The following is a 121,122-nucleotide window of genomic DNA, read 5'->3' as shown; positions in this document are numbered from 1 at the left end:
AGTGGCCAACCTGCCTGGGGTCCCTTTGGGGAAGCTCAGCACTTTCACCTGGCACCTTCCTGGCTCAGCCTCCAGGGACCCCCACCCCCATGTGCCCCCAGAGAAGCATTAAAGAATAGTAAGAAGTGAGGCTGGGGCTTCTGTGTGTGTCAGAGCGGGTCCAGTCACCAGGCTGCTGAGGTTGACCTTGGGCAGGTGGAGGATCCCCTGGAAAGGCAGTGGCAGGGCCAGGGGCCCCCACCCAGGCCACCAGCAAGACCGGGGCCATGAGTTGAGTGTGGCCAAGGCTGGTTTCTGGGGCAGCATTTCTTCTGCATCTACTACGTGCCAGGCATGGAGAGGCGTGAGCAGCACAGGAGCCTGCAGGGCCCAGTGGAGGGTGAGGGGAGGGAGGGGGAGGGCAGCCCTGAGCATGCAGAGAACACGCCCCCACAGCTTGAAGTCCCAGGACCGTGGAGGCCGAGGAAAGACAGGGAGTGACCACAGGTGGGCTTGGGAGGGCCAGATGTGGCCAGGCTCCTGAAGGAGGCTTTGCTGGGTTCTCGGGGACCTTGGGTTCCTCTAAAGCCAATCTGGGGCAGGATGGGAGTGCAGCCATCATATTCCAAGATGATCTGTTAACTGGAAAACAAGCCCCGATACCAAGGTCAAAGGAAACAGTGTTTCTTGGAACAAAGGTTCGCAATTGGGACGCACTGAATCAGGGAGGCGCGGGGGCCGGGAAGGCAGGAGCAGGGGACGTGCCTGACGAGGGGTTTCCACGGAGGTCGTGTTCAGGGGCAGCTCACTGGCTGGGCAGAAGCCCTGTATCACTCAGCCCCTCTGAGTGGCTAGGGGTGCCCAACACAGCATAGGCTCCGAACGCTCCTTTACCTCAAAGACCCACGTCAAGACCCACGTTGACCCCAGTGGTCCTCCAAGTCCATGAGCGACCCACCCTGTGGCCTGCCCCATGGCTCCCCACTCCTCTGCAGAAAGTCGCTGCCTGAGTGACTGCGTTTCCTTCCGTGGGTCCTGGAAAACACTAGCAGGGGGAAGGGGAGACGGAGGAGAGCAGCCAGGCCACGTGGCGGCCACAGCAGTGTCGGGGGGCCTGGTCAGCCCGTTCACACTGACTGGCAAATGTGGCTCAAGCCCAGGGGGGGCTTGGGGAGGCGGCGTAGATGGGGAAACCCAGGGGCACACGGAGCAAGAGCAAATTTCTCTCCTGTGCCACTCTCCCACCCTGATAATAGCTCCACACGCTCTAGAGCGCACTTGTAAATATCAGAATGACTCCTTTCCAAGTTCAAGAAGCCCTATTCTGACCTCATTAGACAAATAAATGAGCGGATAAACAATCAGAGAATTATTGGCTCTTATAACTGGAAATCCAGATGGAGTTCAGGTATGATTTAGTCCATGGGTTCAGCCAATGCCATTGGCTGACGCAGATTCACTGCATCTCCCTCTGCCTCCCGGGTGTGGTGGCTATATCCAGGCTCTCTTCATGGCCACAAGGTGGCTGCATAAGCTCTAAATCTCACATCCACACTCCACCAAATCCACTGAAAGAAAATGCCTTGTGCCTAGACTCCCAATCACAGCTCTCCTTGGTCTTATGGAGCAGGTTACGTGCACATCCTGGAACCAACTTCTGTGGCTTCACTAGTTGGCTCATGTGGGTGGAGACTCACCCAGGAACATGGGCTCTGCCCCACCCAGGCCAGAGTGGACAGGGTGAGGTCTCCTGAGGACAAGGAGGGCACTGTCCTGAGGAGGGAAATGGGTACAAGGCAGCATCCCTGGGTGACTACGACTCTGTGCCAGCCCCTGTGCTGGGGACAGTTCTGGGACAGCTGGACCGGCATGCCCTGCTCATAAGAGGGCTACCCTGCCCCCAGCTCCCTGGGGCATGCAGGGACACCCCCTTGCCCACTGCCCCGTCTGGGCTCTTTGAAGAGAAAGCAGAACAGCTCTGGGCTCACCCTGGGGATCTTGAGGATGAGCTGCCAAGCTGGCCCCAGAGGCCCCTGGGCGAGGCTGGGAAGGGGCTGCCAGGCAGGGTGTGCGATGTCCCCAGAGCTGTCCCCAAGGCTGTTCCAGGCTTGGGGGCTTGCAGGAACAGCCGAAGAGGCACCAAGGAAGACGGTGGGGGCTGCTCTGCAGAGGCGGACCCCGAGATGAGGCTGTAGCAAAGCCCTGCAGGAGGAGGAGGGGCAGGGTTCACCGACCCCCAGCCCCCCCAGTGTCCTCCAGGGCACATCCTGGCGTTTGTGTCCACAGGAGAGAAGGCGCTAGAGCGCAGGAAGGAGGTGCACTCAGGCCCCGCAGGGACGGGGCAGGGCTGCCCAACACGGCAGAGGCCCCGAACGCTCCCTTGCCTCGAACGGGCCCTTCCCACAGGGAAGATGCTGTCAGACCTTCCCCGCACCCTGTGGGAAGGTCACTGACCACGCCGGCCTGTGTCCATCTGTGTCCTCTTTAGTAACAGAACCTCCCTGAAGGACAGCAGTGCCGCTGCTAACCAGCCACCTCTGTGGCAAGGTGTGGCCTGCGACCAGGTTTGGACCCAAGGGCATGGGAGCAGAGGGAGACCAGGAACCTTCAGGAGGAGGCTACCTCCACTGAGGTGTGGACAGCGACCTGCACCCAGGCAGGGACCTCAGGACTGTCCTGTGAGGGGTAAACTGCTCGGAGCCCCAGTGGACGCGGAGCTCCATGCCCGCAGCTCAGCAGGCACCACTGTGTGCGTGGACGTGAGAGAAGCCAGGCCTCCTGAGATGGCAGTGCACACACAGCCCGGGCTGCAAGAGACTTATTCTGGGGGAGCAGATACCAGGGGGCACTTGACCACTGAGCCACATCCCCAGCCCTTTTTGTATTTTATTTAGACACAGATCTCACTGAGTTGCTTAGCGCCTCGCTTTGAACTCACAATCCTCCTGCCTCAGCCTCCCAAGCCCCTGGGGTAAGAGGTGTGCACCACCATACTCGGCCAAACTAATGTTTTAAGAATGCTTTAGGTAGCTGCTTTTCTGAGATACAATTTATATGCCATACAATTTTTTTTTCTTTTCTTTTTGGTACCAGGGATTGAACCTAGGGGCACTTAATCACTGAGCCACATCTCCAGCCTTTTTTAAATTTTTATTTAGAGTCAGGGTCTTACTCTGTTGATTAGGGCCTCAATAAGTTGCTCAGGCTGGCTTTGAACTCACGATCCTCCTGCTTCAGCCTCCCCAGCCGCTGGGATCACAGGTGTGCGCCACCATGCCTGGCGAGTTTATGTGTCATATAGTTTACCCAAGTGCATAGTAGAATGCAAAGGCCGTCCAGGGTCCAGCGAAGATTCCCGAGCCTGGGGCTGCAGGGAGGGGGCTGGGGGAGGGGGTCATGCTGAGGAAGCAGCACTTGAATCTGCCAAGCTAGATGACATCACCTCCCGATTTAAATGTGCTACTGTTGGCAAAACTCCACCCACGAGGTTAGGCCAAGAGGACATTAACAGACTGTCCATGGCAGAAGTAGCCTCATCATCACCCACGACGGTGCGTAAGCTGAGTCAAAGGAGCTCAGCGAGTGGAGAGCAGAGACTGTGGGCAGGGGACAGGGCAGGCAGATAGGGGACGCGAGGACAAGGAGTACTTACTTGGCAGAACACAGCAGAGTTGATGTCATTTTGAGGAACTTGTCTGCCTGGGGATTATGTGATCAATGAGCACCGCGAGGCTCACCGGGGCACAGAGCTGAGTTTGGAATGGCGGGGGACTTCAGGACCCGGCTGTAGTCACCGCCCGCAGTGCCACGTAAATCAATGCAAAATTTGTAGTAAATGGACTGATTAATAGACTTGGGGGGTTCAAAAGCCCTCTCCAGCCCTAAAAAAGTTATAACCATGAGAAATGATTGGCTGAGAGTTGGCTTCATTTTTTAAACACCACCTAACTGTAAATAACACAGTTGTTTTCTTAGTTAAGCAGAAATCAGAGCGCACCAGCTTCCGCCTGCCTCTGCTGGTGGACTCCCTCCCTGCACCCTCCTGGCCTGAGGTCGCTGGCCTCCCCCTTGCAGCTTCTCCTGCCTGGGCTCCCCTCTCCTGTCCGGGCTCCCCTCTCCTGTCCTCCCCCGGCCACTCTCATGCTGACGTCCCAGCACCACTTTCCCCAAGTGCACCAACCCACAGCTCCTTTCTGAGTGGCGGAGCTGGGAGCAGAGGGGAGGGAGAAGAGGGGAGCCAGGGCCAGGAGGAGACTTCAGGAGAGGTATCGCCCATTCTGTCTTATAATTCAGCAAGTTGGGGCTCAGAAACATTTAGAGCGTCATCCGGGGTCACAGAGGGACTGTGCAGCGTCCCTGGGGCTCCATGGGAACCTCGGAGGCCCCAGCCTCACCCTGCACCTCCTCACCTGGACAATGAGGCGTGAGGTGGCGACTGCACCTGAGCAAAGCCCTGGCCCGGGCTGCTGGAAACTGGCACCTGCGGTTGGTGGTCCCTCCTCCGCCCGAGTGGACAGTGGCTGCAGTACTGTGGAAAGGGAGAGCAGGGGCCCCGTGGACCAGCAGAGTGCACCCCAGGACAGACGAGCCAGACCAGTCCTCCCATTAGTCACCCCTTGGCACTGCGGGGATTGGCTCCAGGCTCCTTGGAAACAGCAAGATCTGAGGATCTCAGGTCTGTCCTCTGAAGTGCCTTGGTGTCCACATGAGCTGTGCACAGCCTCCCAGCACTTGTTCTGGAGAGGGGGTGCCAGGGAGGGAACCCAGGGGCTCACCGACCCCCAGCCCCTCCAGTAGAGTTTACATCGTGTCTAGGTTGCTTATAACGCCTAACACAACATACCTGCTCTGCAAACAGCTCTCATATTCTCTACACTGTTTGGAAAACCTAACATGTCTGCCCATTCAGTATGGGTGCGGTTCTCTCTAGTATTTTCAATCTACTGTTGGTGGCCTCCGTGGTTGTGGGTCCATGGATGCAACGAGCCAATTAGTGCACACAGAGGTGACACAGCCAGCCACAGCCTCACACACCCAGTGGCAGAGGACATGTTGGAGGGAGGGGATCCAATCTCAGGGCTCCCTGGCAGGCCAGGCCCAACTCTGAATGCTCCCTGGGGGGACCATCAATGTTCGTCCAGGTTTTCCAGGAAAGCAGAGCTGACAGACACCCAGAGATCTATGGAAGACTCCAGTCGCAGGGTGAGGAGTCCCGTGGTCTGCCACGTGAGTGCCAGAGTCCCAGGAATGCAGGGGTCCACAGGCAGAAGATGGAGTCAGCTCAAGACCAGTGGATTTACCCTCTGTCTTCTGGGTCTATTGTGGCCCAGGGCAGTTTGGATATGCGGCCTAGTGTGGGTTGGGGGTGTGGGGGGCATCTTCTCTACCCATCCTGATTCCAATGCTCTTCTCTCCAGAGACCACTCGGGACACCAGGAGCTGTGTTTCACCAGCTACTGTGGGCGCCATCAACACCAGCCAAGTTGACACATGAAATTAAACATTCTGCCACTGTGACCAGCTTCTCGAGACCCAGCCACAAGAGGAGTCTGTGGTTTTGAATCTTGGAGCTGCTGGGGATGCAGGGAGCCTTGGACTCTGGGTAGAGTCCGCAGGGCTGGCCCTGGGTCCCTGGACTTGAGAGCTGCTGTGCTCCTGGGACACTGCCCAGATTGGTGAGGTTGCAGGTCTGCAGAGTCTCCACACACCCCATGCAGGGTCAGCCTCTTCCCTCCACATCCAAGGTCTGCAGAGCACCAGCCGTGCTGGGGGTGAACTATGCCGTTCCAAAGAACCCGAAGCCTGCAGCTGACACTGCTTAGGCAGCCTCGGGCTTACCCAGTCCAAAGAGCTGGACGACCCGGAGCAAGGCCTACTGGACCCACTGCCACCCTGCACTCCCTAACCTGGGCTGCTCAAGCCCACAGAGCACCCTCAGTAGGCCAGGACAGCTGAGGCCTCCCACCATTCGCCTGGGCCCACACATTCTCAGCTGCTCCCCTCAGCCCAAGCCCTGGGAGGGAGGGACGCAGGGCCTCCACAGTGAGGAAGAGTCGCTCCCACACCTCACCACCAACAGTAGCCAGAACCTGTCCTTTGGCCCAGCACCCTGGCTGGAAGGCAGGGGCAGGAGAGCCCCACCCCAGACCTGTCCCCACACCCATGAGCCTACGCTGCAGTGGGTTCTCAGAGGGGCAGGAGGGCTCTCCTCACAAACCACCCAGCCCACTGCCCCCAACACACACACACACACACACACACACACACACAGAGTGCACCAGAAACCACTTCTTTATTCAAACCCCAGTGTGCCCCTCCACACCCCCCACCCAGCTACAGACCCAAACCCTGGGCTCGGCTCTGCTCAGGGACATCAGTTTCTGAACTTGCCCACCAGGGGCTTGGAGGGCCAGGCGCCCAGGCCTTGCTGCTCCAGGAGGAGGGTGAGCTGCTGGCGAGCCTCCTGGTAGGGCCCCACCTAGGGAGAGACATGGTGTGAGAGGGGCACTTGCCGGGGTGCAGGAGGGCAGGAGGAAGAGGGCTGGAGAAGGACTGACCTTGGCAGCCTCGTAGGTCTTCAGGGCCAAGAGGTGGGGCTTCCCCAGGGCACAGGCTGCCTGGCGAAAGGCCCGGAGGAAGGACGCCTTGCAGAGGCGGGAGGGAGGCCCCAGGGCGGCACTGCAGGGACAAAGATGGTGGAGATGAGGGAAAAAGAGGGCAGGTGGCCTGTGGGCAGTGACAGTGTCATCAGGGACAGCCCCAGCCATCCTGAGCTGCGGTTCGACCCTGCAGGCAGGGAGCTGGTCCTATCGGCCCTCCTCAACCCACCCCGGGGGCCTTCTCACTCGGACTTCACGCGCCCAGTGGCCACGTCCACGACCTCCAGGTCCGGGTCCCCCAGGCTCCAGTTGAGGCTCAGGCCGTGGCAGCTGTTGGGGACGGGATTGGAGGGGGCCACCGGGGGCCCTGAGAACAGGTGTAGGGTGGTCCGGACATAGGGAGGTGGCAGGCGTGACCCTAGGATGCCATCCAGGCTGGGCCGGTCATGGATGGCCCTGCTCAGAGTAGGGGGGTCATGACAGGGGTCAGCTGTGGACAGAGGCACAGGTCATGGTCTGAGTCACCTCCACACCTCCCCACTCCACGCAGAGCCCACTTCGCCCTGCCACCTCTCTTGCCCCTCACCCAGAACAAGACTGGTGGCATAGAGAGGTGGCAGGAAGTGGGCCAGCAGCGCACCACCCAGACCCAGCACTGCCCAGCGTGCCAGCTTGTCACTGGCTGACAGGCAGCCCACATGGGTGTCACGAAGCGCAGGCACCAGGTAGGACACGGGCTTCAGCTGTCCACGGACATGCGCCTGCAGGCGGAAGGATGGGCTGTGCAGAAGGCTGCCTTCCGAGGACAGCGGGAGGCTGCAAGGCAGGCAGGGGACAGTGACCCAGAGTCAGGGCACGCCTCTGACCCAGTCCTCGACAAACGGAGGCAGCCCCCTCCCAGGAGGCCCACGTACTAGATGTCGTGGGCGGCTCCCTTGGGGGTGTTGCTGACGTAGAGGTGCAGGAAGATCCGGGGCTTGAGGGCAAAGGGGGGCCCAGACCCAGGCTGGGGGGCCAGCACAGACCGCTCCTTGCCCTTGGCACCCCCCTGTGTGGCCAACAGGAGCTGCCGGAAGAAGAATCTGGAATGACAGGCAGGGGGCCAGCTAGGGCTGCTGTCCTGGCCGGGGCTAGGGAAGAACCTGCCCCACCTGCCCTCACCTCAGCAGGGCCCTGCGGGCGATGATCAGTCCGTGACAGTCATGGAGCTGCCGGCCAGAGAACTCCAGCCAGCCAGCACAGCTGCTGCTGCCAGTGCCCAGGGCCACTACCTCGTAGATCTCCTTGGCATGGCCCCTGGCCCCTGGGACCTCTGCAGGGAGGGACAGGAAGGGCTCAGCCCAGGGCAAGAAACCCCAAGGAGCCTATAAGGTGCTACAGGGCCATCCCTACCCCTCTCCAGGATGACCGCAGCCACCGTCCCTCTGCAGGCCCAGTATGGCGAATTCTCATCCAGCAGGCGGTCCAAGCTAGCGCTGACCACAGCTGCGCAGCGCTGCTCATGTGTCAGGATGTTCTCTGTACAAGGGCCAGAGGTGTAGGTGGGACCACAGACCACGCCCCTTTCTCACACAGGGGCTCAGAACGCGTCCACCTACCTATGCTCAGGGAGGTGAGTGGAGGCTGGCTGAAAGTCTCAGGAGGCTCTGAAAGAGAGACAAGGGGAGCCAGTCGCCATGGGTGCCGAGGTCTGCCCTCCCATCCTCTGGGAAGCTGGGAGAAGAAGAGGCTGTTTCCACCTCTCAGAAACAGTCCCTGAGCTGCTCCTCTAGCAGTCCTGCCCTAGCATGAGCAGGACTTCCAAAGACACTGGAGCAGGGGTCAGCACACATCCCCCTACTGATGCCCATGCGGTCCTAGCAGCAAACTGCCCCCCTCACCACCACACACCCCGCAGAGCCACGGCAGCCTCTCCAGCAGGCTGAGGCGAGGTTACCTGGGCTCTCCAGCTGGCTGTGGATGTAGCGGAGGGCAGAGAGCGCCGCCTGCTGTTTGGCTTCTGTCTTGTTGTTCGCGGTGCCTGCAGGGCAGGCCACGCCATCCAGTTCCGCACACACCGAGAAGGGAAAGCAGGGACCTGTGGAAGGAGGCAGTGAGGAAGGCCCCACCTGGCCTGTGTCCCCATCAGGGCCCTTCCTAGGGGGGGTGCCACACCTACTCCCTGCCTCCCACCTGCCAGAGAGAGACTCTTTCCTCTAGGCTTCCTCTTGACGTCTGCCATCGAGGACAGCCACAGTGACAACCAGGTCTTAACCCACCCCTGGCTAGGGACTCTACTGACACAGGTGCTGTGTGATCCTCGGCATGCTCTGCCCTGTTAACGCAAAGCCTCTGAAACACACAGGGATGAAAGCACTGTGCAGGGGAGGCCAGGAAGGGCAGGCAGCACGCCGGAAGAGGAGGAGGACCGAAATCCAGGGCCCCTCCAGAGCCCAGGCAATGCTGTCTTCAGGGTGGAGACTCCTGGGCTCAGAGGACAGCTTTCTGCCTGCCACCAGACACACCTTTTATTTCTTCCCCTCCTCGTATTTGGAAAATATTCCTAGACAACAGCATCACTGCGGGCATTTCGGATAACACAAGGAGACAGAAATCCTAAAACCAGCTTCACCTGGTCAAGGTTGGGAACCTAAATGTCACAGTGCTGGCTGCTTGCTTCTCAAAAGCCCTGCCCTTTGCAAAGGATCCCACTTTCACGACCCTCATTAGAACTGAGATGCAGGACACTACAAGGGCATCAAAACCAGCAAGGAACGTTGACTTCAGAAAATCCTCACAGAAAAATCGTTGGTGGAAATCACAAGGTAACAGGCTATGGGGACGGAATATTTACACACTCTCCAAGTTTCCCCTCAGCTGGCTTACTAAGCACAAAGGGGAAAGCAAAGACACCGACAGATACCACCCTAATCAAACCCTCTCCCTAACATCGCCAGTTGAAGGACAAACTGAGATCACCCGTCTCCTGATGGGATGCATTGCCAGGATGTGACATCACTGATAATGCACAGAGTGAGTCTGATCCCGAGAAAACAGACCATCCCAATTGAAGGACAGTCTATAGGACGACTGGCCCTTACTCTTCAAAAACATCAGTGCTGTGAACGACAGATGATAGAATTCTTTGAGATAAGAGATTATAGGATGTATGACAACCAAATGTAATATGTTACGCTAGGATGGAAATTCATGACCATGGGGGATTATTGGGACAAATTGGCAAAATGTAAATGTGAACGATAGTTAGATGAGTGTTATGTCATCATTGTACTGCAGTTACACAAGCCATGACCGTGTTCTTGAGAGAGACACACTGCTGTGTTTAGGAATAAGGGACAAGGTGTCTGCAATTAGCTTTCATACTAAAACTGTTTAAGACTGGGAGTTGGGAGTGTATTGGGGAAGACAGAAGAACACAGTAATGACTATTCCTATATGTTGTGTATAAAATATTGCAAATTGTGCTTAACAGTGTCTACTTCAGAAATCTGCAGTACTGGCACGGCAAGTGAAACTGCAAAACTGGTCCTTTAAAGGGGGTGCAGATAGGCTGGGTGTCTTGGGGCATGTCCCTTAGACTCCTGGGTATCAGGTGGGGATAATATTCACCAGCCAAGACCTTGCCACGGCCAGATGTCTGCTGGGGCTGGTCCTGCTGTTTGCGGGGGTCGACCTGGAGGCCCGGGCTGGGGTCCGGCCCACCAACCCTCTCTTGCTTCACCTGGGGCGGGTGAGCAGTGGCCCTACTGCCCCACGACCCCGTGGCTCCCCCCACAGCGCGGCCCGGCTGGGCCTCACCTGCCACCGGGTCTTCTCGGAAGGTCAGGGAGACGCCCAAGCCGGCTGCATACTGCGCGAGCGAGGCCACGGCCTGGCTTGGCGGCGGGTCTCTGAGCGGCAGGCTCAGCGGCCGAGCCGCAGTGGGGAAGTCGCCCGCGGGCCCCAACACCCTGGGGAACCCCCCTGGGCGCACCTCCGGGTCCTCCCGCGCCCGAGCAGGCCCGGGCTCCCCGACCCCAGCCCCACGCCCCGCAGCCTGCGCGCCGCCCTCCGCGTCCGCCTCCGCGCCTCCGGCGCGCGGGGGTCCCCAGGCGTCCTGGCCCAGGCCAGCCGAGGGTCGCCAGGGACTGGGCCCGGGGCTGATCTGCAGCGAGGCCGCCAGGCGGGGCTTCTTGCGACCGCCGTCATCAGAGGCCGCGCTGGCCGACGACGCCATGCCTGGACACGAGAAGCAGCGGACCCGATCTAGCGCCAAGCGCGCTCTTTTACACGCGGGCGGATTCACGTGGGAACACGTGGCTGACAGCCGTCTGGAGCTCCGCCCCCGTGTAGCCCTGGCCAATGAGAGCCCGCGGATCTGGGGGGAGGGGTACAGCGTGGCCAATGGGAAAGCCAGCCTCCCTGATCTCCTTGGCCCGAGGCGAAGGAGGCTTGAAACCCAACCTCCCACGCCTGCCGGGTGGTGGGCGTTGTGCCAGGTCGGGTGAGGGTGGGGCCCACTCCATCAGCGTCTCCAGCTTTGAGTGGGCCTGGAGGATGCGAAACCAACCGAGAGGGTCTGTGGGCTTCTTGCCCAGTTTCACACTTCAGCTCCTTTCCCAGAACAGCCCCAAATCATGGCCCCCCACAGCCCCTGAGCCTGCAGGTGTCCTTATTGAGCAGCCCCACGGAATCATTGCCATCCACTTTCAAAGGAACCTGTAGGCCTTTATAAATCTAAACAAAATTATTTACTGGCCAAATACTTGCCCTTTGGCCCCTTGACTTTCCCTAGAAGGGATTCTGAGTTGTAGTGCTTTAAGGTGAGGGGCGAGCGGGAGACAAGAAAAGTAAAGATGAAGCCAGGGATGAGGACAGTTTACGTAAGGCCTGCTATGATGTGAGACACAGTTGCTGAGGTGGGCTGCCCCATCACTCTGACTCCTACAGCAGCCAGTTACTGGGAGAGCGTGACCCCAGCTCAGTGTGTGGAAGATCTGTGGTGGCTGCTGTGGCTGCTGCTGTAGCTTGAACTACAGATTCTGAAAACGCCACATCAGGATGTGACACTGTGGACACTGAAGACATAAGAGAAGAGTTGGTGAAACAGGAACTTCTGACTTCAGAAGAGTGGGTGTGGCTGGCTGGGGAGTCTTCTCCTCCCACACATTTCAAAGATGGGCATCAGCAAGAACAATTCCATTGTGTGGGGCAAGTCGCCCAGAGAGTGGAATAAGGCTTGGGGCTGATCAGACAGTACAGTAGGTGTTCAGAAATGGCTGCGCGCATCTACAAAGACTTGAGCGGAATTGCCAAACCCAGTTACCTCCCAAATGCCTACCTAAGGAGGGTGGCTGAACGAATGGTGACAGTCATTCAATGGAGGATTAATAACTGAAAATTCGGTCCTCCTCCTCAAGGCCAACCCAATAATGAAGACGAGGTCTTAAGGAAAAGGTTTATTGCTTTGCCAGCAAAGGAGAAACACAGGGGACTCCTGTGATTTTCCCCAACAGCAGGAACAGGGTTTTATAGAGGTGATTCAGAGAAAATGAGAATAAGGAGGAGAGTTCAGAAAGAAGTTCAGGGAAAAGAAGATCAGGGAAGAGAAGTTTAGGGAAAAGAACATTGGGAAAGAGAAAAAAATGTAAATTTCAAAGCCACAAGGATATAGCCACAGCATCAAGTGAACCGCAATTACAGTTACTTAAAAAGAAAGTACTGCTGCATGCACAAAACTGTTATGATTCCAACTCTGTAAAGTTCTTGAAATGGCAAAATTGTGATAAAAGTCACAATCGTGGTTACTCTGTGAAAGAGGGATTGGTGGTCAGCAGCTCCAGGGGATATTCTTAAGTGACCATGCTCTCTTGATCCAGGAGGTGATCACATGGGTTTATACCTGTGTAGAGACTCAAGGAACACGGAAAGCGGTGGGCTGCTGCGGCGGAGCGGTCCCTCTGTGGGCTACAGCTTTCTCGCTCAGGAGTCCAGCGGGAGTCGCGCGGGTCACCTTCCCAGACAGGCACCCGAGGTGGCCGCGTAAGTGCACCTCACTGCATGGTAAATATGTTAGTGAAGAGAAACTGGTTAAAACCCAGAGAAAGGAAGAAAGGAGGGAATGCAATTGGACACACAGATTGTCCACATCCTAATCCTAAGAACCTGCTAATATATGTTTTTTGGCAAGGGGCAAATTAGCTGACTTTAAAATAGGGGATTATCTTGGATTATCTGGACATGATCAATGGAGTCCTTAAATGGGCAACAGGGAGCTAAAGAGTCATGAGAAAGAGTCAAGAGGCCACACTGACTTTGAGGATGAAAGGGGACTGAGTCAAGGAATGCAGGTGGCTTCCGGAGGCTGGAGAAGGCAAGACCACGGCTCCTTCCCTTAGAGCTTCAGTAGGCACATGGACCTGCGGACACCTTGACTTAGCCCGTGAGATGTGTGTTGGACCTCTGACCTCCAGATCTGTAACATACCATGCTGTCTTAAGCTGTTAGGGCTGTGGCAACTTGGTACAGCTGTAGTAGGAAACTGATCTAACTGGTCTTCAGTTATTTTGCATACATACTCCCTAAAATAATTCTGAAAACCTGTGTAGCCCCAATTTTTAATCACAAATTGAAATAGTTACAAAAGCTGTAATTCATGATTTACTGTTAAAATCATCCTTTATATTTCCTCAAAACCACAGAGATGTGGGGCTGGGGATGTGGCTCAAGCGGTAGCGCACTCGCCTGGCATGCGTGCGGCCCAGGTTCGATCCTCCTCAGCACCACATACAAACAAAGATGTTGTGTCCACCAAAAAAACTTAAAAATAAATAAATAAAATATTTTTTAAAAAAACCATAGAGATGTATAAGCTCATCCCATTTATGAAATATTCACGCCCAGGTGACTTATTTGGAAAGCCCATCTCAGTGTCAAAAGACAGATAAATCAGACTTCCTATTGGAAACAGCCTGACTTCATTTTGTTCAATCTAAATAAATTTCTTTTTTTATTTTTCCTGAACGACCCTTTCATTTCATTCTCTTATCAATTCAATATTTATGAAGCATTATCTGTTTCTTAGATAACTAAGAAGGCCATGGCCTGACCAAGTTCAAAATCTTGATAAGGCATCATGGCCTTTTCTCTTTCAAAAAGACTTTTTATGGAACTATAACATACCTATAGAAAAGTACACAGATTATTAGTGAATCTTCACAGACTGAACACAACCAGCCATGCTCAGATGAAGAAATAATGTCGTCAGGCCCCAAAGCCCGCCTCCTGCACCCTTCTGTCCTTACTTGCTGCTGAACTTGTTTACTTAATACGCCCTGTTGGAGGTCTGCTGTTGAGAAGAACTCTTTTTTTTTTTTTTTTTTTTTTTAATTTTATATCCAATAATTTATTTTTTTATTTTTTTTTTTAATTTTTTAATATTTATTTTTAGTTCTCGGCGGACACAACATCTTTGTTTGTACGTGGTGCTGAGGATCGAACCCGGGCCGCACGCATGCCAGGCGAGCGCGCTACCGCTTGAGCCACATCCCCAGCCCGAGAAGAACTCTTGTGCAGTGCTCATCCTCGAACAATGCTCCATGAAGGGAATACAGCGACTGGGAAAGGGAAGATGGGAAAGGACCATCTGACTCCAAGGAACTCCCTGATAGAACCCGTATAGATGGAAGCTGAGAATCTGCAAGTTGATCCTTCAAAGCGGTGGTTCTCAAACTGTGGTACCTGGACCAGCACTATCAGCCTCACCTGGGAACTTTCTAGAAATGCAAACTACAGTGCCACATTCCAGACCTACTTAAGACACCGTGTAAACTGGCGCTGCAAGTGGCTCTGTGATTGGACACCGATTCTCAAAGCCTGGCCCTCAAACAGCGTCAGCATCACCTGGCAACCTCCCAGGTGCTGACGCTCACGTTTGAGACCCGCTGTCTGAAGCGCCCCCTGCCGGGATGCCCCTGGCACAGCGTCGCCTACTCCCGGAGCATCTCTTCCTCCCTCCATTGGTAAAGCCAGCTTCTAGGGCTTAAGGACAGTCAGCAGGGTGCCCACTGACAGTGCAGTGCCTGGCTCAGAGTGCGTGCTCAGGGTTTGCTGAATCACGTTAACCCTCACAACCACCTATGCGATAGAAAGCTGGTGAAGCCGAGCTGGGATTCGAATCCAAGTCAACTCGGCCGCCAGCGCGGGGACAGGTACTTCATTCTACCGCTCACTGCTGCCTTCACGCGCGTCTACCCTCTGCCCGGCAGGCGGCGCTCGAGGACGCGCAGGGGGCGGGACTTCCTGTCTCGGGGAGCACTTCCTGCCGACGCGGAAAGCGGTAGGCTGCTGCGGCGGAGCGGTCCCTCTGTGGGCTACGGCGCCGGGGCTCCGCTTTCTCGCTCGAGAGTCCGGCGGGAGTCGCGCGGGTCACCTTCCCAGACAGGCGGCCGCGTAAGTGCGCGCCCCGTTTCGGGCTCTGGGGCTCCGCCCTGATGCGCTCGCCCTGGGTACGCACGTGCTCGCGCGTGCCCAGTGCTGCTCTGGGCGGGCTGTAGGGGGCCTTCCACCGGCGCCCGACACCTGGTCTCGGGTGGCCACCCGCGCTCTGGCAGGACGGCAGCTGGGGAGCTGCCAGAGGCCTCCCTACCTTGGAGGCTGAAGGACTTTGTAGGGGCAGAGGGAGGGTCCGGGGTCTTCTCTTAAGCCCAGAGTTTGTGCAGAGGCCCTATGGTGAGAAGCAGCATGGTGAGAGGTCAGTGTGGAAGGAGCCCGGGCCCCACAGTTCACCGGGGACCTTTCTAGTGTGTCTTCCCATTTATTGGGAAGAATTCTGCCACTCCCCTAGGCTGTTCTGCACAAGGACTCACCGATCACTTCCTTGTGCGTTCCACCGGCTCATCTGTCCCACCCCCACCCCCATAGATAAAGGAAAATGATAGCAGCCAGGCCAGGGACTCAGGAATGGGTCAGATACCGCCCCATCTCTGAAGAGCCCTCATAGCCCGCAAAGGAGATGAGCACACAGATAAGCTGCAGTGGGACCTGAGGATCGCGAATTCTTTCCTTGACAGTTACTGCAACAATGTGACAGCTCTGCACAGTGCTGAGGTCCATGCATGTCCAGAAGCTACAGAATAAACTGATAAAGTGCATCAGGGGTTCTACAGGGAGAGATGTTTGCTTACTCAGATTCTGTTGCTAGAGTTTGCTTGTGGATGCTTGTCCCTGATCCTTGGTTTGCTGAATTCCACAGTAGGGGCAATAGGAGAATAACACACTTAGCTCAGTGTCTAACATGCTGGCACTTAGTGCTGCTATTTTTGCTAATAAAAAAAGAGGAATGATGGGGCTACTGATACTTACAGAGGACTGTGATTATCAAATCCCCTTGATGTACACTTCTCTGTTAGACACTGCGTTTTCTGAGATGCACTGTGCTTAACAGTGGGAAGACAAAAGAGTGATTCTCAGTCCTGGTTTGGGAGTACTGGAGCTTAGTTTGGGGAGTATCGTCTACAGATGTCTGGTTACAGTCCATAAGGGCTGTGGCGGAAGCAGACCTCACCCCTCCTATCTTCATCCTTCTCCACTCTCCTCCTGGTGCATTTTCTGTTTCTTACTTTCCTGCTCCAGGGCTTTCACGCTTGCTGGTGTTCATACCTGCAGCCCTCTTCCCAGGTGCACACCTGACTGTCTCACTCCTCAGGTTACTGTACCCAGGTCACTCCTTGCCTGTCACTACCCGCTTCCTTGTAGAAGGCAGGTGGTTTTCCTATGGCCTTCCTTATCTGCTTCCTCAAAGAAAGTGCATTCCTTGAGGGTACTTTTGCTCTCCCCAGGAATCCTGGAAGCCTTTTCTGGAGAAGGTGGGTGTGACGTGGTGCTCGTTTTTTGCAGGATGGATTTCCCCAGATCCCTGTGTCCCTCATTGTTTATGGCTGGTCCCCTTGGTATGAATGATGCCCCTGACCTGTCCTTCATGTGCAGCTGGAGAGATGTTCTGACGCTGCCAGAGTCCCAGCCCCACGATGCCAAGGTGAGGATGGAAGTAGGGTGCTGACAGCTGTGGGTGGGCCCCTTCACTTGGTCCTCACATTAGTATTCATACCTATTGGCACAGCTCGAATGGGGTAGCTGTCGTTAAGCCTTAGGAGCACAGTGTGACTAAGTCAGACCATCCCGCCCTCACGGAACTGAGGGTCCGGCTGAGTGAGTGTCTCCAAGTGAGAAGAGCAGTGGATAGGATGACCACAAAGTGTGAGCACAGCTCTGAGCAAAACCAAAGGGATGCTAAAGTGTGGGAGGGGGAGATCTCCCCGCATTTCTGCAGGTGCCTCGGGAAGGCCATGCCAGGCAGAGACAAGTGGGTGAGACAGAGAGGCAGGCAGGTGGGACAGTCCAGGAGGGGCTTTGAACAGGCGGGTCTGGCAGGCCAGCCGAGTCGCAGCAGGTGTGGCATGCGGGCGCCTAGTGATGCTGTTTTTGCTAATAAAAAAAGAGGAACGATGGGGCTGCTGATGCTTACTCCCAGAGTGAGCACTCTGACCTGGAAGCGAGAAGCAGTGGGGTGGGGTCAGCCGGCGATGCTGCAGGGGACTTCCTTGAGAGCCAGTGCCGGAGGAGATCAGAAAGGAACTCTGGAGTCAGTCTGCCAGGTTTCGATCCCAGCTCTTCTGTATACCAGCTCTGTCACCGAGGGCAAATGACAGTCACTCTATGCCTCAGTTTCCACATCAGGAGAATGACGACACTTGTGCCACCTTTGTGGGGCTGTGGTGGAGACTGGATGAGTTGTGAGACAGGAGCCTGCACGGTGCTGGCCCAGGGTGTACACTTATGTGCCACTGTGGTGTGTTCCCTCCAGAATGCCATCCCTCGCCTGGCCAAGGACCTGCTGTGGGAGCCGTTGGCACCTGGGCCCCTGCCCCTGATGCCTCCTGGTCCTGGTAAGGCCCTTCTTCTGGTCCTCCTCAGCTGCCCTTCTTGTCGCTGCTCAGCCCCACCTCTTCGTGCCTAGACCCTCCACGGCCCTCACTGGTCTGCATCCCTGGGGCCTTTGGTGACCTCCATCACCTGGCCCACCTTGGCGCCCTACCTCTATTCTTCCTCAGACTCCTGGGACCCTGGTGTGACTGCCCAGGACCTCCTTTTCCGAGGAGGTCGCCACTACCGGAGGCAGCCTCAGGTCGTACTGGATGTGACTGAACAGGTGAGTGTCCCCCAGCAGGTGGTGCTTCATGGCAGGGGGCTGTGCGTCGTGACCTGGTGCTTCCTTCCCCAGCTCAGCCGGTTCCTGTGGGATCATGGGGACATAGCCTTTGCACCCCTGGGGAAGCTGATGCTGGAGAATTTCAAACTGGAGGGTACCCGTGTGAGTAACCCCGCCAGCCTGGGAAGGGCACCCTACCCCCCCTCACTCTGGATCCCCAGGTGTGTGAGCTTGACAAGGCCTTTCCTTGCAGAGCCGCTCCAAGAAGATGACAGTGGTCACTGTGAAGAGGCTGCTCCAGGACCTTGGTGGACACCAGCCCTGGGGGCAAGTGGCTAGTGAGAAAGCTTGCTGGGTAGCCTAGCTGGTGACAGGCCTGTGGAAGGCGCAGTTTCCCTCACAGTTCTTCCCCTGCCCATGCACTCCGGCTCCAGCTAGCCTGACGGAAAGGGGGTTCAGGTCCATGGGCCTCAGGCATGCCTGTGCCCAGGTGTTCAGGGTTGATGGGCTGGTCTCTGTATCGTCTTACCTGCTGCCCTCTGCCTGACTTAATTCCTAGAAAGACTGTTTTCAAGTGGCACCATGATGGCTCATGAGTCCAAAGAGTCAGTGTCCTTCCCGAGGCACCAGAAGGACTTTGGTGACTTGGCCAGGGTCTCACGCCCACTTGTGAGCCAGTCACTGTACAGCAATGAAGTGCTCACCCAGGTTGGGCCACGGGACTGCACCTTGGTTGGGGGAACAGGGTGGGTGGTTTCCAAAAAAAAAGACATTCTAGGTAGAACTGTGTACTCTGCACCTGACCTACCTCGAGTGCCCATTCCTCCTCCTTCTCTGCCCCATCGTGATCTTCTGCCATCCCTAGGTGTCCCTGGGCATGGATCAGCCACCGGCAGCGTCGCTTCTCCATCCTCGGGGGCCCAGTGCTTAACAAGTCAGTGTCCAGCCTCCTGGGCAAGCTGCTGCATGAGGAGCTGGCCCTGCGCTGGGAGCAGCTGCTCTTAGACGATGCCTTCACTGGGGGTGCCTTGGCCTGGGTGCCCGGAAGGACAGCCCGGGTGGGCCAGCTGGTCTACCCTGTGGGAGGTGCCCTGGACAAGCTGTGTATCCTTTCTGCTGGGTGGGAGAGTCAGCCACCCACCCCAATGGTGAAGGAGGTGCTCCTGGCATGGTCCACGGTGAGGGGTAGGAACTGGGGGGGCTTGTGGTGCCCGCTCACTGATCCTTAGCTGAGGCTCAGGTTTCCAGGAGGTCAGTCTGACCTCAGGAGGCAATCCTCGGGTCTTTGGGGACCCTGGGTACATCCAGCTGCGCGGACCTGTCCGGCAGGTGGTGACCTGCACCGTCCAGGGAGAAAGTAAGGCCTTCAGGCACCTCCCTCCCTGGCCGAACCACTGCTTGACCCTGAGCCTGACCTCTCCAACCCCTCCTCAGCTCTGCTGGCCGTCCGCTCTGATTACTACTGTGCCATGTGGAAGGTCAGCAGGCAGGAGCCGCCAACCCCGCTGCAGACGCTGCAGGTCGAGAAGGGGGCCACGGGGATCAGTCTCAGGTGAGGATGAGTCAGCTGTTAGCAAGGTGAGCCTGGGAAAGGCCGGGTTTCCTGAGGTTAAATCTTACTGTGCCCTTAGCCCACACCTGCCCGGGGAGCTGGCCGTCTGCAGCCGTTCTGGAGCCGTCTGTATGTGGACCCCTCAGGATGGGTAATTCCCCTTTCCCAAAAAACACTGCACCCAACAAACAGACCCAGGGCCCACCACCCTGATCCAAGGCCAGGTCATCCCTGTTTTTTTCTTCAGCTCCTTGGTACCCCCAGACCGCCCCCCCCCCCAACAGCTTGCCCATCTCTTCAAGGCTGCAGCAAGTCTACAAAGACCCTGAGACCCTTGTGTTCCGGGACCCTTCTCCCTGGCGCTGGGCAGACTTCACCGCCCACCCTCGGGTGCTGACAGTGGGTGACCGCACTGGGGTGAAGATAGTTGACACTCAGGTATGGGGGAGGGGTACGGAGAGTCTTCCACCCGCCGTGGCATGAGAAGCAGCCTGGTGAGCCTGGTGTTCCTCCCTGGACCCGGAGGAGGCTGACCCTGTGCCCTCCCCAGGGCCCGCCAGGCTGCGGACTGCTGCTTTTCCGTGGGGGGGCAGAGGCCTCCTGTCAGAAAGGAGAACGTGTCCTGGTCACCCACTATCTGGGGCAGGCCAGCTCTGACTGCCTCCCTCCCACCCTCCATCTCGTCTGTACCCAGGTGAGCAGCCCCCAGCCTCACGGGGTCTCTGTGTTTGCTAGAGACCTGTCAGCCCAGAGTCACAGACCCTGAGGGCTGAATCTGGCCTAGACAGCCCATGGGAGCAGCAGGTGGGGATGGCCTCAGGGGTCTGATGGGCTCCAGGGTGGGACAGAGCATCTGTGCAAGGACACGGCCCCTGCTCTGCAGGGCCGAGGAGGAGGTCTGAGGTCATCTGAAGCTCTGCCCTCTGCCTGCCTGTCCCCCGCCAAGGACTCCGGGCGTTAGCTGTGTCTCTGGCACAGATTCCAGGGTCAGAAAGGCCAGGTGGGCTTCTGAGGAGACGTACCCACTGTGTCATCCATCTGCCCATTCAGACTGGCAGGGGCACTGCTTCTTCAGGACTTCAGGGCTGGGCAGGCGAACTTAGGAGCACTTGAAGGCTGGTCCGAGTGCTGCTGCCCCTGGGGATTTGTACCCATCCTGAGGGCCAGGTGTGCCGAGAAAGGGCCCCCAAACACCATCTCCACCCCCACCCCCATCCTCCCCAGTTCTCACTCTACCTGATGGACGAGCGCCTCCCCCTCGTGCCCGTGCTGAAGTGGGACCACGGCCTCCCTTCTCCGCCCCTGCTCATCCGCCTGCTGCCTCCCCCCGGCCCTGGCTTGCCACAGCCCTTGCTCCTGGGAGGCCAGGGGGGCCAGTTTCAGCTGCTGCACCTCACAGGTGAGGTCTGCACGGGTGGGAGGGGTGCAGGAAGATGCATGGGGCTGGGGCCTGCTGTGGCCTCAGCTGTCTGCCCTTCCTCCAGGAGCGGGGTCCTCCACACCCCGGCTGGCAGGGCCCCCCCAGTCTCTTCCCTCCAGGACCGATTCCCTCTCTGCATTTCCTCTCCTGGAACCCAAGAGCCAGGGGCAGTTGCAGCAGCGTCTGGAAGCGCCAACCATAGGTGTGCTGGGCGGGGGGGCAGCAGCTTGGGGACAGTGCAGAGTCCTGCCAGGGCTGGCAGGTCACGGGGTCTTCCTTCTCCAGGTCTGGCCGCCACTGTCGCGCACTGTGCCTCTGCACCAGTCCTGTCCGTCTTCCAGCTCTCCAAGGCTGGGGACGTCTTCTCCCAGCCTTTCCGCCTCCACAGAGACACGGAGCCCCCCGAGCCTCCCAGCGACCCGGACCCTGGGCCCACCTGCCCTGCACCCAGGGCCACGGCATCACCCCAGGACCCACCTCCCAAGCCTCTCGCACCTTCCTGGAGCCCCCAGGCCATCGCCCGCTGTAGCCACTGGCTAGAAGCCCTGCTGGAGGTGCCCCCTGCCCCGGCTGTGTGGGCTGCACCCACCTTCTCCCACCGCCGGCTGCTGGGCCGCATGGAGCCGCAGAAGGATGCAGGGAGAGTGCCACAGGGACTCCGGGCGGCCATGGCTGAAGGGCGGCTCCTGCAGCAGAGGGACCTGGGCTCGCTGCCCAGGGCAGAGCCGCCCCCCGCGCCTGAATCAGGCCCACAGGATGAGCTTACCGAGCGCTTGGGGGCAGCCTGGGAAGGCCAAGGGGCTGCCTGGTGGGAGAGGCGGCAGTTCAGGGCCTTGGAGCCTGAGGGCCGGGCCAAGCGGCCCAAACGCCGGTCTCAGCTGTCCAGCACCTTCTCGCTCACCAGCGGTTTAGATCTCCCAGAGGCCAGCAGCCCTCCTCACAGCCCAAACCAGACGTCCTCAGAGACTAGGCCTCACTCTACAGGGACACTGCACTCCCAGGAGTTGAGTCAGGAGCCGTGGACCCAGGGCATCCCCTTGGAGCGGCGGCAAACCCTCCGGGACTACATGGCCAAACTGCCACTTCAAAATGACACTCTGGGACATAGCCCAATACTCCCCACCCAGGCCTCCAGTGCCCAGGCCACCCCCTCCCAGCAGCACACCCCTGTCCTCTCCGGCTCTCGGCCCCCCAGGAAGAAGGCACGCATGGGCTTCTGAGGCACTGGTGAGGCTCCTCCTTGTGCCCAGGTCAGCAGGGCCTTCCCAGGGACGGCAGGAGATGGCGCTCCCCAGGGACGGCAGAGCTTTCCAACTCCTGAAGGCCCTTGTGGCCAGCCGTGGGAGGCCCAGCAGTGAAGTGGGCCCATGTCAGAGGAGTAGGCAACAGAATGGCCTACAGATTAGAGGGAGAGGGAGCACAGGGGGGCAGGGGCAGGCTCTGTTGGAGGCTGGGCTCTCCCACCCCCCTTGTTCCCCACCCCATGGAAATGGCAGCAGCCATGTTCCCCTTGTTGGGTGGGGGTAGGGCGAGGCCCCAGGAGCTGAGAGCCTGCTGCAGGGTGGGTTTGTGAGCAGCTTCCCAGGGAGGTGCTTTTGGCTGAACACTTGTGCTGGTGGTGCTCCTGTGGGTGGCTCCCTGTGCTGTGGGAAATGCCCATTGGAGAGGGCAGGCACCGGGCTGTGGCCCTGCTGCGGATCACACTTGGAGGGTCTTTCTCAGTATCTGATGGACCAGAGGAAATTGCCTGTAACTTGCAGGAATATGGCTGCTAAAACATTTATTATGCTAATAGACGTTTATAATTACACAGTGTATACTACAGGTAACGGGGAGTTGACACATGGCACACTTGGGACGCGTGGTGCAAAGGACAGGAGCCCCCATCTCGGCAGGCTGCAGCAGCAGTACTTGAGTAGAGGGGGTGACCACGCCTGCTCCCTGACCCCATGAGTCTGATGGTACAGGAGTCATCTTGGATTCAGTCCAAGCCAAATTCAATGTCCTCCCGGCCTGTCCCCCCACTGGACTCCTCGTTCCACTCTTCATTCTTTCCAGTCCAGTCTGCTGAAGAGAGAGGCCGGTGGGGATTGGAATGGAGCCTGCCTCTCCCTCCTGCCTGCAGGCCAGGCTGCCTGGCATTGTCCCCTCCCACCTCCATCTCCTGAGCAGGGCAGCAGGCATGGGACCTGTCACCTGTGTGCAGTGTGGAGCAGGCACACCTTCATGCCAGCCTAGCGCTGCCCAGCCTCCACAGCCCCTCCAGAAGCCATGGTCTGGAAGGACCAGGAAGGGTGGGTTGATGAGAGGGTATGGAGGTGCAGGCTCCTTGGCCCCCCAGCCCTGCGAAACCCCCACTAGGCACTGCATGCCTGGTGATAAAGTGATACACAGGTCACCGCCCAAGAATGGTACATTGGGGGCTTATCCAGGTGATGCCCACCAGCAGAACTTTAGTCACAGACTTGGAGATGTGATCTGCAGAGGTTTCCTGGTGTGTCCCCGTGGCCCTTTCCAGGAACCTGGGATTCCCCGGGCGAGCTCCCTGGGCCCACCCAGCCTTCACGGCTCAGCGCATGCCCAGCAGCGCTGTGGACCTGCAACGCAGTGGCCTTACCTGGTGGAGGGGCTGCGGGGAGGTGTCTGTCTCCACTCTCGCTGGAAGGAGCAGGAGCAGCATCTCTCCAGCAGGAGGGCACGAGGAGTTGGCTCGAGGTCTCATGGCCACTAATCTCCTGAATAAGCACCCTTGGGGACTCGGGGACTTGACTTGGGGTTCCCAAGGCCTTTATAGTTTCTTTCTTAAGTATGTTTGTAAAAGGGGTCTCGGCCTTCTTCGAGGTGTCTCTAGAGACTGCGAATATGTGTGACTGGGTGTCTGTGGGCCTGCCCTCCAGCTCTGGAGACACATTGTCCAGGTCAGGGTCACCGTTGTCACTTAAGCTCGAGATGGCCTCAATCTTTGGAGAGCACCTTTCCTGTTGAGAGAAGGGTGTCTGAACACTTACTTGCTTCTGCACTAGTCACTCCACAGTCAAGTGGCAGCAGTGGTCACCATGGCGCAGGAAGACCCACAAGAACACTGGAGCCTCAAGTGGATCCTCCGGGGTCAGCAGCTCCTGCTGAGTACCATAGCCAGTGTCCATTCCTGTCCAGCCCTCTGCCTGGTCTCCACACTGCACCCCCACCAGACGGCCCCTAAATGACAGCCTCATGCTGGCCCTGCCTGGTGTCTTCCTGAGCCCAACCTTGTCCACCAGTCTCTGGGACTTCACTCCTGGACATCAGTACCCTGTGGTAACCGCAGTCTCACGTGCCCGTTACCTTTGATGACCTCTGATGCCTCCCTCCCTTGTAGCCCAGGTCTGGCACCCTTGAGCTCCGAGTAATGCCCGAGGGAGGAGGGCAGGGTCAGTTGGGGATAATTCCACAGGGCACCTCATCCAGTGCTCCTCCCCTGATCTGCCTTCCCTTTTCCTTCCCTCCATCCGCAGCTGTCCCCATCAGGGAGGTTCAGGAGGTGGAAATGCACCATGGACAGATAAATGCTCCGGGTAATTACATCAGTGTGGTTACCACCATGAGCAATAAAACACGTGCAGGAAAGCCCCGTGGCTGGTGCTGGCTCGTGATTAAACCTCAAAGGAAACCGAGCAGGAACCACTAGCTGCGCTTCCTTCAGCAAGGAGGCGACCTGGGTGCCCAGTGCTTCAGCACGAGCACACCTGGCTTTCAGGGGACAGACATGTGCTGTGTCAACGGCAGGCACAGGGGCTGGGGATGTGGCTCAAGCGGTAGCACACTCGCCTGGCATGTGTGCAGCCCGGGTTCGATCCTCAGCACCACACACAAACAAAGATGTTGTGTCCGCCGAAAACTAAAAAATAAATATTAAAAAATTCTCTCTCTCTCTCTCTCTCTCTCTCTCTCTCTCTTTAAAAAAAAAAAAAAATGGCAGGCACAAACACGGGACTTTCTGACTGTGGGGAAGTGTGTACTGACAACCGTGTCCTGGACTTCCAGAGTTGCGCCTGTGTCCTCCACGTCTTCCAGGTCCGGCAGGTCCTGAAAGAGCCAAGAGCCACACATCACCAGGGAGGCCCACGTCCCAGCATTCCCAAAGGCAAGACAAATGCAGACAGAGTGCAAGTGAAACCTTGCTTCTGAGCAAGCCAAGGGATGGGAGGTTGCCCAGCCGCTCTCAAAGCCAAGGCCAGGTGCCCAGGTCTCATCACCAAAGCCGACTTTGCACATGGCCACTTAAATGGACATTTAAAGAATGCCCCCACCTTCTCAGGAAACAGTGGAACCCAAGTCGAAAGTACTCTGTAGAAATTAGTCCTTGGGCCCTGTGTGGCACGCAAGTCCCTCCCTTAAACTGGTGAGAGTGCACCCGCCAGTGTGCGGGGGAGGGGGCAGAGTGGGTGGGACCACGCAGGAACTCAAGAACACACTGCCTGGGTTAGTGTTCCCACGCCACATTTCCTAGCTGTGTGGCTTTGGGAAAGTGGCTTAACCTCTCGTTTCTCAATTTCCTCATCTGTAAATTTGGGGTGATGATATTGGAAATATTAAATCGATTAATACAAATCATGATTTGACCCATGCCATGCATAGAGTAAGAGCTCAATAAATACCGGCTATTGATGTTGAAGTTCTGTATACTGTCAGCTCTCAAATATTAGAAATTGGCTAATTTTTTTTATTATATATATATATATATAGGTCTGGAAAACTTAGAAGCTCACTGAGAATACTGACTATGATTAGTTTAATAATTAGAGTCGTGAAATTTTAAAATTTGGGCACAAGAAAAGGAGCACCCGTTGGGAGTTTAACAAGGGAGTGGGCAGGGGGGCAAAGGCGGGGTCTCGGGCAAGTTGTGGCACTGATGTCCACGGCTGGGCTGACACCACCCCAGCTCTTCCCCCTTAGTTCTTGGTCATGTGGCAGTGTGCGCCCCCGTGGTCCCCTTTCACGTCACCCACACGGGAGGAGATTCCAGTGGGACATGCCAGGCAGCCATCCAGCATGCACCACACCAGCCCAAGAGGACGGTGACAAGCCAGCAGGTAACAGGTGCAGAGAAGAGCCAGTGAGAGCAGGAGGGGCTCCCTGGGCACGGACAGGAGGACTGAGAGCCCCAACGGTCAGAGTGGAATTCCAAGGCTGGCTGGACAGCACTGCTCTGCAGTGGGACCCCTTTGGTGGAGTTTGACAGCTACAATTCAAGGGGCTGTGGGGCCAGCGTGGCCCCAGCCTGAGTGCCTGGGTGTGCGTCTCCTGGTGGCAGTCATACTAAAGGCCTTGTTGGGCGGCAGTTCTGGGGGTCCCCTTCTGAGTTTCTGGAGGTGCTACACCTGCTACCAAGGACCACGCTAAGTCACAAGGCCCGCGAGCTGGGCTTCACCCCGCTTTACCGACTGTGCGCCCCCACTGCCCACGGCGAAGCGCTCCACGTACATCCATGAAGAACTTCTCCTGGGCCCCTGGCTCCGTGGTGGCTGAAGCTTCCGTCAGCAGCATACCTGCAGTCTCTGCCACCTGGGAGGCTGAATCTGGGCAACGAGGGGCAGCCGTCAGCCCTGCTTGGTTCACACCTGTGCTCAGACGGCCAACCCCAGGTGACGCAGAAGGACAGAAACCCTCCTTGGGTGCAAGGGGCCAGCACCTATGGCCAAAGCCACAGAATCCACAGCCACGGCCAGGGTTATGTCCCCTAGCTGAGAGAGGACAGCATGCTGCTGTCCCTTGGGGGAAGCACCAGCTGGGACGTGATGCAGAAGGAACAGGGACTGGAAAGGCAGCTGGGCGGGTACACAGTAGGGAGACGGGGGGCCGTGTGCTGGGGGGCTCCGGGGGGCGGTGGGGCTCCGTGGCAGAGCACTCGCCTAGCCTGTGTGAGGCCCTGGATTCGATCCTCAACATCACATATAAATAAACAAACAAATAAATAAAAGATCTATTGACAAACTGAAAAACATTTTTAAAGAGGCCTCACATCCTGCTCAGGCCACTGCCCATCTCCCCACCCTACAGACCGGGAGCGTGCCAGGATGGCTCATCCAGAGGGGCCAAGGGGAAGTCTGGGTGGGACTGTCCCTGGCCACAGCACATATGGCTATGTGGCCAGGGTGGGTTTTTGATTTTATTTTACTGCTTTACTTTTAATTAACTTTAATTGAAAATTTAAAGGGGAAGTAGGATAAAATGCTGTGTTGTTCTGGTAGGACCCGTTTCCCTTTGGCCACTGAAACCTCAGCACCCCCGTCGAGGCGTGCAGAGTCACCCACACACTGGATTTGATGACCTTGTCCACAAAGCTGTGTACAACACCTCATGGAGAGCCTTATGTGCATTTCCAGACATGCTGGGTTGAATGAAGCATTGGGAACAGTGTCCCCTGTGGTGAACGGTGTCACCTGTTGCCTTTTGCGTTTGTCATGTGCCTCCTCTCGTGATGGCCGCTGCATTTCCACCCAGTGCTGCTCCTCTAGAGAAGAGGCCACTGCAACCCGGCCTTCTAGAAGCAGCATGCAGGGGACGGCCACGCCCAGCAGGGCAGAGGCCGCAGCGCCTTACCTCCCCTGGCTGCTCCTGGGGGTGCCGGGGCCTGCGCTGGAAGGCTCCCCACTGGCTCCTCGGCTTCCGTCCCCTCTGCAGGCCACCCCTCTCCTCCACGCGGCTTCTCCGGCTTCTCCGGGAACAGCTCATCCTTGGCCTCGAAGCTTTCTTTCACAAATAACTCCATTTTCTGTTGTGTTTCTCCATCCAGTGGAGCCTCCTCCTTTCTGTCCCCACTGTCTGGGGGTGGCTTCTCCCCTAAACGGGGAAGGAAGAGGTAGACTTAGAAGTGCCTGGAGGACAAAGGGGTCTGGGGGCTCTGGAGCAGGAGCAGGGGGGGAGGAGTGGGTGCTCTTAAGAATTACCAGTGGGGGGGAGGCTGGGGTTGGGGCTCCGTGGCAGAGCGCTCGCCTAGCACGTGTCACGCCCTGGGTTTGATCCTCAGCACCACATAAAAGTCAGTAAATAAATAAAAGAGATTGTGTCCACGTACAACAGCAAAAGAACCACAATGGCCCCTTGAGGTGCGGCATCTACCCTAAAGGCCACTTCAACAATTAAAAAAAAAAATCAAGATCATCTGACTCTGATTCTATCTAGTGCCCTGAGAGCCTGCGTGCCCCCGGGGGCCAAGCCCGTGCCTTTGCAAGGCCGCGTTGCTTGCTCCGAGGCGAATGCAGGTGGAATTAACATTCGTTTTGTGCTATGGGTTTGTGGTAGACAGAACAGTGGCCCCAGAGATGCTCGGCTCTGATGCTACAACTGGAGCCTCCAGAGGGACCGTCGTCTCGAGGCCCCTGATTTCAGCCCCCTCAGACTGCTGACTTGAACCCTAATAAGGACAATTTGTGCTGGCCATATGATTTTCTGCTGCTGTGTGGTGGCACCTTTGAACTCATCAGAAAGGGACACATTCGGCCCTTGTCCTTAGGATGCTAGGAGAAACTTTGGTTCTGATGTGTGGTCTTTGACCCTAGATCCTGACCCAGAGCTTCCAAGACCTTGTGACTTCGATAAGAGGTCTTTTGTCAGACAAAGTAACTCTTGGTGGCTTCCCAGATGGGGGCTGGTCACCAGAAAGACCAAACTACCCCGACAAGCTTGGAAAGTTCAGGCCCACCCACCCCTGCTCTGGAGGGGAGGCAGCCTGGAAGTTCAGTTAGATCGTGCCCGTGTGGCGAGGCCTCTGGTAGTCCCTGAGCTGGTTCAGACAGCTCCTGGGTCTCTGGGACATGGTGTCAGGAGGGTGGTCCACTGTGGAGGCTCCTGTCCCTTCACACACACGCTGCCCTGTCATCAGCCTCGCGAGTGCAAAGCCCTGGAAGGTGCGAAGGGTTTCTGGGTCTGGGAGCACCCCAGCAAGTCACTGAGCCAAAGATGGAGGGCTGGGGAACCCGAGTCATAGCTGGTTGGTCGGAAGTGCAGGTGACAAACCTGGGACCCGTGACTGTCACCTGCAGTGGCATTGTCACCTGAAGTCAGTCGTGTAGGACAGTGCCCCAGAGCCTGTCCTCGCTCCAGTTCAGTGAGGGGACTGGATGAGTGGACGGAGGCCTGGTGTCAGGGGCTGGTGGGTCTGGGGAGGCCTGCTCCTTTCTAGCCAGACTTGCAGGTGTTCCCCAAGGCATGTCCAGTCCCCCGTCCCCTCTCCCACAGGCGGAGGAGCGCCATTTTCTCCCACTCCACAGTAGCCAAAGAAGACTAATCATTTATTTTGAAAAACAGAGATTATTTAAGAAGTTGTGATTTAATCAACAAAAGCGACTGTTGCCTTCTCACTGCACGCGAATGATGGCTGCAAAGTCCCCGAGACTAAGGTCTCAGTGGGACGCCCCCGTGTGCCCCGTCCAACAGCATCCTCCCTGGAACCCCCAGCTCTCTCCTGACCTTCTTTCTCTCTTCTCCTCTCCTCAGCCCGCCGCTTGATCATGGCCAAGGCCTCCAGGCTGTCCTCCATCTTCTTCCGCTCCCTGCTCTCCCACAGCTGCCTCTCCTCCTTCTCGGCCGCGTACCCTCCCCGGGCCCAGGCCTCCGCGCAGGCCCTGAGCCAGGACAACAGTGGGACAGAAAAGGGAGGCTGAAGGTAAATTCCAAACACATACTGTCTAACCCAACCTGCTCATCTTCTTCAAAATGAAAACCAAGGGCACAGAAGACTACCGAGTCGAAGGTCATATCCATACGAAAGCTTGCATACGAATGTTTACGGCAGTTTTATTCTAGTTGCAAAAAATTGAAGCAGCCTAGATATCCTTTAATATGTGAATGTACAAGTTCTGGTACATCTAGACAATGAAACGTTACTCAAAGATAAAAAGAAATAAGTTATCAAGACACATTGCACGCCTGAAATCCCAGCGGCTCAGAAGACTGAGGCAGGTGGATCCTCAGTTCAAAGCCAGCCTCAGCAAAAAGGGAGGCACTAAGCAACTCAGAGAGACCCTGTCTCTAAATAAAATACAAAGAAGGGCTGGGGATGTGGCTCAGTGGTCAAGTGCCCCTGAGTTCAGTCCCCAGTATAAAAAAAAAAAAACACAAAAAGTCATGCAAGCAGCTTACATCCATTGCTAGTGAGCTGGGTGGAGTGGCATGCACCTGGGATCCCAAACACTTGGGAAGCTGAGGCAGGGGGATCACAAGATTTGAGTCTCAGCAACTTTTTGAGATCCTTTCTCAAAATAAAAAGTAAAAAAGGCTGGGATGTAGCTCAGCAGTAGAGCATCCCTGGGTTCAGTGCCCAGTGCTACACCCCTGCCCCCGTCAGTCCCCAAGGCTACCTGCTGAGCAACTCCACCTCCATGGCATCCAGAGGAGGCAAAACTGGGGACAGTGTGGGAGTGGAGAGGCAGCAGGAGGAGCGGGTACGGGGGGTTTAGGCCTGCCACGATGACGGGGACGCATGACCTGGCACATTCATCTAAGCCCAGAGTGTGCGACACAAGAGGGCACCCTTGTGTGGGAGGTTGTAACTGGAACCAACTTCCTGGAAAACAAACTATTTTGCAAGAGCTTTTCAAGTGTCGCACCCCATGTTTTAATTCAGGGATCGGGTGCTGTCTCTCAAGTGGGGCTCGCCCAGCTGGATTCCATCCCAGCATTGCCAAGAACATTCTTAAACATTTTTTTAATTTTAGTGATATTACTCAAATTCCATCCAAACGATAACCAAGAAGTCCAAGCAATGAGGTAGACAACTGGTCTGCAGGGATATTTATCAAAGGAACATAAGAACCTACGAATAAGTGCTCAGATTCCCCTTACGGACAGTTATATCGCCTTTCGCCCTGTCTGAAGAGTACTCAGTGATGTGTGAAAACGCATGGAAACATGATGCGAGAGATTTTAAAAGTCTAATACTTGGTACAATCAACAATGAAATATTTCAAGGCTCCCAAAGGCTTCTCTCTTCTTACCTGTCCTTTGGAAAAACTGGTCTGTCATCCAGGTAGGTCAGGTGCTTCAGGCGAACAGTGACTGTCTTTCGATAATTAGGAATGTGCCTGATAACTGGGTTTCCCATCAAATTCAGCACACGCTGCAAAGTAAACAAGCCAAATCAAACTGGATGGTTTACAAAGATCTGATTACTTTATATGGGCTGTGCATTAAGAATAACTCAGTTCAATCTATTTTGTTGAGCAAAAGAGAAGTGTCAGCCCACACCCTGGGGCACTGATTGGTGACACTGGAAGGTTTTATTGCTTTTTGTCATCAGATATGTTCAGGTTAACTAAGCAGCAGGTACCTGGGATTGAACTAAGGGGCGCTGGACCACTGAACCACACCCCAGGCCTATTTTATATTTTATTTAGGGACAGGGTCTCACTGAGTTGCTTAGCACCTTGCTTTTTTGCTGAGGCTGGCTTTGAACTTGCCATCCTCCTGTCTCAGCCTCCCAAGCTCTGGGATTACAGGTGTGGCCACTGCACTGGCCAACCAGCCCATACTTCTAACTCCAGAGCTCAGACCTTGCAGTCCTTCCAGGGAAAACACTTCCTGCGGCCCTTTCCAAGTGTGGCGATGACACCAGTTTTGCTACCCAATTTCTGACCGAAGCGCATTTCGGACTGATTGATTCTCTCCCTTCCTGGCCAGGACCTGCAGGTCACAGCAGCCAGACAAGAGGCAGTGATGGGAAGGGTGGACGCTGCCCTGGCCCACTGCAGACTGCCACCACGAGACCCTCTCCTGCAGACTTGCAGAGGAAAGAGGAAGGTCCAGCCAGGCCAGTGGGCGTCCTGCCCTGTCTTCTAACGCTCTCGCCTCCCTCCTGCCCGAGCGGCTCAGGAAGGTGAATGTGAAGGTGACCCGTGGTGAACCATCGCGACATCTGTTTGCCTAAACTCATTCACATCTTTCATATCTAGAGGTTTGTGTCACTGAAGATAAATATGTTATAAACCAGTTAGTTCAGCTTTTCCCAAACTCCATTCCCGAGCCTCTTCACTACCTTGCTATATTGTCAAGGACTTACCCTCCAAGGGCACAGTGACGGGAGCAGTAGCCAGGGACAGGCAATAACAGGAGCATAGTGGGGTGGGACTTAAAGCAAGTACAGACAACTATAAGGTGACTGCTTCTGTAATGGGTGAATTGTGTCCTCCCCTCAAAGGTACCCGGTAGAGTCCTAACCCCTGTGCCTCAGAATGTGACAGCATTTGGAGACAGGATTTTTAAAGATGCAGTAAGTTAGAAGGAGGCTGTTAGGATGGGCCCTAACCCAACCCAACTGGCATCCTTGGGAGGAGAGACCCAGACGCGGACAGCATACAGCAGAGGGACACAGGGCAGAGGCCTCCATCTGCAAGCCCAGGACAGGCGTCAGAATGAAGGCAACGCTTCGTCTTGGATTTTCAGGCTTTAGGATTGTGAGAAAATAACTTTGTTGTGTGAGCCCCCCAGTCTGTACTTTATCATGGCAGCCTCTGTCAGTCAGCTTTGTGCCTCTGGGACAAAATACCTGAGATAAACAACTTGAAGGAGGAACGTCCAGTTGGGCTCAGTTTCAGAGGGTTCAGGCTGAGTTGTGTGGCCCTGTACTTTGGGCCTATGGCAGCATGGTGCCTTAGGGAGGGAGCACAGGGTGGTGGAGCTGCTCACAGCAGGGAATGAATGGCCAGCGCCAGAATGCAAAGAGGGGAGGGCAGGTCCCATGTCTCCTTCAAAGACATGCCCCCCCATGACCTAACTTCTCTCACTAGGCCCCACTCCTAAAGGTGCCAAGTCTCCCGATAGTGCCATCTCTTCAACACTCGGTCCTTTGGGGGACATTCAAGATCCAAACTCTGACACAGACTGAGGGGAAAAATAATATAGCTTTATATTCTCACCATTCGCAGGCCGTTTAAAACTAGTCTTTCCTGACCGTCCACTCTGCGGATGGCCCCTGAACTAGGTAGGATTTGCTTACACTTTCCTTTACAGTGACTCCCTCTCAACTACTTCTCCTTGCCCTAAGCAGTCAAGAGCGGACTCCAGGGTTTTTTCCTGCGAGCGTTCATGTTTAACACAGGTGCCCTTGACACTAAGAGAGCCTTCCAAGGTGGCTAGAGCCAAGTTGAAAGGACACAGGAACCCACTGGAGAGGTTCTAAGGCTGGGAAACTCAGACACCAACACTGAAAGGAAAGGAAGGGTTAAGTCATATCCAATGCTACACATACAAATCCACGAGCTGAAGAAGGAGAAGCTTTCGGTGTCACCGTGAGAGACTGCTAGGGTCTCGGCTGATATTTCCGAAAATTATCACAAACAGGAAAGATGCAAACATTCATCCTGACCGATTCTGTATGAATGGCCCACTACTGGGGTGTGAAAGGACTCTGTAGACGCATCCCGCCTGAGCGACCCAGAAGGACTAAGAGAATTAGAAATGGCCACTGTGTGACTCCCAGTGACACGGCTCCCCCAGGCAATGCTCATCAATGGCTGCCAGAACAGCAGAGAGAGAGACTGATGTTGAGCGTCACAGTGGCCGGAGTGGCTGACAGCCTCCCAGTGCTCGATCCCGAACTTAGGAGAAGAGAGGCAAGAAGGCCCAGGGGCCCGGAGCCAGGCAGTGCAAGGACAGGGCTCACTGAAAGGAAGATATGGAGCCTGGACTCATCAAGTCTGTGACTGCATCTTCGTTCCACAGGGACTACCGGGGACAGCAGAGCGGGTTCAATGACACCAGGAGGTGCAGCCAGCCACCCCAGAACAGGGAGACTGCCAGGCAAAGAGCGCCATTGCTCTGGCCAATGGATGGGAGGGTGGAAATAGGAGGAGAACTGTCACAGAGCCGAAGAGACCAACCAAGAACCCGAGATCGCGTCTGAGTCTGGCTTGGACCCAGCCATCAGAGCATGTTTCTGAGACAAATGGGGAATACTGAACACGGACTGGGTACTAAGTTAGCGGTTATGATACTTTACAGTAGTAGTGTTATGATTGTGCTTTCTACAAGTCCCTGTCAGAGATACACACTAAAATGTCATGGTGAAATAGTAATCGTCATCTGGCATTAGATATTCCAGCTAAAAACACAAAGAGGAAGAAGTGTGGAAGAACAAAGAATGAAGGAAGGAAGGAGGGAGGGAGGGAGGAAGGGGGAGGGCCAGAGGGAGGGAGGGGGAGGGGAAAAGGGTGGGGGGAGACATAGGATTTACTATTTAAAGAACATAAACTGACACAAGTTGCCTTAATTGTGCTTCCTCTGGTTCTCACCAGGTCAGGCATGCTCTCCAGGATGCCCAGGATCTCCGGGTCCCTCAGTCTATTATGGGAAAGGTCAAGAACGCAAAGCTTTGCGCAGTCCCTCAGGTGCTGAATGTCCTCCAGGGTCTCCAGGTGGTTGTGGGCCATCTGCAGTGTGTTCAGCACAGGGAGGCAGGCTGCAAGGGAGGCTGTGCAAGTGAACAAGAGGCTCCAAACCCTCCCCACCATGCCAGAGTCAGAGCTCCCCAGGGGAAAGTGGAGGACACGTGACCAAGAAGGCCGCTGGCTAATGCTCACAGAGGTTCTCGATGGTCTTGATGTAATTGTTGCTCAGGTTAAGAGCATCCAGTTTCTGCAGAGGCTCCAGGTTCTCAATTTTATGAAGTAGATTCACTTGCAAGAAGAGGCAACGCAGTTCTGTTTGCGCCTCCAGGTTCTCGATCTTCTGTATCCCATTGCACTCCAGCCAGAGACAGCGCAGGCCCGTGTACTCCTGCAGGTTCTCGATGCGGTCGAAACCTGGCAAGGGGGATGGGGTGTCCAGTACACTCCTACTACCCAGGGGCAAAGGTTACAGTACCCTGGTTTTTGCCTACTATTATGGACTGAATGTTAGTGCCCCCTCAAAAATCATACGTTGGGCGCAATGGCACATGCCTGTAATCCCAGTGACGTGGGAGGCTGAGGCAGGAGGATTGCAAGTTCTAAGCCAGCCTTAGCAACTTAGAGAGAGCCTAAGCAACTTAGTGAGGCCCTGTCTCAAAATTAAAAATTAAAAAGGACTGAAAATGTGACTTGGTGGTTAACTGCCCCTGGGTTCAATCCCCCCCAAAAAGGGAAAGGAATGGAAAAAAAAAGTCCTATGCTGAGACCCCCAACCTCTAGTGTGATGGTGTTGGGAGGTGGGGCCTATGGGGGGGGGGATTAGTCATGGGGGTGGAGCCCTCAGGAATAGGATCAGTGTCATTATCACAGAGGCCCCACAGAACTTCCTCACCCCTTCCACTATGTGAGGACACATAGGCGCCGTCTATGAGCCAGAAAGCAGCCCTCAGCAGAAGACATCAAATTTGGCAGAGCCTTGACCTTGGACTTTCAGCCTCCATGGCAGCCAAGACATCTACCATCTTCCTCCTGTTGCAGCTTTCTCGGAGGACCATCCCCTGCTAAGACCACCCGATGGCTCCCTAGGTGGCTGATCAGTCACAATGATTCATTTGGAGCTGGCCACACTTAGCCAAGTGGGACTACCTCTGATGAGTCTGGGGAGGTTTTCTGGCTTCACTGGACAGAATTGCCAGCCTGGTGGGGAGAGCCTAGTGCTGGTGGAGCCCAGTACTGCAGCAGCCATCTTCCCCTCGGGGCTGCAGTGCCTGGGGTCAGAGGTGAACCTGCCCTGAAAATGGACTAGCACAGAGGAAGATGGGCCAAGGAAGGAAGAGAGACCCCCGCAGAGAAGAGCTCTGGGCGGGCCATTCAGCCAAGCCCAGGGCTAGGCCATCAGTGGTTTTATGAGCCACATCTCTCTTGCCCGCTCTCCGGCTCTGACCCTGTTCCCCCCGCCCCATCACGGGAAAGACTTCCTTGCGCTTCAGGTCAGTCTCCAATTCATTCCTGTTCCTTCTGTCTGCCATCTGTACCACCAGCTGCCAAGGTCCCAGTGACATCCTGATTGCTCAGTCCCATTGTCAGTCCTCTTAGTCCTGACCAGTCTGAGGTCTGACCTGGTGGCCCTGCCTGCCATTTTGCAGCTTTTTCTGAGGCCTCTGGACCACTCTGCATGCCATGGCCGTGGATCACCACCTCCTGGCCTTCACACCTGTGTGTTATGGTGCAGTCAGAGCAGGGTTGAGAGCAGATGATGTGGCACTTCCAGACCTGGGGCTTATATCCTGGCCTCGTGCTCTCTTGGGTACCCAGCTTTGGGGGAAGCCAGCTTCTGTCCAGAGGCCCTGCAGTGAGTAATTAAGGTCTCCCCAAAAGGTAGGGAAGGCCTGAGGCTCAGAGCTAGGATGTGGGTTCTGCATCCACAGACAGCTGAGGCCTGGCTACCAGCTCTGCCACAGCCTTCCTGGGTGACCCTGAGCAGAACCACTAACTAACTATTCCTTGGCTTCTGGCTTCAGAAATAGTGTGAGATGGCAATTTTATTTTTGTATGTATTTTTTTGCAGTGCTGAGTTTTGAACCTGGGGGCTCACACATGCTAGGTGAGCACTGTACCACAGGGCGTATCCCTAGCCCATGAATTTGTTTTCAGATTTGCTAAGTGTCAGAGTGATTTGTTACGCAATGGTAGGCAACTAGTGTAGGCTCCTCTCTCTCCCTGTTCCACTGCCTCTCTGATTCTTTCTAATTGACCTAAAGTACTGGATCTTCTTCCCATCTCTCAGTATCGGTCCCCTGGGATCTGGCCTCCCACGTCATCTCATCCACTGCTGCACTTAGATGCTGGCTGGAGAATTTTGGAGGCAGGGGCAAAAGTGGAGGCGAGGTGACCAGTTAGGAGTCAATCCAGCAACCACGGCATTTGTGCTGCTTGGGCCACTGTGTGCCTTCCTGGCATGGCGCCTTCTTCCCAGTGGCCTCTCCACCCCCCTGGATGCCTGAACCATCTCTGCCACACCTATTTCTGTATCCCCAGCATTGAACATGGGCCGCAGAAGGCAGAAGACACTCAGTGAATATTTACCAAACGAGATGAACAGATCCCTGACGGCTGCAGCAGGTGCCACCCCAAACTCAGCACGCACTGGAAGCACACACCTGTTTTCTCTTTCTACCTGCTAGGAAGAGCCCTGCCTGAGGACCTGAATTCAGATTTAGATGTGATTCTGGACACCAAGCCCAAGACCTAGGGAGGCTCTGTTCATACCTTTTCCTTCTGAGAGGCAGCCAAAGATCCTCTTCCTTTGTTTTCTGCATCAATCTTCAGTCCTTCCCAAGGTACCCCTCCCAAGCCCAGGTATTTACAAACTGGCTTTCTGTTTTCAAAACATATATTGTGTTCATCTAGCCAGTGTCCCCTTTATAAATTCTCACTGGTGAAGACTTCTGCTTGTTTTCACATAAATCTCCACTAAACTCAAGAGATTCCTACTCAAGTCTGAGCACTGTGTTGGTCCCTGCAACTAACTGTTGATACCTTTTTGCCGAGGGTTAAGTGTCTCCTTGCAAGCCTTACCTTTGAAGTGCAAATACAGAGTATCATTCAACTCTGGGGTGATGTAAAGCTTGTGTTGCTTGCAGAGTTTCTGCAGGAAATGTTTAGTCATTCTGTTAAAATGAAAAAGGTGGATAAGAAATTTCTATTTATCAGCTATGATTTATTCCAAAAGTTCTTTACTAATCCAGCCTATAATTCTAAGTCCTGTATGCCTGATACGTATTTTAAGTCCTCCTTCTCCTCCTCTTCTCCCTGCCTCACCTTGCTTCCTCCCCATCTTTTTGGTCTAGAATCAGGGACTCATCCAATATTGTTACTTTCAGCATTCTTAAATACTGCAATGCATGTCCTAATAAAAATACTTTTAACAGTGTCATCAAGACCCACAGATGTTCTCTCTCGAGGTCTGACATTAAAGTTTAATAGCATGGGCTATTAGTTGTGCCACAGAAGTAATGCCAGCCTGAGTCAGCTGCTTATAATTTTCAGGCATCAGGTGGGCTATTCGGTCTCCATGAGCCTCCACTTCCCATATAAAGGGTGATCAATCACACCACGCACTCTACTTGGCAGAAGTGCACTAACTGGCAGCTTGCCCATACCTGGGGCCCCGATCATCCCTGTCCTCTTTTGGGTGTGTTAATTGACTGTCTGATGCACTATCACCACTCTGTTTCTGCTGGTTTTGGTAGGCAGTGTCAGAAATACCCATGCATATTTCCTTAGGATCATTAATTTCTGCAAAATAAAAGAGATCCAGTTTATAAAGGTCAGAAAATGTACAAAAAAAATTCCCCCTATTTCAACCTGATTAATAATTGTCTACTTTTGGTTTGAAACCATCAAAAATGTCCAAATGTCAAAAAATGTCCAATTTTTGACACACACGTAAATACTATGTAAATTTCACTTCTAGTTTGGTTCTCTATAGAAAATGTACAGGCGGGCTTAGAAATTGTACAAAGATATTTGTTTTTGCATTGTTTGTAACGGCCAAAATCTGTTAAACACATAAATATCTACACAGAGGGGGATGGTCACATATAATGATCAATTACTCTTCTGTCTTTGAAAGGAATGCACCAAGGGCTATCTCAATCAGTATGGATTATTCTCAGAAACACATATGGAGTGAAAAAAATCAAGTTTCATAAAAAGCATAGGGTTCCATTTATATAAATTAAAAACATGCAAACCAATGCTATGCATTGTTTAAGGACACACGTGTAGAGAAGGAATTGGAAGAAACTGTAGAAAATTCTGGAAAAGATAGAAAGAGAATGGGATCAGGAAGGGGGGTGAGAAAGGAACATTGACTTTAAGTGAAATGTGATGTCCTTATCCAAAAAAGAAAAGATTGCATGTAAATATGACAAAATGTTAATCATTTTCAGTTTTGGGTGGTAATAGTGGATATTTGTTATAATGTTCTCTGTTCTTTTGTGTTTTAAAAAAATCTCTAAAAAATAAACCTAATGAAAATAAAAATGGTGAGAATTCCTTTGGTATAAAGGACCTAAGCATATTCAAATACACTTTCTTTTAAAACAGCGATATAAATTGGCCAATTGAAATGCAGGTGTTATAAGGGCTGCTGGCTGTCATTCTCTGCGTTCTGTGGATCCCTGTATGTGGGGAGACTCTTATGCGCGCTGATTCCTCACTGGTATGGTACTCCCAAAGGAGGCACTGGATCCATGTTTGTGGAATAAGGAATAGGTGCTCAATGTATAATTGACTGATTATAAAGGCCCCATATATGCCAGAAACTTTAATTACACTTATTTCTGTGTGTCTTTGTATAATTGTCCCTGTTTAAAGATGAAGAGGCTGAAGCTCAGTGACATCGGCTCTAGGCCAAAGACCACAAAGCTGGGACGCTGACAGCTGCAACGTGAGTGACTGGGAAGCCTGGGACTGTCCAGTGAGCAATATTAACTTCCTACAGCTCCTCCTATGGTGTTTGTCTGGAAAGCTGGTGCTCAAGATGCATTTGTTGATTGGGTTGAAAAAAAAAAAAGAAACACAAATTAACTAGTTTATCTAGTAGTGAAAATTTTCACTAGGGTCAAACCAGCCCATTCCCGGAGAGAAAGTTCAGATTCTATCAGAATGGGATGCCCTGATGTCCGCTCACTGTCTAGAAGGGGAGACAGCCTTTCATCTTACAGGGTGATAGCGATAAAAGGAAACATTCAAAACCAAACTTGGGAGGGAGGAGAATATGTGTTGGGTAAGGGTTTGGGCAAGGGAGTCACACTGCCATATGACTAGCTGAGAGCAATCATTTAAAGCAAGGTGGCTTCTTCATCTGTATGAAACCCAGGGAGGGTGCAGAGGGCATGTGTCCGGCTCAAGTGAAAAGGCGCTTGGCACGTCTCTTTTAACGCGTTGACTGCCATTATTACTATTATTATTATTACTTTTATTATTATTATTACTATTACTATTATTATTATTATTATTATTATTATTATTATTGCTTTCGCGGGCTGAAGACCAGGTAGGTGGTGCTGGGAGCTCGCCCATCGTCCCCGGCCCTCCCTGGGCGGCGTTCCGCACCTTCCTTGCGGGCCCCTTGGCCTGCGTCCCGGTGGTCACCCGCGGACTCCTCCACGCCCGGCTCCTGCGCGCGGTCCAGCTCGGCCGCCGCGTCCTCCGCGGGCTCCGAGGCCTCGGGGTGCATGCTCGCTCCTCTGACCCCGAACAGTTGCTGCGGCCGCTGCCCACCCCGGTCAGAGGCGCGGCTTCCCCACAGACCGGGACACCGGGATCGTTGGCAGCCCAACGCTTCCCCGGTCGTCACGGCAACCGCTGCGCACGCGCACTCGAGCACGGGCGCGGGGCGGGCCTAGCAAGGTTCCGCCCCCGGCGCCTGCGCGGGTCACGTGAGGCGCGCCGGCGGAGACGGGGGCGGCGGCCGCGCGGGTCCGGCGGGACGGGCTCCGGAGATTGTGCCGCAGCAGGTACCGCGCCCCGCCGGGCCCCCTCGCCCCCGGCCCGGCCCTCCCTCGACCCCCGCCGCCCGGCCCCGGCCCTCTCCGCGCCTCCCGCGGGCCCCGCCCGCTCACGGAGCCGCCCTCCTCGGCGCAGCTCTTTATCCCCGTCCCGCGCGGCTCGGCCCGTGCGGGCTCCGCGGCCGCCGCCCGGCCCACTAGCCGGGGTTCGGAGCTGCCGCGCTCAGCGAGCGGGCGCCGCCTCCGCCCCGCGGGAGGGCAGGGCCGCGCGGGCGCCGAGCGCTGCACCTGCTGCCCCGGGCGGCGGGCGTGCACCTCGCGCCGCCGGCCTCCGCGAGCCCCGCCGTCCTGGAGGCCGACTGGGCCGGAAGCGCAGTTCCCGCGTCTACCGGGATGTGGAGTCCGGCCGCCGGGTTGGAGAGAAGCAGGAGACCCGAGGAAGACGGCTCTGGGGGCCTTGCGAAAAGTCAGCTCCCCGGCAGCCGACAGCCGGCATCAGCCTTGAAAAGAGGGCAGTGCTGGCTGGTGGCGAGGGGCACCGAGCCCTGGGGACGGGCGCCCTTCGTCGTGCCTTTTATAGCTTGCCTCATTTAGTTCGCAACGTAGTCTTAGGAATTCTTATGGCCACCTCCTTTTTAAAATTATTTTTTTAGTTTGCGGTGCTGGGGGTTGAACCAGGGTGTTGCACGTGCTAGGCAAATGTTCTGCTACACCCCAGCCCAGTTTAAAATAAGTTTTGACACAGGGTCTCCCTGAATTGCAGAGGTTGGCCTGAAGCTGGCCATCCTGCTTCAGTGTCCGGAATAGCTGGGCTTTATCGGGGGCCAGGTTGGCCATCCGCGTTTTTGCAGATGGCTGAGAAAGCACCATGGTGGTGTAGCTTGAGCCCAACACGTAGCTCTGTGGATTCCAGCCCAGGCAGTCTCAATTCAGTCTGCTTTTAATCCGTATAGGAGTATTCCAGGGGCATTAGGGTTCAACAGATTGGTGATTTTTTTTTTTAAGTAGATTAAAAAAAAAAACAGAAAATTCATAACAAAGTTTACCACTTTAGTCCTCTTAAGTGTATAGCTGTATAAGTTTTTTGAAATTCACAATACTTTACAACACTTCCATCACCCACCCTAATTAACCCCAGCTCCATCTGCAGCCACTCCCCTTGCCCCACTTCTTGGTTACCGTCGGTGATGCAACCTTTGTCTCCATGGATTTTCCTACTGCGAGCATTTAATACAAATGGGATCATATGAGATGTAGCCTTTGTGTCTCGAGTCTGCCTGTCGGCATTGTGTTTTCAAGGCCCTGCATGTTGTGGCATGTATCAGTACTGCATTGTTTTTATGGCTGAATAGCATTCCTTTGTATGGGTAGGCCACGTTGGTTTGTACATCCATGGATGCTGTACCTTCTGGCTATTGTGAACAAGACTGCTGTGAGCACAGGTGTACATAATGTGAGCAGAATTTTTTAATTTGTCATGGGCACATGCTTAGGAGTGAGGTGTGGCTATTTTAATTCCTGTAGCACAAATATACACAAAAGTCAGGTATATTGGATCGTCAGTAAGAATTCTAGTTTTCTACTTTGTGGGTTGCTGCTCTTTCCATTCAGACTCACTTTTGGTTTAGTTGAGTATCAACAAGGGGCAACAGAAATTAAGGAAATTCCAGCAAATCCTAATAGACCAATAATGTCCTTGTCAAATTGGTGATATAAAGTTTGAGATGCTTAATTTTTTTTTCCTCCTAAAGAGTGAAATTTGAGCTTTGAACACAAGGCAGTATTTGAGTCTATTTATTAAATAAATATTGTATACATAGCAGTGTGTCAGGTGCTGTGGAGTGACATTAAAGATGTATGAGATCTCCGTGTCACACTGTTACAAAGCTCCTGGAGTCTTCAAGACTTAAATCTGAAAAGCAGAACTGTAAAACTTAGAAAATAGTATGAGCAAATGTCTTGGGCTAAGGTGGACTTTCTGAAATAAAACACGATGAACACAAATCATAAAGGAAAAAGATACATTTGTTTACATTACAGATTAAGATAATTTATCAGAAGCATTACAAAGACAGCACTGTACAGAGAACTTTTATGTAGAATCCTGTGAATAATTTTTATAGATTTTATAAATTTTTTAGAGAAAAGAAGGCAGCACAGCAGAAAAAAGGGTAGAAGATGAGAACAGGCATTTCACAGATTAGGAAAAAAAATAGCACATGAATTTGAACCCTATTAGTAATCAGAGAAATGTAAAAAGGAGACACTACTAAACGCTGCCGTATAGACGAGGGTGCACTGTGGGCATTCCCGCCAGCGGCTCAGGGGAGGCCACGTGAACTTGCACCCACTGCTGGTGGTGCGTATTTGTCTCTTTGGAAAGACCATTAGCAGTGTGTAGATGTACACTTGGCTGCCTCTGTCCCAGCAGTTCAGCCATGAGGCATGTCCCTTTGAGAACTCTTGCTCAGGTGCCCAGGAATGTTCATTGCAACACTGTTCACACACCAGCAGAAAAACCCACATGCCCTCAGCAGCAGAGTGGACGTGTGAGTCATGGTTGTGTTTCTACGGGACAGTGAAGGTGTGATCCCCAGGTGCAGGTTGGACGTGGCTCCAGACGTCCTTGCATGAGAGATGAAAGCCTCTGCAGTCATGTGGGGTTCCTTCATGTGAAGCTCAAACCAGCAATTTACAGTTTTGTTGTTTAAGAATGGGTGTGTGGCTTGTGCAACTGTTAACAAAAATGATGACCCAGAATTCACGAGTGGCTCCTCTGCAGAGTGGTCAGGAAGGGGGCCCCCCCCCCCCCCCCCCCGGCTCTTGGCTGCTGGCTTTGTTATAGGCTGCTGGCTGAGTGGGCATTTCATTTTATTTTTCTTTGACCCGTGCATAATAGGTTTTGCACACTTGGATGTACTTTTCAAAAAAATTATAAATTACTGGAAAATAGGTCTTAGATGCAGCTCCTGCCCTTGGGAGGCCTGAGCTCTAGTTGGAGAACCCAGATGGAAACTCGTGAGGTGGTTAACTAGCAGCAGGGTGGAGGCAGGGGACGCTGAGAGGCCTCTGGAGGCTGTTGTCCAGAGCTGAGTGGGGCTTGGTGCTGGGCTGTTGCTTGTCATCGCTGTGGCTGGGACTGAAACAGCATGAAGGAGGGGACTCAGCAGGCTGTGGAAGGGCCTGCGGGCGGAGGAGGCCTCAGGTGTGCCCCGTCATTCCCGTGTCCTTCACATGTCCATTGTGGCTGCAGGTGGAGCCGTTGTCATTTGAAGGTGCAGGAATCTCTGAAGAGACTGGTTCCCGATGTGCTCCATGTGGTGTCTTAAGGGATGAGCAGGATTTTTAACCTGTCTCTACTGCCCCAGAAGCCAGGCTGAGGGCTTCTGTCCATCCCCCTTCATCCATCCCTTTGCCCTCACGTCCTGTAGTGACAGCTCTTCCTGAAAGAGGCAGCTTGACACTGATTGATGACCATACAGTTCTGGAGGTCAGAAGAAATCTGCAGTCCTCAAGTGCTGAAACCAAGGTGTCAGCAGGGGTGGCTCTTTCCAAGCTCTGCCCGTTTCAGGAGGCTGCCCGCAGTCCTTGACCAGTGCAGTGCTCTCCGTCTAGGTCCTAGTCTAGAAGGGGAGCCCGTCCGATCATGCTCTGAGCTCTCTTCTGAGGTCACGTCACTTTCTCTGGCTTGGACCTCTGCGCTCTGTCTTACAAGGACGCATACGATCATGCTGGGCCACTTGGGTGATCCAGGGGGATTTTCTCATCCCAGGTCCTTTGTCACTCCCACCAAGTCCCTTTTGCCCGCTAAGGTGCGTATTTGCCAGGGGATGAGGGTGTGGATGCCTCTGGAGGCAGTTATTCCTGTCTACACTCTGTCATTCCGTGTTGCTCTGTTTGGTTTTTCCCGTCGTACTGTATTTTCTTGAAAAACACCTTGGCTGGTCTGTTTAGTGTTCTGCCGTCCACCCAGTCTCGTTTGTGCGAACAACTTGGTGACAACAGTGTTTTAGTCAAGACTTCCCCAAACTCCTGATTCTTGGAGGTTTTCTGTGTTATTTCATTGCCCTTCACGCTACTGCATCCGGGCAGCAGAGCTGTGGCCAGGGTAACGTTACAGCCGCAGCAGTGGCACCTTGAGGAGGTGACTTTGCTCCCTGCAGTTGGATCATAATTTTCTATGGCACTTTGGAACTTGTCTTGTGTCCTTTAGGTTTTTGATGACTCCAGCCCTGATGGATGTTGTGCTGAAAAAGGAGAAGATGCTCTTTTTCCCAGGTTTGGGGACAGTTCTGGTTTTGCTGTGACCACTGCTATTTTAGTTTTCTGCAGAGAGAAGAACACAAAGTTTTTAGCATCCTCTCCCACTTTATTTTTTCCCACCTCTAACATAGTTCCATTGCCTACATCAGGACTTACAGCTGGACGATCAGAATATGTACGTTTAGGCTGGTGAGTGACCACCAGCACCAACTTATTGTGTGTGTGTATGTGTGTGTGTGTGTTGGAAACACTGAAGATCTACCCTCTGGCATGTTTCAGGTATACAGTGTAGTATTAACTGGTCACTGTGCTGTGCATTAGGTTTCCAGAACTTACTCATAGTGGAAAGTTTGTACCCTTGGGCCAGATTTTTCCAGTGTCCCCACCCCTAGCCTCTTTGATCCATCATTCTACTCTGTTAAGAAAACAAAGCTTCATAACAACTTCTTGCAAGTGGATTGTATAGGATTCAGGATTTTACTGAGTTTTTAGTGTTGTTTTCCAAATGGGCTTCTCTAAGTTACAGACCCCATTAGGCTGCTGTAACAAAACTGGGTGGCCTGTCAACATTTCTCACAGTTCTGCAGGCCGTGAAGTTCAAGATCAAGGTGCTGGCAGGTCAGGTGTCTGGTGAGGCCAGTTCCTCTGAGATGGTGGTGCCTTCTGTGTTTGTCCTCACACAGTGGGGTCCTCATGACCAGCTGCCTTCCTGAGACCTTGCTCCCTAACCCCTGGGGTGTTAGGGCCTACCCCAGGAACAGGGGCTGATGGACACAAACATGAAGACCAAAGCACAGACTGATACCTTTATTGCAGAATTTTGGTCTGTGCAGCTTAGTGTCTGTGTTGGTGGGTAAGCTTCTAGATTTGATTGTGTAATAAACTGTAAAATTGTGAGGTTTTGGAATTTAATGGCTCTGGGGAGATACTGATTTTTCTTTCATTAGAAAGGTAACTTTCCATCATGTGTGTAGGGTGGGAAAGAACTGGAGGGATGGAGGGACTTGGTAATTTCCTGTTTCCCTTTTATGAACCAGGGGGTCGGGAGGACATGTGAGGTTCAGCCTCAGCCCACCTGCATCACCAGGGTGTGGCACATCCCCTCCAGCCGCCTTGCAGCTGCCTGTCACCTTCCCAAATTGGACTGCTTGTCACCTCCGTCAGTGCCCCAACTAAGTCCAGCCACCTGACCAGAAAGCCTTCCAGTGCCACTGTGCTCTGTGCAGCCCTAAGCTGCAGGCACGTTGAACTCCACCTCCCGAAAAGCAGCCAGACCTTTCAGTGCTGCCCTCTCTGGGGGCCTGGCCTCTGGTCCCCTTAGCCTCTGCCCAGGGATCTCCTCCTCCAGGCTCCCCTCCTTCCTCCACAGTGCCCTGCTGCCGGGCTGTGCAGGTGCTCAGTTTATCCTTCTGTGGGTTCCACGTGCCAGGGCAGCAAGGAATCCTGGTTCATTCCTACAGTGTCCTCGTCCCTGGCTCTCGGGGGGCTTCTCCCATGCTGTTGAGTACTGTTCACCATGTAGGCTTCCCGCACGAGCTCCTCTGCAGGCCCTGTGGAGACTGGCAGGAAGAGCCTCATCTAATCCAGCACTTGTCGGTTGAGCTGCTCTACCAGGGATCGGAGGTGCTGGAGTGGCACAGAGTAAGGTTTGGCCTCTGCCCTTCAGGAGCACAGGCTACTGGGGTGGCACAGACCCAGCAGTCCTAGGACAGCACGTGTGGCACAGGGCAAGGGACAGCGTTCAGAGATTCCTTTTGCTTCCTCCTTCCCAGAGCTCCCACCCCTCACGACACCAAGTTGCCTCGACTGCTGCCACTTTCTTCACCGCCATGCCTGCCAGGGGATTAGGCAGGTGTTAGATACCTGAGCTCAGGTGGGCCAACCAGGAGTTTGGAGTAGGGATGCCAGGGTGGGTCGCGGTCATGTAGAGGTTCAGATGGAAGCTACAGGAACTGAGAGCATGGTGTGCGACGAGGGGGCTGGTGAAACCCAGGCTGCCGGCAGGGAGAGACAGGTGACTGAAGCAGCTCTCTGCCTGTCCCAGGCAGCTGGCTGGCTGCCTGGGCGCTGTCCCCGAGGTTTCCTGGTATGATTCCTTCCTCCCTCCCTTCCTGGCTCTGTCTCTGAGGTTTCCTGGTATGAATCATTCATTCATTCCCCCCCCCCCCCCCCCCCCCCCCCCCCCCCCCCCCCCCCCCTCCCCTCCCCTGAGGTTTCCTGGTATGATTCCGTCCTTCCTCCCTTCCTTTTCCTCTCCTTCCTTTTCCTCTCCTTCCTTCCTTCCTTCCCTCCCCCCTTCTTCCTCCCTCCTTCAGTCCCTCCCTCCCTGTCTCCCCAACCCTTCACTTTCTCTTCGTCTTTCTCTGTGATACTGGGGATCAAACCCAGGGACTCTGTGTCATTGAGCTATGTTTGCAGCCCTTTTTATTTAGTTTAGACAAGGTCTTGCTAATTTGCCAAGTCTGTCTTTGAACTTGGGATCCTCTTGACTCAGCCTTCCCAGGTGCTGGGATCACAGGCGTGTGCCCTCATACCAGGTAGATTTCCACCTTTGTCCAAGCTAATTTTGGATGGGTTTTTGTTCCATCACATGAGAAAAAAAGGTGCAGGTCCAGGAGAGCTTGCTCCTGCTGGGCACGAGGGTCTACTGTCCCCAGGCAGACCTCGGCTCTTACTCTGAGACAAGGCAGTTTGCAAATATTTTCCTGCCTACTCATGGAATGGGAATTTTTGTGTTTTCTTAATTTTTGAAAACTTTAATGTTCACTTTATACAAAAATATTGCCAGCAGAGCTACAAGGACAAAAGAAAGGACTTGGTTTCTTCTGGGTTTTTGTTCTTAAGAGTACAGCTGCATATCCACCGGAAGCCTAGAACAAGCAGAGAGGAGACCAGGGGTCATTACAGCTAGCACAGAAACCTTGGGAAACCGCTGGAGCATCTGCTGCTAGAGACTACCTCACTGATGTTCCAGTCCTTGAGCAGCTTCAGCCTGAGGCCCTCAGAGGCCCACCTCCCCTTTCTTCCCCCAAATGTCTCTATACACCCTTAGTGCAAGTGATATCCCGAGTGGCTTTGACTGCAGCCTGTCCATCTTGGTATAATATGGCATTTGTTTTCTCATTGAAAACTTATTTTTTTTTTTGGTACTGGGGATTGAACCCAGGGGTGTTTAACCACCAAGGCACATCCCCAACCCTTTTAAAATATTTTATTTAGTGACAGGGTCTCACTGAGTTGTTAAGTGCCTTGCTAAGTTGCTGAGGCTGGCTTTGAACTCGAGATCCTCCTGCTTCAGCCTCCCAAGCTGCTGGGATGCCAGGCGTGTGCCACTGTGCCCGTGGGAAACCTTGTTTTAACATCGCAGAGGTATGTCCACCTGCTGTTGGAGGAATAGCTCCAGTATTCCAAGCATCGCAGTGTTTAGTCGTGGCTTTGTTTCTAGTGTCGCCACATTTTGAGAGGTCCTAGTGCGTGATTGTTTTGCATCCACTCTCTGCGTGGTCTCGTGCTTGCTGACTTATGACTGGAGATGCACATACACTTTGAAAAGGTGATTTCTGGAGCTCCCCACTTAGGATGATCTAGCATGGGATCTTAATTTTTAGTGTTCTTTCTTTTTCTTTTTTTAAAAATATTTTTCAGTTGTCAATGTACCTTTATTTTATTTATTTATATGTGGTGCTGAGGATCGAACCCAGGGCCTCCCACATGCCAGGCAAGCGCTCTGCCCCTGAGCCCCAGCCCAGCCCCTTAGTGTGCTTTCTTGTGAGCAGTCAGGGCTCTGGTGACTGTGGGGCTTACCTTGTAAGCTGTGACTCTTTTTTTCAAGCATTTTTTAAAATTTTATTTTTTAGTTGTACTTGGACACAATACCTTTATTTTATTTATTTATTTACTTGTATGTGGTGCTGAGGATCAAACCCAGGGCCCTGCCCGTGCTAGGTGAGCGCTCTACTGCTGAGCCCCAGCCCCTAAGCCGTGACTCTTGAAGCTCTCCCTGCAGCAGGGGGAGGACTGTGACTAGGGCCCTGGGCAGCTTCAGAATGGGGCGCAGGGAGGAGGGGCAGGACCCTCCCCAGGTTCAGCTCCTGCACTGTGTGGAGGGCAGCAGCTCAGAGACAGAGGCCCTGAGTTCCTGGTGTGCTTGAGGAGCTCGGGCGCCAAGGGCCTTGCCCTGGTGGGAGATGGACAGAGGGGAAGACGTGGTGTGTCCAGACTTCCTTGAGCTTGATGTCTCATGGCAGGAGGGCTCAGCTCCTCTGGTCCATGAGGAAAGACTCAGCTGTTCTCTCGGATCCTGGTTCTGTGCTGCTGAAGTCTGTGGGGTTTTCTTGTCCTCGTCACCTTGTCACCTTTACTGTAGGAGGCCAGTGTCTGTGGATGGAGCCCAGCACACAGCATTTTACCTGTAGGAAGTAAAGTAGCCCAACTCTATTTGAGAAAAACAATTTTTTAAACTGCATGTCACATCATCTTAGTAAGACAGTGACGTGAAATTTGGCATCGGGGACCTGTACCCTCTGGGGGTGTAGGAGTCCTGCTCACCTGCTGCTTCTGCGCTCTGTCTCATTTCTTCCGCGTGTCTGTTGGCTTGCAGCTTGGGCCACACGTTGTATTTATCTGAAGATTTTGTCCTCATTGTCTGCCTTTCGTCACAGTGTGGCGTCAGTGCGGGGTGTCCATTGGGTACTTATTCTGTGTTCTGCTTATCCAACTTCTCCTGCCGTCCTTGGGCACTGTTCCACTGGAGTGGGAGGAGCTCCCTCACCTTCTGAAGTCTGCACCGGGTTTTGCTGTTATTCTTGAGTATTTTCTTAGTGTCAGGACTTTTTTTCCATAATAGAATTTCTTTAGGAAGGTCACTCCCGGAAATTTTATATTTATTTTCTTTCTTCTTTCTGGCTTAAAATCAACTTTCTTGTATATAATGTAAGCTGAATCTTAATGTTTGTGTACATATGAGCTACCTGTAATTTAATTTTTTTAATTTTTGTTTTTTGGTACTGGGGATTGAATCCAGGACTGGTCTGCCATTGAGCTACATCCACAGCCTCTCCTTTGATTTTTTAATTTTGAGACGGGCCTGGCCAAGTTGCCCAGGCTGGCCTTGAACAACTCCTGCCTCAGCCTTCCAAGTAGCTGGGATGACACGAGTGCGCCACTGCTCCCAGATTTGTAATTTCATTTTACCTGTGATTTCTTTTTAGTTCAGGTCATTTGATATTCTGTCCCTCATGAATAGTGCACAGTGGGCCAGACTGCAGTGGCTCCTGTGGGGTAGACCTGGAGGAGTTCAGCTCCTGTGGTCGTGGTGCCGGGCCCTCGTGTCTGCCCTCCCTCCGCCTCTGTGGAGTCTTCTGATGCAGGCACATGTACCAGATTCTACAGCAGTACAAAGACCCTGTTGAACATTGCCTCTTCACAGAGGTACTGTTACTCGGTTTGTCTTTGAGTCCTCAGCCTCTGTCACAGTGCGCGGAAATGCCTGTTCTGTGCACATGTGACGGGGTTGTGTTGGACTTCTCTCCAGCCTAAGGGCCACGCAGATGTCACCATGTCAATCAAGTTAGTAAGCTGGAGGAGATCTTACTCTGCCGCCATGACAAAGCTGTTGCCTCAAGTTTGGGAGGTGTCCCTTTGATTTTAATATGATTTCTGTTTCCTGTCAGAGTTTATGAAAGCTTGTCTCTAGAGGATTGTAGGCCCCTGGAGGCTGAGGCCAGGTCCTGACACTACCTTTGTTTTTTCTATTTTGTCTCTACCTGGGTAGCAGGGCCTCTGCACTTGCTGACTGACTGGAGCAAGGAGATAAACACAGCTCCTGGCTGTCGGGGGAATTTAAGTCTGTGCCTTTTATTACATTAGGCTAGGAATCTTTTTAAGGCCCAGCATACGGTATTTATCTCCATCCTCAAGAATGGATCTGATTTTAGGAGAAACTTGGTATCTTATGGTAGTATTTAGATTAACTTCCTTGGAAGAAGAGATCTTCATAAGCCATAAATGTTAAATAATGAGCTCGTTAATTGGCTGGGTCCCTGGCTGCGCATTTTGGGAAGCTGCTGTTACTCAAGTGAGAGTTGTCAGGATCTGGCAGCTGCTCAGGTCTGTCTGCATGTGGGTGTTGCTGTTCTTTACCTTTTTCAGCTGAGAGCCCCTCTCTCTGTCCCTGCAGGTTGCCATGGCTGCCGTTGACAGCTTCTACCTCTTGTACAGGGAGATTGCCAGGTCTTGCAATTGCTATATGGAAGCACTGGCTTTGGTTGGAGCCTGGTACACGGCCAGGAAAAGCATCACCGTCATATGTGACTTCTACAGTCTGATCAGGCTGCACTTCATCCCTCGCCTGGGGAGCAGGGCAGACCTCACCAAGCAGTACGGAAGATGGGCCGTCGTCAGTGGTAACCTGATTTAAAACCTAACAGTCTTTTCTGGTTAGGGTCTTTTAACTCAGCTGCTTTACTTCAGGGGCTATTGAATTTAGTGATTTCGTGGGAACATGCTGTAAGAACAGTTAGGATTCCTGATATGATTATGTTCACATCTTTTTTTTTTCTTTTTTGGGGTACTAGGGAGTAAGCCCAGGGGTGCTTTACCATTGAGTCACACCCCCAGCCCCTTTTGTTTTTAATTTTGAGACAGGGTCTCACTCAGTAGTTTCAGGCCTCACTGAGTTTCTGAGGTTGGCTTTGAAGTTGGAATCCTTCTGCCGCATCCTCCTGTGCCTGACAGTTTATGTCTTTTTACTGCCCCTGTCACAGGAGGACCTGGCCTTGTGTGATTCATATTTTTCTTGTCTCCCACCCCACCCCCCATCCAAGGCCTGCTGCAGCTCGGCTTTCTCTCTCTCTTTTTTTCTTTTTTGCTGTTTCCATCCTGTCCTTAGAGATGGTCACCACTTTCAGAAAGACTTCACCTATTTGAAATTTTATTTTAATTTATTGTGTCCCAGAAAGTTTCTTCTGGCACCCATACAAGCCAGATGGGCGTTTGGAAACAAGTCCTGCCGTGTTTCTCAGCGTGGCGGGAGTGTGAAGTGCCACACGCCTTGCCTGTCTGTCAGGTGCCTGGAGAGCAGTCCCCACACATCATTCACGTTGTGGAATCAGCTTTGGCCTTGAAGGACAGACACTAGAACTCTCTATATTTTTAGTGTGACTTTCTCTCTAATTAAGCCTGGCAGTGGGGTAGTTGAGATTCATTGCAGAAGACTCTGAAGAGCCTATTCCTGTTTCCTGGCTTGCATTGTAGGTGCAACAGATGGGATTGGAAAAGCCTATGCCGAAGAGTTAGCCAGCCGAGGTCTCAACGTTATTCTGATGAGTCGGAATGAAGAGAAGCTGCGGACAGTTGCCAAAGACATAGCCGACACCTACCAAGTGGAAACGGATATCATAGTTGTGGACTTCAGCAGGGGCCGTGAGATCTATGTTCCTGTTGCAGAAGCCCTGAGGGACAAAGACATTGGCATCTTGGTAAACAATGTGGGTGTGTTTCACCCCTACCCCCAGTATTTCACTCAGGTCTCCGAGGACAAGCTCTGGGACATCATAAATGTGAACATCGCCGCTGCTAGTTTGATGATCCACATAGTGTTACCGGGAATGGTGGAGAGAAAGAAGGGTGCCATCGTCACCATCTCCTCCGGCTCCTGCTGCAAACCCACTCCCCAGCTGGCTGCGTTCTCTGCCTCTAAGGTCAGGCTTATTGGGAGTGGAATTCTGACTGCTGACAAACGTCACGTCTGCCTGGAGGGGCGGTCTGTCAGCAGCTCATGTTTGCTTATGATAAAAAGTCTCTTTTTTTTTTGTCCTGCATTTTCTTTCAAGTTCCTCCCACCCCTAAATTAAAAGTCTTCTCCTCACTCTTGACAGGCCTACTTAGACCACCTCAGCCGAGCGCTGCAGTACGAGTACGCCTCTAAAGGGATCTTCGTGCAGAGCCTCCTCCCCTTCTACGTGGCCACCAACATGGCTGGACCTAGCAGCTTTCTGCACAGATGCCCCTGGCTGGTGCCTTCACCAAAAGTATATGCACATCATGCTGTCTCTACCCTGGGGATTTCCAAAAGGACCACAGGATACTGGTCCCACTCTATTCAGGTAGCAGTGTGCTTTCAGTTCTTAGAACTGGGTGAGTCTGAAGCCTCATGCAGAAAGAGGAGATTGGAAATTCTGATTCTTAAACTTCACATCTTAAATAATTTTGTTTAAGACATTACATTTTCTTCAGTGGGATTATTAAGAATTTTCAAAACTTTAATTGGGTGACACCTGAAACATGCTGCTTTAAGTTAACTGGATGGTAGAAATATAAAAATGCTAATTATTTACATGGGAACTTAGAGTAAAGACTCTAGCTGGGCAGGGGGTGCACTCCTGTAATCCCAGCAGCTTGAGAGGCTGAGGCAGGAGGATCGTGAGTTCAAAGCCAGCCTCAGGAACTTAGCGAGATCCTGAGCAACTTGGCAAGGCCCTGTCTCAACATAATATATAAAAAGGGTTGGGGATGTGGTTCAGTGGTTCAGTGCCACTGGGTTTAATCCCCAGTATCAAAAAAAAAAAAAAAAAGATTCTAGTGATGCTGGCGGGAATTGGGGGCGTGCTTCTAATCCCAGCTACTTGAGAAGTTGAGGCAGGAGGATCACAAGTTTAATGCCAGCCTGGGTAATGTAGCAAGACCCTGTAACAAAAAAAAAAAAAAAAAAGCTGATGATGAAGCTTAGTGGTAGAGAGCTTGCCTAGTGTGCATGAGGCTCTGGGTTTGTTACCTAGTATTGAAAAAAAAAATTCTAGTAATGCTTAAAAGGGGGTACCTCTAAGTGAACAGTCAAAACTACCAGAGCAAAACTACCAGTTAGGTCTATATTTTATACAACCATATGGCAAATAGTGTCTTGGAATATTCTTAAACTCATTTGTTCAAGCATAGAATTTTTAAAAAAGTTTGTTACTCAGACATGACAAAGATTTGGGTCTTTTAGGAATATTTTAGTTTTGTTAAATGTATGAATTGTGATATAAGGGAAATTTATAACGATAAACTTATAATGATAAATTTGTGTTTCATTATTTGGCATAGAAAATAGGTGTGAGCTGGGTGTGGTGGTGTATATCTGTAATTTCAGCCACTCAGGAAGTTGAGGCAGGAGGATCACAAGTTTGAGGCCAGCCTCAACAATTTTTTGAGACCCTCAGCAATTTATGTAACCCCTGTTTCAACATAAAAAATAGAAAGTACTGGGGATGTAGCTCAGAGGTAAAAGCACCCCTGGATTCAATCCCCAGTATCAAAAAGGAAATACTTGGCATTTTCTTAATGATAACACAAATATTTTGGGGACTGTTTGCAAAAGATTATTAGACTTAGTACTACAGACTCATTGTTTGTGTATTAGACTTACCACTCCAAAATAATCTCATACTAAATTAATAGTTAATTTTCACTTTTCTCAAAAGATGTGACTAAAGGTTTCTTATTTATTTATTTAATTTCATTTTTAAATTTATATATAACAGCGGAATGCATTGTAATTCTTCTTTTTTTTTTAAATATTACATGTGTAGAGCTCAATCTTTCATATCTCTGGTTGTATACTCACATAGACATACTCACATCAATTCGTGTCTTCATACATGTACTTTGGATAATAATGATCATCACATTTAACCATCAAAAGATTTCTGTTTTTAAAAAAGCCATTTGTCACCATTTGGGGTGAGGCACAGCTGTGATCCCAGCGGTTATGAGGGCTGAGGCAGGAGGATGGCAACTTATCATCGAGGCCCTATCTATCTAACAAAGAAAATAGAAAAAACAGTGCTGAGGGTATGGCTCTGAGGTTGGAGCCCCTGGGTTCAGTCCTTAGGACCACACACACAAAGGAAGCAGTTTATCTAAGTGGCTATTTCCAAGTCCCTAATTACCTGAGAAAAGGGAGAAAGCTAAACAGTAGTTTAGGAGCCACTGACCTTGAAGTTCTCTTAGAAGTGAAGATGGCCTGAGGTGGGTTCAGGCACTGTCTGTGTGAAACACCATGGTTTTATTTTTCTCCACATTTTTTTTATTGGTGCCTTCAGAGTTGAAGCACCAGTGTTTTAATCACAACTATGTTCCCATGATGAACTTTTCTCAACAATGTGTGTTTTCTGTCAAGACATTCTGTGAAGCTGATTTATCCCTAGAGTACTTTCCCATACAGAGTTGTTAAATGTTCTGTTCCACTTTTCCTTTTTTGATTTTATTTACTTAAATTATTTTCAACATAATCACTTTTTTTTTTTTTTAGTTTTACAATAGAGATTTGATTTGTTACTGTTTTGTCTCAAACATATTTTACTGGTAGCTTTTGCTGCTAACTTTTTTTTCTATTGTTATTGTTTTTTGAATGTAGTTCACCCAAGTCACAAAGATCTAGATTTTATCATGATTTCAATCCTGTCGCGCTTTAGTCTATGAGAAATTGAATATGCCAACCTGTGGTATGATGTTTTATTTTGTGCTGTTTACTTCAGTTTGTCATCTACATTGTGAATTAAATAAGCATGACCTTCTGTGTTTGCTGGTGGTGAGAGGAGGAGGTCGGTAGTGGCTGTGGGTGCTCGGCTTGTTGCCCGTCTGTATTTGCAGCCACAGTTGCACTAGCATCCCCCTCCTCAGGCTGGAGTGGATGGAGCAGGAAGGGCTGAAGGCCTGTGCTTTAAAAAGCTAGGATGCCATGGCCCAGATAGGTGGCACTGGGGGTGGGTCAGGTGTGAGGAGTGGAGGGACAGTGGAGAGATCAGGGGCAGGGACTGGTGGGAGCCGTGTGCATGCTGGTTTCAAAGGTCCTGGGGAGTGTTTCAGAGAAGTGGAGGCGGCTGCTGACAGATGGGAGCTCAGGTGAGAGATCTGTCAGGAGACTTGGCTGCAGTGACAGCTGTGGGAGTGGGCCACATCCCCTGAGAGAGGAGTTTGGTGAGAGTCGCAGGGTGTCCAGCAGAGGGGTATGGGGAAGCCAGGTGGGGACTCAGTGCACCTCTCAGGGAAGCTCTGCTTCTGCCTCTGAGAGAGCTCCAGCCGAGGCTGAGAGTCCGGGCTTGCGTGCCTTAGGCTCTTTTCCATGCTTCCTGAAGCCTCACCTGCTTGGGCTCTGGGTAAGGTGTCTGCATTTTCATTGCTGGTGAAGATTTCCAGCTAGTCCTGTGTGTAAGTTTCTACTGACCTCTTCCTCCTCTTAGAGTCCCCGAGACTCCTGAACAGTGTGGCTTCAGGGGCTGCTCCGCTTACTTCAGGAGTCGCATTGGTATGGTTGCACAGGAGCGCCAGACAGACTGGTCAGGACCCCAAAATGTGAGACCCACCCAACCACCTCCAGTTCCCTTGGCTCAGTTTGGCTGGTCTTTCTCGCAGATCCCAGTATAGAGACCGTGGCATTGCTTCCCTGTAACTCGTCAACTGAGGGATCAGTGAGTGGGCTCTGTAGTCTGTCAGTACCCAGGGATCAAGTGCTCTCCTTTTCCCCTGGCTCCCCACCCTGCTGCCCAGGGTGTTCATACCTCTTAGAAATGCCCCAGAGAGAGAAATAAGACAGATGGAAGGGAAGGAAGGGGAGGCCAAAATAGTTTTTTTTTTTTTTTTTAAATCCTAAGGCCCATGCTTGTTGGAGGCCCATGCCATTTAGGTTTCATTTTGGGAAGAGGGCTCCCCGTGGCCCGGGAACACTCCCCCCTGCTGTCCCTGCACCCTCAAATATCAGGCTCTCTAAGCAACATGAAGAATGTCTGTGTTGTTGCAAATGAAAAATTAAGGACCCAGATGAACAAAGGGTAATTTTTGGTCCTGGCTCTTTACTCTGTGCCAGTGGAGTCTCCTTGGAACAGGCAGAACATACCTTGATGCTGTTCCCCTGAAGTGGGCAAGGGCCAGGGGTGGGAATGAAAAAGCCGATTTTTAGATGCTGATTGCTCCCCCACTGATGGTTGCACAGGCCACACTGATGGTTGTTGGTGTGGCCTTCCTGGAGGTGCAGGCCATTTATTGAGAAGAGGGTCAGTGACCTGTCCCCACTTCAGTTCTTTCTGGGCTGGGACAGTGGTACCTACCAAGGGCCTATCCATCCCTTTTCCTTAATATCTAAGCCATTAGAACTTTCTTGTGATCTTGAACAAACCTGTCATGTAGGGTTTTTCTGTCTCAGCACCATTTGAGTAAGTATTTCCTGGTTTGGGGGAGCTGTGTTGTGCATCACAGGGTGCTGGGGGACATCCCTCGCCTCCATGAGATACCAGTGGCATCCACTGCCAGTGTCACAGCCATGTTTCCAGACATTGCCATCTCTCCTCTGGGTTGAGACTTCTGGAACAGAATGGTAGCAGCAGGACTCCCTCTTGTTCCATGAGCCCCCTCGTCTCACCCTAGAGACCCTTCCAAAGTCCTGGTGTTTCTCAGTTCTCTTGTTTAAAGTTGCTCCAGCCTGCCCCCCAAAAACTTGCTTTTCTCATGTTGGCCACGAATGCCTGTTTGTTCCAGCTGACTTACTGCTCTAGGGCTTTGTGATTCTTCACCCTGAACATGCCGTTTATGCCACATTAAGTGAAGATGCTTCATTGTAGAACAGGTGGTGCTGCTGCTGGTGGTTCTTCCCACAGGAAAACCCATGTCCCAGAGATAGGCCTTGGGGAGAAAGAAAGTGGCCAAAGGATGATGGAGAGGGAGCTCAGCTCACCGTCAGCTTCCCCTCTCCAGGGCGGGAGGCCAAGACACAGGAGAGGAATGACAGGGACAGGGACGGGCTGCCAGGGGGAGGAGAGTCGTGTCTTTCCTAGGAATGGCACAGGCCTTCCAGGAGTGCTGTGGCGCCTTTTGTCTGTCCTTCCCTGCTCTGGTGTGTCTGTCGTGGTGGGTGGTAAGGGTCCTTCACCTCAGGAGGGTGGGTGCAGGGAGACTGGGCAAGTCCAGGTCACGCTAGTCCTGGATGACAGTTCTGGATGACACCTGGTGACCACCCGCAGAGCCGAGTAGAATCTGACCCAAAGGTTACGGTGACCAAGGGGACAGACGCAAAGTGAAGGCAGAGATGCCATGCCTCTTCATCCCAGGCCAGCCACCGGGGGCCACCTGCAGGCTCGAGAGAGGAGTCCGTGTCTTCCACAGAAGCAGCCTCAGGTCCCTCAGGAGTAATCTAGGCCACTGTTAACTCAGAGCCCCCACGTCAGACGTGATCCACAGCGAGGCCAGCAGGAGACCCTCAGTGCATTGCCCAGTCACGTGGCCATGAAGATTAGCAGTTCTAAGTCACTTAAGAGCAGGTGAAGCTGGAGGGTGTACTTGGGGTTTTCCTTGAAACAATGAGTGTGTCTAGAGTCTAGGGTAATACCTTATGGAGAGAGAGGTGTTCAGTACGTAAGTGCTCAGGGGCTTTCTCCTTTGAGTTTGAAGTGGTTGGAAGGTGTTCATTGGGTTAAATTGTGCTGATCTCTGCTCTGATTCCTTCAGTGTTGATGGTTTGAGGCTCTAACCTTATAACCCTTTCTCTTTTTGTCTTTAGTTTCTTTTTGCACAGTATATGCCTGAGTGGCTCTGGGTATGGGGAGCAAATATTCTCAACCGCTCCTTACGCAAGGAGGCCTTAGCCTGCAAAGCCTGAGTCCCGACCGTCAGTCAAGTTTTGCCAAGTCATGGTAACCGGCAGTATTCCGACATTTGGAAACACATTTAATTTATCTGATGTATTTTCTTTTTGACTGATGATCAGTGTGCTGTTAATTCATCATTTGTAAGGCAAAGTCTTGGAGAGCTGTGATAAACCTCCAGGGCCAGTGGATGGCGTGGAACAAATAACCCCTGAGTGTGGGAACTGGTGAAGACGCCTAGATGTGATTGCTTTGTTCCAAGCTGTTCAAGAGGGGTGTTGACATCAGAGCCACGGCAGCGAACGCTTATAACAGACTTGTCAGCGCTTCAGTTTCCGATGTCGTGTTTTAAGGGAAATGGCCTATTTTTCCTTTACAGATGACAGCAGTGTTAGTTTTGAAATGTTCAGTAGGAAGACTATTGAAAAGTGTTATTTTGTAACTGAGATCTCTGGTGTTAGCTTAGGAATCTGGTTGGGCTGCTGGAGGACAGAGATGCAGAACCTGTGTGCTGTGCTGTGTGTGAGCAGCTCTACACAGGGTTAAGTTACAAAAGAGCCTTGTCAGGGTGGGTAACGGGAAGCTTCACGGGGTGATACAGACCCAGGCTCTTCCTTTCCAGACCAGACAAGCCTGCTGGGTTTGTGCTGTGGGTTTGCCTGTCTGCTGCTGCTTCCTCCATGTCGTTTGTGTTTCCCAGGTCTGGGGTGAGTGTGTTCCTAGACTTGGAGATCTAATGAGTAACCTTTAGTCACTATCTTTTGATTTGTAATTGTGCTCAAGTAGTGATTTCTGAACCTATGATCCATTTTATAACTGAAACTTAGCCCTTTTGAGCTTGTTATAGCTGGTTTTCATACACTTTTCTATGTAAAATGATTCCATTCCGGTAGTAGTATTGATATAAACATCAAGTATTTATGGAATAGTACTAAAAATATGGACAGATTATGTGTGTGATATGATGTATCTGTTGCAATAATGTTAGAAGCTCATTTTTTGGTCCATGTAATGAATTATGCATTATTGTGAGTACTTTTATTGATGTAATGATAATTATGCACAAACCCCACAATATGGATTAGCATTGACACCTACAGTGAAATGTCTTTAATTCAGATCCTATAAAGCCAACCATTTTTTGTGGGCCACATACCTAGCACTCAGAATTTATGTAAGTTTCTATATGAATATGGTAACATGGGCGGATTTAAAATTCAGAGCTTAATATCATGACACTGAAGAAGCTGGTCATTTGGTTGAGGCCAGGACTGGTGTGGGATCGTCCTGCTGTGAGGCCGTCTTCCACAGTATGCCTAAGCACACCTGAGTGTTGCACACACGTTTTTGCCTGTGACCTTCCTTGAAGCATTTCCAGATGTGACATGGATTCAGAAGATGAGTGGCTAAGTTCCCAAGCTCTTCCGCTCCTAAATCATGTCTTCAAAACACAGAAGTGGAGGCACAGTGCAGCTGGATCCTTGACTTCACACCACACTGATGGAATCTGCGCTATGTGTGATTGCAGCAGCAGCAGCTTTCTGTAGCCACGCTGTTGTGTGATTCTGTGTAAGCCAGGTCCCGGTGCTGTCTTAGGGTTAGGGATCAGGTGGGTGGCGCGGCACTGGTAAACACGCCTGGCCCGTGGTACTCTGAATTCTGCCCTTGGCAGGATGTAGCCAGACATGCTGACTGGTGCAGATGTGGTGCAGACTGGTCCCCAGCTTCAGGGGAAGAGCAAGACTGAATTTCCTTTGGTTTTCTAGCTTTCATAAAACACCACCTCCCCAAAGCTCACTTGAGAGTTGGTTGGTCACTGTGGATGGGGTCTCTTATTCAGAATGTGGGGAATCTGAACCTTGAAACTTGGTCTGTGAACTGGAAATGTAACAATAAAAGCAGTTGCTCTGTCTCCTCTGGAAGAGGCTTTGCTCCAAGTATTTCTAAGCTGGTTGGTTGGAAGGAGGGTTTCTCTTTTTCCTCATAGAAATGATTACCAAAAATTAACCTGTGAACACCTGTGGTCATAATTCATTAAAAGCTGAAGCTTCAGGAACATAATTATGTGTGACTGTCAAGGAAGCTTCTGAAGCCTCCAAGCTATTTTTCCATCTCGTCTCCGGAGGGTTGAGGAGGATGAAGTTGGGCGCAGCCACGGCACTTGCAGTGTGCAGACGGTGGGCGATTTGAGTGAGCTGTTTCGGGCGAGTGGTGGGGCTGAAGGAGGCTGAAGGCCAGACTGTGGTGGGTTCCAGAGAGTGGGGAGGAGAGGGAAGGGAGTCCCAGAAGACAATCCTGAGGGGCCTTTTTTGTTTTTCCTATGTCGAAGACAAAGTTCTGTTAGGTTTGGGATGCAGAGGGTTAGGGATATGTCCTCAGTCTTGACACTCTGTGTTCCAGAACCATCTCCAGACTGTCCATTCCTCTCAGTACAGGCCCCAACCTAACAACTTAGGATGGTTCAGTGTACGACTTTTTGACTTTACGATGGTGTGAATGCTAAATGCGATGATATGAACTGTGTTTTGACTACTCTCTCCCAGGCAGGTGATATACACTTCAGTCCTCTCAAAATGCTGGGTGGTGGCAGAGAGCTGTAGCTCCCAGCCAGCCCTGTGAACACATGGTCACCATTCAAGTTGTCCTTTGGATCTGTGTGGGATCGGCCCAGGACCCCTGTGGTGCCCAAACCTGGGAAGCTCACACCCCTCATAAAATGCTGCAGTACTGCATACAGTTGATGCCTACCCTTCTGTATACTTTCACTGATCTCTGGGTCACTTATATTACCTAACACTGTATAAATGTCACATGAAGAAGCTTTGTTGCTCAGGGAAGAATGAAAAGAAACGTTTCTACAAGTTCAGAACAGGCTCTTTTCCCAACTATTTTCAGTCCAAGGCTGGTTGAGTCTAGCCTGGGACCAGGAGGGCAGCTGTGCCTGAGTGTTGTGAGCGCTCTCGAGGCGGCCAGGTCTAGCCCTGTGCGTTTTCAGCTGAGGCGGTTTTCACCTTAGAGTAGCTTATTGGGCTGAAACCCCACTGTGAGACCGGGAGCATCTGTGGCTTGGCTGTTGTTCTCCATTTTGAAGATTCATGTGTTTAGTGTGTATAAAGCAAGGGAAGGACGTTCCAGATTCAGTAGAGCTATTCTGTAGCATGCTGTGGTGGCTGAGGGACCCAGAAGAGGCTTTGGAACCTGCACCCCAACATGTACAAAAGTAACAGAGTACCCCACCTGCCAGGGGGGGTCTCAGGGCTGGGAGCATGTTTCAGAAATAGCCCGTGGGAGCTAACTGGTGCAGGCCCAGGGGCTGGGAAGCCAAAGGGCACCAGCTGGAGGCTGAGCTCTGCCGCGGGACCAGACATGGCGTGGGCGGTTCCTCGGGGGCGGGCGGGGGGGGGGGGGGCTCAGGAGGTGCTTCCCAAGTCCTGCTGCTTAGTGTAGGCCACAGCAGCATCTGGAGACAGGGTCAGTTTGGCACAGTCCTGGAGGGAGTGCCCTTGTTTAGGGGTGGGATGGGGCTACTGCAGGTGTGGGGCCAGTTTAGACAGGGCGGTGAAGCTGCCTCATGGCCTGGTGTGTTGTGGGAATTCTTAAGGAGGCCATCATCAGGGAATCTGGGTGGGATCCAGCCAGGCAGGACACGGTGCTCTCAGGCTCCGTTCTGCAGACACCACTGCTGCAGTAGAGGTAAGGCCATGCTGCTGCTCACAGCTGACCCCAGGCCATACAGGCCCCAGGAGTCCACACAGTCGCTGGCCAGAGGACAGGATGCAGGCGGGAGTTGCAGCTCTGCCTCGCCTGCCCTTGCTCTGCGGGTCTGGTGGCAGACCAGACCTCGTTTGTCTCCAGAACCGCGGGTTCCTTTTTTTTCCTGAGATGCTCAGGGAAGGGAGGTTTCCATCCCTTTATTGAGGAGCTTAAGAGCAACTGAAAACCTCAGGGGAGTGGTGAGGCCCGTGACAGGAGGTGGAATCCAGGAGTAAAGCACTTGTCCTTGAACAGCTTGCTCGTGGTCCGCCCCCAGGGATTCATAGGAAGCATGTTCAGGATGTGAGGACGTCATGGGGTTGTTGTGGGAGGTGGGCCCTTTAAGGCAAGGGGCCTCAGAAGCCACCACTTACAAGGGCTATGTGTTGTACCCTGTACACTTCACAACAGCCTCAAAACTGCCCTTGCTGACTCGGCACCTCAGGAGCGAGGTCATTGAAGAGTCGTCCCACGCAGCCTGTCCCTGTTCCTGTTTGACCTTGCTTGCCAGCCCAAATCTGGTTTTCACTTCCATGTCGCCGTTTAGGAAGTTTGCCAAGCTTGAGGTTTTTGTGAGTAGCTCAGATTTGGTGCATGGTCTGGTACTAAGGACAACCTGCCACAAACTTGGGGGTGCATGGGTGCTTTCCTCCTCTAGGGCAGCTCTGGGGAGACCTCTGGTGGCACAGCTTCAGCACCATGAACATGAAATTGTCCTGGAAGCCTACAGCCTGCTGGTGGGCAAAGGTGCAAAGGAGGATGTCTCCATGGGCATCCTCTGGTGCCATCTGGGCAACACTTAGGCACACTCTTGCCCTTGATGTCTATGTTGGTGTCTATGTTGAGATTTTGAAGCTCATGGTCAAAGCTGTCCTTGTCAAACAAAGGTCTGCACATTCTGCTGCTGGCTGTGCAGATCCACTAGGACCCTGTGGATCTTTTGAGTTGGTGGAGTAGAGCAGAGTGGAGCAGTTGCCAGGGCCTGAGAGATGCAGCTTGGGAACACTGGCTTTCCTGGTTCACCTGATGCCTGCACCATTAACTCTTACTCTTAAAGATAACATTGAGTTTGAATAAAGATCTACCTTCCCCTGGAATTGAGAATGCTTTGTTTTTACAAGAAGTAAGATTTGAAAAGTTATCTTAGACTCTACAGTGGTGGAAAGCCACTGTGGTAGACCAGATCCTTTAGGTCTCAGTTTTTCGTTATCTCTAAGTGACACTTCTCTGCCCTGTGCCCCAGCCCTCTTTACCTTACAGGCTTTCTCAGGAACTGGAGCATTGTCATCTTGCCCTGCTTTTGAGCTTCTCTGTCACATATGACAAGGATGTTTGCATCTCACTAGTGCCCTGTTCTGAACAGCTGGCCTGTATTCAATGGCATAGTGACTACAGGACTGTTGAAAAGAACCCAGGTCAAGATGAATTTACCCCAAGTTAGAACAGAATGACATCGTCAAGGTTAAGATCAAATGCATTACATGGTGGCAGAAGGAAGTGCTTTGGAGATCTGCAAATGAAAAAAGAATCAAGAATTCTCAGAAACTTCATAAAATGGAATAAGCTGACTCTCGAAAGAACTTGAGTTCAACATTTATTAAATTATACATAAGCCAAGCACTTCCTTTGTGTTTTGCTCAGTCCTCATCTTTTAAGGTAGGTCTCAGTATCCTTGCTTTTTGGATGAGGAAGCTGAGGTACAAAGAAGTTAAACACCCTCAAAATTACAAAGCAGATGCCCGAGGTGGGATATAGTGTTTTGTGATTCTGTATGTATCCATTACATTATAAGTCAATGTGATTAAAGCATGCTAAAGGGAAAATGAACTGCTTGTCATATTGGTGCCATTCAGCATTCCTATGGTGCAGTGAAAGGTTCAAAAAAAAAAAAAAAGATGTGCTGTAGTTTTTTCTCATCTTACAGCACATCCTGACCCATTAGCATTGTCATATGCTGCAGTCCCTCAGGCTCAACTTTTAGATGGAAAACAAGCTGTCTTGGGCTGGGGATGTGGCTCAAGCGGTAGCGCGCTTGCCTGGCATGCGTGCGGCCCGGGTACAATCCTCAGCACCACATACAAAGATGTTGTGTCCGCCGAAAACTAAAAAACAAATATTAAAAAAATTCTCTCTTAAAAAAAAAAAAAAAAGAGAGAAAACAAGCTGTTTTCCTATTGTCTAAATTACCCAGGTAATCTTTTCAGATCCTAGTTTCCTAAAGAAAGAAAAGACAAACGTCTGGCGTTACAAAGGTCCTCCCGGTCTTTCAAGGCACAGGCAGCCTGGCACCAGGTGAGTGCTGGGCCGTCGTCAGGAGGCCCTCCCAGTCGACAAGCCCAGGCTGCTAAGGGTAGAGGAGGCTGCGTCCATGGCACTGAGGGGTTTGTACGTCTGCGTAGAAGTCGGGGGCATTTCAACCACCTCTCCACGTCTCAGCTTCCACACGCGTGTCCGAAGTAGGTGCCCCGAGGTGCCAACAGGCGATGGAAATGGGCGCCCCTAGCTGGGGAGGAAGGACAGTGAGGTTGCCTGGATGTGGACACCTGCAGGAAGCGATGGCGCTGGAGTGAGAGTTTCAGACGCGTTGACGGCAGGAGCTGGGGAAGGAGAGAGCTTTTCCCCAGCTCGGCCGCTGTCGCTGTGGGGCCCGGGCTTCCTAGGCTGCTCCACGCCCTCGCGGCTCCCTGCGAGTTGGCTCCGCCCCCTGCCCGCAAATGTCGCGAGACTTCGGCCCACCCTCCGGCCCGGGCCCGCGGGCCTGTGTCCGGAGCGCGCACGCAGGCCCCGGGCGCGCGGAGCACGCAGGGCACGCCCGCCGTCGGACGACGCTTCCAGCCGGTGGCCTCGCGAGAGTTGCGAGTAAACAGCCCCGAATGGAGAGCCGAGGAGCGTCCGCGGCGGAGGCGCCGTTACCCAGGGCCGCTCGGCCCCGAGCTTGAGGCGGCCGCAGGTACGACCCCGCACGCGCCCGGCCGCCCGGGCCGCCGTGTCTCCTACCCTCCGCGTCCGAGGCTCGAGACCCCGGGCTTCCCGCGTCCCGCCCGCCCGCACTGCGGCGAGGCGCGCCCGGGCCCAGCCGCCAGGCCCCGGCCACCCTGCTCCCCGGCCTGGCCCCCGGTCACGCTGCTCCCCGCCGCCACAGTGCCCCCCGGCTCTGGCTGCCACTGCTCCCAAGCTTTGCACTGCTCCCTAGCCCCGGCCACCCTGCTTCCCGGCCGCCGCTGCTCCCGGCCACCAGCGCCCCGCGCTGGCCGGTCCTGCACGCGGTCGGTTAGCTTGCCAGTTCGCTATTTCTTTCTGTGAAATACACTTTAACGGAGCGCAGTGTCGCCGTGGCCCTGGACCTCCGGACAGCCGCCCAGTTAGTTCTAGAGGGCTTTCAGGGAGCTGCTGGTGTCAGACTTTACTTAATTGACTGCAGTTCCGTGCGGTGTCGCAGTCTGCGCGTTGCGCATCGCTACTGATCCTTCAAATGCAGTTTGAAAAGCCTGTGGCATGCTGGGCACCGGAGAGTGGTTCGCCCTCAGAACCGAGTGCCTTTCACACCTGTAGGGCCCTGCAGCCTTGACTTGCTAGGCATGTTGTGCTGCCGGAGACTGCTGTGGATCGCTGGCATCATTTTTTTTTTTTTTTTGGGGGGGGGAGATGCAATGCGAGGCAAGCACTCCACTAGCTGAGCTATATCCCCAGGCTTGGCATCATTCTTATTAAGATGTTTACCCCTTGTTTTAGGCAGAGCCCTTGAGAATATTCGCCTATTTGTCTATGCAAATTAGATCAATTATGTGTATTACTTTAGATTCTGAATGACACTTCCAGATGTTAGAGTGGAGTAGGACCTCGAGGCTGAATTCTGGAGATTCGCCCTTTTGTGCATACTAGTAAGCATCTCTGACTTCTGGGTCTCAGTTTACATGCAATAGTTTCCCCCCCAATTTTTTAAATTTGCAGAAATTTTTATTAATATTTATTTTTTAAATGTAAGAGCTTCGTTTTGATAAAAATACCATGCCACAAATTCACCTGTTTGAAGTGTACTATGTATACAGTGGTTTAGTAAACATGCAGAGTTGTGCAGTGATCACACCAGTCCCCTTTTAGAACATTTCTGTCACCCCAAGAAGACCCCTGAAACCTCTTTGTAGTCAATACCCATTTCTGTTCCCAGTCCCAAGCAACCACTCATCTACTTAACTTTCCTAGATTTGCCTTCTCTGAGTATTTAGAAGGAGTCATGATATGTGGCTTTGTGTCTGGCTTCTGAGCTGATGTGTTTGCCCTTTGTCTTCGTGGTAGCATGAACTGGTGCTTCACTCCTTTTCTTGGCTGAATGGTAGTCCATTCTATGGACAGCCCACATTTTGTTTATTTAATCCTATGCACAACGCTTTTTGCAAATAAAATTTTATCTTATGCTTCAGTGTTTGCTGCACATGACAGTCGACCTGTTATTGGGGGGTGCAAGCTGGTATTTGCCATTAGGCCTCTCCTGCATTTCAGTCACCCTTTGTGGTGAAGAGTTGGTGGCTTCTGTGTGGAAGGTGAGTTCTAGTGCAGTGCTGGCTGGGCCGCCGCTGCCCCTGGGCATGAACAGAGTGATTTCCCCCAAGAAGTGTTTGTCATTCTCTTCAAATTCATGTCTTTGATTTTATTTTCCATCCACTGGTGGTGGATAGTTCTTGGACTGCTGTCTTTTTTGGTGACAGCCATAGTTAGTGACACAACTAGAATAACAAAACTAAAAAGACTGAAGGCAAAAGCAGAATGCACATCTCCCAGTAGTGTTTGTAGTGGGTTCTCTGGGAGGTAGGCAGTTTGCCTCTCCACCAGAGGTGGTTATAGTTTATTAGAAACTCCTCACCTCCCCAGCTATTGATGTTCTGGCCTTCCATTGGTGTTTGAGTAGGGGATGAAGGGCTGAAGAGGCGGGGACTTTTTCAGCATTGCCTGAGGGAGATTAAGGAGGTAATAAAGACAAATCAATTTCTTTCCTGTGGCCTAATCCATTTTGACAAGTTGCAGAAATCTATTAACTATTAATCTTAACCATGTGTATTTGCTCAAGGAAAAGAATTTTAAGTAAAATGAGGAAGGAGGAAGTTTGGGAGTGACTCCTGTGTGGCTGGCTAATCTTAGATGACCAGAGGTTGAGAGCACACTGCAGGGATCTGTGAGCAGGCTTGCGCAGGAGTCAGGAGTCGGCTAATGATGCTGCGGACCACGCTTCTCTGTTGATAAATGGAAGACTAACTGATAGAATGTGCCTGAAGAAATGGTTCAATAAGGTTTAAGAATGTACCTTTATTTTAAAATGATGTGTCCTGGCATTGCTTAATTATTAGCCTGCTAAACAATAGTAATACAACCAAGTATGCAATTAGTTAGCGAAAGTGGTAGTTTTCCAGCCAACTTTTAATTACACTGGATAGTACCCTGTCATGGTCTAAACACAGTTCAGTCTTATGTGGAGTTATTTCAGTAAACTAGTTTGTTAAGAAGCAAGCCTAGCTTCATAATTAGATGATTATCATGTGATAGCAAACCATTTCCTCTCACCTGAATTGTTTTAAAATTATTTTCAAAGAAATCATTTCAGATGTATTCATTATACACAGAAGTATATCTTTGTGATATTCACTAATTATGCAAATAATAAGTAGAAGAATCTCAGAGCTTCATGGAATTTTCGCTGTTGGTTAGACCAGTGGCTTTCCAGTGATAGAGTTCCTCTGTTTACCTCCCTTTACACATGTTGCATTACTTCCTATACCTGGCACATAGGACTGGAACTCTCTTTTCCTCTTAGTATTTGACATCAGAGTCACCTTTTAGTTACATGTGTCATTAGAGTGCAACCACTGGTGGAAGCTCTGTCTTAATAGAGAATGCCTTTTAGTGAAGATAGGCAGGTCTTCTACGTAAGAATTCATAAAAGTTAAATCTTGTTGACACAGCGGATCCAGTGAAGCCTGAGAGGCCTGGAGAGTAGGTGGTAAGAAATGAAGAGCCTTTCTCCAGTGCACCAGCTAGATGCTCGCTCTTTTCAAAGAGTAGCTTTTCCTTAAGCTGGAAGGTAGCTGTAGATATATTTTTGAGAACAATCTAGCATTAGATTTGAAATTTTGTGCTGCCATTTTATCAGAGAATGTAATTTTTTTCTTTAAAATTTATTTGAAAAGGTCTATTAAAGTATTTAATGTTTCATCTAATAAAAGTAACATACTTCATAAAAATATAAATAAAACAAAATAGCTATGCAATCAACCTTTTAGAAGGTTGAGCCGGGGCTGGAATTGTGGCTCAGTGGTAGAGTGCTCACCTAGCAAGGGCGGGACCTGGGTTCGATCCTCAGCACCACATAAAAATAAAGGCATTGTGTTGTGTCCATCTATACCTAAAAAATAAATACTAAAAAAAAAAAAAAAAGAAGAAGGAGGTTGAGCCACTGTTACATTTTGGCATGTACCTTTCAGTTGATTTTTTTTCCTCTGTTGCACATAGACACTTTTTTAAAACCAAAAATTTTGGATGGACTGTCTTGTTGAATATTTCATCAGCATTTTTTTCATATTCCCACTTTTGCTGTAACACACTACCACAGACAATGGCGTAACACAACGTGCATCTCCTCTCTTACAGCTTGGGAGGTCAGAAGTGTCCACTGGGCTGAAGTGAAGGTATGGGTTGGGTGGCCTCCTGGAGCTCTGGAGAGAGTGTGTGTCCTTCCGTCCCCTAGGTTATAGAGGCCACCTGCATCCCTTGTCCTGCCCTCTTTTTCACATCACCTCCAGCATCATGTCCTGGCAGGATGCTTGTGAGTCCACCTGACCCACCTGGATTGCAGAGGCATGGTCGCAGCTCCAGATCGCGTGGAGGCATACTCACAGTTAACACCCACAGGTCTGAGGGCGGGACCTGGACATCTTAGTTAGGGACCGTTATTCAGCCTAGCACAGGGACGTAGTTTGAGATTGCTGCATGGCATTCCCTAGTGTGAGTGAATCATAGTTATTTTCCAGTTCCCTTATTGCACATTTAGATGGGCTCTAATTTTCCCCAGTTATAATCTTGCAGTACCTATCTTGCTTGTAAATCAGTGTCCTTTCAGATTCATGCATGTTGGAATGAATTCTGAGGGGAAATTTTAGAAAATTAGGTTCCCTCTCTGAAGGATGTGGCATTTGGAGCCAGCCTACCAAGCTCACAGACAGCTTTCCCATTCACAGGCCAGGGTGCCCCAACCACGGGTGTAGGTCTGATGGGCCTCAGTTTCCTTACCTGAAAGGGGGTGATAACAGGTTGTTGTGAGGATTAAATGAGTTAATAAATGCAAATTACTTACATAGAACCTGTCAATGCTCAGTAAATGTTACTCTTTTTTATTACTGTATTTATTATACCAAAAGTTTTTAACCACCCCCCCCTTCTGGGGGTTGAACTCAGTGGTGATCCACTCCTGAACTACATCACCAAACCTTTTTATTTTTTATTTTGAGACAGGGTCTTGCCAAGTTGCTGAGGCTTGCCTCAAACTTGCCATCCTTCTGTCTCAGCCCCCCGAATAACTGGGACTACAACTGTATGCCATGGAACCTGGTGTTTTATGAATATTTGGGGAGTTTTAATGCATATTGGCAAATTACCATTCTAAAAGTTTTTAAGAATTTTTTATATTCAGCAACATATGAGAATAGTAATTTTATTGGGTATGTTGTATTCTTAAACATGTTTTGTATTATGTGCTGATTGCTTTCAACCTTTTTCCTGTCAGAATGTTGATTTTTGTAACGTAAATCATGCAGACATTGAGGTTAATTTTAACAGAAATTTATTGTTAATCTTTTCAGGAAATATGTCAGTTCCCTAGAATGAGTGGGCCTTCCATATACCAAATTTCACATCCACACATTGAACCAACAACTGATGGAAAATATTTGAGATAAAGAAATTGGATTGTCTTTGTTCTCTAAGCAATAGAACATAACTATTTATGTAGCCTTTACATTGTATTAGGTGTTGGGAATAATCTAGAAATGATTTCAGGTATCCAGGAAGCTGGGCAGAGGCAATACTGAAACCCTGTGCTATTTTAGCTAAAGAACTTGAGCCTCTATGGATATTGGGGGGCCCTGGGAACCAATATCCCACAGGTAATAGCTAAGCTTTTAATTTCTTGGTAGCTCTGTCCCATTTTTTGGGATGTCTGGATGTCATTCTGTGTAAAGTTGATGACATAAAGTAACTTTGTAGAATGTCTCTTGTTTGGGGTTCATCTGATATGTCCTCATGGTTTGATTCCAGCTGTTCCTCTCTGGCAGGAACCTCAGGTGGGACGGGCTCTTTTCAGTTCATCTGCCTGCGTGGAGCCAGGACTGCTGCCCGTGGCAGGGAGCTTGGACCACTGGCTAGGCTTCTCTAGTGAAGTTACTCTTTCCTGCTTAATACATACTTTGTGAGAGGCATTTTTAAGACGATGTAAATATCTTCTTCAAACTTTAAATTTATGTTATGTATTTATGTCATTGTAGACTCCTGTTTTCCTGTTTCCTCAGGAGGTTAGGATCTTACTCCTGTTGTTTACTGTGATGCTCAGATGTCCCTGGGGTGGCTAGTGGAAGTCCTTCCACTCTGGCTTCCGTGTCTCTGTGACACATCCACATCATTATTTGAGTGCTTCCTCAGTCTCTGGTACAAGGTGTTCCAGACTCACCTGACCTCACCCTGCCCTGCCGGGAGCTGCGTCTTTCCCTAAGAGCCTGGCTTCTCTTCCTGGAGAGCACTTAGGTGGCACACGTCCTTTCAGTAGATGGACGTGGAATGTATGTGTATACGCACATGTGCACACGTGTGTGCTTGTTTATTTCTGCTTCTGCCAGTCCACACAGTGAAAACCTGGAGTTTACAGTAGCACTTCAGTTTCAGTCCAATACTGAATGGTTCGTTCAATTTTTTTCTTCTTATTTCTGACTTCTTTTTCTGGCATTAAGAAATTTGCCTTCCATTACCTGGGAAATGTTTATTTAATCAAATCAGTCTTCCCTTTGCTGCTGCCCCCTCTCTGCCTGTGCGGTGTCCCCTCCCCAGCTGCCTTCTCCTCACCCTTTGCCCGCCCACCTCCCTGCTGAGTCTAGCACCCACAAATGCCTGCCTTGTGCCCAGCACATTTTCTCAGGGAGGAGAAACAAGGGGAAAGTTAGTGTTTTTCTTCCCACGAGTGTCTGCCCTTGTCTGTGTATACTCGCTCTGTCTTGGGGACGTGCTCCTTAGGTTTGCATTCTGTGGTGGGAGCCAGGGAGGGTCAGCTGAAGTCCCAGGGGAGCAGATGTATCAGACCTGGAGAGTGCTTGTGACGCTCTGCTAAGCATGGAACCCAGGACACAGGGGCGGTGATGGTGGCTGGCCTCGGTGACCCCAATGCCCCGCCTCATTCACTAGCTCTAGCACCTGGTGGTGTTCCTCAACCGCGTTTTCATTTTGAGGCTTTCATTCTAGAGTCAGAAAACCGGAAACCTCAGGATGCGTTGTCATGATTTTGAGCCGCAGGCCCTGGGTTTCAGTGCACCTCCTGGGAACTTGAGCAGGGCAGCTAGGTCCGGTGAGGCACCTGGTCGTTTGCTGTGATGGTCAGCCTGTCATCCCATGGGAATCTTGTACTTGAAGGTGTCTCCTCCCCTCCTCCCTCCCTCCTTTCAAGCTCTGGTAGGTGTTCAGGACAGGACAGGCACCTGGAGTGCATCTAGGTCAGGCCTGCACCTTCCCTGGTGTGCTCCTTTTCTGGAAGGGGTCAGTGACCTTTTAATCACCAAACCGGTGTTCTCGGTGTTCTCTTTCACGGCCCTCCTTCGTTGTGGAAGAGTCTGATTTGGTTTTCCTTTTGACCTCCCTTGTCTGTCTTTTCACTCACCCAGAGAAAATGCCCTGAATTGCCAGAATTCTGACCTCAGGGTTGTGCTCACCCTGGATACTGTTCCCAAATTGAGCACGTTCACCACCAGCCACTGCGGGCGCTCCCCAAGCCAGCTCCTGCAGCCTTCTCCCTTCCTCTTAGGGGTGTGCTCTGTTGGTCCAGGTGGACAGGAGGCCTCAGCCTCTCACTCCTGGCCCCTGTCAGCACAGGCTTCCTATTGCTCACTGGGTCCATGCCACATCCCCTTCCTGGAGTATGTCTGTATAGTGCCCTCGGGTGCCCCTGCCTTCTCTTCCATCAGAGCACGGGCTGTGTCTCCTCTGCTCACAGACACCTGTGCTTCCCTCCCTTCAGAGTCAAAGCTGGACACCTCTCTGACTCACGAGCCTCCCTGACCTGTCTCCCCACTTCTCTCCTGTCCCACCTTCCATTTTGAGAAGCCCTCCTCTGTAGGGCTCTGACCTGCTGGCTTCTGGGCTGCTCCTCACACACCCCAAGCCCTCTTGGCCCAGGCTTCTGTACCTGCCTGGAAGAGTCTTTCACCAGTTTCCTGCTTCCTTCGGGTCTCTTCTCAGAGGCTGCTGTGTCGGCTGAAACTCAACCCTCTTGACTTGTCCTGTTCCCTCTTTTTTCCCTCCTTTCCCGATGCTGTCTTTATCACTAGCTTGGTGCTGCGGGTCGCCCTTGCTTCTTGTCTTCCTCCCCACATGGGAAGGTTAGCTCCCTGAGCTCAGATAGCTGCCCTGATTTGTTCATTTCTCTGTGGCTGGGATAGAGCAGCTCTGCTAGCTGCCCGGCAGTCTCACCCATGCTGTTTGATCTCTGCGGGCTTCCTTCCTGGTGGATGGAGGTGGCTGCGTCCAGTTGTTTGCTGGCTGTTCTGCTTATGCCAGGTACCTGCTCGAGCTCCTTTTCCTCTCCGGACATCTCCCTGCCTCCCCCTCACACTGGATGTCCTGCTAGTCCTGGGCGCCTCCTGTGTTCTATGCTCAGTGCTCCACTCCTCCCTCTGTGGTTCCGCGCTCCCAGCCTCTCCATCAGCTTCTGCAGGAGCTGGCTGCAGTGCCCTCACCAGTAGAGGCCCCTTCTCCACCCCAGCAGGGGCTCTCTGAGCTTCCCTGGACTCAGGGGTCACCTCTCTTTTGGCCTCTTTTCTCCTGCCTCTGTTCAGCTGTGTGTTTCTGGCTGGCCTCCCTCGCTGCCTCTCACCTGGAGGCTGTGTCCCTGCCTTCCCTTGCTCTGCAGTGTCTCGGCTTGGTATGGGCTCTATAAAGTCAAATGATTTGATGACTAATTGTTTAGACTGTCTTATTCTATTGCTGCCCTGGTGTCCCGATTTCCAAAAACCTGAAGAGTTTATTTTTTTAATCTGGGGGAGAACTGGTGACCTTATGGACTTTTCTAATTTAAAAACCTCCAAACCACCTCTCTCCTTTTCTCTTTAAAAATCAGGCTCCTGCCTGAGTCACGTGAGATCATCGGCCATCTTTCCTGACCACATGGGAGAGGTGCTCACCATCTTTACCTGGGAATGGATTATTTGGAACAGGTTTAATTAAAGTTGATTTGCTCAATTAGGCCAGATTCTTACTAGTGTTGTTCATTGATATTTGTTTTCTGTGGAGCCCAAATAAGTTTTAGATTCTTTAGCTTAAGGCAGAGAGATTTAAGATTTTTTTCTATAGTTTTCAAAACATTGAGTGTATGACCTGTTTAAATCTTTTAAATACATATTCATGGACTGTAGCATGAGAACCCATTTTTTAAAAAAATTATTTATTTTTTGTTTTAGTTGTAGTTGGACACAATACTTTTATTTATTATTTATGTGGGATCAAACCCAGGGCCTCACACGTGCTAGATGAGCACTCTACCACTGAGCCAAACCCAACCCTCTTTTTTTTTTTTTTTATAATATATAGTTTTTAGTTGTAGTTGGACACTGTACTGTTACTTTATTTATTTTTATGTGGTGCTGAGGATCGAATGCAGCATCTCACACTTGCTAAGTGAGAGCTCTACCACTGCGCCCCAGCCCTAGCATGAGAACTCCTATCACCAGTGACTAACTTTATCTTCTTTGACCAGTAGTTTTTAATTCCTCTTCACATGTTGCACGACACTGTGTTCTTTGACACCCATGTGGGGAAGTATCAAGCGCAGACTGAAGGTCGGGTGAAGGCATGCTGGGATGGCTGCAGGTGCCTTCTGCTCCTTTTCTAGTCCTTTGTCTGGCCTTGGTCTGTCTTCTCTCTGCCCTTGTGGTTGGCCTTCCCTCCGCACCTGCTGAGGTGGACCTGACTGTTGTAGGTTTCCAGTGTCTTGGAGGAGCCTGTCCTGCCAGCCTTTGTCTCTAGGCTCAGTTCTAGAGATGGGCTTGCTTCTCAGGGTCGTGAAGGTCCTACTTGTTAAATCGAAAATTTCTTTAGCCCCTTCACCCCCTTGGTAGTTTCCCAGTGTGGAAGTGCATGTGGGCAACTGCAGAAACCCCAAACTCCCTGTTGCTCCAAAGCATTGAAGCAGCAGCACCAGTCACTGGGGGGAAGGAGTCAGCAGCTGGCACTCCTCCCCGGAGGGGGCCTCCCTGTCCTGCTGTTCCTGCAGCAGCACAAGGCGGTCTTGTCTCCTTTGTCTCCCCTGCCCCTGGCTGCCTGGCCCTTGTCTTGGGTGTGATCCTGCAGCTGACTTTGCTGGTGGTGCTGCTGCGGCCTGTCTCTGCTCTTGCTGCTTGGCATTGTGAAGAACGTGTGTTTTCAGAGGTTATGTGTACGCAAGTAATTTAATTCTCAAATAACAGTTTTCTTTAGCAATAGTTTACCTCACTAACTGCCCTTTCATGTCATTTCCAGTAAAGAGGTAATCTGTTTTTACAACAGATTTACCAGGTTAAATTTCTTTTAAGTTTGAGACTTCTGGGAAAATAAATTAATGAGGATAAAACCTTTCTATGCTCTGTTCATAGAATTGGTAGGAAGTTTTTTGAAATCTGCATAGTTTCAATGTGTTATTTCTTTTAAAAGGTGTTATGAGTGACTTGTATAGAAATTAGTTTTCTCTTAGATATTTATTATACAGCAGATAATAAGGATGATTATACTAAGTTTTTACCTGAAAAATTGGTGAAACTTGGGGAAGTGCTGTTTGGGGAGGTGCCATGGGGATGGAGAATTGGGAATGATAGGAAAATGCACAATCTGAAACAGGAGCAAGGTGAAGGGTCAGAAGAGAGGATCAGGGTTCTTTCTTCTCTCTGGCTGCCAGGATGTTCACAGACAGTGTGCTTCATATTCCTTGTGTTATTTTGTTATCCTTAATTTCTTCTACTTTTTTCATTTATTTTATACCTTTTTTTAAATTTTTAAAACTGCCTTAGAATCCTCCCATGCACATACAAAAACAGTGAGGGATAAGGAAATAAAAGTGAAATGTATTACCATGGTAGCATGGTTAATACAACCTCACATTTACTTTGTAAGTGTTGCCTCTTTTTGACCCTTAGTATCTGAATTTTAAGTGTAACTACATCGCACCTGGCTGTGTCAGTGTGCTCCTAATATCTGTGTGTGCTGTTCTTTTGTCTCTCAGTTCTGCTTACTGTGATTACTTGGTTAATACCCTTGGACTTGGTTCTATGATGCAAATGGAGTGTAGGACTCAGTAGTCTCGGCTCTGAATGAGAGAAGCCTCACCTTCAAGATGGAGAAGAAGCGGAGAAAGAAATGAGAGCCTCTACGGGCAATGCCATGGAAGGCCATGGACTTAACTTTTATTTACGCTGGACAAGACTGTAAGATGTCTCATCAGTAATGCTGCAGTTTTTAGCAGAAACAAGAATTCACTTCTAATCAAGGAAGAAAGAAGTGCAACTTGAATTTATAAGATTTGATGACCATATTCACTTATGACCATGAAGCTCATAAACATCTGGCTGCTTCTGCTGGTGATTTTGCTCTGTGGGAAGAGACATCTGGGTGACAGACTGGAAAAGAAGTCTTTGGAAAAGGCCTCCTGCCCTGGCTGTTCCCACCTGACTGTGAAGGTGGAGTTCTCCTCGACAGTTGTGGAATATGGTAAGGACCTTGTCTTAGTGTCCTCTTGTTAGTATTAGCTTTTCCCGGAGGAGCACAGCCTGTCTGCTTTTCTGCAGTAAATTTCAAGTGGGAGGAGTGCACAGCACTTGGGCAGTGCCTTACTTAGTTTTGTTTCCCAGCATACTTAGCTTGTGTGAGCAAGGAAACGGGCATCTGAATGCTTACCCACAGCTTGGTTCCTGGTGGGGGTTTTTGGAAGTGTTGAATGTTTGTTCTAAAGTTCAGGTGACCAGATATGAATAGCTGAGCAAATAGTCTCATATAATCCACTCCGGAATTTTGTTTTGTTTCAGTAAATCTCTGGATTCCTTTTTCCTGTTTGAAAAGCTACATTTCTTTACCATATTTTCTTTTCTTTTTTTTCCCCCCTGCAGTACTACAGTACTAGGGATTGAACCCATGGGTGCTCTACCACTAAGCTACATCCCCAGGCCTCTTTAATTTTTAGTTTTGAGACAGGGTCTCGCTGAGTTGCTGAGGTTGACCTCAAACTTGCTGTCCTCCTGCCTAAGCCTCCTAGTAGCTGAGATTACAGGCATGGCTACCCTGTCCTGTCCTTTACTGTATTTTCAAACTTCTATAGATGCTTAGTTTTTTAAAAAGAATCCATAGGTATCTGGTTCTGAATGGTGTGTTATTGTGGTCAGGGGATTCACGTACATTGTTTTAACTCCAAACTCTGCACACTGCCATCCAAGGCATTTAAACCAGTCTTCTTGGTTTTTTTTTATTTTTTTTATTGTGGACTTTTAATATAACATCATTTTCTTTTGCTAGTTAAATTTCAGATTAGATACGATCTGTGTTTTATATACATAAGTTCTTATTTTTATTTTTGGTCATTGATTTCAGAACATATTGTGGCTTTCAATGGATACTTTACAGCCAAAGCTAGAAATTCGTTTATTTCAAGTGCTCTCAAGAGCAGTGAAGTAGACAACTGGAGAATTATACCTCGACACAATCCATCCAGTGACTACCCTAGTGACTTTGAGGTGATTCAGATAAAAGAGAAGCAGAAAGCGGGGCTGCTGACGCTCGAAGACCATCCACACATCAAACGGGTCACGCCGCAGCGCAGAGTCTTTCGCTCCCTGAAATACACTGAATGTGAGTACTGTGGCCTCAGTTCGAGGACTGCGAGTCTCTGCATCTAGTTCACCTGTGGTCTAGTTCACCTGTCGTGAACGTCCCTGGGGCAGGCCTTGTTTTAAATCAGGGCACTGTTGATGTGGTGGGGAGAGGGGCTCACTGCAGGGCTTCACAGGTTCGCCTGGAGCCTCTGCTTGCTGAAGGGAAGACCTGGTCCTGGCTTCTCCTCTTCACCTGCAGCTTGTGTTCTTTCTGGGGCAGGTTTTGTTTCCTAGCCTCCTGTGCTCCTTTGGTGTGGGCGGCAGCTGCAGGCCTGAGAGTGGAAGGGGTCTGGCCTCCCTTTTGACTCTAGGCTTAGGCTTTCCTCCTTCCTGGGTTGGGCTGGTGAAGTCAGTTCATCCGCATGTTGTAGATGACATATTTATTGCGTCATGTTTTCCAAAGCATATACATTACCAAAGAAAGGTTCCTGTTTATCAAAAACCAGGTGAGTACATTGCTAGTTCTGTTGTTTACTGTCATTTCTTTCATTGGAAGGAAAAAGGAAAAACATGTTCTTTCTGCTTCATCCATCATGTGCTAGACCTGAGAGTCTCCAGGCATCTTTGGAAAAGTTAACTAATTTGTGTGGTGTGAGGAGCCAGTTCTGGAGTCAGCTGTAAAATTCTGGGATTTGGCTCCTTTAGAGCCTTTTCTCTTAGGCCAGATGTTTTATATTATTTTTATCCTTAAAAAGCAATAGCACCCTGAAATGATCCAGGAAGAGAAGAGCAAGACAAGGCTGGTATAGTTAGCCAGAATATATACATTGTCAGGCCATTTTGCTTGACTTGGTTTTTATTTGATTTGATTCTCTTAGAAGGTTTTAGGAGACACGGAGAGGCCTAATTTTAGCATAAGAACCCTAGACTGTCCTGTTCGGTTTCCTGGCTGTACCTTTTCAACAGCATTTGCCACCTATTGCTTTCTGACATGGTGGTTCTTGTGAGTTGACTAAGACCTTGAACAGTGAGCTCCTTTTTACCTTTAACCCTGATCTTTGCTCATCATTAAATTGAAGGTACTGCCTACCTCTCCAGATGCTCATGAAAATAGAATGAAATAATGCTTGTGAAGAGAGCTTTACAGGGTGTTCAGGGTGCTGCAAGAGCATCCAGTGGTCATTATTTCTTGGCCCTTACTGGAAGAAGGTTTTGCTTTATTTTGGACTGAAGGCTGTCTCACCCTGGATCCAGTATCCCATGGGCTTTACGGCAAAGCTCGCCTCTTCTCCACAAGGCAGTATTAAAGATACTGTAAAGGTATCTTTCTGCTCTTTGAAGATATCCCTGGTGTCCTCTTTGGCAGTTTCCTCTCTTTAAGTCAATAATTCCTAGTCCCTTCAACAGTTGTGCATGTTACATGTCTCACCTCTCCTTGCCACATTTTATTTTTCTTTGAATGCAGTTTTTCTGAAATGTTCTTAAAAGGTGAAGGCCAGAACTGAGAATAATACTTCAGGTATAATCAGTATGTTCAAGGTGAAGCAGAAGCCCACTCCCTTCTTCTAAATATCGTTCCTAATGGGTCTTTCTAGATTTGTCCCTGCCTAACGTTGACTTAAGACCAGAGCCAACACATGAGGTCAGTTCAGCCAGTTTCAACTGGACTGGACAAACAGTTTCTTTGTGAATTGACATGAGTATATATTTTCCAGGTGCCTGTACCTTCATGGATGAGGCTTGGTAAGGGTGGAAGAAAAGTGGGAATGATTGGCTTTAGAAACAGAACTCTCTGTGGTAGGGTAGATTTATTCTTTTTAAAATTGGCTTGAAATAATTTGTTCTTCATTATAACAAGGACTTTGAAAGGCAAAAGAAAAACTCTTGCAGTTTTCATCCCCCTGCCCCCTCCCCTTTTTTTAAATAAAGGGATTTACAAATAATAAAATCCATTCTTTTTTAAATATTTATTTTAGTTGTAGATGGACACAATATCTTTATTTTTATGTGCTGCTGAGGATTGAATTCAGTGCTTCACACTTGTGAGGCAGGCGCTCTACCACTGAGCTACAGCCCCAGCCCTAAAATCCATTCTTTTTGGAGTACAGTTTAGCAAGTTTTGGCAAAAGTATACAGTTAGGTAGTTACCCACCATCAAAACTGAGTTACAGAATTGTTCCATCACCCTTAGAAATGCTCTTCTTCTCCCTCCTAGTAGTTCTGTTTTTTGAAAGGTAAGAATATTAAGAATATGGAGCCCTGCGGTGGCCACACCTGTGATCCCAGAGGCTCTGGAGGCTGAGGCAGGAGGATTGTGAGTTCAAGGCTAACCTCAGCAACTTAGCGAGGTTCTGAGCAACTTAATGAGACCCTGTCTCAAAATAAAATATAAGAAAGGGCTGAGGATGTAGCTCAGTGGTTAAGCACTCCTGGGTTCAATCCCTAGTACTTCCCCCCCCCCAAAAATATATATATATATATATATAAGTATGTGTGTGTATGGAGCAATATACAATTTTAAAAGATTCTATTGATGTTTGGCCACAGATATGTTCAGTGGGATAACATGGCTTTTTCCTGTCCCAGAAGTGCAGTACTGTATTAGTGGCCACTTTCTTCAGTACCCTCTCGGTTGTTTTCTGGTTCATTGAGAACAAGCTACTGATAAGTAATTGAGTTTCTCTTTAGTTTTATTGGCTTTATTTCTTTTCTTTTTTTTTTTTAATTTTTTTTTTTTTTTAGTTGTAGGTGGACACAGTATCTTTATTTATTTTTCTGTGGTGCTGAGGATCAAACCCAGTGCTTCACACATGTGAGGCTGGTGCTCTACCACTGAGCTACAGTCCCAGCCCTGGCTTTATTTCTTAAGTAGTTATTTGATCAGTTCTTTGCTTTACTTTGATTAGAAAATTCCATGTCAAGAACCATTTGGGAATAATATGAATAATAGGGCAACTAAATCATGCTGTATAATTATAATTCCACTGAGGAAGTCCTAATGAAAGGGAGAGAATCCCACTTTAAACAGGATTTCAAAGTTCTTGCTCTGTGCAGAATGGCAGCTTTGCCTGACATGGTGTTTTTAGTACTCTGGGTTCTAATTGTTCTCTTCCTTGACTCCAGCTGACCCGATCGTGCCCTGTAATGAAACCCGATGGAGCCAGAAGTGGCAATCGTCGCGTCCCCTCGGAAGAGCCAGCCTCTCCCTGGGCTCTGGCTTCTGGCATGCCACAGGGAGGCATTCAAGTCGACGGCTGCTGAGAGCCATTCCACGCCAGGTTGCCCAGACGCTGCAGGCGGACGTGCTGTGGCAGATGGGATACACAGGTGCGTGTAAAGGTGGCACCAGGGGCCACCCTCGGGAGTCCCTGGTGCCACAGCTCTGCCCTTTGCACTTTTGTCCTTGCTGTTTATCAAGCTGGGTGTGGTGACTACCCCTGTCCTTAACTCCTGTTATAGTGGGCATCCAAGTTAGAAGTCACAGGAGCTCATTGCTGTTTCTGAGATTAGAGGGGCAGATTATGGAGAGTTTCTTTCCTGTCAGCGTGAACGTGAACATGCACGGCCCTGCTCACAGCCAGGCTGGCTGACAGTCCAGGAAAGGGGTCTGACTTGGCAGAGAAAGAGTTCACGTTGAGAGGTAGTCCCTGGACATGAGTAGGTTCATGAAAATGGGTTTCTTGCTTGAGTTAGGAAGACTAAGTGACTGACTGTCCCCCTTTCTAATCACTTATTTCAGAACAGAAAATGTTAAGGATCATATTTTATGGGGAGGAAAAAAATCACAACTAGTAAAGTTTTTCTTTTCCTTATTGACTGATCACAGCAGAACTTTCCTGTTTTAACTAATGCGGAATTTTTCCCTTACTTAGATGTGAGCCATGTCTTGCTCCGGGATACCACAGTTGGTTTGGGTGTCCTCCCACTTGTCTCCCAGACTTGGGGGGCTGCCTCTCCTGTGACTTCTGCAGCTTCCACCTCTTCCTGTGTGCATGGTCTTTAGGCTTAACATTTGGGAGACTATAACCATTTCTTTCTTTATATTTTAGTTGTTGGTGGGAAAAATACCTTTATTTTATTTTTATCGAACCTAGTGCCTCATGTGTGCTAGGGGAGCTCTCTGTCACTGAGCCTCAGCCTCCTATTTTTTTTTCCCTTAGGTACCAGGGATTGAACCCAGGGCACTTGACTATTGGGCCACATCCCAGCCCTATGTTGTGTTTTTTGTAAACACAGGGTCTCACTGAGTTGCTTAGCACCTCACTTTTGCTGAGGCTGGCTTTAAACTCACAATTCTCCTGCCTCAGCCTCCCGAGCCTCTGGGATTACAGGCATGTGCCACTGTGCCAGGCTCTAAGACTAACCATTTCTTAAAATGATTGTCTCCCCCTCCCCCCAGTTTTATCTTTTTAGAGTGAGAACTCCCTCACAAAACAAATTCTATGATCGTCAGAAATCATTTTTTTTCCAAAACCAGGTGGTTTTCAGTTTTACGTGTATATTTTTTAAAAGTGTTAGTGATTTTAATGGTTGTCTTAGTGTATTGGTTGTGCAATGTAGTATTGATAGGTAAAGAGCTCAGCAGATAGACATCACCTTCATTACATTATTAAGTAATATAGGTGTTTTTTTTTTTTTTTAGATGTTTTCTAAGATTTGATGAAACAAGCCCATCTTGTGTTACATTAATGCAGATAGCTTTTGGCCAGTCTCTGAAATGGATTCATTATAGAAAAGTACCAGGAGCCAGCCCCCTCAGCTGTGATTAACCCTGTGTGGTGTTGCAGTCTGTTTCCACAGTGTGTTATTAGTGAGCAGTGTAGGGTGATTGCTGCCTCTCAGGCATGGAATATGGTTTTCCCTCCCTGATGGCCACGCCACGCTTCTCCAGTGGGAGGGTGCTCTGCGGGGCTCAGAGGAGGTGTGGGGATGGTACCTGAAATAAATTACCAGGAGAAAATCCATCAGCGGTCTCATCCTGCAGCCTGAGGCATCCTCAGATGGAGCAGTGGTTCTGTTCCTGAGTGCTGGTGATTGTTGAGGAGTCCGGGCGATTCCATGCCCAAATCTTGTTTCTTAGCAAGTGATGGCAGTTCTCCACCCCTCTTTCCTTAGTCTTGGTTTAGCCAGTAGCCCTGGAGCATCGACCCAACCTGTGGCACTCGGGCTCTGGCCTCCTGTGACATTGCTTTTCCTGTGGCTTCTGGAGAAGAATGTATTTTGTAGACACAAATCCAAAAAGATGACTTCTCCAAATACGGTTGTGTATTTTTCTTTTTGGAATAAGGTGCTAATGTCAGAGTTGCTGTTTTTGACACTGGGCTGAGTGAGAAGCATCCCCACTTCAAGAATGTGAGGGAGAGAACCAACTGGACCAACGAGCGCACCCTGGATGACGGTAGGGCCTGGCCTGGGGGCGTGGCCACCTGTGGGCTTGGGGCTGCGCCCTGGCCCTCTGTTGATTAGTGTGATTTTTCATGTCCTAACCACTCCACAGTCCATGATAACAGTTGTTCAAGTTGTTATTGTACCTTTGTCATGACAGGAGCTACTCTGAAGATCTCAGAGGGTGTGGGACAACAGAAGCTGGGGAGAGGAGGGAGTAGTGCCTGGGAGGAGCAGCTCCTGACCAAGGAGACAGTGTGGACAGCCCCAGTGGCACTGGTGTGGTGGGCAGGCAGGTTTGGGTGGAGGGCAGTGGAGTGTAGAAAGCTCGCCGTGAGGCCTCTTGGAGGCCTGTGTGGAGTGGACGGTTTCGAATGCTGTGCTGGGGCGTGCGTTTCCAGCTGTGTCTCACGGGGCTTCCTTTCCCTTGTGTTCACAGGGTTGGGCCACGGCACATTTGTGGCAGGTGTGATCGCCAGTATGAGGGAATGCCAAGGCTTTGCTCCAGATGCAGAGCTTCATATTTTCAGGGTCTTTACCAACAATCAGGTAAGTGTTCAAGGACTCTTGACATGTCTAAGGAGTCAATATTGAAATGTAAAGTACGGCAATAGAGCTGGGGGTGGCTCAGTGAAAGAATGCTTGCCTAGCGTGTGTGAGGCCCTCGGGTCCACCCTCAGCACCACAGACAGACAGAACTGCAGAACACACACACCTGCTTTACAGCAGTGCATGCCAGCGATGCTGAGGCACGTGTGACAGTCTCACTGTTGATCCTTCTGCCTTTGTCCCATCACCCCCTTCACCACCTCCCTGGAACGCGAAGACCTTGTCCCCTAGGCCACCTGTCCAGTAGTTCCTTGGTTTCCCATTTCCTCTTCGCCCTCAGGTTTGTCTGAGGCCTCTGTGCCATCTGATAGAGTAAGTCCTTCCTGTATGTTTTCCTCCCTGACTGGGCTCCTACCCCTGGAGGGTGGGGACTGTGTTTCTGACCCCTGTATGCAGGCACCTCCCATTATGTCTGGTAATGTGAATGTGCAAGCTTTGTTCCCTGACTCTATTTATAGAAACTATATATAAAAAAACTATTTATAGAAAACTATTTATAGAAAACTATTTATAGAAACTATTTATAGAAAAGAGGGAGGCTGCTGGTGTTTACCTTAAAATTTTAATTCTTGTAGAGTTAATACATCCCTCAAAAATACTAAAAGGCAACATAGTGATGATCCCTGGACCCCATCCAGAGTGTTCTTAGCTCACTTTGCACATCTTCCATATGGTGGTGGTCTTCATTTCTTGTACCTCCTTTTAGGATTTCATATATATATATATATATATATATATATATATATATATATGTATGTATGTATGTATGTAAATATGTAGCCTTACTTTTAAAAACTTGTTAAAAGCAATTCCTAATCATTTTACTATTTTTCTTCCCACTGTAAACTAAATTTTGTATTTTTAAAAAACAGTAAATGGTGATTCAGAAAGTCATTTGTTTTGTGTGAGAAAGTAGGAGGAACTGAACATCAGAGACATACTACTGTGAAATACCTGTTAGTGCTGCCATTTGTCCTTTTGTCTACTTAGGACTGAAGAATAGTAGATCAGTACACTGAACCATTCATAAATGCTGAAGTACCATAGAATACATCCTTTTGTAAGCAGGCAGTTAGAAGCTTGGGGCCTTATCTAGCAAGATGTGCCACAGATAAGGAGTTGACCATGGCACCTACAGAGAGGCCACCTGCCCAACACAGCCTTTCTCCCCGGGCCCATCCCTGCGAACTTAGAATGTCTGGGTATATTTGTACTTGGTATATTTCTGATTTTAAGTTACTTAAAAGATATTAAGAAAAATACTTCATGCTTTAAAGAGGCTATATTTACCTTTAGGAAGAAACTGTCCTAGAACTTTGAGGCTTTTACGGAAACACTAAGGGGGCTGTTTCACTATAACTAGGTATCTTACACATCTTGGTTTCTGGACGCCTTCAACTATGCCATATTAAAGAAGATCGATGTGCTGAACCTTAGCATCGGGGGCCCTGACTTCATGGATCACCCCTTTGTTGACAAGGTTGGTTGAGTCAGTGCACAAGGACATGAGTTTGGATGATAGCTCCTGCATGTTTGTGTCTCTAGCTATATCATGTCTAGTGTGCTAGTGGCTTTTCATCCAGGTGGGACAGCTTTGTGAGAACAGATGGCCAATGACATGTACTTTGATGTACTAGAGTGCCATAAACCCATTGAGGGAGAGACTTCAGAAGTAGGTATTTGTAAGGGGAACTTGTTGGTTCTTGTGATCTAAACCTACACTCTGAGTTTTCCTGCAAATGGCCAGCAAGCCAGTGTCTGCTCTGGGCAGTGCACAGACCTAATGTTCTGGGCGCTGTCCTCCCTTAGACTCACTGGTCCCAGATGTACTGGCCTCTGGAATGGCCAGTGCTGCATTGGAGGAGGCTTCCTTCTTTTTTAGGACTGTTTATAGGGTTTGGGGGGGGACAGTTGCATATTAGTTGTTTAAAGTGCTGTGTTTCGGGGCTAAGGTTGTGGCTCAGTGGTAGAGTGTTCACCTGGCATACATGAGGCACTGGGTTCGATCCCCAGCACCACATATAAAAAATTTTAAAAATAAAAAGGTATTGTGTCCACCTACAACTAAAAAGTAAATGTTTTTTTTTTTTTTTTTAATATTTATTTTTTGTTTATCGGCGGACACAACATCTTTGTTTGTATGTGGTGCTGAGGATCGAACCTGGGCCGCACGCATGCCAGGCGAGCGCGCTACCGCTTGAGCCACATCCCCAGCCCGAAAAATAAATGTTTTTAAAAAATAGCATAAAGTGCTGGGTTTCATTTGTTTCATTAAGTGAATACTTGCTCACCTCTTAGGTGTGGGAATTGACAGCTAATAATGTGATCATGGTGTCTGCCATCGGCAATGATGGGCCCCTTTATGGGTAAGTAGTCTCCACAAGGGTGATGTTGACAAGGTTGGTTGAATCAGTGGGTGTTGAGTCAGTGGGCTGGGTGTTTTTCCTGAAATAACTAAAAATTGTCAGTAGATTTGTGTATCTGTGTATACTTATTTTTATCTCTCCAAAACTTTGTATTATGAATGTTTTACTGAAAAAAAGAAAAAAAACCCAGAATATATAATGAACCCCCACATTCTCACCAGTTACTGCAGCTGTCAGTCGTCTTGTTTGATTTTTTTTAAACTTTGCTGTAAATAAAAACCCTAAGTTTTTATTCTGTTCTTCTTTTCTTTCTTCCTTCTAAATACCAAGTAAGAAAGAGAATTCATAGTTGCTGGGCGTTTATTGACACCCACTGTGTACAAAATCCAGGGACCAAGAAGGAAGTAGACAGGTGCCTGCCTTTCCAGGAAAAGTCAGGTGCGAACATTGCTCGAGGGAGAAGTCCAGGGCTAGGTGGGGACAGACAGCTTGGGAATTGAGGAAAGGGTCATTTGGTTGGGAGAAGAGCAATGGACAAAATGCTTGTTAGGCATTCAAGAAGCATGAGGTGCTAGATTTTCACTGAAACATCCCCAGCAGGTTCTTGTCTGATTCAGATTCTCAATTTTCTTCCTACCTGTGGCTCTGATTTTTATTCTGCAGATTAAAGTATATAAATAGTTTCTTGTACTGTAAAGCTACTGCAGACAAACACTTGTCACCCTCCTCTATTGAGGTCCCAGGATGGGTGCAGTTTGGTATTACGGCAAAGGATTTGAGGTAGCCACAGAGATAAGAGAAAAATCACAGAGAGGAACAGAAAAATAGCTGTACCATGTGCCGCGGCACAGTGGAGGGTAGACTTAATGTTTGCGCCCACCCCTGTGTGCACGTGCTTCTGCTGTGACACACTGCATCTGGCTGGCCACATCCTCAGAGTTCCTGCTGAGGGACAGCAGGTGGCCTGGAGAGCCAGTGCCAGGGATGATATGAGGCTGCTCGGGGTGAAGCTGAAGTTTGTGTGGGTCAGAGACATGAATGTGGGAAGTCATAGGGTTTCAGCTTAGTTCAGCAAGTGACCCTGTCCCCTTGTAAGAGGTCCTAGGTCTGGATTTTCTGTGGCATCACTAATGCATATTGTGATTAATAAATATAAGTGAAATTACAAGTGACATTAATAAATATAAGTCACAGTTACAGGTACAGTGACATACCCTCACTGTCTCACTGTACCTCTAACGGTGACCGACACTGTTGAGGCATGTCAGATGCTGAGTTGTCTTTCTTCCCTTTCATATGGTTCTCTGGTTGCCACTTCTCTTATTCCCGATGTCTCCACTAAATGGTTCAGAGATAGCCGGTTGTCAATTTTCTGTCCTCTCTTCCTGCCACTATCTCCTCCCACCCAGCAGCAGATAGGAGTGGAGCCAGACAGGCGCAACCTGCCTTGTGAGAGCTGAGGACCTTCCCTTCTCTGGCCTCAGCACCTTGCCTGTTGTGGGGGTGCAGTACTGCTTGCACGGTGGTTGTGGGATGAAGCTGGACTACAGTGTTCCAAGTGGCTGTTGATGGTCTACTTCTACTGTCCAAACAGTTTTCTTTTTTTGTTCGCCTACCTTGTGGAGAAGCTGCCTGTTTGCTCTCTTGGTTTCATGCCATGGAGCAGCCAGGAATGCAGCCTCCTCTATTCCACCACTTTCTGTTGTATGTCTGCCAGTTTTCTATTCAGAATCCACAGTGGCTCATTGTTACCTAATAGATCAAGTGAACATTTTACTTCTGCTATTCAAGATCCTCTAGAGTCTAGCAGGAATTTGCAAATTTTTCCTGCCTTCGGTGGGCAATTGCACTCCAGAGCTTCTAAGCAGAGAGTTGTGATTTTGAGTATAGTAGAGAAGACAGACCTCAAGAGGAAGACCTTTGAGGGTCTCCAAATCATTTGTGTGGACACAGTGCCACCTACAGACTTGGCGTATCTGTATATCTGTACTGTCTTTTGCAGTGATAGCAAATGGCATGTGATTGGTCCCTGCAGCCAGCTGGTTGTGGTTACAGTTGACCGCCTGGACATTAGAGGACTGCTCCCAGCACTGGTCAAGACAGAAGCATGTACCTGTCAGTACCTTTTGAAATGAGGCGTGCATTCGAGAGCCCCTCTTGCTGGAATCTCTTGAGTCCTGTACCCACAACCCTTCTTTGAGCCTCTGAGGCTGTGGTACCCCTTTTTAGTATCAACAGTGATTTCTTTATTTGTCACCCTGTTTTTTCTTGACGCCTTCCCTTATTTCTTAAGGATTAAAAGCACAGCGAGTATTAGAATGATTGACAAGTCGAGGAAGGATGGGAAGGAAGGTGGCATTCTTTCATCAACTTCAGTGGGAGGATTGTTGGTGACCTGTGTACTAGCCTCTATTCTTGAACTCATGGAAATTCGCAAACCATTTTGGTTCTTCTGATTAACTACCTGGTAGCATATTGGTAGCCAGTGAGCTGAGAAGGTAGAGTCAGAGTTTGTTGGATGTGATTTGAAGTCATTGCTTAAAAGCATACACTTCTAGAATCTTGCTGTTAATGTCTTTTTAAAAAAACCTTTATTTATTTTTATGTGGTGCTAAGGATTGAACCCAATGCCTCACGTGGGCTTGGCAAGCACTCTATCACTGAGTTACAACCTCGGCCCTAATAATGTCTCTTAAGCTTCTTGAAATCAGTTGTAATTATTGAGTTGTCAGAGTTTGGTAGTGAAGCTATGATATAAAAAGGTTAGAAATACAATTTTATAACTGATTGTTATATGCTTTCAAATCAGCTGCATCTTGACTTCAAATGTTTTATTATTGTTCATTTTGTGGTAGCTTCTTTGCAGGTATAGTGCACTTGAGGTACTGAAGAGAATGACGTGGGCTTTCCTCTATATTCTTTCTCCTGTGGAGGCCAAGGTTGCAGAGAAATGGTGGTCTCCACATTCTCTGTGAGGGTACAGATACTTGCAAAAGGTCCATTGAAAGCTTTCGCTTCTAACTGGTGATGCATATGTGCTGATCTGGTGGCTTCCCAGATAACATCTCATCTAGTCGAGGAGGCAGGATGCCTCTGAATGGAACGATTCAAGTAACAAGAGAACACTTAACCGGTGGTGAATTGTGACATGTCAACTCCTGGGAAGTTCAGGAGAAGTGAGGGAGTGAGTTTGGAGCTGGGCCCACCTACGGGTGGAAAGGTGACAGGACAGAGAGGGCAGAAATGTTTTACCACAACACACAGGTGGCAGAAAACATGACATTTCCCAGGACACAGGGTGGCTATGAGGAGCAGTGGTATGTTGAAGCTACACATTTTTGTCACAGAAGAACCTAATAGAATCTTAAATTTTTCTGAAAGCATTTGCCCTTATTTGAATTGTTCATTTAAAAGTATTTCTCTCCCCCCGTTTTTATGTGTGTCTCAATTTAGCACTCTGAATAACCCTGCTGATCAGATGGATGTGATTGGAGTGGGTGGCATTGACTTTGAAGATAACATCGCCCGCTTTTCTTCCAGGGGAATGACCACCTGGGTATGCTTTTCTATTAGTCTAATGTGGCCCAAGGAGCCTTTGGTCTGAATGCTTTGTGGGTGCACAGGTAGAGAGCAGCTTGTGAGGCAGATCTTCAGATCCGCAAATCCAGCAGCCAGGGCTGTTGGGGTGGGCGCTTCATGAGGACAAGAGACCTGGCCCCTCTGGCGCCTACCACCTCAGTTTGACAAGTCCTGAGCTGCTGCAAAGTCCAGGGACGGTTTCCGAGTGGTATTCCCCAGTTCCTCTTCTTTTTAACTTACTTTCAAGTAGCTCACTTTTAGGTGAGTTGGATTCATGCCTGCTTATTCTGACTAGTAGGAAGGAAAGCAGTTCTCCTTAGGATGAGGTGAGAAGATATTTTTTTTAGGCCTTAAGAAGTCGAAGCTAGTAGCAGCTTAATAGCAACTTTGCTAATAAAATAATTATGAAATAGTTATGTTTGTATACAAAACCAAAGTGGCTCCAGCAGGTTAATAGCTCAGCTGTGTGGGGTTTGACTCTGCAGCTGACCGAGCCTCCTTCACCTGGAGTGGCACTCGGGCTTTAGCCTTGCAGTGCCTGGGCAGCATCTCCCCCTAATGTTCTTTGGGGACAGGCCACCTCTTGGTGTCCTCACTTGACATGTGCTGTGCTGGAGGTCTCAGATGAGGCCCTGGGGGGACTCACCACTTGCTGGGAACGCTTGTCCCCACCAGCAGCTCCATGTAGGACAGCCCTCCACTTGAGCCTTCATGCCTGGACAGTGCCAACACACTGGTGCCCCTTTCTTCTGGTGCCCCGCCACAGGCACTTGATGCCTCCCCCTCGAGTGGCCCATTGACTTGGCACTGCCCTCTGGTGGATCCCACTTTGAAGGTCAGATGGTGCTGTGCTGTGTGCGTCCTCATCTGTGTGTCTTGGTATGTCCTGTGTGTGGTCAGAGGCCAGCAACAGTCACCTGCCGGCCTCAGCCCAACCCTGTTTTCCCTGAGCTGTGATGTGCTATTACAGCCTTGGCCTTTGCAAGAGGCTTGCTTTTCATTGGCCTTTGAGAAATATTCCTGAGTTCTCTCTGAGCTATGGCAGTTGACGTCACCCAGTGCCCCTTGCCAGTGGACTGCTCCTTACAGTGGACTGCAGGCAGGTTTCCATTTCAGAGTACAGACTCGCCAACAGAGTGCACAGTCCTGTTGTGCTCCGACTTTGCCCCAATTTTCATGAAGCTTAAGAGTACTTCCTTAAACTCTTATTTAGGTCAGTCACCCAGTATCTCGATCATCCTAAATGCGTTCTTATTCCCTTTGGAAACATCTAGTCGTAACTCTACTTTTTTCCTTCTGCAAAAGTGTTTTTTTTTTTCCCCTAACTTTTAATTTTAATTTTGTCATTCTAACAACTTTCTAATTTTTAATTTATCTAGAGATAAAGCAATTTCCAGTTTCTAGTTTTAGCAATAAATCAGTGCCTAGCTTCTGGTCCTGCATCTTATCAAAACTAAAGTTTTTATTTTTTTAAATTATTTTAGCCTTGATGTCTTACTGGTTGTTGAAAAACATACTAACAAATACTTTATTTTCTACATTACCACCCCAAGCCAGTACCTCCCTCAGGTGGCACTGTTGAGTCCCCGTTTTCTGTTCTGATTTTACTTGCCATCGCCCTACTCGCCTGAATGCCAGCTTGGGTGGTGCAGAAACCGAGCTCCTCTTGTTTGTAGGAACTGCCAGGAGGCTACGGTCGTGTGAAACCTGACGTTGTCACCTATGGTGCTGGAGTGCGGGGTTCCGGTGTGAAAGGGGGGTGCCGGGCCCTCTCAGGGACCAGCGTGGCCTCTCCAGTGGTGGCAGGTGCTGTCACCTTATTAGTGAGGTGAGTATTGGAGAGCATAGGCAAGAGCGTCTTCCTCGGGATTGGTACACAGGTGGCATAGTAGATGCGAGGCTTGTGCCTGACTGGGTCTGAGGTCTCCGTTCCTTCCTCTCTGTACGGGAGATGGTTGCCTCCTATCAGGACTGGGTGATGTCTGTGCCCGTGCAGTGTAAGCTGGGGGAAGGTGCTGGGCACCCCACAGGGTGAGTGGCTCTTCCCTCTAATGAGCATGATTTTAATGCTTTTGTGCCCCCCCCAGGCAGGGAATCAAATCAGCTCCTTTCCTGCTTGCCTCTGCGTCCTAGGGGATGTGCCTTCAAAGAGTTAAATACATCTTACCATGTGTCTTTAAGGCATTCAGAATGATATGATGGGACACATACAGAGGTAAAGAGTTTCTCTAGGGAGGCATTTTCCCACATCCATCTTGTATAGTACTTTGTGTGTGTGAATTCCCTTTTAACATGCTCTTAGCGAGTCGTTGTCGGCCAGCCAGGGGCTGGTGTCAGCCCTGCTTTGTGAGAGGTGGGTGTTTATGCTGCTAGGCCCCCGACTCTGAGGAAGCTCAGTCATGCATCCTCACTTTGCAGAGGACGGACGACAGTGGATGGAGCTCTCAAGCACAGGCATCCAGAGTCAGGAGCACTCACTCTCTGCCTTTCAGTCAGCACCTTGTTCTCCAGGTCATAAAAAGATGCCTTTGGCGTTAGCCTTCATTTTGTCATTGTACATTCCCTCAAAAAATTCTTAGTTTTTCTGTCTAACTGAAGTCTTAGTGAGGTACTGTGTCAGCAAAGAAAACTCGACATATTTGAAATTTCTGTTCATTTAAAAATTAAAACAGGTAAATGATAGTAAGTGCTTTCATACTTAAAATTATCTTTAGCTGGGTGTGGTGGTGCACACCTGTAATCCCAGTGACTTGGGAGGCTGAGGCAGAAGGATCACGAGTTCAAAACCAGCCTCAGCAATTTAGTGAGGCCCTAAGCAACTTAGCAAGACTCTTACTCAAAATAAAAAATGAAAAGGACTGAGGATGTGGCTCAGTGGTTAAGTGCCCTGAGTGTTGTTTAATCCCTGGTATTAAAAAAAAAAAAAAAACTTTGAAAAGTAAGGGAATTGCATGTTGATTTTGGCATCTAATGCTGTGGATTATTTTGTCCAGCATTGTAATTCATTGTAGTTCTTGACAAAGGTAGGTATCTGCCTCTTGCCTTTGTCCTCCCTTGCAGGTCAGAGCCAGATTCTTGAAGATGTTGACATTGGCTAGAGTAATCTTTGGGAATATCCCTGTCCTTGCTAGAAAAGTTGTCATTTTCTTCCAGGTGTGCCCTGCCACATAGAACGTAGAGGGAAACAAGGGGGTGGGCTGGGGCTCACCCGCTCACTCATACTGTAGTGTCTGCCGAGTGGAGGGGCTTCAGCAAGCGCTCCTGTTTGTTGTCCTGTGGGGTCGGGAGGCAGGAAACCTGGCCCAGCTCTGCCCCTCCCCGTGGGCTTAGCAGGAAGCGAGGGCCACAGCTGCAGTGGGGAGTCCAGCTTGAAGGAGACCTGCCACTCTTCTCACCTGGAGCAGGTAAAAGTGCCACAGTGAGGGCTCAGAAATAGCTCGTGGTAGTGGCCATGCCGCAGGAAAGTGCAGCCTCACCCTTGGTTTAGCTTTATGGCAGGAAAAGGAGAAGGAGGAGGACTGGCTTGTACTGTGAATATCCTTTTATTCTGTCGTTAAGAACTAATCGTACAGGATTTTCACACTTCTCTTGTCAGGTTTCCCACTTAGAAAACCTGCCTAGACTCCAATGCAACCACCAACATGTAAAAACATTGAGGGACTTAGAAGAGATGGTTTCCTTTGTGCCCACTGATGTTTTCCCCCTCAGTGTGGGGATTGAATTTTACCTATATATAGCACCTAGATGCACAAACTGAACGCCTCAGTGCTAGAGTTGGCTGGGCTCCTCGCCAGGCAGAGCAGGGCTGAAGTTGCTCAGATGCATCCTGAGTGAAAGCTGAAGGGCCTGAGGTCTGCGTGTTCTGCATAACCTTATGCACTGGGTGATCATCCTACACGGGCCTCCAGATCTGCAAACAGGAAGGCCAGGGTCAGCCATGGAGTTGGTGGTCTTCACTCAGCCCACGCCTCCTGCCCGTCCTTGTGTTGCAGGGCCTCCAACATCCACCTGTGTGCCTTTTTTCCTTCCAGCCAGCTGAGGTCTCAGGGTGTCTTCTCCCTGGGCCAGCAGACCTCCCTTCCCCTGAGAGCCAGTACCTTTTTGATATTCTTGCTTCCTGCAACCGGTGTGATTGACTTGGTTAATTTATTGGGGAAATAGGCATTAATTACTCTTAAATTAAGCCCAAACAGGCCCTGGCCCATAAGTCACTGAGTAGAGTGGCAGGGGTTAGGGTGTTTGGTCCTGAGGCCACTGTGGCAGTTGAGTGTGATAGTCTTATCTCATATGGGCTCTGTCAGTGATGCTCCTGTTAGATGGAAAACAAGGCTGGGGCCGCACATGTGCAGGCTAAGGTTAGTCTGATCTTCATTCTTCTGCTGAGAGAGACTGAACACATACTTTATTTTCTCACCAGCACAGTACAGAAGCGCGAGCTGGTGAATCCTGCCAGCATGAAGCAGGCCCTCATCGCATCGGCCCGGAGGCTTCCTGGGGTCAACATGTTTGAGCAAGGCCATGGCAAGCTGGACCTGCTCAGGGCCTATCAGATCCTCAACAGCTATAGACCGCAGGCCAGGTCAGTCAGCATCTGCCGCCCAGAGGCCTTCCTCTCCTTCGCTGGGCTCTTGGGCTTTTCCTCTGCACAGAACACTAGCCTCAAAACCCAGCATTGGTTGCACACTCTGTGAGGCCATGCTGCTGCTAGGGTGCTGGCAGCAGAGTTTGTGACACTGTCACCTAACTGCAGTTCTGGTGTCTGCAATATAAATACTAGTGATGTTGCATCCACACGGTGGAAAGCTTAGCTGATCATAGTACAACTGTGGACACTGATCCCTCACCACAGGGTGGACGAGTGTAGGCACCACTCTTGTTGCGCAGCTTCCTCCTCACCTTCCTCACTGGCTCCGGGCCCAGACCCATGTGGGTGTGTTGTGTAGGTCTCTCCACCTCACAGGTCGTCTGTCTTCATTGTTGCTCGTGACTTTGACTCCTCCAGAGTACTAGTGCTGACTTTGTGCGCTGTTTCTTGAGGTGGATTTATCTGATGTCTTCAGAAAGGCTTAAGGTTATTTGTTTTTTACCCTCTGTATTTTAGATTTTTGAGTTTCACCACTAGCACAGAGAACCCCATTCCTCACCTAGCTCTCCCTAATGTTGACATGCCACATAAACAGCACAGCCCTCAAGGCCTGCACATGCACACTGACAGAGTGTGGTAGACCAATGAGCTGATGTGGTACTACGGGTCTTGCTTATTGTCCCATGCAGGCCCTCTGTTGGGTCTGGGCTCCCAGGGTGCACTTGGTCGTCATGTCACCTGTGTCTCTGAGAATCGCTGTCCCTAGCCCCCTCTTATTTATTCAGTTACCTATATCAGTATGGATGCTTGGAGGTGTTCTCTCAGTTATAATCCATTGATGTATATGTATCAATGATTATAATCCATTGATACTGTAGTTTTGTTTGTTCAGATTGCTCCAGATCTGGCTGGTGGTAGCTGCTTTCAGTGTGTCTGTGTCTCCTTGGCGTATGTCTCCATCTTGTTTTCATTTTGGCAGTGGACATCCCATCATGCATTTCCACACTCCAGCATGGTGACAGTTCTTTACTTCAGTAAGAGGATGGTATTTGGAGGACCAAGGGCGGGCCAGGGGGTGCACATGTGTGCAGACACCATCTGTGTGTATAGTGGAAACGTGTCTGTGCTGTTTCCTGACTCTACCCAACACTCGCGTGCTTCTCAGCCTTCCCTTTCTGGTTCATTACCCCTTCCCCCCACAGTGAGAAGCCTGGCTCTCTTACACAGTTGTACTGATGTGTTTGCTGAGTCCTACTAGGCACGTATTGAATAGTTTTAAAAAGAATTACTGACCCGTATCTTGTAAATACCATTACTAACTAGAGTACAGTCCTTGTATATGGTGCATTTTAACTTCACCCTTACAGAATTGGGTCAAGCGGTTTTCCAGGGTTACTTAGGTCTTTGCTGTTCAGGCACATTGTAGCATTTGGGTTCCTTTATTTTTTTTAAAATCGATATTTTTTTTAAATAAAAAAATTTTGTAGATGGACAGAATGCCTTTATTTTATTTATTTTTACGTGGTGCTGAGGATCGAACCTCACGCGTGCTAGGCGAGCGCTCTGCTGCTGAGCTACAGCCCCAGCCTTCAGGTTCCTTTTGGATTTCCCCACCTCCTGGTAGATTTCAGCAAGTGGCTGGGCATGTGAAGCAGTACCATGTCCTTCCATGTCCTTCCCTCTTCCACACACCTCTGTAACAGGCAGGCAGGTTTTTGTTCCTTCTTCAACTCCTTTCGCACAAGTGAGCAGGTGAGTAGAAGAGCCGCAGTGTCACAGTGTCTTGTCACTTTTCCACCTCCTAGGATCCTGGAAAGCGCTGCCAGCTCTTGGTTCCCAGCTTGCGCCCTGACAGCAGTGCCGTGTGACTGTGCCATTTTCGATGCAGCACTCACCTGTGCACGGGTCAGAGTCAGGTGTAGAGGTAGCTTTGTTACAATGTTTGTCTCCGCTTTTGTTTTGTATGTGGTTTTTTGTACTGGAGATTGAACCCAAGGGTGCTTTATAACTGAGCTATATCCCCATACTATTTTTCTTTTTTCTTTTTTTTTTTGAGACAGGGTCTCATTAAGTTGCGGAGGCTGGCTTAGAATTTGCAGACCTCCTGCTTCAGTCTCCTCAGTCGCTGGGATTACAGGCAGGTGCCAGATTATTCCACCAGCAGTGTGAGAATTCCCAAAGCTTCACGTTGGTTACTGTTTGCCCATCTGACAGATGAGTGGTGACTCCCCAGAGTTGTTTTAATACGCAGTTGTTTGGTTAGGAGTGGGGGACATTAAATGAAGTCTGTGCTCAGGGCATTTCTCCATCTTCCTTGCGAATTGTCATTCATTTCTCTTCCTATTGTTCTGAGGCTGTGTTGTACCCTCCATTTTTAAGTCCTTTATTAGAGACAGTGACCCTTGGTCAGTGATACATGTCGTAGATCTGTCTCCCAGTTTATTGGGATTTTGTTTTTGAATTTACATAAGGGTGTTTTTTTTTTTTTTGCCATGTTGGTAATTTTTTTTTTTGGTCGGGGGTGGGGGGCGGCTTTAAAAAATATTGTTATGCATTGCAATTATACCTAATAGTGGGGTTCATTGTGACAGGTTCATGTGTGCATGTGACATAACTTGCCCCATTTCATTCCCCAGTACTTCCCCTTTCCCTCCTTTCCTCCCTCTCTGGTTTTTACAGTGCTGGGGATTGAACCCAGGGCTTCAAATATGCTAGCAAGTGCTCTACCCCTGAGCGCATCCCCACACCACCCCATACTCATACATATGTGTATGTGTGTGTCTGTGTATATAGGCACACATTTTTAAAATACCTACATATGTTTGTTTTTGTTTTTGTTTTTTGAAATGGGGACTCACTAAGTTGCTCAGTCTGGACTTAAACTTGACAATCCTCCTGGTCTAGTCTCTTGAGTAACTGTAATTACAGGTGTGTACCACCACACGTGGCTAGTTTTTCTTATTTTTTTCTTAGTCAGATTTGTTAGTGCTTCGAATTGCTGCTGCCCCTGACCTTGGGTCCTTTTTCTTTATTGAGTGAAAGGGACTCTTGCCCATCTTCTGATACTTGTTTGCTTTCTTCTGTTTACTTGAGAGTCCCTGATCCATTTGGAGACTGTTGTACGTTTTGTGACATGCGGATCTAATTGTGTCTTTTGCCAAGTGTCCAACCACTTGTTGCAGGTCCATTTGTTAAAGAGTTCACCCTGTGTCAGGGATTTGAGGTGCTGTCTTCCTCATGTTGTAAACTGATGTGTACTGGCATGCCCCTGGGTTCGCTCCTTCCACCCTCTGCCCCCCCCCCCAACTGTCCGGTGGTGAAGACTTTCCAGTTCACTTCAGGGCCTGGTTCCTAGTGGTGTGTTCACTTTTTTCTTGGCTTTTCTTGAATGCTTTGTTCCTTCATGTGAATTTTCATATCGCCTTATCAAAATCCATAACAGAAGCTTGTTGGCACTTTGGATTTTATCAAGTTTTAAATGAACCAAGAATTGATATTTTTTGATGCTGAATAATTTTGTCTGAGGACAGAGGATGTCTCTGTTCATTCAAGGCTTGTGTGTCTTCTGGGTTTGCAGCTGTCTGCCCATAGGTTTTGCACATTTTTTGGTAAGTTCAAGTATTTAAGCTTTTTGTTGTTATTATATCCTCTAACTGTGGTTTTTATTACTTCATGTTAATTTTATGTCCTGCTTTCCTGTGAATTACTGTTTGAATCGGTTTTACTATTGATTCTCTCGGGTCTGCCAGGCACACTGACACACTATGGAGTAGAGACGGTCGTCTGTCTTCCTCAGCCAGTCCACAGCCTGTTAGGGTTTCTTCTGGCACCTTTCAATGCTAATACCTTCGGCAGAGGTTACATCTCACTGGAGACTGTTGGCTCCCTGTGTTGTTGTTGTCAGTGGAAATGCCTCTTGTGTCCCTCCATCAAGGAAGACGCTGGCTTTCTGATCAGGGTTGTGCATCAGTTATGGTAGAACATCCCATCACTTGCCATTTTCTTTCTTTTTTTTTTTTTTAATATTTATTTTTTAGTTCTCGGCGGACACAACATCTTCGTTTGTGTGTGGTGCTGAGGATCGAACCCGGGCCGCACGCATGCCAGGCGAGCGTGCTACCGCTTGAGCCACATCCCCAGCCCCACTTGCCATTTTCTTGAGTGTTTTTTGTCAGGACTATGCATTGAGTGCTGTAGGCTTTTCCAGCATCTATAAAGGAATCTTTATGAATAGTTTAGAACTACTAATCTGGCTTGTGATATTAATGACTTCCTAATACCAAACCAGTCTCACACTCCTGAAATAAATCCCACTGCATTTTTATAATATTATTCTCTTAATGTGGTGTTGAATTCTGTTGGCTAAAAACAGTTTCTTAGTTGGATTTTATTAGTTGGCTTACACTGTTTACAGAGCATAGGTGCCAGTGAAGTTCACAAGCATGTCAGCTGGAGCAGGCACTCTGCTGACTTGTGCGATTGTAGCCATGTGGCCAGCCGTCAGGATTTTTGGAATTAAGTGGTGTCTGTTTTAAATGACTGAAAGTGACACGTGCAGATTATAACTGCCTATGAAACTCATAGTATCCCTAAAGACATTGTTTGGATTTGTCTTGGCTTTGTATTTACTGGGCCCAGATAATCTTTGTTATAGTGAGCTGATACAGCCCTGTTTGTGTGGTTGACCTTTGAGCTAGGTAGCCATCCTTAGATGAAGAAGCTGAGCAGAGCCCGTGCCGCCACACACCGTGCAGCTCGATGGGCAGGTCCACAAACGCCTGGCCTTCCAGGGAGGTCATCTCGGGTCATTTCTGAAGCACTGGCTTCCTGCCGTCCTCTTACCTGTGCATAGGTGACACTGGTTCTGTGCTAGGAGTGGCGCTGACCCTGCACAGGTTCATTCCAGGTGAGGGGACTGGGAAACAGGCAGAAGCGCAGGAGCACTCGTGCAGCAGTTCCCTCCAGGCCCCAGGGCCACGCCAGCTCAGATTCTGCCAGCAGTGCAGCAAGGATGCAGAGGACACATGTGAGGGAAAGGGACAGCTCGGGTCAGGGAGTCTGCAGAAATACAGCTTGGCCTTCCTAAGCTCCTCCTCCTGGCCTGCCCCCCAGGCCAGGTCTTAGAGAGTCGCCCCCGCCCCAGTAGCCAAGTGCATCCACCATGTACACATTTCTTCCTGGGAAGCCCCCTTGAGATTCAAGTCCAAGGTTTCCTTTGGGGCCGGTCACACACTCTTCTCTGCCAGCCGATCGTACGACAGTCCAGCAGGCCTCACAGCAGCCTCAGCAACACAGCCAGGTCCCAGAAGCCAGCCAGGGCAGTGCTGCAGGCAGGCCCTCTACTGTGTCCTGTCCGGCTCTGCTTCGCCTCCACTCTCTAGTGTGGTCTCTCTAACCCTCTTCCCTTGTTTCAGTTTGAGCCCCAGCTACATCGACCTGACTGAGTGTCCCTACATGTGGCCCTATTGCTCCCAGCCCATCTACTATGGAGGAATGCCGACCATTGTTAACGTCACCATCCTCAACGGCATGGGAGTCACAGGAAGAATCGTGGATAAGGTGAAACTTCTCTCTGACTTGGTGGTGACTTAGACAGGGCCCAGGCCTTGAGCTCTTAGTTTTCTCTTTCGAAGTTAAGAAAGGAAAGATACTCTTCACCTGTCTCAGGTGACAAAGCTATCACAGGTAGTGATTTGCCAGACCCTAAGTCTTTGCAGGAAGTCAGAACATAAAGAAACAAATTTCCCTTTTTTCCTCTGAGTTTGGCTCCTGTGATTTACAGGCACACTTGTGATTATTTTATTCCTTAATAAGCATAAGTGAGCCTTCCTATTTAGAATGTATGGTCTTTATTTTGAATTTTGCTTTTATAAGATTTTGACTCTTTCCTGTGTCGACATTATCACAACAGTAAGGGGCAAGGAAGAGAGCAGAGCTCTCCCTTCCAGCCCCAGCGCACTAGCAGCCACTGTTGAGGGCTCTCTTCCCTAGCCCTTGTCGGAAGTACATATTTTCATGACCTTTGAATGGTAGGCAGACATTTCCTTCTTTAAGTGTACCAGTATACTTTCAATGCTTGTTTGGCATTATCTCAAGTTGGTAGACTATAATTTGTTCCCCGTTTCCCCTTGGGGGGATAGCAGGAGGCCTTCAGCTGTAAATATTTCACTATCTTTGCATGTATGCTTTTCTTTTCTCCTGAATTATTTTCTTAACATAAACTCCCTGGATTGGAATTTTGAATCAGAGGGTGTGAACATTGTTATATTTCTTGGCACATGTAACCACTTCCTTTCCAAGAGAGTTCCACTGGCTTAGACTGCTGCTCATGGCATTAAGGGGAGGATGTTTCTCCTGTGCCTGCAACTGGTGGTACATCTTTTTATTTTTGCATTTCATGAGTTTTAAAAGTTGATATATAATTAATATACCATAAAGTTTACCCTTCTAAATTATGCATTTTGGTGGGTTTTAGTATTTTCACAAGGTTGTGCCAATATCTCATTCTAGAACATGCCCATCACTCCATAAAGAAACTGTGCCATGGGTCGGGGTTGTGGCTTAGTGGTAGAGTGCTTACTTAGCATACATGAGGCACTGGGTTCGATCCCCAGCACTACATAAAAATAAAAACAAATAAAATGAAGGTATTGTGTCCATCTACAACTAAAAAAAAAAATGAAAAAAGAAACTGTGCCAGCCAGGTGCGATGGGCATGCTTGTCATCCCAGCGACTGGGGAGGTGGAGGCAGGAGGATCAAGTTCAAGGCTAGCCTCAGCAGCTTAGCGAGGCCCTGTCTCAGAAAGTAAAAAGGGCTGGAGATATGGCCAGTGGTAGAGTACCCTTGGGTTTAATCCCCAGTACCAAAAACAAACAAAACCCCAAAACAACAAAAAGTGTACCCATTAGCAGTCACTCCCTGCTGCCTCGCCTCAGCCTCCAGGCAGCCAGCCATCAGTTTACCCACAGTTGAATGGTGGCATGTAGCACTGCCTTTCCCTGAGGGGCTTCTTTGAGCTTGTTTTCAAGGCCCCATTCCCTTTCAGGGCTGATCAGTGCTCTGGTGTGTGTGTGCCCACTGCCCATCTGTTGGAATGGGTGTGCCTTGGCTTCCTAGGTGGCTCGGTTTCCACTCGACATTCTGAGGGGATGCTGTGCACGAGGCACTTCTCAGCCGTTCCCGAGGTGGAACTCTCGGGTATATTTGCTGATTTATTTCCTTTGAGCATTGCTTCTTCATTTCCTTGGCCTGTTTTTCTACTGGAATTGGGATTTCCCTTGTCAGTCTTAGCAGGTCTTCCTGTTGTGGAGAACATGTGGGAAGTCCTGCCTGGCTGCACTTCAGTATTCCTTATTGTGGTGGGGTTTTATTTATTTGTTTGTTTTTGCTTCTGTAAGTTTTTTATTTTGATTTAGTTGAATTTTCATCTTTTGTGATTGCTTCTGTTTCAAAGATTAGAAACTTACACCTACAGAGAGATAAAATTTCAATTTTAAATTTGTTCTGATTTTCCTTTAATGTGATTGCTAAATTTTCATCTGTGTTAATTTACATGTGCTAGGAGAGATGGAAGAAAGTTACCTTTTCTCATTTGCTGGCCAGTGACCCCAAGAGCATTCTTTCTTCCTCACATTCTGTGATGCTCTAGCTGGCAAATAATTTTCTTTTCGAGAATTTTTTTAAAATGCCAATTGACGTGGGCTTCATTCTTGCTCTGTGGAACAGGAGGAAGATGAGTGGTTTGGTTTTGTAGAAACCCGGCTGGTGGAGGAGCAGGTGCTTGTGTCTTCCAGGTGGTTGCCTCCTGCCTCCTGCTGTGCCTCCTCCCACCCCGGAGGGACAGCTGGGCAGTGGCCCTACAACTGCAGTGCCCTTCTCCAGCTGCCCGTGCAGGCCATGGGGTGTGATTAGGGTGCTTGGCATCCTTGACTTTTGATTTCTCTGAATTAGTGTGATTCTTTTCGTGTGCAACAAATGGGTATCTAACCTGAAGGTGGAATGTTTTCTTTATATAAATTCTCTAATCAGATCAAAGTTGTTTATCAAAGTTCTTTGATATGTCATCCCAGTTTTTATTTTTTATCTTTTTTAAGAAATGAAAGTTTTTCCCTTTATTAAGGACTAGAATATTTTGTGGAGCTACAAAGTGAGGAAAACTGAACACTGAACAGTAGAAAGACAGTAAATATACAGTGTTTTCCAACAAGCCATAAACTATTTTCAACATTAATTTTTCATTTATTTCTTTAAAAATACATTCAAATGTATTTTTAAAATCAGAAAATACAAAAAGAAAAAAATGAACTCTCCCTAGTATACCTTGAGGAAGCTTGTTTCTCTGAAAAGAGGCACCTGGACTTCAGTCTCTTTCCTGTTATGTAAATATTCATATGCAGGCAACAGCCAATTATGTGTTTTGTATTCCTTTCTATAACACAATTAGTCTATGTTGCTTTTTAAGTGAATTTTAAATACGCTTTAGATACCAGTACATATCAACCCACTTTGGACTCACCCATTCTTTAACAAATTCAATTAAATCCAATGGGATGGATATAACTATGGAAATATCTTTAAGTAACAAGCAAAATGGCCCCTTTACTGGACGTTTTGTTTGTTTAAAAAAAACAAAAAAAACCCCACTGGAATCTAAAATATTAGACATGCAACATTGGGTCTTACAGGCAAAGTTACTAGGTCAAGAGGTGAACGTCTAAGTAATTTTGATACAATTTGCAAAAATGATTTCTGCATCTTACTAGCAGAAGTGGTGGTATGAAAGAGTCCTGAGAGCATTAACCCCTTCCTGAAATGTGGGGGAAGGAGAATGGGAAGGAGGCTGTGTCCTGTCCTGGACTGCGGCACTGTCACCTGTTTTTATATGGTGGGGAAACATCTCCATAAATTGGAGACTCCAAAATAGTGGTTTCTGGACTTTCTACTGCATATCTTCCAGACCCACAGGCTGCTTCTCTATTCATTAATTTCATTTTGCCTAATTAAGTGAAGTATTTCTCAAAAGCCAATTGGGTAATGTAGGAGTGGAGGTCTGTCTGTCTGTCTGTCTGTCTCACTTCAGCCCCAGCCTGTCTCTTGTCCTGCAGCCTGACTGGCAGCCCTACTTACCGCAGAATGGAGACAACATTGAAGTCGCTTTCTCTTACTCCTCGGTGTTATGGCCTTGGTCAGGCTACCTGGCCATCTCCATCTCTGTGACGAAGAAGGCAGCTTCCTGGGAAGGTATCGCCCAGGGCCATGTCATGATCACCGTGGCGTCCCCAGCAGAGACAGAAGTAAGGACAGGCCAGGACATGGCACGTTTCTCTTTACCTTTTCCCATTCCCTGCCAGGAAGGGAGAAACCGGCATAATGCCCAGGGTCGTGGTTTCAAGTTCACAGGTAGGAGAGCCTCTAAGTTCAGAAACAGGGCTGTGATTCTTGAGCCGCTGTGCCAGCAGAGAGACCTCGTGCTGGATTTCAGGCTCCAGAGGAGCACATCAGAAGTGGGTCTTTCCGAGGAAGAAACACGGGCTCCTCCCCTCTAGTAGTTTTCAGGAACACTGTGCCTTCATTTTAATCTTCAGCCCTGGAGAGTTTGAGGGTATTGGTTGTGACACATGAATGTTGCCTCCGGTGTTTGTTGGTGCAGATGGTCTTATTCAGATCATTTGGGTTAAACTGGTGCTAGAAACAAAATTTTTGACCCTGAACACTTGATAGTTTTTCCTGGGATGGGATATTTCAAGAGTTTTTGTTTGTTTCTTTTGAAGTCAAAAAGTGGTGCAGAACAGACTTCAACGGTGAAACTCCCAGTGAAGGTGAAGATAATTCCTACACCTCCTCGGAGCAAGAGAGTCCTCTGGGATCAGTACCACAACCTCCGCTACCCCCCTGGCTATTTCCCCAGGGACAACCTAAGGATGAAGAACGATCCTCTGGACTGGTAAGCAGCTCCCCAGGCCAGGTGCTCTTGGCACCTCCACCCTGTCCCTCCTTCCACACCAGGGCTGGGCACCTTGTTCCTGCCACAGTTGAGGGTCCTAGTTGTGCCCCAGGATACCTTTGTCACCTTTAAAATGTTTACAAATACAATTAAAACAATTGCACAGTAAAAACTCAAGGTCATCCTCAGTTGCTTTTCCTTATCAGATTTCTCCCACTGAGTCAAGGGCAGACTAGATCTGAACCCTTTTAGTTTGCACCCCAGTCCTTTACATGTGGCCTTCTCTGTGTCCAGCTGAGTCCACATACTTGTTGATGCCTGCTAATGGTCCCCATGCTCCCCCGAATGCCATTCCTCATGTGGCAGACATGATCATCCTCTATAAACATGAACTGTCATGGTTTGCTTCAAACTCTCCAGTAACCAGCCACTCAGACTTGTTCACCTGGCCACGCCCAAGTTCACATGGTATGACCTGCCTAGCCCGCCCCTGGCCCCTTGTACATCCTTGCCTCACTCCCGATGCCCTGCAGAGCAGCTGAGCTGATCTTGGCCCAGGCTCACCTGCACATTAGTGTGAAGTAGAGGAGTTCAGGCTCCTTGGGGCAAGCTGGAGCCAGGAGAAGCATTCAGAGATCTGACCACCGTGACTTACAGGACTTACAGGATCATTTTGCCTTTTAGACTTGGGGGTCTGAGCCTGAGACGAGTAGTGGAGGATGAGGGGGCTGGCAGAGCGGTAGGGGCCTGTGGGCCTGCTGCATGCAGGGCACTGTGGGCAGGTGGAGTCTGAGGGCCGAGGGGCCCAGGCGGGCCTGGGTTTATCTGTGGGGTTTGGACAGACCGCGCACCCAGAACATGCAGAGGGAAAGCGAGCATGTTTGGCGGGGGGCGAGGAGAGGCGACACCAGGCTAGCTGCGTGTTGTCATACCCTTGTCCTGTGCAGCTTGCGCCAGCTCTGTTTCCATGGCTGCATGCTCAGCTCATGGTCAGATGCAGGTGGTTGCTAGCAATTTACATAAATACTACTGCCAAGGCAAGGCTTCATGCATATTTAAAAAATTTTCTTTGACTGTTTCTTTATTTCACTGTCACTGCGCCATGCCAGGCCCGTGACCTCCTCTCATTACCGTTGACTGCGTCGTCGGCAGGTCTAGGATGGCTGAGGCCTGTGCCAGCTGCTGGCGCCTCAGGCCTCCTCCACTCAGGATGCTGGGGGCCTCCTGAGCTAACCCTGTGGCTGGACAGGCCTTGGTGGCAAGTGAAGATGTTACTGCAGTGGCTTATTGCTTTCCAGGAATGGAGACCACATCCATACCAACTTCAGGGACATGTATCAGCACCTGAGAAGCATGGGCTACTTTGTGGAGGTCCTGGGCTCTCCCTTCACGTGTTTCGACGCCACTCAGTATGGTGAGCAGCCCGTGTGCTAGCCAGGCCTCTTCCCCTGGAGTCATGTGTGTGCGTGTGTGACAGTGGACCTCAATTCCGGTGATAGGCAATAAAGGGGGCCTGGGGAGCAAGGCCAAGTGGGAGTGAGACTCTGAGTGACGAGCGGCACAGTAGTGCCGAAGGGGGGAGGACAGGCATTTGTGGTCTTTTTGTTTTTAATTAAAATAAGTTCTAGCAGTGTTATTCCCCCCACCAGCAGTGTATTTTTTTTTTTCCACAAAAACCAGGCTGTCTCCCTTTGTGGAGGTAGCCCATATTCTCCCTGAGCGTGTGCTCCCTGCTTTCCTAACCACAGCCTTCTCACTGTGGGTGTTCCTCCGAGACAAGCGCTGGGTGTTTCTCTGAAGAAGAAAGGCAAATCAAAGACCACACAGCTGGCTGCTCCCTGTGCGTGGTTGTGCCCTGATCCTTAGTTTCCATCTCCTCCCTGGTGGCACAGGTGTCATAGAACAAGCTGTTGCAAATCAGTAACTTGAGGCACGGCTCCAGGAAAACACCACATTTCCAAAACATTGGTGTCCTGCTGTTCAGAAGTGACAATTATCGAATCTGGGCTTTGTTGCAGGGACTTTGCTGATGGTGGACAGTGAAGAAGAGTACTTCCCTGAGGAGATCGCCAAGTTGAGGAGGGACGTGGACAATGGCCTTTCACTGGTTGTCTTCAGTGACTGGTACAACACTTCTGTTATGAGAAAAGTGAAGTTTTACGATGAGAACACAAGGTAATGATAGGAGCTGCTATTTGGATAGAAATTTGACATTTGGGGAATTAAACTCTATCCTGTTACTGGTCTTTGTAGGTAGCAGACTGTGGTGGGAAGAGCTCTCTGTAGGCACAGGAGCACGTGGCTGTAAAGTGAGAGGCTCATGGACCCGAGGTGCCCGTCTTGGAGGATTTCCATCTTTCCTCTTGTTCTTGCATACTTGAGTTTTCGAGTTTCTATTTAGTTCTTTTCATCCTCCCATCTCTGTTTCTGAATATGCACATTTACATGTACCAAAGGAACTGTTATCTGAAGAGACCATCTAGTTAATTATTGATGGAGGATTCCTAGGATATTAGAAATATCCTTATATTTTGAATTTTTTTAAATGTAACTTACACTTTTATAAGCTACTTTTTTTTTTTTTTTTGGTAGTGCTGGGGATTGAACCCAGGGCCTTGTGCACACAATGCAAGCACTCTACCAACTGAGCTATATCCCCAGCCTATGAGCTGCTTTCTTACCGCTTTTGCCTCATTGATTCCAGCTTGGTCTAGGCTGAGCAATTGTATGTGGTGCATTTTGATGAAGTACTGATTTTCATTTCATGAAATAAAGCTTTAATGTGTTCTGCACCGTGGTGAAGCAGTTACGTTTGTAGTATTCACAGTTAAGCTGATAGTTTCACTTGATGCTTGCTTGTATATGGATGGATTGGACTGTGGCGGGGGTGTTCACTTGTGTTGTGTAAAGGGGAAGTGTGCCTGCAGTGTTCGACCTTCTGCCTTCTCTGTGCCTGTCACACTTTTCCAGGCAGTGGTGGATGCCAGATACTGGAGGAGCCAACATCCCGGCTCTGAATGAGCTGCTGTCTGTGTGGAATATGGGGTTCAGCGATGGCCTATATGAAGGGGAGTTTGCCCTGGCAAATCATGACAGTAAGGCTGCGTTTGTGTGCGCATGCGTGCGCGTGTTTTAAGAGGGTACATTACCACCAGAGCTGTAGGAGCAGAAGCCATAGGCCTTTGAAGTCTTAAGTTTCAGAGAGAGAGAATGATGTGGTTTCCTAAGTAAATTGGAGTCTGTGGAAAGAACTGTCAGTGTTTTTCATAAAGTGTGTCTGCAAAGCTGTGTATAAGCCACTCCAATTTTGTCCAGGTTTTGGAAATGAAAACCCTTCCTGTGAGCATCCCTAGTTTCAGTGCTACCTGTGAGGGTCTTTAGGTGCTGCATGATATCCAATAGGAAACACCTTGTAGGTTCCCAGTTATTTATAATATTTTGTTTATGAAACAACTTTGCACATTTCATTCTCCAGAGAGAAGCTTCTGGCTCTAGTTTCTAGCACAACATTTTCAGCATTATTGTTACTGGTCCTACAAGTCCTACTCTGACTTAACATCTGTCTGCAGAAGCCACGTTAATAGTATTTTTTTACTTGAATTTTGAGATGGTTTCTTATTTTAAGTGTAGTAAGGTACAGAAACTTCTCTTGTAAGATAAAAACAATCTGAAAAAAAATAGATAATGCTTAAAGAGTTCATTTGGGTATGCTAGTAGCTGTCAGCTGAACCTCTCGTGTGTCTGCTCCTGTAACTCTGAACAACTGTTTTTTTAGTGTACTACGCGTCAGGGTGCAGCATTGCTCAGTTCCCAGAAGATGGCGTGGTGATAACACAGACTTTCAAGGACCAAGGTAAAGGATCCTTTCCCTCCCTCTCTCCTTTTTTATCTAATAGCTTTATTGCATATGATTTACACACCTTCCAAAATGCACACAATTCAGTGATTTTTAGTGTATCCACAAAATTGTGTATTCATCGCCCCCGGAGAAGTCCCATCAGCCGTTCTGGTTCCTCTTCACGCTTTCTGCAGTGCTGTTGCTTGGCACCTCATCACGCATGGCATGGGAAGGGCGTGAAGGCGGAGGGAGGCAGAGGACGGGGAGACAGATTCCGACTGATGATTTGAATGTATGTGTGTGGTGACCCCTGCAAAGGGAATGGAATTCCTTTAGGAGAGGGGTGCACGTGTCTGCTTATTATTGCCTGTGAGTTGTTCTACTTCTGTGATTGCTAGATTACTACAGGAAGAGTCTGACCATGTTGTGAACTTATTAGCTATGTGAAGATAAACAGCCATAATCATGGAGTGGCTCTAAGGCCCCCTTCAAGGTGGCGTTCCCATTCAGTTCGCTTCAGCTGCACTCACGCAGACAGCACCCAAGAGGCCCAAGACAGGCTCCACATTAGTCTTTGTGACCACCAGGTGCTTGATGTTCAGGCTCCCTGATGAGTGTGGAAGAGAAGGGCAAGCTGGGCCACTGCTGCCTTTGAAGGCCAGGTGCCAGAAGCAGGACAGTGAACAGAACCCAGGGCGTCCTTCCTGCAGCTGTCACTCTGGAACTGGGATTCTGAACCACATGACTCCTCTTTGTTGAAAGTGGTGTGTCCCTTGTGGCAGGCTGGTAAGGATGTGCCAGGGGACCGTTTCCTCCTGCAGGTTGATAACTGTTCTTCAGAGTGACCAGCCTCTGCTGTTGTAGAGTCCTGCAGTTGAGAGCTAGGGACAGATTGATTAGTGGAAAATGAAGAATTCCTCAGCTTACCTGTCTGCAGCTAGAAGGTAGAACTTACTTCTGTATTGCCTGGAAGGTGTTTTGGTTTTGGTTTTTATCTTTTGTCAAGGCAGGTAGTCAGTGCACAGATCTGTATTTCCTAGGGTTAGTTTTAATTTTAAGCACATGATGATCCTATCTTCCCAAGTGCTTGGCACTGTTCATGAGGGTTGGAGATTCTTGCTAAAAGCAGCTCCCACAGGCATGTCATGTCTGGCACCAGGCGTGTGGCACAGGGCAGAAGCCATGCTTTCTTCTTAAGGGTCTTGTTGCCTGTGGCAGTTCATTCATTTTGGGTTTTTTTTCTTTTTCTTTTCTTTTTTTTTTTTTCCAAGGGGAGGGAAATGTCAAAAGTAGGTTTAAGGATGCATACTTTATTTGGAGGTTCTGATAGAGTCTGAAAATAAAAGTCAGTTGCCTTGGCTTTAAGTTGAATGATCTTTTTTGGATTCACAATAGGACTTTGAAAAGGATGCCTTTTAGAAAAAGGATAAAAACCAAGACACCTTTGGAAGTCCTGTGGTGCTGGAGCAGAAAAGACTATCATCAAAAACAAAGCTCTTATCAAGCCATGAGGTCACATGGCAAGCAGTGTGCAGTTTTCCCCATTTCTTCTGTTTTCCTGCTTTGTCGTGCCCTCCCTCCAAAGAGGCTTTCTTCAGTCAGCTCCTAGTGAAATACACAGAGGGCAGCAGATACTCTTTATGTAGCTGCAGGCATTCGAGATGTTGTCAGCACAGAAAGTGCTGGATTCGTTTTCTAGTGCTAAGGAAAGCCTTTGCTTTAGAGATCCTGTGAGTTACATGAGACCACTGATGATGGACACCCCTGGCGTTTATCCATTTTTACTTCTTGAGTCACTGAACATTTTAAATTGTGTCATCTGCTTGGGGAAAGGTAGGAAGGCTCTGCTGTTGGAATGTTTGTAATTGTGGAATTAATATAACATCTAAACTGAAATTGAAAATATGTGGACATACACTTTAAATACTAGTTATCATGTTTATTAACATCCTAGCTTTTAATCACAAAGCCCGAAGACACTGGTGTCTGTATATGTGACTACTCATGGACACCTCGGTATAGAATGAGCTGTTGGCAGCTTCCCCTATACATGAGGGCTGACAGCAGGCTTCCAGCATAGTAAGAAGAGGAAACATTTGTTATTTCAAGATGAAAAGGGACAGGTAACACCTTTAGGAGCACAGACATTATGTGCCACCATCTAAGTCAAAATGACAGAAGAGGGCATGGAAATACACACATTAGTGAATTTCACTGAAAACAAAAGTGATGGTGCTTAAGATGGCACTTTCCTGTCCAAAAAGTTTGCTCTGTTTGTTTGAATATTAGATTTTACAAATTGTTTTTGGAAACTGGAAAGTCATTTCTCAACAATAACTGTCATTATTGTTGTGTTGTTTCAGGATTGGAGGTTTTAAAGCAGGAAACCGCGATTGTTGAAAATGTCCCCATCTTGGGACTTTATCAGATTCCAGCGGAGGGTGGGGGCCGGGTCGTGCTGTATGGAGACTCCAATTGCTTGGACGACAGTCACCGACAGAAGGGTGAGAAGAAAGTAAACAGGCACACAGCCCTTATGCCCTGGGTTCCTAGGGAGGTAGAGATAAGGCTCTACTGGGTGAACGTGAGTGAGGACAGCTAGGATTCCAGTCGCTTTGCCGGCCTGGAGTGTTTTGATAGGTATCTAAGTGTGGGCACATTTAGTAAGTAAAACAAAACTGCCTCTACTGGCCAAGATACCTCTCCTCCCTTCTCACTGCATTTAGTGGAGAGCCCCTTGATGTGAGTGACCAAGGCTCTGCCCATCCTTGCCGCCCTGGGTTTTGTGTCCCTCCCTGGCACGGCATGTGCAGGTGCCCTGATCGGGTCTGAACCACTCTTCCCGCCTTCTCAGCCCTGTTGCCTGGAGGCCCTGCAGTCGCTGTTCCCTAGGACATGCAGGTAGAGGCTGTGTGAGCCTAGTCAGGGCGGGTCTCCAGTTACTCTCCTCAGGGATGAGGTGTGTGGGGGAGGCAGCCTCCTTTCGTTTTCAGCCTCTTGGTGCATCTTTGAATATGGAGTTTTAAGATTGGACGTAGACTGGTCTTTTTCTTATGTATTAAGGAGAAAGAGTGGCAAAAGTGTTAACCTGTTTCACCTGGTGAGATGGTAATGGAGCCGGAACTGAGACCGAGTCTTCTGACGCAGGGAGACCAGGGTGGGAGGGTGGCAGGTTAGGGCCAGTGCTTGCAGATGGCGAGCAGCTCCGCGGGCATTTCCTCCAGGTTTCAGTTGAGGGTGACTGAATCACAGGCCTTTATGTAAATCCTTAGAATACAATTAGTCTTTTTAAAAATCAAAAGTAGTGTTAAAGTCACAGTTAAAAGAAGATTAATGCTTTTATTTCCAGAGATTCTAAGACCTGAGATCAACTGGTAAGAGTCTTTATTCAAAATTTAAATACCTGAGAGGATGTCTACATCCTTAAATGTGAAATGACCGCTGTGTGCTCTCTCACGGTGACATGCATGGCCTAGAAGTGTTCTTCCAGGAGATGGAAGCATTTACTGGGACTTCCCCTCTCGAGTCTCATGTAGTTCCCATCTGTGTTAATGTAGTAGGTGGGCAGACACAAGGAAAGACCAGAGATCCCAGCTCTTGAGTGCTGCAGGGCTTCAGCAACCTCCGGAGGAAGGAGTGGCGCTGAATGGGAGCTGCTCACAGCCTGGTCCAAGATGTCCCTGAAAAAGTATTGTCCATCTGGCTGGGTCCACTGACTCAAAGGCCAGTTCAGCAGGCTCTAGGAGACCTACTTCCTGCTTAAGGGGTGCTCTAGGATGCTGACAGAGGCGCCGGCCCCCTGTGCTCCTACACCCTATACCTGGAGCCACTATTCTTGAGTCCAGTGTGTAGTGGACATCTCATCATCTCACTGTCTCGGAACCAGCTCCATTCCGCCCTCATCCATGAGGGGCCCAGAGCCGAGGGTGGCACTTGGGCAGTTGGTCCTGTCCATGGCAGTGGTACTGCTCTGAGCCTGCCAGCTCGTGCCTTAGGTGGATTCATGTTTCTCAAGAATGGAAGCCAGGGATGTGTCCCTTTTACTTTGACCTAGATTTCTGACCTTTACATGCCTGTTTTTCCCCTCCTTTGGAGAGCTAGCTTTCTTTTATTTTCCTGTAGAATTATTTTTTAAAAAATAATTGCCATGGCTGGGGGTGTAGAGCACTTGCCAGCACATGTGAGGCCCTGGCTTCCATCTTCACCACAAAACTGCAAAGTCCTCAACAGCTTGCTTCTGACTCCACAGATTGCTTTTGGCTTCTGGACGCGCTCCTTCAGTACACATCGTACGGGGTGACTCCTCCCAGCCTCAGTCACTCCGGGAACCGGCAGCGCCCTCCCAGTGGAGCTGGCTCAGCCACACCTGAGAGGATGGAAGGTGAGTGAAGGTTGGAGCTGGCCAAACTCAATGCTGCCACCAGCGGTTTGTCCTGGATGCTGCTGGTTGGCAAGCAGGTCGCAACTGACCTGTAATGGTCCGTCCTGGCGATTCCAGGGTCGATGGGCATGGAGGGCGTTCAGGATCTCACCCATGCTCCCCTGGCCCTGGTTCATGCTCACTGTCACAGATGCCATGCTGGCTCCAGGGGTCTGCAGGAATAGCCGCCAGCATTTATAAGCACTCATTAGGTACCAGGCACCAGACTGCAGTGCTCTAGGGAGGATTAGCTCACTAATACCTCCCAGTAATCCTGTGAAAGGAGATATTATTACGACCAGTTTATAGATGAAGAAATGGGAGCTGAGAGAAGTTAAGTAGTTGCCCCAGGTCGTGGGGCGGGTGTGTGGTAGAGCCAAGGGCCCCCAGCAGAGCTGCATGGATCAGGCCAGTTCACCACAGACTCTGGCTGCCCCAGCACTCTCAATAGACATGTCCTGGGACCATGTAAAAATATGTAGCAGCTACACGAGAAAAGTAAGCAGCCCATCTACTCAGGACAGGGAAGTAGGAGGATCGCAAGTTCAAGGCCAGCCTGGGTAGTTTCTCCAATACAACAAAGAAAAGGTCAGGGGTGGAGCACGCGCAAGGCCCTGCGTGGAATTCTTAGTACTGCTGAAAAAAAACTAAATGGGGTGGGATGTGGCTCAGTGGTAATGTGCCCCTGGGTTCAAGCCCCAGTCAAAAGAAAAGTGGAGTTTGCTTTAGTAATATTCCTTAGCCCAGCACATCACAGATGTGTTCACTCAGGTGGGAGACACAGACCCTGTTTCCGTTTTCAGTAGCCACATGTGGCTAGTGGTACAGCACTGGGTGGTGCAGATTTAAGAAACAAAACTTTAAAATTATAGCACTTTGTTTGTTTTTGTGTTTCGCTTTTATTTTTTGCCAGGAAATTGTTCCAGAAGAGAGGATTTTTCTGTGGCAGCTATCTCTAGTTATAGAGTCTTCAAGGGTGGCCTTGTGCATGTGGTGATGGTCAGCAGAGGTTGACTGGCCTGTGCTTTGTATGAATGGTTCCATTTAAAGGGAACTGTGCAGACTCCTCTGCTCCCCTTCCCAGTGAAGGCGAGTGTTGTCTGGGGGCTGCCCATCAGGTCTGGTCCCGAAGCTCGTGGGGGGCGGTCCAACAAGGCACCGTAGGCTGCTGGCAGGAGCCACAGACCAGCTCCCACAGCCGTGTCTTCTCCCTGCATTTTAATAACAGTGCTCGTTCCCCTTTTTGTTGCTACTGCTGCTGACCACAGGAAACCATCTGCACCGGTACTCCAAAGTTCTTGAGGCCCATTTGGGAGACCCGAAACCCCGGCCTCTGCCAGCCTGTCCACACTTGTCTTGGGCCAAGCCACAGCCTTTGAACGAGACAGCACCCAGGTCAGTGTCTGCATGTGCTTTTCCCTATTCCACAGGGCTTGTGACTCATTCCTTTTTTCTTACAAGAGAGAATGGAATTTTACTGCCATCATTATTGGAAAATCCGACTTCCTGGCTTGCTTTTGCTGAAGGTTATGCATGGCATGTGCCCTCACCTTGGCCTTTAGGGTGTGCTCTTTTGTGGTGTCCTGTAGCAGGTGCTTGGGGAGTTGGGACTGTGCTCCTGTCAGCCCTGTTCACAGCTGCTCACAGCCGTGCTGGAGCAGAAGCTCTGGCCTGCGGTGGGGAGTCGGTGGCTGCGGCAGGTGTGCGTCCTGTTCCAGGTGTTGGTTATGGAACAGATAGGTCTCTCTCCTGCCCTCACGGGCAGAGGCTTCCCGTCGGCCTGGGTTCTGCTGTGGCAGCCTGACCAGAAAGAGTGCCATGTGCCATTCATGTCCTGTGCTGGTGGCATGGCTGGTGAGGCTCCCTGTCCCACAGCGGCCCTGGCCTCTGTCTGCAGGTCTCTGCTCCTCCAGGGCCGCCTGAAGCCGCGCTCCGCCCACTCACTGTCTGGCCTCTTCATCTGCCTCGTTTCCTTTTGGCTGCAGAACTTGAGTATTGCTGCTGTTTCTCTCTTGGGCCAGCTCAGGCCAACTCTTCTCTTTCTTTGGGACATCCCTGCCTGTGCAAGACAACATGAGGATGCTTCTCCTCAGAATGGGGGTGGGTTCTGCAGTGGTGCAGTGGGCAAGGTGTCAGGGATGCCATCAGAGCCCTTTCCTCGCCACGTAGGGGCCCCCGTTGGCCACTGCTGCCCACCCTGACGTGGACTCCCTTTGCAGAAGTCTCCTGCCTGCCTTCTCCATTCTCAAGGCTGCCACCGTGTACGCTCAGTGATGGACAGGTTTGGCATAGCCAGAGATGGAAGGTGACTGTCCACACTGACGAGCAGGAGGACACCTGCAGGAAGGCGTGGAAACGCTCTCTGCTTTCCTAGTTGCCATAGCAGAGTGCTTTCATAAACCAGCCAGTGACCTAGTCGTCATGGCAGAGTGCTCTGACACACCACCCAGTGACCTTGTCGTCCAGCAGAGTGCTGTAATACACCACTCAGTGACCACATGCCTTCATTCAGAACAGGCTCCACAGACAGCCAGAAAGTGGTAGAATCATCACACTGTCTTCTGAGCCGTAGAGTTCTTCCTCAACTTTAATTACTGGGTACTTCCCATTCTAGTTAACATCCCATCATTTAAAACTTTTGATATGTTTCTATTTTTGCATCCTTTTTCTTTGTAACCTGCTATTATTGTAGCATTCTTTATATTCCATACATGGTCAGAAATTTACACTCAGAGGACAGTCAGTACTGGCTACAGTTATGAAAACTCAATTTTCTCCATAGTGCCATTCAGGACTCTCGTAAGAGTGACAGAATTTCTTAGTATCTGCCTGCCACATAAGTGGTCATCAGACACTGCCCTCAAGGGTGTTGGTCACGTGCAGCTGCTGGGCTTTGATGTTGTCTGTCATTCCCAGCAATTCCTTCTCCTTAATCCATTGCCCTGCTTCATATTCATCTCATGTTTCACATCTGTTGAAATTTATTCTCAGTCCTCAGAGATGGAGACAGATGTTCTGAACCCTGAGAGGGAGACCAATGTTAGCTAGCCCCGGCAGCCACTGGCCAGGCCAGGTTTCCATCTGTCGGAAAGATGGATTTCTCTCTCCTTTACTGGGCATCGGTGTCCTTTCCTAGAGCCACTCTGGGAGTGTCAGCCCCACGAGAGACCCCACTGAAGGTGGACCCTCCCCCTCCACCAGTGTGCTGTTCCCACCTCTGCTGCCTCTGAAAGTGCCAGCACAGATGGTTAAACTCCAGGGCAGGACATCACTGTTAGATGACAGTGCAGCCCTCACACACCCAGCTACAGACCCGAGGCTCGAGTGCCATTAATCCCATAACTTTTGTCGGTTAAGTTTTCAGACTGGTGAACCCTCAGCTGCAAAGTCACATAAAACAGACCGGCTGCAGCACCTGTGGGCACTTTCCCAGCCACCAGCAGCTGGGGCCGCTGATGGCTCCCTGCCCTGCCTAGGCATCCTCTCCTCACCCCCCACCTGCGTAGGCTCCACACTCCTCTTCCCCTGTGGCTGTCATGGGACCAGGTGTCCTTACCTTCACTTGACCAGAGTAGAAACTGTCTGACAGCTTCCAAATGCACTGACAGCAGAAAGACAGAATTTGTCATTTACAAACATCTCTCTCACTGAAGCCAGAACAGCACGGAGTTTCCCTCCACGCCCTTCCTTGGACCTCGGTGTCTACCTGTGCCGTCTGCTGCTGGTTGCTGGGGATTGGACACGGGCTTCTTTTTCTTTTTAGTTATCGATGGATGCAATACCTTTATTTTGTGCATTTTTTTTTCTGTGTCGTGTTGAGGATCAAACCCAATGCCTCACACGTGCTCACATGCCCCAGGCTGCCACTGACTTCTTGAGTTGGTGGTCACATTGCTTGAATGGGCTGCTCAACTTCTGAAGATTAACGATCCTGTGCTACTACAGAGAGCACATCTTGTCTGAGGATCACCACCACACACATGGAAGTGGCGTTCCTGTGTGTTGTGTCCATGCTCTCTCACTAGTTGGTGGCTTGTGTGCTTGTCCAGTTCTCACCCCAGGTGGTTTTGTTGAGGACATGCTGGTGCCCAGCACTGGTCTGTCCAGTCCCTGTGCATGGTCCTGGAGTGCCCTCCACTGTAATGCTTTGTACCCAGCAACGCTTGGTACCCAGTGCAGCAGAAGGCCTCCAGGCACCCACCCATGACCACTCCTCAGCCTCAGCACCCCCCATCCCTGGCTCCTTTCAGGGGTCCATCTGGACTGTCCTTGTGTTGTGTGGTAATGTTTCCAGTTTTAAGCAGGAAAGGGCTCCTGTTGGCAGCACTGTAGACCAAGTAGAACGCGGAGAGCTCAGAGCATGGACCATATGGTGGTTTCTCTCAGGACCTGGAAGTGGTCACTTGCTCTGCAGCGGTGGTCAGGCAGGTAGAGGGGGAAACTTGTTGCTGCTTAGGTGCTGGCTGAGCTTCCTGGGCTGGCATGTTGCTTATCCTTGTTTTCATCTGTTCCCCTGAAGCAATCTTTGGAAACATCAGAAGTTACTCTCCATCGACCTGGACAAGGTGGCGTTACCCAACTTCCGATCAAATCGCCCACAAGTGCGACCCTTGTCCCCTGGAGAAAGTGGTGCCTGGGACATTCCTGGAGGTGAGTCCTCAGGTGCTTCGCCCTTGTGCTGAACCTTGCTGTATCGTGTTCCAGATGGTCTCCTCCTGTCCCTAGGAGGTGGACAGGCCACTCCTGCTTTTACCTTTCCAGGAGCCATGGCAGTCCTGGTCTTCTTCGTGGTGTGGGTCAGCCAGAAGTGTGTCTGTAGGATGAAGGTGTTACTCTTTCTCTTAGAAAATTCCTCATTGATGTTCCAGTCTCAGTTTCTTTCGTGCTGGCCAGGTGATACACTTGAAATGTTCCCGAGTCACTTGCACACTCATGAGAGCTGTGCAAACCAGCAGGACCCAGGGAGCCTGTCTTACGCTGTTTTGCAGCAGCTGTGCTGGCCATAGGTCTCTGGTTCTCTGCCCTCCCATATCTAGGATGGCAGTCAGCTGAGCTGGGCTGTGCCCTAAGGTGATGTGTCCTGTGTCCTCCCCATACAGTGCCTTTGACCTGAATAGAATACTCGGGACAAGTCCTTCTTCTTTAGTGAGATGATCTGTACCAAATCACTCCAGCTGAGTATGGGCAATTCTTCTGCCCCATGAACCCCTGCAGTCTCCCCGAGGACTCTTAGCTCCAAACAGGGTTTTCTGGGTTTCAGGACTTGACCAGAAACCCCTGGGATCAGGAAGGAGTGCCCTTGAGTTGTGGTCGCACGACCTGAACAGGTTCCTCACTTCTGAAGATTAATGATCCTGTGCTGCCACAGAGAGCACGTCTTGTCCGATGGCACCTCCGTGTGTGTGGTGGTGACCGTGGCGTTCCTGCGTGTTGTACCCATGCTGTCTTACTAGTTGGTGGCTCACAGTCTTGTCCAGCCTAACCTGGGATACTGGGGGCCTCACATGTTGGTCACAGGGTGCCCTGACGATGGCTGCAGAGTCATTGACGTTCTAAACCAAGGGTCCTGCAGTGGCCACTCTTGGTTTTCACCCATGTCTTGTCCTGGGAGGGCTTTCCTAGAAATGGGGGTGTGGCCTTCCCAGCTCTTTGCCTTGCTTCCTTCCTCTTCCTTCCTGTATCAAGGCTGAGATCCATCTTCTGTTGCTGTTAGGGACACAAAATGTCTGTCTGGGCCCCACTGTTGTAGGCTGTGACAGGAGCGAAGCTTGTTCCTGGGCTTATGTAGTGAGCCCAGGAAGAGGGGCCAGAGCCCCCTGCCCTCTGCTAGGAGTGCTTTTGCTTGACTGGGGAGCCATGCTGCCCCCCTCTCTCTCCCATGATCTGTTAACGGCCTGGGTCACTTTAGTGGAGGCTGAAAAGTGAAGTGTGTCCTGCTCCTCAGCTAATGAAATCAGAGCCGTTGGTTTCTGAGGAGTCTGGCTTGTAGAAAGGGCTTTGGCAGTAGCTCTGTGACACTGCTGACTCTCCATTGTCCTCCTGCAGGGATCATGCCTGGCCGCTACAACCAGGAGGTGGGCCAGACCATTCCCGTGTTTGCCTTCCTGGGAGCCATGGTGGTCCTGGCCTTCTTTGTGGTGCAAATCAACAAGGCCAAGAGCAGGCCGAAGCGGAGGAAGCCCAGGGTGAAGCGCCCCCAGCTCATGCAGCAGTTTCACCCACCAAAGGCCCCATCAGTGTGACGGTCAGACTGGCTGAGCCTGCAAGCCAAAGAGTTTTTGAGGATGGCTCTGGTGGGCAAGCAGAGCCTGGGAGGGTTTCCCAAGAGGCTTCTCTTTCAGCAGGATCCAGCCTCCAGTTGCAGCTCAGTTAGAGTGTCCTGTCTGCAGGCCCCCTCCTGGGTCACGCGCAGGCCCCCCTCCTGAGTCCCGTGCAGGCCTGGTGGCACACCTTGATGCACCTCACACCTGGACCCCTGCAGGAGGGACGCGGCGGCGGCAGCAGCAGTGGCAGCAGCTCACCAGCAGCTCACCAGCAGCTGAGCGCACCAAAGACGGCGGAGAGCTCCTGTTAACTACGTGAGACAGCCACCAAGCTGAGCTGGTTAAAGGCTATTTTCTATATTTATTGTTGGGAAAGTCACTTTAAAGACTTGTGCTATTTGGAAGCAAAGCTATTTTTTTGTCAATGGAATGCAGTTTTTTACTATGACATCATAAGGAATCACTCTCTTTTCTGACTGAGGTTCAAAGGAGACTGGCACAAATCTGTGAAACACAGACCTTTGCTTTATTTTTATAAGTATCAATTGCCATCATGTTTTGTAATTTGGGGTCTTGATTTCACCATTGTCGGTGAAGAAAATTTTCAATAAATATGCATTACCCATATGAAGCTGGAGAGCGCTGTGTCCTGCCGGCTCCTCTTCTCATTTCTCTCTGGTAACAACCTGGAACAGGTGCCAGTTGGCCTGTGAGTTTTTCTACTGAGAGCTAAGTCACGGACCACACGACTTTCCACTCTAAAGTGCCCTGTCCAGGGAGTCCTGGGGTTTGCTGAGTTAGGCAGCCATCGCCATTCACTGTCAGATTCCAGAAGAAACCCTGTGCTGTGTGCTGTCACCAACTCAGGGTGACTCACAGGTGGTCCTTGCAACTGGCTTCTTTGACTCTGAGTCCTGTCCTCAAGGCTCTCGTGTGTCATGTGTCAAACTTTGTCCTTTTGTGCCTCAACGCTCCTCCACCCCCAGTGGGTCGGTCTGCCCGTCTACCTGCTGCTGATGGGCACTCGGTGGTTTCCCTCTGGCGCTGCTGGGAGTGTTCGTGGTCAGTTTTTGTGGGGTGTGTTTCTCTTTCTCTTGGGCACATGCCTGGGACTGAAGCCATCAAGCTCTGCTGAACTCTCGAGGAACGGCCAGGCTTGTTCCCGAGGCGCCGGCACCACCTGCCCTCCTGCCCTTCCAGCGGCCCTCCTCACAGCACTGGGGTTTCCCTCTCTCTGGTCAGCGCCACGCTGCAGGCGCACGGGGGTGTCTCAGGTGGTTTGGATTTGTTTCCCTGAAGAGAGGCCTGGGGCTCCTTTGCTCCTGGCTGTCGGCTTGCGGGTCTCAGGGAGGTGTCTGTTTAGAGCCTGGGCCCATTTCTTTTTTTAATATTTATTTTTTTTAGTTGTAGTTAGACTCAATATCTTTATTTTTTATGTGGTGGTGAGGATTTACCCAGGGCCTCGCACATGCTAGGCGAGTGCTCTAACACGGGTGGCCTCCCGGTTGTTGGTGTTGAGCACAGCCGTGCTCACGGGCAGCAGCTGGCAGTGGATCTCAGAGTGGCTCCTGCTTGTCAGTGGTGGCGCTCTGGCCTCCCTACCAGTCCTCTCGTGTGTGGGCTGCCCCGCTCCGGCACACCCCTAGCACTCGGAGCAGGCAGGATGCAGTGGGAAGGGCAGCGGGATGGGACTCTCTGGGGACGAGGCCCTGTCTGGCAGCGCAGCTTTGGATGTGACAGAAGCCTGAAGTCTGGATTACATGAAACCCTCCAGTTTTTAATGTTGGCAAGTGATTGAATTAAAGTGGGTTTTTTTTTTGTTTGTTTGTTTGTTTTTTGGTTGGTTGGTTTTATTTGTGTGAAGTGACCAAAACTCTCTGTTGTTCTTAGTGGCATCAGCCTAACCTGCTAGGTGATAACCCTGTGGGATGATGTTCCAACCAGAGGTGTTGGGCTGGAGAGCTTGCCTCCACGCTGGCTGCGTGGCCTGGGGTCCCTCTTCCTGGTCCCTGGGACCTTCCTGCCTGGGACTTTGCTGAGCCACTGTGGGCATGACATCGCCATGCAGCATTGCACAGATCCCCGCATTCCACAGATTCAGGGGTCCCTGTCTGGCTTCCCAGGTCGGCGTCTGTCGTGCTTCTTGTCCTTGTGAGCAGTTCTTCTGCTGCACTCTGCTTTTGCCAAGGGGACTTCGGGGGCCTCTGTACTGGTGGTGGCCCCGCCAGCCCATGATGGGCTATCAGACTTGGGGTGTTCTCTCTCACTTGTCGGGCTGGCTTTTCACTTTCTTGGGGCTCAGGGTATACACACACTTTGGGCTTAAGTCAGACAGTTGGGATAGAACGAGGACAGGGGGACTAGCATGGATACCCAGAGTGCATGCAGAGGCTGTCGGGAACAGAGTGGGGTTTTCCAGGTGTTCAGGGCCTTTCCAGGAAGGAGCCTGCACAGGGACACTCTGACAGGTGGAGCTCCGCCTCAGCCACAGACCACGGCGGCCTTGAGCAAGGACAGCTTTGCAGCCAGGAAGCCTGAGACCCACGGGAGCTGCGTTAACAGAGAGCAGCCCCAGGAGCAGGACCCTGCCTCCTGCAGCGGGGGCTGCCATTGGAGCTCTGTGCCCGTGGTCATGCACCTTGGTCACCGTCACAGTCAGACGGTGACCAAGGTGCGTCACCACGGGCATAGAGGAGAGGAGGCCCTAGGATGCCCACTGCCACCCTGACTCGAGACAGATAGCAGAGGAGATCGTGAACTTGTCCTGCTCAGATCCAGGACCTGTGTGCTTACTTCCTGTTCTCTCCTGCTGGTGTCTGCTCAGTGTTCCATGTCTATCCTCGCTCTAAAAGGGACAGTGACACCCTAGGAAGGTATCTGGGTGCTGGGAGGAATGCAGAACAGGGTTGCTGCTGAGATGAACCTGGAGAGAGAGCTCCTTGTTGGGGAGAGTTCCTATAGAGCAGGGCTCAATTCTCAGAAGAAGAGGGTCACTGGGGTCTGGAGAGGTGGCTTGGAGTCTGGCCAACAGGTTTGTTGTCCTGGAGCCAAAGATAGTGGGATTCCAGGGGTCCACCTTGGAGGAACGTTGAGGGGAAGTTGTCAGAGGCTCTGGACTCAGGCTGCCTGGGTCCAGCCTCAGCCTGACCACTTGCTGCTATGAGCCTTGGAGGGAGCCTCCAAGTCCCTGAGCAAAGTGTTGTAGGCCGTGTGCTTGGCCAGCGCCTGCAGGGTGCAGCGAGTCCCTCACCTGAGCAGTCCTGCTCCCAGGGGTCCCTTTTACCCCTGGTGTGGATTCCCGTTGTCTGTC

General features: G+C 50.1%; 5 protein-coding genes across 10 annotated transcripts; 3 read left to right on the top strand and 2 right to left on the bottom strand.

Annotated features, from left to right (window-relative positions):
- Positions 1–6,352: 6,352 nt before the first annotated feature.
- Adad2 (adenosine deaminase domain containing 2) lies at positions 6,353–10,794 on the bottom strand. Its single transcript, XM_046434322.1, has 10 exons — positions 10,377–10,794; positions 8,515–8,655; positions 8,177–8,224; positions 7,971–8,096; positions 7,740–7,890; positions 7,493–7,660; positions 7,165–7,394; positions 6,825–7,068; positions 6,537–6,657; positions 6,353–6,457 (listed from the first exon to the last, which is right to left on the bottom strand). Exons 1-10 carry the CDS (start codon positions 10,792–10,794, stop codon positions 6,353–6,355), a joined length of 1,752 nt encoding a protein of 583 aa, XP_046290278.1.
- A 4,085-nt stretch (positions 10,795–14,879) lies between these two features.
- On the top strand, positions 14,880–22,567 carry Taf1c (TATA-box binding protein associated factor, RNA polymerase I subunit C). 2 transcript variants are annotated; one of them, XM_046434942.2, is made up of 15 exons: positions 14,880–15,008; positions 16,455–16,593; positions 17,422–17,503; positions 17,669–17,766; positions 17,839–17,928; positions 18,020–18,093; positions 18,632–18,870; positions 19,007–19,123; positions 19,201–19,318; positions 19,398–19,469; positions 19,621–19,756; positions 19,869–20,012; positions 20,543–20,717; positions 20,803–20,940; positions 21,024–22,567. In XM_046434942.2, the coding sequence occupies exons 2-15, from the start codon at positions 16,456–16,458 to the stop codon at positions 21,956–21,958; spliced, it is 2,556 nt and encodes an 851-aa protein (XP_046290898.1). In that variant the 5' UTR covers positions 14,880–15,008; position 16,455; the 3' UTR covers positions 21,959–22,567. The 2 variants fall into 2 exon arrangements, with proteins under 2 accessions (XP_046290898.1, XP_046290899.1); XM_046434943.2 differs by lacking the exons at positions 14,880–15,008; positions 16,455–16,593; positions 17,422–17,503 and having other exon boundaries at positions 17,844–17,928.
- On the bottom strand, positions 22,502–39,957 carry Dnaaf1 (dynein axonemal assembly factor 1). Of its 3 annotated transcripts, none has more exons than XM_046434947.1 (12): positions 39,725–39,957; positions 37,765–37,900; positions 37,181–37,272; positions 34,295–34,516; positions 34,007–34,173; positions 30,716–30,837; positions 29,190–29,344; positions 27,321–27,560; positions 26,202–26,296; positions 24,741–24,803; positions 23,356–23,716; positions 22,502–22,805 (listed from the first exon to the last, which is right to left on the bottom strand). In XM_046434947.1, exons 1-12 carry the CDS (start codon positions 39,846–39,848, stop codon positions 22,720–22,722), a joined length of 1,863 nt encoding a protein of 620 aa, XP_046290903.1. In that variant the 5' UTR covers positions 39,849–39,957; the 3' UTR covers positions 22,502–22,719. The 3 variants fall into 3 exon arrangements, with proteins under 3 accessions (XP_046290903.1, XP_046290904.1, XP_046290902.1); XM_046434948.1 differs by having other exon boundaries at positions 22,502–22,802; XM_046434946.2 differs by having other exon boundaries at positions 22,502–23,716.
- An 89-nt stretch (positions 39,958–40,046) lies between these two features.
- On the top strand, positions 40,047–59,920 carry Hsdl1 (hydroxysteroid dehydrogenase like 1). Its single transcript, XM_046434865.1, has 5 exons — positions 40,047–40,128; positions 50,561–50,786; positions 51,637–52,082; positions 52,260–52,487; positions 57,914–59,920. Exons 2-5 carry the CDS (start codon positions 50,567–50,569, stop codon positions 58,010–58,012), a joined length of 993 nt encoding a protein of 330 aa, XP_046290821.1. The 5' UTR covers positions 40,047–40,128; positions 50,561–50,566; the 3' UTR covers positions 58,013–59,920.
- A 4,650-nt stretch (positions 59,921–64,570) lies between these two features.
- On the top strand, positions 64,571–118,443 carry Mbtps1 (membrane bound transcription factor peptidase, site 1). 3 transcript variants are annotated; one of them, XM_046434304.1, is made up of 23 exons: positions 64,571–64,701; positions 75,244–75,728; positions 76,602–76,859; positions 79,946–80,149; positions 82,110–82,220; positions 82,647–82,756; positions 84,180–84,296; positions 85,115–85,182; positions 88,636–88,738; positions 90,438–90,589; positions 93,179–93,340; positions 98,761–98,905; positions 102,453–102,641; positions 103,119–103,291; positions 104,590–104,705; positions 105,310–105,466; positions 106,262–106,386; positions 107,067–107,144; positions 109,493–109,633; positions 111,379–111,510; positions 112,818–112,944; positions 116,069–116,199; positions 117,595–118,443. In XM_046434304.1, exons 2-23 carry the CDS (start codon positions 75,560–75,562, stop codon positions 117,789–117,791), a joined length of 3,165 nt encoding a protein of 1,054 aa, XP_046290260.1. In that variant the 5' UTR covers positions 64,571–64,701; positions 75,244–75,559; the 3' UTR covers positions 117,792–118,443. The 3 variants fall into 3 exon arrangements, with proteins under 3 accessions (XP_046290260.1, XP_058432029.1, XP_046290261.1); XM_058576046.1 differs by lacking the exon at positions 102,453–102,641; XM_046434305.1 differs by lacking the exons at positions 88,636–88,738; positions 90,438–90,589; positions 93,179–93,340.
- Positions 118,444–121,122: the final 2,679 nt, after the last annotated feature.

This window comes from Marmota monax, unplaced genomic scaffold, assembly GCF_021218885.2.
Source record: "Marmota monax isolate L192 unplaced genomic scaffold, Marmota_monax_Labrador192_F-V1.1 WCK01_AAM20220418_F8-fsc00024, whole genome shotgun sequence".
In the NCBI taxonomy this organism is placed as follows: domain Eukaryota; kingdom Metazoa; phylum Chordata; class Mammalia; order Rodentia; family Sciuridae; genus Marmota; species Marmota monax.
Note: the sequence above shows the minus strand (reverse complement) of the source record. Positions and strands in the feature narration are given on the sequence as shown.

Coding starts and splice junctions, on each gene's coding strand:
- Adad2 (XM_046434322.1), bottom strand. CDS start 10,794: ATGGCGTCGTCGGCCAGCGCGGCCTCTGATGACGGCGGTCGCAAGAAG. Junction 8,656..10,376: donor CCGAGAAGACCCGGTGGCAG/GTGAGGCCCAGC, acceptor CTCCTTCCACAG/GTCCCTGCTTTCCCTTCTCG. Junction 7,069..7,164: donor TGCCACCAGTCTTGTTCTGG/GTGAGGGGCAAG, acceptor CTCTGTCCACAG/CTGACCCCTGTCATGACCCC.
- Taf1c (XM_046434942.2), top strand. CDS start 16,456: ATGGATTTCCCCAGATCCCTGTGTCCCTCATTGTTTATGGCTGGTCCC. Junction 19,124..19,200: donor CTGCACCGTCCAGGGAGAAA/GTAAGGCCTTCA, acceptor ACCCCTCCTCAG/CTCTGCTGGCCGTCCGCTCT. Junction 19,319..19,397: donor GCCACGGGGATCAGTCTCAG/GTGAGGATGAGT, acceptor CTGTGCCCTTAG/CCCACACCTGCCCGGGGAGC.
- Dnaaf1 (XM_046434946.2), bottom strand. CDS start 39,848: ATGCACCCCGAGGCCTCGGAGCCCGCGGAGGACGCGGCGGCCGAGCTG. Junction 30,838..34,006: donor TGGAGAGCATGCCTGACCTG/GTGAGAACCAGA, acceptor TTTACTTTGCAG/CGTGTGCTGAATTTGATGGG. Junction 29,345..30,715: donor CCAGTTTTTCCAAAGGACAG/GTAAGAAGAGAG, acceptor GTCCTGGCTCAG/GGCCTGCGCGGAGGCCTGGG.
- Hsdl1 (XM_046434865.1), top strand. CDS start 50,567: ATGGCTGCCGTTGACAGCTTCTACCTCTTGTACAGGGAGATTGCCAGG. Junction 52,083..52,259: donor CTGCGTTCTCTGCCTCTAAG/GTCAGGCTTATT, acceptor CACTCTTGACAG/GCCTACTTAGACCACCTCAG. Junction 52,488..57,913: donor ACTGGTCCCACTCTATTCAG/GTAGCAGTGTGC, acceptor TTTTGTCTTTAG/TTTCTTTTTGCACAGTATAT.
- Mbtps1 (XM_046434304.1), top strand. CDS start 75,560: ATGACCATGAAGCTCATAAACATCTGGCTGCTTCTGCTGGTGATTTTG. Junction 90,590..93,178: donor GCTGTCACCTTATTAGTGAG/GTGAGTATTGGA, acceptor TTTTCTCACCAG/CACAGTACAGAAGCGCGAGC. Junction 103,292..104,589: donor AAGAACGATCCTCTGGACTG/GTAAGCAGCTCC, acceptor ATTGCTTTCCAG/GAATGGAGACCACATCCATA.